Source organism: Ahaetulla prasina, chromosome 4 (genome assembly GCF_028640845.1).
Source record: "Ahaetulla prasina isolate Xishuangbanna chromosome 4, ASM2864084v1, whole genome shotgun sequence".
NCBI lineage: Eukaryota > Metazoa > Chordata > Lepidosauria > Squamata > Colubridae > Ahaetulla > Ahaetulla prasina.
Window position 1 is genome coordinate 121152031 of NC_080542.1, and position 144179 is coordinate 121296209.

Consider the following 144179-nt stretch of genomic DNA (forward strand, 5'->3'; position numbering starts at 1 on the left):
CAAACAACTTTTTTCTTGACAAATCATCTCTAAAATAGATTTTTGGGGGGAGGGGGATGACAGAAAAGGATGCTTAATTCAAACACCTAATTTGAAGTTTATAATCCTTTGATGTTACTTTATGGAAGTAATGATTCTTACAAGAGTCTTTCTGGGGAGTAATGAGATAGATCTCAAGTAAATATGTAACAAATAAACACAGATGGTTATATTTGATTTGTTTAGCTTAATTACTGCCAAAAACCCACACACCAGAACAGCTGTGGCAAAATACTAGCACAGCTACTGTAGGAAGCTAGAGAAGGCTTTTGAACCATATCAGGCTCGGCATGGTTTAGAAAGCCGCAGTTTGATTTGAGTAAACCTGCTGATTGTTTCACTAAGCATACTTGGTTCTTAGGGTGCAATATGAACCTAACAGGAAATGAGTTCACACATTCTAAACCAGAGTTGGTTTTAGCTGTGCCTTGTTGAATAAGTCACAAAACTATATTAGGACATACTGAATCACAATTAACTTAGCTTGCTGTGCACATAGCACTTACAATCTATAAAGGCTGGATTCACACATTGCATTAATTCTAGCGGTTGGAGACCTATTCCCTTATGGTACCTTAAAACAGCTGTTGAGTGAGTGGTGGGCTGATGTGCATGGGTGCCCACTGCTTGCTCAAATTGAGCTGCTCATGTGCACTCCAGCCAGCCAGTCATGTGCCCCAATTCTGAATAGGCCACAGCTTGGTAGTGGGCCACGGCCTGGGAGTTGGGGACCCCTGCTTTAAAAAAGTATCTTATTTCTAAATGAATATATAACTGGAGACCAACATTTATTTAATGGCAATTTCAAGTAAAGTGATGGCAAAAACCTGGTTTGAAATAATTACTTCATTCCATACCACATTACTTTATAAATTGAATAAATAAGATGTAAATAAGGATCTTAGGTTTGGGTGAGGCTAATTATTCAAGAAACAAAGAGGCTTGGGACCAACAGAGAATATAGATACAACACAATGGGATACACTGAGAGCATATGCACCAAGATAACTTCCTTGTGTGTCCAATCACACTTGGCCAATAAAATTCTATTCTATTCTATTCTATTCTATTCTATTCTATTCTATTCTATTCTATTCTAGAATGTAAAAAGATTACATGCTTAGCATTCACATCCAGGACATTATGGGCTTATCTATATTGTGTGGTTGGTTTTCTGCAGCCAGAAACAGAAGACCTGTCATTTTGTGAGAGACTGCCCTGTCTTCATTTTCACTTTCAAGATATTTCTCCAAGAAAATCTTTTTTATGACTCTGCTGAAAGAATGCTTGCTTTGCACTTGGTACATCAGTTCAAAACTAGCAGAAAACTTGTAGGATGCATTAATTTCAAATATAGGGTACAACTCTACTATTTAAAAAAACCCATAGCTTCAAGAGGAAGAAAATTGAAATTATTTACTTGAAAACTCATGCCAGTTTAGTCTAGTGCTTAAGGCAAAAGGCCAGAAAACGAAAGACCGGGAGGTCAAACCCCACCTTAGCCAAGAAAACCATCTAGGTGTCCTTGGGTCTGTGACTCTCCCTCAGTGCAACCCACCCCACAGGATTGTTGTTGAGGGGAAAATAGGAAGAGGAAAGTGTATTGGATATGTTCATCATCTTGAGTTATTGGTAAAAATAATAAAGGTGGGATATAAATGAACCCATCTGAGTTAAGAACTAATGTTCAGAAAAACCCTGTAGTATAACAAACATAACAGAGAAAAATAACTTCACATTTTTATAGCTCATCTGGTAAAGTATTGAATAGCCCAGTATTTCTCAACCTCAGCAGCTTTAAGAAGCATGGACTTCAGTTCCCAAAATTCCCTGGCCAGCATGCTTCCCTGGGGAATTCTGAGAATTGAAGTCTGCACATCCCAAAGTTGCTGAAATTGAGAAATTCTGCAATAGCCATTCCAAAAAATTGTGCAAAAAAATTGCACAAAATTTTAAAATAACAGCGTACTGCATACAGCATTTTACAATATTAGAATATTAATTGCAGTTATAAACTCAATGTTTTGAAAGAAAGGAAAACATAGGAAGAATATGGAAGAATTGTGTATACAATTCAACTCTTAAGCTTATCATAAAAATCAGTAATTAAATGCATATTTTCACGAAGCTATATTGCAGTAATAGTAATAGTATAGCCTTTATTGTTATTGTACATCATATATACAACGAAATTAGTTATAGATTGGTAATAAAATCAGGAGCCTTAACACATTCTTTTAATATGGCTTTATTACCTTTTGTAAATAAAAATAAAAACTAATAAAGAAATAGATAAGGGAGAGAAGAGGAAAAAAGATAGAAGTTCAGAAAAATAAAAACTATAGAAAGACAAAAATGGCTTTGATTTCTTTTACAGAAGATATAGTTAAAACTTAAATTCAATTATTTTACTTTACCATTAAAGTAAATCAATTTGCCTTACACATTCTAATTCATTGTTATCTTTAGTATTGTGTGTAACTTCCATTAAGCAACTCTTTTCAAACTTCGACAAGACAATTCCTTTTCTTGGCTATTAAGAACAGGCAAATTAAAATGTTATGTAAGCAAATTAAAATATTATATACTATTTTTTTCACTCCATTTAGATCAATTCTGTTCAGCTGAATGTTAATTATATTTATGATGAGTCTTCTCATGAAAGAGTGTTGCCTGAGGAAAACTCAATAACTGAGCTATAATTAGGGAGTAGTAGTTCTGTAAAAAAGAAAACTATCACCAATGATTATGTATTTAGTTTTGATTATTATTATGTTGTCAGTGGTTTGACCACATACTAGAAAATAATCTCTTTGGATTTCAAAGTCAGATTGTCCTGAAAGATATAAGAGATGATTTTATGAAATACAGTAAAAGCAAGTTATGTTTTCTCTTTTTTAATTAAAAGGGAAAAATAGCTTTTCTATCCTTAAAAATTTCCAGACTGAACAGTCATCTCATCTCTCTATAAGCAGGATAAACATACTTATGTTGATTTAGCCCGGCTTTTCTCAAAAGAGGCTCCCCATTCATTGCTCCAATACAGAAGAATAGAAGCTCTGGGCCTCCTGGTTCCCTACCCCAAAAGCAGGAATGAAATCCAGCAGGTTCTGACAGGATCTGGAGAACCGGTAGTCTAAATTTTGAGCAGTTCGGAGAACCGACAAATACCACCTCTGGCTGGCCCCAGAGTGGGGAGGGAATGGGGATTTTGCAGTATCCTTCCCCTGTCACACCCACCAAGCTACACCATGCCCACCAAGCCATGCCCACAGAACCGGTAGTAAAGAAATTTGAATTTCACCACTTCCCCAAAGAAATTCAGAACCATCCTGAGACATATACTTGTTTTGACCTGTCAAGCTAAGGATGACATCCATTCAGCTTTAACATTGACTGTTGATTATTTCTAATTGTTCTCTGTGACTCACTACGGATTTCCTACTCACGAGACCATCTGCTAAAAATTAAGGAACATTTCTTTAAGGAGCAGCTTTCTTTAATCTCACCCCCGCCTGTCTTTACAAACACGGAGGAGATTCTAACACAGGAGGAGGCAATTCCCACGGAGCCATGGATTACTAAAAAAACCAAACGACGGAAACGAAGGAAAAGAGGTAAGCGATCTGGGATCTTAATCAAGCTAAGAACTCGCACTAAAACTCCTCTGCCTTCAATTTTCCTAACAAATATACGCTCACTTGCAAATAAGATGGATGAAATACTCCTCTTAAACAAATACTATTCTGATTTTCGCAATTCAGCAGTCCTATGCTTCTCTGAAACCTGGTTAAATGAATCAATTGAAAATAGCAGCCTGAACATTCCAGGATTTCAAATTGAACGATCAGACAGGATTCCAGAAACATCTGGTAAAAGAAAGGAGGAGGCTTATGCCTATATATTAATTCAACCTGGTGTCAAGATTTTAACATAATTTACAAATTCTGTGACAACAATTTAGAGACTCTAATTATCAACTGCAAACCTTACTATTCGCCTCGTGAATTTTCCTCATTTCTTCTAATTGCTGTTTATGTCCCACCACAAGCCTGTGTAAACGAGGCATTACGAACTCTAGCTGACCAAATCATGGAGGCTGAAGCCAAACACCCTGATTCACTGGCCATTGTTTTGGGAGATCTAAACAAGGCAAACTTAAGGAAAGAACTACCAAAATACTTTCAGCATGTCAATTGTCCCACCAGAGGCAAGAATACTCTAGACCACTGCTACACAACACTAAAAGATGCCTATCGATCTTTACCACGTGCAGCTGTAGGACACTCTGATCATTGCATGATTCACCTTGTACCTGCTTACAGGCAAAGACTTAAAGCCATAAAACCAATAATTAAATCAGTGAAAACCTGGACGGAGGAATCAGAATTAAAGCTACAGGCATGTTTTGACTGCACTGATTGGAATATATTTAAAGATACCTCTGCAGACCTGGATGAACTCACAGATACTGTAACATCATATGTCAGCTTCTGTGAAGACCTATGTGTACCTACAAGGAACTTGCGAATACACAGTAATAACAAACCTTGGTTTACACCTAAACTTAAGCAGCTACGACATTCCAAAGAGGAAGCCTACAGAAAAGGTGATAAAATGCTGTACAATCAGGCCAGAAATGCACTAACAAGGGAGATAAGAGCAGCAAAAAGAAGCTACTCTGAAAAGCTAAAGAATCAATTTTCAGCAAATGAACCAGCAAACATGTGGAAAACTCTTAAAAATATCACCGCTATGGCAAACCTCCTTCCCAGGCTGAAGGTAATCAACAACTGGCAGATGACCTGAATGAGTTTTACTGCAGGTTTGAAAGGAAACTACAGCCACCTATCTCCACAACCCCATCTCAGACACACCAACAACAGCCAAGCCTCCTACAACTGACCCCATTTCATTGGGTTCACAACCCCTAGTGATCACAGAAAAGGAAGTGCAGGACCTATTTCACAGACAAAAGCCAGCAAAAGCTCCCGGCCCAGACAAGATAACTCCTTCTTGCTTAAAAGTCTGTGCTGACCAATTGGCCCCATCTTCACCCATATTTTCAATAAATCACTAGAGATGTGCTATGTTCCTTCTTGCTTCAAACGCTCTACCATCATCCCAGTGCAAGAAGCCCACCATCAAGGAACTGAATGACTACAGACCAGTTGCTCTAACATCTGTAGTCATGAAAACCTTTGAAAGGCTAGTGCTTTCCTACCTGAAAACCATCACGAATCCGCTCTTAGACCCCTTGCAATTTGCATACCGAGCAAATAGATCAACAGATGATGCTGTTAATATGGCTCTGCACTACATCCTACAACATCTTGAGTCTCCAAAGACCTATGCAAAGGTCCTTTTTGTAGGCTTTAGTTCAGCATTCAATACCATCATTCCAGACATTCTTCTAACTACGCTAAACCAGCTACAGGTACGGAACAGACTTGTAAGTGGATCACAAGCTTCCTAACAAACAGGAAGCAGCAGGTGAAGCTAAGCAAGATCACATCAAATACCTGTACAATTAGCACAGGGGCCCCCAAGGCTGTGTGCTCTCCCACTTCTCTTCTCTCTGTATACCAATGACTGCATCTCCAATGATCCATTTGTTAAGCTACTGAAGTTCAGATGACACAACAGTGATTGGTCTCATTCGAGACAATGACGAATCCGCATATAGGCGAGAGGTCGAGCGACTAGCCTTGTGGTGCAACCAACACAATCTGGAACTGAACACACTCAAAACCGTAGAAATGGTGGTAGACTTTAGGAAAAACCCTTCCATACTTCCACCTCTCACAATACTTGACAACACAGTATCAACAGTAGAAACCTTCAAATTTCTGAGTTCTATCATATCGCAAGATCTCAAATGGACAGCTAACATCAAAAACATCAATAAAAAGGACAACAAAGAATGTTCTTTCTCGCCAACTCAGTAAGCTCAAACTGCCCAAGGAGCTGCTGATCCAGTTGTACAGAGGAATTATTGAGTCTGTCATTTGCACCTCCATTACTGTCTGGTTCGTGTCTGCAACCCAACAAGAAAAACACAGACTTCAGAGGATAATTAGAACTGCAGAACAAATAATTGCTACCAACTTGCCTTCCATTGAGGACCTGTATACTGCACGAATCAAGAAGAGGGCCGTGAAAATATTTGCAGATCCCTCGCATCCTGGACATAAACTGTTTCAACTCCTACCCTCAAAAGCAGCTATAGAGCACTGCACACCAGAACAACTAGACACAAGAACAGTTTTTTCCCGAAGGCCATCACTCTGCTAAACAAATAATTCCCTCAACACTGTCAGACTATTTACTGAATCTGCACTACTATTAATCGTTTCATAGTTCCCATCACCAATCTCTTTCCACTTATGACTGTATGACTATAACTTGTTGCTGGCAATCCTTATGATTTATATTGATATATTGATCATCAATTGTGTTGTAAATGTTGTACCTTGATGAACGTATCTTTTCTTTTATGTACACTGAGAGCATATGCACCAAGACAAATTCCTTGTGTGTCCAATCACACTTGGCCAATAAACATTCTATTCTATTCTATTAAGTTTTCCCTACAATGCCCAAATAATCTTGCTTTCACTAGTGAGGCAGTGAAGCAGGTGATCCTGAAGCTGAGCTACAGATTTTAGAGCAGGTTGGCCCTCAGTCCATCTTCCAATGTCAACAGTAATTTTATGGCTGCTGCCATTTAAGTAAGAAGGTAAGCTTTATATCTTAGGCTCTTGCCTCAGGTCAGTGCTTTTCTTTTCTCTTCTCTTCACCCCCCCCCCCCCACCTTCACTAGAGGACATTAATTTGATTCTTAACTAGGTTTATTTTATTTTATTTTATTTATTTATTTATTTATTTAGTTGAATACATATTAAATAAAGTATAAGCATGAATTGAATACATAAAATGAATACAATTAAAGGGAACATTAGGACAGGGATAGTAGGCATGCTGGTGCTCTTATGCATGCCCCTTACAGACCTCTTAGGAATGAGGTGAGGTCAACAGTAGGCAGTCTTAGGTTAAAGTTTTGGGGATTTTGGGATGAGACCACAAAGCCTGGTAGTGCATTCCAAGCATTAACAACTCTGTTACTGAAGTCATATTTTCTGCAATCGAGATTGGAACAGTTCACTCTAAGTCTGAATCTATTGGGTGCTTGTGAATTATTGTGGCTGTAGCTGGAGGTTCTAGGGAAGAACGGTAAGAACTCAAAATGACTTCGTCATAGACCTTTCTCAGAGCTGCTTGTTTACAAGCTTTTGCAGTAAGCCACAGATCAGGGGCGGGGTATAAATTTTCTCAAGGCGCTTCATAAGAAACTGGGACTATTGTGAAGGACCAAACCAATAGAATACATTCCACCTACTTGTCTGCACTTTGACTGAGGCAGCGATGGGTGGCCCAGTCCCCTTGCACAATAACCTCCTAACCCTGAGGCTGCTCCAGGTCAAGAACAAGCATTGCACAGGCACAGAAAAGCACTTTTTCTCATTGCACTCCCACAACCACAAACCAACTGTACCAGTGCATGGTGACTTTACAGAGCTGGACCTGACTCAATTTCTTCTTCTGACCCCATGATGCCCTATTTACTTTTGATTTCTAATTTCCAATTGATCTCACATGGGCTGGATAGGGACCATAAACTGCCCAGGTCTGTCATAAACCATGGTTTGCAAATTACAATGGCTTCCTTCTTCATCCTGAAAACAAAGGTGACAATTGTGCAAGTTTAATATTGCAAATTGAGAAGAACATAGTAGGACACCAAAACAAGCCAAAACAAGTATCTAGCATGAGATATGAAACAGGTGATAAGGATTTATCTTTATCTTTATTTATTATTTATCTGCAACTGGCATTAGATTGTGATCAGCTTTCAAAAATGTAAACAGCAATGGGAAATCAAATTCATTATGTCCATCTGTCTGACAATTTCTTTCAGCACAATAAAAAAAGATATTTCAACCAAAACTGTATACATCCTTTGAGTAGATGGTCCAAACCTTGCGACTGTCCAGTTTTTAGCAGTATTTCTTATAATAGTGTCTGAGGTTTGGGCTGGCTTCTTGATATGACATCAATAAATATATGATGATCAGGGGTGGGTTCTACTTAACTTTAAGTACTGGTTCACATTGTGCCCGTGCGTGTTCTTCTGCGCATGTGGGAGGCATGCGCAGAAGAGTTTTGATGGCGTTTGAGTCAGTAGGTAGAGCCTCCCGCTGGTTTTACTACCGGTTATATAGAACCTGTTTGAACCGGGGGCAACCCACCATTGATGAGGAAAGCTGTTCGGAAACAGCTGCCTACTTACTCACTAAAGCATTGCCTCTGTTTTCCTTACGAGATTTCTTTCAAGTGTCAATCTTAAATGAGATGTAAAATACAGAAATTCAGTGAAATGAGCAACTCTTCATGTAATTTATAGCTAAGGTTAGATTACTGTAACCAAAACATTCTTCCTTTTTTATTTTTTTCTATGAATGCATAGGACTTAGCCTGATGAAAAGTAAATGCTATATGCTCTGAAAATACTCACAGCTCATGAATTACACAAATAACATACTGTTGAAAGTAGCCTATTGGTTGAAAATGTCTACATCTTCGTAAAAACATGACTGCCTTCTTTATACAGAAAACAAAGGTGACAATTGTGCAAGTTTAATATTGCAAATTGAGAAGTACATAGTAGGACACCTGCAAATTTCTGCCAGGACTACAGTTAGGTGAGGTCTATAATTGCAGCAGTAGAGCTAAAAATATGCCTTATATGCATACTTTTTAAAAATTACCATGGATTTAATTTTTGCCAGAGCCAGTTTGATGAAGTGATTAAGACAACAGGCTAAAAACCAAGAGACTGTGAGTTCTAGTTCTGTCTTAGACACAAAGTCAGCTGGTTGGATTTGGGCCAGGCCCTCTTTCTCAGCCTTAGGAAGGAGGCAATGGCAACCCACTTGTGAAATCTTCTCAAGAAAACTGCAAGGGCTTGTTTGGTAATTTGGTAATTTTGTTGTACTGTACTATTTTTTTTATATGTTAGGTTTTTTCTTAAAAATATAAGAATTTTGCTTTATCTATAATTTTACATACCTCTGTAATGATCAGCTAAGGAGGTATTTCAAGGAAATAGATATCCTTCTCTAGGAAAGCATCACAGTGGATATGGGCAATGGACAGAATAGCAATAAACATCACTGATCTTGCTGAGGAAAATAAATCATGTACATCCAGATAATACAGAATGGTAGGAATATACTGGTTTTCTACAAAATATAGATCAAAAGGAACTTTAAAAAATATTATTTTATCCTAGATTGGACTACAAATCATGCTAAACTCTGTTGTGTATGAACTCAATATCTCTATTATATAACTTATGACTTATGACTTACTTTATACAAAGTCACTTGATAGCACATTTTTCAACAAATTAACATTGGAATGGTTTAATGAAGAGACACAGTTCTGTATTTCAAAACAGATGTTTTGAAATACAGAATACAGACTTGAAATCCTGGGTTTAGAAAATTTAGAACTACGCCGCCTTTGATATGACCTGAGTTTAACTCATAGAATCATCTATTACAATGTCCTTCCTGTCAAAGACTACTTCAGCTTCAATTGCAACAATACACGAGCACACAATAGATTTAAGCTAATGTTAAGCGCTTCAATCTTGATTGAAGAAAATATGACTTCAGTAACAGAGTTGTTAATGCTTGGAATACACTACCTGACTCTGTGGTCTCTTCCCAAAATCCCAAAAGCTTCAACCAAAAACTATCTACCATTGACCTCACCCCATTCCTAAAAGGTCTGTAAGGGGCATGCATAAGAGCACAAACGTGCCTACCGATCCTGTCCTATTGTTTCTTTTCGTTATATCCAATTAATATAGTTATTATATACTCATACTCATATATATGCTTATATATTGTATAATTATTTCATGCTTATGCTTATATATACTGTGCGACTAAATAAATAAATAAATAAAATAAGATGTAAAGACAACTAAAATGGTAATGGCAAGCCACTTCATTCTACTTAATTGCATAGTTTGTGCTGAAAATCTAAAGCTCTTTTTTTGTCATTATGGAAATTTTGCACAAGCTGTTCTAAAGAAGAAAAACTTTTTTGTCTTTTGAAATATCAACAGGTATTATGAATATACTGTTAAGCCTAATTTTAGAAATATAATTGTGTGTTTTTAAATAAAATATTGTAATTTTGTTGCCACTGAAGACATGGCCTCATCTCTGCAATATTAGTATGCACCCAGATAAATGAAAATAATAATTTAAATACAAGGTGCACCAATGGAAAGATCACTATCAACATATTAGTAATCCTATCAGACTTCCAGATGCTTTTTCTGTCCAATCTACCAAATTAATACAGACTGTACACTATCAAGAGTCGGTGCTCATGAGTGTGACAGGTGAATAAGAGCAGGAGAAAACAGAATTGCCAGCTGGAATAACAAAAATATTACAGATTAATAGACACCATATGCTGAAGAAGACTTCAAAGGCAGCTGTCACTGGAGAGTAAATATTAGGAAACCTATTTAAAAGGTCAATCAACCATGCAGAGCTAAAATTTCATACACCAGAAAAACATTTAAAACTTCTTCTCCAAGTAAGTGTTCAACAATATATGGAGAAGGCTAATAAAGTGGTGATGAAAGGTAACACATTACACTTTATTTAGAAAATATCATGCAGCATTGTACATAACTGATAATAAGCAAAGTGGCAATAATGAACAAACAGAGCATAAAAACCACTTGACTGAACAATTTCAACAAGGCTTTCAATAATAATGGTTTATACGATGTGATGCATCTTTCCAGCTATTTCCCCTTCTTTTTCCCAGTATCATATATATTTGTACATAGAAAGATAACAAGCAATGAAACAGTTTCACCACTAACTTCCTGTTCTTCTATGCCTTGCTAGGCCTATAGATTCTGCAAAAAAACCTTAAAAAAATAACAACCAGTTTTGCTTAGCAAAGTCACTGCTATAAAAAGATTTAGTAAAAAACTATTTTTTTCAATAACTGAGTAAAGCAAGCGATTTGGAAAACATATAATATTGCAGGATAAGTTTTAATTGAAGTTCCAGGCAGTTTTAACTCATGTAACCTAGCTGCAGAATTTTCAAGTCTGAAGCCTTTACATCGAACCACTGATCTAGCAATTCCGGTTTTATCCACTGCCAACATGGCTCTGATCTTGATTGATGCTGCCTTATTACACGGTGGTTTTTTTGCTTTAATCTTGGCAGCCACAGAATCAAAGAAACACCTCCCCCCTCCCCCAAGAGAGGACAATTCATCATTATGCCTATGGCAGTTTTTTATCCCTGCACAGCAAGGTCAGATTCTGTTAAGGCAAGGTAGGAGGGGATTTGGGGGGCCCAGTTGTAGTGACTGGGGGAAGTGATTCAATATGATTTGTTGAATTCCTTCAACTATGTTAATTATGTTGAGGCTCTTCCATGACATGACTTATATTGATTTCTTATGTCTCTAAAAATGGTGGGAGGTTAGCAGAGATTGAAGTAGGGGATTAGTTTCAGTAAATGAACAAAGGATTTAACATTGTATACTTATTTATGTTAGGAACAAAAGGAATAGGTGACATGAGGTTGGAGGTTGGATAAAGGTCAAGATATCAGAAGAAAGATACAGGGTTTATGTGACAAAAGAAGCTGTTTGGACTATAAGAAAATAGCAGACGGAACCATGACTGTGTTGTGTGAGCAGCATTGAAATTAATTAAATGCCATCAAGCTGGATTCAGCTCTTGAAACCCAGCATGGATATATGCTTACCAACTTGATTAGTGTCTGCTAATATTTTGTAGCTGCCAAGTAAAGGTAAAGGTAAAGGTAAAGGTTCCCCTTGCATATATGTGCTAGTCGTTCCTGATTCTAGGGGGCAGTGCTCATCTCTGTTTCAAAGGCAAAGAGCCAGTGCTGTCCGAAGACGTCTCCGTGGTCATGTGGATGGCATGACTAAATTCCAAAGGTACACGGAGCGCTGTTACTTTCCCACCAAAGGTAGTCCCTATTTTTCTACTTGCATTTTTTACGTGCTTTCGAACGGCTAGGTTGGCAGAAGCTGGGACAAGTCATGGGAGCTCACCCCTTTATGCGGCACTAGGGAGTCGAACCGCTGAACTTTCAATCAACAAGCTCAGTGTTTTAGCCACTGAGCCACTGTGCCCCTTCAGCTGCCAAGTACAATCTTGCTATTCATCTTATCCTTGTCTTTCCTTTCTTTTTCTAGCTTCAGTCAGGCTAACCATAATCAATTTTCCAGTCCATCAGATGCTTATATCACATGTCCAAAATATGTGAGTTTCTGCTTGCTAATTATTGCCTGAAGAAAGCAACTGTCTTTATTTGGTTCCAGACTGATTTGAAAAGTATTTGAAAATCCTTTGACTTACTGTTTTAATCTTTGTTATTATTGAAATGTCTTATCCTTCATGATTTTGTTGAGGTTTGCTATTGTCTTCATCGATACATTTAATCTAATATTTACATCTCCATCCTATTATCCTTTTTAACAGTGTTTGAATCCTTCTAAGGCTTCTTTAATTTTACCTAATGAAGAGGCGTCATTCACACATTTCGATTTGTTAATATGTCAACCTTACCTACACTCCATCCTGTTGTTCTGATATTTACCGTATAAATTGAACAGAGATAATATCTATTCATTATTTTTCTCTTCTTTAGTTTTCTTAATTTAACTCATATCTGATACCAATAAGTTATGATCTGTCAACACAGATATTCTTGAGTTATAGCCACAATTGGGACCTGAATTTCCACTGCGAAATGATGCAGTCAAAGTGTAACATAATTTAATTATATTGCTTAGCAATAGCAATCCTGCTATATTTGCTTTTTTTGGGGGGGTGACTTTCACTTTTTATGAATGACACTGAAAATGGGCCACATTTTTTTTTCTGCTTTCTTTCAGAAAGAGACTGTAGGCAATCTACATGCACTCCATTTAATGCTTGGAGCAGACAGCTTTTTATCCTCTTTTCAATTGTTCTTGTCCATTGCTCAACATTTTTTTTCTTGGCACACCAAATACTGGTTCATGCAATACTGGTTCATCCAATCATAAAAGATCTGCTTCTTTTTAGTTTTACCTAATCTTACCCAGGGATTTCTCTGCATCTAACTAGAGGCAAATGCAATTTTCCATAATGAGATATTCTTTCAAAAAAATAATAATAATTATTGGAAATCTTGGAAATCTTAACTAAACAGACTCCTTTTCAGTTTTTCAGAAGTTAGGACCTAAGTGATCCGAAAAGAGAGCTTTCCCGACTGGTTGTGTTTTATTATATAAATGCAGGAAGGGATTTGGGAAGGGAGCGAATCTAAAGGATACAAACAGAAGCTTCGACCGACTTTTCAACCGCCTGCGGAGATTCTCAAGTCGACAACGCTCTTGCCCGGTGAGATCAAGCTCTCTCGGAGAAACCGAATAGGAACGAAAAAGCAGCGGAACAAAAGGTAGTTCAGCACGCTCGGCCGACCGGATGCAGTTCGCGGTTGCTTCTTCTGAAAGTGGGGATCATGGAGCCGCGGCTGCGAGTGTTGGAGTTATACAGCGGGGTCGGAGGGATGCACTATGCATTGAAGGGTAGGTTTATCCTCCGATCCGCACAGGTATTCGGGTCCCGCCTCTTAGGCATGCTTTTCATGGCTTGGCTTCCTGATGGGGAAGAGGACACCTGCAGTTGCAATCTAAACTATAGGAACCAGTGCATTGCAGAAAGCGAATCTTATGCTTAATGCAGAGGGTCATGGACGTTTACATGATTAGCCCTTCACGACTAATCGATTTTATTCTCCGGAAAGGTAATGCCAGCCGTTGCTTTGTCTGCAAATTTCTGCCTTTTTGAGTTCCTGTCTCTTCAAATCAAGTGTTGAGTTTTCTTGATAGAATTTAGAAGTGGGTTGCCCATTGCCCTCTGATTCACATGGAGGAACAGCTTCAGGCAGCTCAAGGACTCCTGAAATGGCCACTCCTCTCATCTGGCTACAGCATGCTCTCTGGGAAATTCTGGAGGTTGAAATGCATTCCTCTTAAAATTGCTGAGACTAAGAAAAAAATATTTTGGGTCTCCCTGGCCATCCTTGTTTTGACTGCTAGAGAGTGTCACTTGACAGCTAAATTTTTCTTTTAGGCTTCAAAAAGGAATGAGAAGAATGATCTTATGAAATGCAAATAGTATGCCAAATAATCAGCTTTGAAGAAAAAAAATTCCCTTCCTTATCCCATGGAAGTTACAAGAGCAGCAATTAGAAATTCCAGTCCTGTACAAGGACAGTTACTTTCATAGCTTTGTTTCAATGTGTGACTTCTGTTAGGGTGGCAGCTTTAGAGTGGGAAGAAAACCTATAGCCAAGTGGGTTGGCAGGCTCTCTTTCCTGAGAGTTTAGTCTGCAAAACTCTCAGGAACCTTGATTTTTTAAAAACATTTTTATGCCTTCCTTTCTGGGCTCATTTTAGGAATGCAGGAAAGTGCCTTTCAAGTAGTCACTTAGTTGGTCTAGTCTAGTGTATTATCTACTTTGGCAGCTGGAAGCAGCCATTGAGTTTCTGAGAGAGGTGACTATCTGCTTCTTGTCCTGTTACAAAACATCACTTGGGGAAACTTAAGTGGTTCTTCATGCAAAGCATGATAAATCACATCTATCTATCTGGATCTCAGTTCTTATTCTCGAGGACAGACTTCCCCAACCTGGTAGCTCTGTCATGCCTGCAATTCTTTTAAATTTTTCATCTATTTTAGAAAGATGCATGATGGTATCTGAATGCCCTTTTGCTGTTAACTGTTGATAATGTAGCCCTATTTGTTACAAATTAAATGACTGGTGCAATATTTAATACACCAAACATATATGGAATTCTCTTTATACTTTATACTTATTTTGATAAAGTATATAGATTAAATGAATTAATTTGTTTGCATGTTGAGAAATTATGTATTCACTGTAATATAGACAAGAGGTCGAACGACTAGCCTTGTGGTGCAACCAAAACAATCTGGAACTGAACACACTCAAAACCGTAGAAATGGTGGTAGACTTTAGGAGAAACCCTTCCATACTTCCACCTCTCACAATACTAGACAACACAGTATCAACAGTAGAAACCTTTAAATTTCTAGGTTCTATCATATCGCAAGATCTAAAATGGACAGCTAACATCAAAAACATCATCAAAAAAGGACAACAAAGAATGTTCTTTCTGCGCCAACTCAGTAAGCTCAAACTGCCCAAGGAGCTGCTGATTTAGTTCTACAGAGGAATTATTGAGTCTGTCATTTGCACCTCTATAACTGTCTGGTTCGATTCTGCAACCCAACAAGAAAGACACAGACTTCAGAGGATAATTAGAACTGCAGAAAAAATAATAGCTACCAACCTGCCTTCCGTTGAGGACCTGTATACTGCACGAATCAAGAAGAGGGCCATGAAAATATTTACAGATCCCTCACATCCAGGACATAAACTGTTTCAACTCCTACCCTCAAAACGACGCTATAGAGCACTGCACACCAGAACAACTAGACACAAGAACATTTTTTCCCCCGAAGGCCATCACTCTGCTAAACAAATAATTCCCTCAACACTGTCAAACTATTTATTAAATCTGCACTACTATTAATCTCATCGTTTCCATCACCAATCTCTTTCCATTTATGACTGTATGACTGTAACTTTGTTGCTGGCAATCCTTATGATTTATATTGATATATTGACCATATAAGTGTTGTAAATGTTGTACCTTGATGGAGGTATGTTTTCTTTTATGTACACTGAGAGCATAAGCACCAAGACAAATTCCTTGTGTGTCCAATCACGCTTGGCCAATAAAAAATTCTATTCTATTCTATTCTAATCACCAAATGTTCTAATCTCCAAATGCTATTCTATTCTATTCTATTCTATTCTATTCTATTCTATTCTATTCTATTCTATTCTATTCTATTCTATTCTAATCACCAAATGTTCGATTGGATCTTTCATGCTTGGTGTGGTTGTATAAGTCTACAAAAAACAAAAAAGAACTCAAATACTTATACTTTTACTGTGCGGAAAAAGTCTGTTAAAAGAAAGACTGTTAAAAAGTATGGTTTGATAAGAAAGATGTTAAACTAATTATTTTAAACCACTTTCCATATATTTAATAGAATACAAGCTGTACTAAAGAAATATGCAAATATATTATTACAACAACTGATTAATTGAATCTGAGCAGCTCTATACCTTTAATATACATTAGCTCCTTCTCTCGTATATATATGGTACACACACACACACACACATACACACACACACACACACACATGTCATTAGTTGTGAAGTCGTGTCCAACCCATCGTGATGACCCCATGGACAACTTTCCTCCAGGCCATATACGCACACACACATATATACACACACATACACATACACACACACACATAATGTATATGCACACACATTGGACTTTGGCTCAATTCATCAAAAAGTTATAAGTTGCAAAAATCAGAGTATTATATCATAAAATAATTAACTGGATTATAAAATCTGTAGATCAACTTTTTTTATATCACACTCTCATCTTTTCTGTCCATCCTCCCCTCTGCTCTGGCTTCATAGTGCTGTTAACTAATCTGTTAACTGTTGTTTTTTCTCTTAATCTTCAAAATATATATACTAAAAATGACCATAACATATCCACTTATACATATTGAGGGATTATTGCCAAATTCATGGTACATTGCATTTAACTATCTGGATGGACCAATAAACTAAAGGAAGACTGTGCATTGTCATTTAGTCAAGATAGTCAACTTGATGTACTCTAGATATTTTTGGGACCATAGTAGTCTATAGGAATTGTAGGATACTATACTAAGCAGAGGATACTAGTTCATGCATTTTAGTGTACTGTATGAATTCAAAGTAAGTCATAATGTGTTTTGTTGAGTGATTTTAATTGTTGTAGTGTGTAAACTATAATTTATATGGTATATTATTTATTTGGGCACCTGGATCTTATCCTGCTTTGGAGGAAGCATTAAACAAATATGTATACATACACTGGATCCACTAAAGGAACATTGATGTTTACTTTGGGGGTACTGCTTGCTATGCTTTCTCCCTCTCTTTATGGTAACTGCTGACGATGATGCAGGTAACACACCAGGCAGAAGATAATACGGTATCATCCATCATGCTGAAGGGCTGGTAGGCTTCATCTATACCAGGGGTGTCAAACTCGATTTCATTTGGGGGCCACATCAGGGTTGTGTTTGACTGGGGCGGGAGGTGGGAGAATGGGCGTGGCCAGCTTGATATTACTCATGTCAGAGATGCCTGTGGTGGCTTGAACTCTCTGCCAGTGAAAACGGGCTCCCAAGCTTCGTTTTCAGCTGCAACGGCCTCCTGCAACCCTCTGTCAGTGAAAATGGAGCTCAGGAGGGCCACAGGCATTTCTCCAAGTTCAATTTTTGCTGGCAGAGGTACTGTGGTCCGGACCTTGGCTGTTTCCAGGGTGGCCAGTTCAAAGCACCCCACAGGCCGGTTCTGGTTCCCAGGCCTTGAATTTGACATCCCTGATCTCTACCATACCTTGCATCAATTCTGATTCTTTGAGACACCCTGCAACTTGCATCTGTTACTAGGTCACACTCTGCTTGAGAATAGGTGTCTTGTTGATATTAGAGCCACAGATGATTAACATTGAAAAGCAGAATTTTGGTAAAGCAGATGTTTAATCCCGCAAACAACCCAAAGTTTCTCCCTGCAAGAGACTGCAGGACTGAAGAATAGTTCACATTTAACTTCCTTTGGGTCTGAGGCTGGAGATAAATCTGAAGTTTGGACCAATACACCTCCTGTCGGCTCAGATTCAAATTTAGGGTGACATTCTTGTCTGACATTCAGTTCCTGGGCTGATGACAGGGAGACTATAATCCTCTGAACCTTGACAAGAACTCTTCAGCGTTATCCATTCCCAGTCAGATGACCCAAGATATTAAAAAATCATCCTTTTGTCACTTGATCAGTAGCCCTTGGCTTCACCTTCCTTCTGACTATTTCTTACAATTGGTGTACAAGGGGAATATATTACATCTGGTTAGCTAAGCTGTTGGGGCTGGCAGCTGAAAAGCTGATAACAAAACAAAAGGGCACCATGTAACAAATAAGCATATATATATATACATACATACATACATACATACATACATACATACATATATTCTCTTCTGCGCATGCGCAAGATGGCGGCCCGGTAAAATGACTGGAGCCGACAACGGACGATCTGCAGCAGGATGCGGCGCCCAGACGGCGTGCCGAGCCGCTTGCGCCCCCCGGTCAGTTGTGTGATCCCCCCAGCAGCCGTGGGAGAGGTCCGTGGACTCTCTCGGACTCACGGCTGCTGAGGATGAGACCGGAGGATGAGAGCGAGCGGTGGAGCGGCCGCCATCTTATGGGGCGTGAGGTGAGGCCGCGGCTCGTCTGTTGTGGAGAGATGAGGCCGCGGCTTATCTTCTTTTATTTTCTTTTCCTGCCGGACTATTCTGCGGTGTCCCTGACTATTTTCGCCTGTTCCGCCCTTCCCCTGGCCTCTTTGGAGTGATGTGGGAACGAAGGGCTGGGAATGGTCCCTCTAGGGGCCTCTCTGCCTGAGATCTTCGGCCTGGATGAGAGGCTCAGCTCCTTGCCGCGGTGAGATCGGCGGCATTTCTTACATTTTTATATTTTTACATCATGCAGGCCTGGAGGCCTGCTTTAGAGATGCTGGGCCTGGCTCTTTGGAAAGGTCTGGAAAGGTCTGGCCCTGGGGAGTGGGCAGACCTGGATAGGACCTGGAGCCTTAGGAGTTTTAGGAGTGGATGGCCGGCCTGGAGAGGTTCCTAGTTTTTTGAACTCTTTTCTGGACTATTCTGGTTGAAAGTAGTGGCGTGGTGGGCGTGGTGGGCGTGGAGGCTCCCCGGCCTATTTTGGACTGCTCTTCCGTTGATTGTAATGTTTGCATCGTCATCTGCATTCTATTTGGTCATTATGAGACTCTTTGGCTATGAGGGTTCTTCGAACTGTTATGGAAGATACTGGAAACCAGCTTGTGAGCTGCTGGGGGACCTACTTGAACCTACTCGGAAAGATCTACTTGGAAAGGCCTACCTGGAAAGACCTATTGGAAATTTCTGTGGGCGTCGCTGGCGGTGATAGAAGTGCCACCTTTTTCATCCTATGGATTTTAGGACTGAGCTTTGGGCGGAATATTAATACCTTTGCCATCATGGATGTTATTCCACCTAGTTTACACCATCTTCCATCTCTAAGCCAGCCACCATTTGAAGTATCACCAGATAATGGTTATTCATCGGATGAATTTTGCGTAATACTCTGCCATCCTGGGACAGTTTCACCTCTCGGCGATTTTTATTTTATTGTACTTAATGCGATATTCAGTGCCGGAACTCTTGCACCTGCGAGGTGCCCCCGCCTCGCAGGAATGGCCCACTTCATTACCAAGGGCCGGCCTCTATGACGGGTCTTGGGACCCACAAAGGTGGCATGCGAAGAGGAAGAGTCTTTGGGTTTTTTTAGATGGGGCATTTTTAAGGGGTGGGAGGGTTAGGGCGGGCGTTGGGGGTAGCCCGTCGGGAGGGAAACCAGTTCCTGCGCGTGCTCGCGGCGGTTATTTAACGGGTTCGGAGGTTATGGGGGGGGAATGTGTTCTTTTTTGTGAGGGTGGTTCTATTTGCACGGTAAGTGGGAGGGGCAGATATGGCGGAAGGGGGGGATCGTATCGGTTTAGGGGGGCACGCGCCCAAAGTTTGCAGGCGATCGCGCGCCCCGATCCCTCTGACTTCTCCCGTTCCCCGGATGGTCAAGACCCTCAGACCCTGGGCCTTCGTCTTATGTTATGCAACGCACGGTCCGTGGCCAATAAGGCCCCCCTAATACATGATCTTATTCAGGGGGGCGCCGCGGATCTTATAGGCGTTACGGAGACCTGGTTGGGCACCGAAGGGTCGAAATGTGCCCACCCGGCTTCCGTGCATTTCATCAGCCGAGGGCCCAGGGTAGGGGTGGGGGGGTGGCGGTTGTTATTAAAGAGAGTCTAGAGCCGAGGGAGACCACTGTACCTCAGATTGCCGGATGTGAATCCCTCTTTGTGAGATGGGGTCATAGGTGTCAGATGGGCTTGCTGGTCGCGTACCTGGCTCCTTGCTGCGTGACAGCTGCCCTGCCCGAGCTCCTGGAGGTGCTTGCTGGGGTGGCAGTGGAGACCCCCAGACTTTTAGTCATGGGGGACTTTAACTTGCCATCTGCCGGCTCGTCATCAACAGTGGCTCGGGAGTTCATGGCTTCCATGACGGCCTTGGACCTGACTCAAGTAGTGGATGGCCCCACTCACATCGGGGGAGGCACACTGGACCTGATTTTTATTTCTGGTCAGTGGTTGAAGGATCTGGACTTGAGAGATGTAGTCACAGAACCTTTGTCATGGTCAGATCACTCTCTCCTTCTGACCGCTACTCAACACCGCAGGGAGACGGAACCGCTACGTTGGTTCCGTCCCAGGCGCCTGATGGACCCGGAGAGGTTCCGGACGGAGCTTGGGCCATTTCCTGAGGGTCTGGCTCACGGCACGGCAGAGGAACTAGCCGCAGCCTGGCAACGGGCTGCGGCTGGGGCTTTAGACCGTGTCGTGCCTCTGCGGCCTCTGACCCGGCGTAGATCCCAACCGGCTCCTTGGTTCTCCGAGGAGCTGAGGGAGATGAAACGCCGGAGAAGACGCCTAGAGAGTTCCTGGAGGTCTAGCCGTTCAGAGGCTGATCGGACACTAGTTAGGTCCTATACTAGGACCTACCTGGTGGCACTGAGGGAAGCGAGGCGTTGCTACGTCTCCTCCCTCATTGCGTCGGCAGATAACCGCCCAGCCGCCCTGTTTCGGGTGACCCGTTCCCTCCACCAGGGGGAGCGGGATGACCCATTGCAGGGACGTGCTGAGGAGTTTAACGGTTATCTATACGATAAAATCGTTCAGCTTCGGGACGCTCTGGACCAAAATTGCGGCGATTCAGATGGGGCGTCTGAGGGTGGTCTTGGTGATATTGTCTGGGATGAGTTTGACCCTGTGACTCCCGAGGACATGGACAGGTTGTTGGGATGCCACCACGTGTTTACTGGACCCGTGCCCCTCCTGGTTGGTGCTGGCCACTCAGGAGGTGACACGAGGCTGGCTCCAGGCGATTACAAGCGCTTCCTTGTTGGAGGGAGTCTTTCCGGCCGCCTTGAAAGAGGCGGTGGTGAGGCCCCTCCTCAAGAAGCCTTCCCTGGACCCGGCTGTTTTAGGTAATTATCGTCCGGTCTCCAACCTTCGCTTCGCGGCGAAGGTTGTAGAGAGTATAGTGGCATATCAGTTTCCCCTGCACCTGGATGAAACTGTCTATCTAGACCCGTTACAGCACTGAGACGGCTTTGGTCGCGTTGGTGGATGATCTCTGGAGGGCCAGGGATAGGGGTTGTTCCTCTGCCCTGGTCCTATTAGACCTCTCAGCGGCTTTTGATACCATCGACCATGGTATCCTGCTGCGCCGGTTTGAGGGATTGGGAGTGGGAGGCACCGTTTATCGGTGGTTCTCCTCCTATCTCTCCGACCGGTCGCAGACAGTGTTAACAGGGGGGCAGAGGTCGAGCCCGAGGCGCCTCACTTGTGGGGTGCCGCAGGAGTCGATTCTCTCGCCCCTTCTGTTCAACATCTATATGAAGCCGCTGGGTGAGATCATCAGTGGCTTCGGTGTGAGGTACCAGCTGTACGCTGATGACACCCAGCTGTACTTTTCCACACCGGGCCACCCCAACGAAGCTATCGAAGTGCTGTCCCGGTGTTTGGAAGCCGTACGGGCCTGGATGGGGAGAAACAGGCTCAAGCCCAATCCCTCCAAGACAGAGTGGCTGTGGATGCCGGCATCCCGGTACAGTCAGCTGAGTCCACGGCTGACTGTTGGGGGCGAGTCATTGGCCCCAATGGAGAGGGTGCGCAACTTAGGCGTCCTCCTGGATGAACGGCTGTATTTTGAAGATCATTTGGCGGCCGTCTCCAGGAGAGCTTTCCACCAGGTTCGCCTGGTGCGCCAGTTGCGCCCCTTTCTAGACCGGGATGCCTTATGCACGGTCACTCACGCCCTCGTGACGTCTCGTCTGGATTACTGCAATGCTCTCTACATGGGGCTCCCCTTAAGGGGCATCCGGAGGCTTCAGTTAGTCCAGAATGCAGCTGCGCGGGTGATAGAGGGAGCCCTTCGTGGCTCCCGTGTGACACCCATCCTGCGCAGACTGCACTGGCTACCTGTGGCCTTCCGGGTGCGCTTCAAGGTTCTGGTGACCATCTTTAAAGCGCTCCATGGCATAGGGACGGGCTACTTACGGGACCACCTACTGCTACCGAATACCTCTCACCGACCCGTGCGTTCTCACAGAGAGGGACTCCTCAGGGTGCCGTCAGCTAGGCAGTGCCGTCTGGCGACACCCAGGGGAAGGGCCTTCTCTGTGGGGGCTCCCACCCTCTGGAACGAACTCCCCCCAGGACTCCGTCAACTTCCGGACCTCCGAACCTTCCGTCGCGAGCTTAAAACACACTTATTCATCTGCGCAGGACTGGATTGGTTTTTAAATTTATATTGGTTTTAAATGGTTTTTATTATTTATATTGCTTTTTAATTCGGCTTTGTAGAATAAGTTTTTTAACTGTGGTTTTAGTCTGTATTTATATGTCTTTTACTTGCCTGTGAACTGCCCTGAGTCCTTCGGGAGATAGGGCGGTATATAAATGTGATTAATAAATAAATAAATAAATAAATATATAAAACGAGAATTAGTTTGGTCTAGTGGTTAAGATTTCAGGCTAGAAACCTGGGTGACTTTAAGTGAGAGGAAGTCAGTCACTCCCTCTCAGTCTGAAGAAGGAGGAATGGCAAACCATTTCTGAAAATGCTTGCCAAGAATTATCAAAGGACATATCCAAATAGTCTCTCCAAGAATCAGACATAATGGAACAGGGAAAAAGGGGTAATAGTTTGGGCCTGACTTTAAGTGAAGGACATCATCATTTTATGTTTTAAAGGGGTTGTACTGAAAAAGAAAGAAATATGAATGTGTTTTTCTCTTTCCCTTTTGAACACGGTGTGGCCGCGGTGTGGCTCAGGCTGTAAGAAGCCTGTTATTAAACACAGCTGCTTGCAATTACTGCAGGTTCTAGTCCCACCAGGCCCAAGGTTGACTCAGCCTTCCATCCTTTATAAGGTAGGTAAAATGAGGACCCAGATTGTTGGTGGGGCAATAAGTTGACTTTTTATATAAATATACAAATAGAATGAGACTATTGCCTTACACACTGTAAGCCACCCTGAGTCTTCGGAGAAGGGCAGGATATAAATGTAAAAAAATAAATAAAAAATCATCAACCCCATTGTACTGAATTAAGGCTAAAACACAAATGCCCAAGGAAGCATTCTTGAATTAAAACAGGATGAGGAGTTTGGAGGGAAGCAGAAGCAGTCAGACAGAACAATGATCTCCCATTCCAACCCACTGACTCTTTGGAACCAGTTGATAAACAGAAACAAATTCCATAGAGAACCACTGGCTTCAAAAGAATAAGGTCTTCAATCTGCTATTGCTTCCATGACCTTAAAAACCTTGAAGCTCAAGTGCTTGGGCAGTTGATTGAAGAGAATGAAAAGACATTGGTTAAAGTTTTCAGTAGTTGCAAAATAAATAAGATGTAACTGCTTTCTTTTCTAGAATAGCTTTACTGAGATATAAATTAGCCAGTTGCACTTAGAGAAACAAACATATATGTTTGTCTAAATCACTGCTCCGCAATTGATGTCTCTTATTCTGTTTGTCCTCCCCTGGAATTTTAGGAAGTGGAATACCTGCAGAAGTTGTGGCAGCTGTTGATGTGAATACAGTGGCCAATAAGGTTTACGCACACAATTTTCCTTCCACACCATTGTGGCCAAAAACAATTGAGGTAAGTGAAATAATCGTTTGAAATCCTTATATATTTATTTGTTTACATGTTGGTGAAGCCATACTGTCTGGTACTATGTTAAATAAGAAACCAATTTGGTCCCCTCCCCCCCCTCCAAAATTTTGTACTTTATTTCTCTTGCTTTGTAAATGAGGGTGAAGAAGATTCACACTGCTGTCCCAATTAAAGCAAATGGCTGGTTTCACATAGCAGGCTGTGCTAAAATGTGATTTGCTTGTTGATGGCTTAACACAGGTTCTTGCACTCTGGGTTGCAACCCCCTGGGCATCAGGAGCAATTTAGTAGGGGTGGGAGGGTCATAGTTTTTCTTTAAACCTGATCAGATTTCCAAAGGCAACAAGTTTGCTCAGGATTTTGCAATTTTGGAACTACAACGCTTGAGAATGCCTGCAGTTTAAAGATTTATAACTAAAAATAAGTAATCTATCCTGTGTTTTATTCATGAGGACAACTTCAGAGCAAACTCCAAGTTTGCCTCAATGTACTGAATAAAACTAATCATGAATTAGTGGTGGGTGCTATAGCCTAGCACTGGTGGTGGGTTTCAAAATTTTTTACTATCGGTTCTGTGGGTATGGCTTGGTGGGCGTTACTTAGGCATGGCGGGAAGGATACTGTAAAATCCCCATTTCCTCCTGATCAGCTGGGACTTGGGAGGCAGAGAATAGATAGGGGTGGGGCCAGTCAGAATTTTTATTACCGGTTCTCTGAACTACTCAAAATTTCCGCTACCGGTTCTTCAGAACTGGTTAGAATCTGCTGAAACCCACCTCTGCCTAGCACATGACCCTAGCCAGTTTGGGTTCACTCCAGAAAGCCTGATTAAACAACCCAAAGCATATTGTAGGAATTGACAATGCAACACCCCTAAAAGGTTCACTCCACAGGCAGGAATGATTCATTTAGGCAAGCTGTTAAGACATTCAAAAATTACAGATAAAGGTTTATTAAAAAGGGCCATGTCAATGCATTTTGGCAATTACAGTGATTCAGGAACAAGCCTATCTATTGAAAAAAGGTTCAAGCTCAAATATATTTCTTTCTCATTCTTTGCCTTGGCTTTTCTTTTGTTTTTATACCAAAATACTGAAAACATTACACCTTAAAATATAATAAAAGAATAGGCAGCATGGTAAGTAAAATAAGCACAATGAGCAAGAACAGTCCCTAAAGCACTTTGTGTAAGTACAAAAGGCCAAGGAACAAGGGGAAAGATGGTGACTCAAGTATAAGTTCTTAAAATTTACCTTGCAGCTTGTTATGAGAAGCAAGAAAAGAAGACATTGAAATAGTTCCGTTTCCTTCTCTCTCTGCAAGCCTAAGAGTATCCTGCATATAATGGGAAATGTTTCATTAATTTATTATTTCTTTAGGGAATAACACTGAAAGAACTCAACAGCTTATCTTTTGATATGATTTTAATGAGTCCTCCTTGTCAGCCCTTTACGAGGTATTTGCCATTATTTTCTTTTGGGGTGTTTTTCTCAAGTTTTCAATGTAGACTGAGGCAGAGTCCTAGGCCAAATACTGGTCCAAAGCTGGTTTCGGTGCCTGTCCTTTGGTCTCTCCTCTCCTAGTGTAGCATCTTAACCACTACTCTAAATTTGGCTCTCTTATTCTCATTATGTTAAACTCAGATATTGATGTTCTGATTAATGAAAAAAATCTGCCAGCTAGAAGGCCAAAGCGAAATTATTTTACAGTAAAATTCTTTTTATGTAACATATTTGCATTTAATGGAACATCATGATATCCTTCATTCCAGGGGTCTTCAACCTTGGCAACTTTAAGACTTGTGGCCTTCAACTCCCAAAGTTCCTCAGCCAGCTTTGCTTTGCTGGCTGAGGAACTCTGGGAGTTGAAGTCCACAAGTCTTAAAGTTGCCAAGGTTGGAGACCCCTGCTTCATTTCATATGAGCTGTGATGGCTCAGTGGTTAGAGTGCAGTACTGCAGGCTACTTCTGCTGACTGCCGGTTGCCTGCAATTTGGTAGTTCAAATTTCACCAGTTCAAGATTGATTCAGCCTTTTATCCTTCCAAGGTGGGTAAAATGAGGACCTAGATTGTTGGGGGCAATATGCTGACTCTGTGAACCACTTAGAGAGGGCTGTAAAGCACTGTAAAGCGGTATATAAGCCTAAGTGCTATTGCTATTTCCATGCTGCATGGGTCTTCATTTCCACTCACTAGAGCCTTTTGTATTGATCTACGAAAAAACATTAGTATTTCAGCTCTCAGGCTACTGAACTAATTGTCATCTAACAATCATCACAGTTCGAGCTAAAGATTCTCAGCATATATGTAATTGGACATCCAAATTCTGATTCAGCTCAAATAATTGACGTTAAGAAAATACTATTTTTTAGAGGCAAAAGTATTAGTTCTTCCAATTTTGTCCACAGAAGTTAACATATTGGCTTTTTAAATTTTACATCTTTACTTCTTCCCTACAGAATTGGTCGACAAGGTGATATTTCTGACCCTAGGAGCAAAAGTTTTCTCTATATTTTAGATATTCTTCCAAAGTAAGTATTCAGAGTAACTGTTCTCCTCTAATATTATTGGCTAAGATTCCTGATGCCATTATATCTAGATTTTAAAGCCTATATCACTTTCCATGAGTTGTAGTTTTGTACAATTTTATGGATCATAGATTTATATTGTTACAGAGTTTCCTAAGAAAATATGTTAAAAAGAATATAAAATTTGTATTTTCTGATGAAATACTGAACATGAGAAATGAACAAATAAAATCATCATGGTTTATGAACTACAGTTTTGTGCTGAGCCTGTATAGGTGCAGCCTTTGTCTCCTCTTCTCTTCTTCTTTGAAAATGGCATATGAATTTGAGTTGATTTGTGAATACAGCATTTGATTCTATTTATCTCGTCTTTTTAGTACCTATGTATAAGATTGGTTCAGATTGGAAAGAGTTGTTTTCTATCATAGTCTACTGTATTTCTATTATACATATTCAATATATTGTTACAGTAAATTATCACATATAGCATATTGGTAGCTAGATCTTGATAACATCTCTTATGTAATATTCTTGATACCCAGCATGATATATGCATAATGTTGGATTGTTCTAGGTTCTATCCAGTAATGGAAAAATCTATGACATATACGTGTGTCATTCCATGTAATTTGTGATATGCTTAGAAGCCAGACTAGAATGTGGTGTAATTGCTGAGCAACCTTTGGACCCTCTGGAAGTTGTGTGAGACGACCTTGTACTTGTATGGCCTAAGGAGCCTCTAAAAATAATGAAAGAACATTCTTGCATGTTTTTCAGAGCCTCCAAAGGCTGTGTGAAATCATGACCCTCTAGCGCAATTTCCAGAAGATCCAGAGACCACACCACATTCTCATGTGGCTTCGGCAGCCTCCAAAAAATGGGAGAAGATCTTGTGTGATTGCAGGACTCCAGAGATTCTTTTGTGATTATTGGAGATTCCAGACTTAAGAATGTGGTGTGTTCTCACATGATCTCTGAATTCTTTGGAAGTCATGTGAGACGATTCTTTCTGCACATGTCCTCTAGACCAGCGGTCACCAACTATTGGTCTGTGAGAAAATTTTGGTGGACCACAGAAAAATTATTTGCATTTTTTATATTGCACTAAATTAGAGATCTTCAAACTACGTCCCCTGGGCCGGATATGTGCAATGAACAGTTGTGTTGTTGCAGACTGTCTCCCACTTTGGGGTCTTTTTGTGTGGGTTGAAATTCCAACTTGAGGTCTGCTTCAGCCTCCTGGTGTGGGGCTTTGGGCAAAGGCTGGAGGGAAGTGCTGCTGGTGGCAAAGTTCCAGTGGGACAGCATCATGGCCTGGAACTGGCTGACCATCTCAGCCCACTGAGCCTTCAGGCACCTGTTACCTGGCCTTGCCCTCCTGCAGGTCTTCCCTCTGCTTGGAAAGTCTATGCTCCTAGTCCTCAGTGAGGTGCTTATGCTGAGCCTCCTTGGTCAGATCCAATTTGAACTGAGGCAGCTGTTTTGCCAACTCTTTCTCATGGTGGCTGCTTAGCTCCAACAACTGCTTCCTGTTGGGGCCCTAAGTAGCCTGGACGGGGAGGCGAAGAGTGGCTGGGAGGGAGGGGTGAGTAGAGGCAGGCGAGGCACCCCTCGACGTGAGTGATACCGAGTTCAAGTTGGCCACGCCCCGTCATGTGAGTCATGTGACCATCTCACCACGCCCACCCAGCCGGTCATTAGGCAGATCCTATTAGTGGTCCACGGGATTTAAAATTATGAATTTAGTGGTCCCTGAGATCTGAAAGTTTGGTGACCTCTGTTCTAGACTAGAGCCTCTTAAATGCACATGATCACAGGGTATGCTTCTCCATTCTTGGAGGTTGCAAGATTATGGAACAGCATTTTCCAAAGTTTCTAGGCCTTGTACAACTCAAAACTGCTAGGATAAGGATTTTTTTTTCTGAGAGACAAAGATAAATTGAAAAATATTTACATTTATTCATTTGTTTGTTTGTTTGTTTAATGTGTCACCCGTTTCACTAGTCAAAGTGATTTTGTTACGAATTGTTTCTCTCTTCCCCCCTCTTTGTGTGCATGGCATACTAGCAGAGTCAAGTTAATCTTTTTCTGACTTTTTGACACACTGACCCCAAAAACTTTGCCATCACTGAGAATCTAGTTTGGTCCAAAGTCACAGAGACTCATGTGTGATTTATAGCTAGTCGCTTTTGCCCACTCTAACCAATCTCTCAGAGTGTTTTATTAATCACAACTATATTTCCATGCTTTCAAAAAAATCACTTCATTGAAAGTGTTTTTTTTTACTTAAAAATATCTAACATGGTTATATCTCTATTTTATAAATGAAATGTCTATATTGAAACACTTCACGTGCTGACTGTTTAATTATATGTTCCTTTTTCACAAACTCAGATGTATGATTAAGGAAGTAACAAAAAACCCTTTTTGTTTTTGTTTTTCTATGCTTTGGAACAGTCTAGCTTGAATGAATTGTGTTATCTGTAATTTTAAAAAATGCATTTAATCTTTCTTGACCATATGTCTCAGTGAAACAGCAGTTTCAGTCTTCAGCTGCTAAATTCTGAAACTTGGTCTTACCCAATTCTTGTTTCCTACTGAGATAAAAGTTAATACATTTCTGATTGATTTATTTAACCTGTTGCCAGTAATTTCTGTTTTTTAATTGAAATAATGAGATGCAATCTAGGGTGAAAAGCTTAATGTTTATTTTGATCCAATTGTTCATACTTATAACTAAAGTTTAAACAAATTGTTTTTCAGGCTTACAAGGCTGCCAAAATATTTACTTTTAGAAAATGTCAAAGGTTTTGAAACATCTTCTGCCAGGTATATTGGAATTAAACATTAATGCCAATTTTTACTTCGTTGGCAAAAGAGTAAGGAACTAATAAAATTATACAATGGGTATTTTCAGATTGGAAAAAATTGTAACATTGCCAATACTTGGAACATGGAGATTTACACGTAATACTTTATTGCATTTAAAAATAATCTTTCAACTTCATATAACTGAAGTTGCTATATGAAACTGTTTTTAGTTGAGATATAGTGATAGTAAGGCTGTATTTATATATTATATATTTAGAATTAATATTTTTTTGGAAAATTTGAGGGCATCCTAGCTTTTTATTTTAAGACTAGTCACTTAAGAAGGCAAGAGATCCTGTGTTTAAACTAAAACGTTAACTTCTGTTTAGCAGTGTAAGGAAAAACTGCAGGGATTCCATATGTTCCTTGCTCTCCTTTTCTACAAATATTGTAGAAGGTATTTCTTTAGTATCAAAGTATTGAGGAACTTCTTTATTTCAGGATAAATAGGATTGGCAACTAATTTTCATGACACATTTCCCAACCCAAATAACTAAGCTGAATTCTTATTTCATGTTTTTCTTTAGCTTAGTGCTTTTAGTATCTCAGTCATTTTAGTTCATAACTGTTTTATAAACTAAGATAACTGTATCTTATTGTAAAGGTATTAATTATAGTATCTGAATCCAGTCATTATGACAGTAGTGAAAAAATGTATTTAGACAATCTGGATATTCAGTCATAACAGTGGAATTCATGGTTTTGTTTTATTTTCATACTGCCAGGGATGAACTTATACGAACATTAAAAAAATGTGGATTTACATATCAAGAATTTCTGTTGTCTCCAACTTGTGTGAGTAATGGTATTTTTAAAATTAGTTCAGTTCAAAAATTTCCTGTAGATTCATTTACTTTTGAAAGGTGCTGATCGTTACATACTGTTTCTCAGACCAAAATTATTCCTACCAGTTTGTTCCTGGATTCACTTTATTATTATTCCATCAAAATTGAATTCTGCCTCTTTTCTCATAGATATGTTGATGCAGAAACGTTTCTTGGAGTAGAAGATCAACAAAGACAAATGTCTGATTCTTTCTCATTGACCATACTGGTCAAGTGTTGAAATCTAAAACATAACATCACCAAATTATACATACTTGGTTGTCATATTTGAGATGAGGAAGTTGGGAATCAGGAAATATAATGACTGAAGGATTTGATGTTGTCCCTATTTCAGTTAGAGAGGCAATTTGTTATCAACAGATTAAAATAACACAATCCACTTGTGTTTCTATAATGAAATGGCACTTGTATCTCAGACTAAAATACTTTGCTATTTTGAGAGGAAGATTTTTGTATGAGAGAAAGAGAAATAGGAAGGAGGAGGGGAGGCAGGATGGACCAGGAGAAAAGGATTCATCCAATTTGTGGTGAGAAAAGAAAGGGATGATTGAGTTAAGGAAAATTTTAAAAAACCCTTGAAAATAGCAGTCTTGTAAAGAGATTTGGACTTCATGCATATACATGAACCTGTCCTTTCAGATGCAGGCACGTATTCACCACATATTCCCAAGGAAAGTGGGAGAGTTTTACTTTCTCCTTCCTTATTGTGATGCAAAGTACTGCTTCTCTGTTGTGATTAGTGAAAATGCAGTCTTCTTCAGAGTCCCTGAAAAGAGAGGCAAGCCTTTACTTCTTCCCTTCCAGCCACCTTCTTCCTGAATGGTGTTTTTCTTCACTGCTAATAGTCCAACAGGGAAATGAACCAGGGATTTTCAAGCAGAAAACAGGGCATTAAGGCCACAGGATTGCCTGTGTTGTTTTTCTTTTGAACTTAAGATGAAATATATTTCACAATTGTGGACATAGTGATTGGTGTGATGAACTTCCACAGTGGAATATTATGCCAGTTCTACCTTTTTGTTATTGTAAGGCCTGAAATTTTGATAACTCAGCCATTGCTCTGATCATCTAAACCAGGGGTGTCAAACTCACGGCGTCACGTTTTCATCATGTGACATATCATGATATTCCCCTGTCACTAAAACTGGGGGGGGGGCGTGGCCAGCGCATTATACATCTGGCCCGGAAGCCGCAAATTTGACACCCCGATCTAAATCATTGAGATTGTTATTTACTTACAGATTGGGATTCCAAACTCAAGACTGAGGTACTTCCTGATTGCAAGACTCCATTCAGAGCCCTTTTCTTTTCTAACACCTGGGAAGGTGAGACTACCTTTTCATCATTAATCACAAAAGCTACTGGTTGCAGTAATCTCAAAATTACAATCAACTGTGAATGGAAATTTTAAAACGTTCCAAATTTTATTGAAATGTGCTAAGCTGTTTAAAGAAATGATAGACCGTTGCATCTTGAAGGCGAATAATATCATGTATCTTTGCTTTAGTATGGTACCTATCAAAAAAGGATTATAGTCAAGCATGGTGCTTTTCAGTTTTGTTGGAATTGCGATTTCCAGAAGTCTCTGCTAGAAGAAATGATTAAAGAGAACAGCATGCAAGTTTGAAGTTCACAATGGTTTTTTTCTGTTCATTTGTGTTGTATTAAATTGGTATTTAATTTGATATGAATGCATGGATTGTTCTTTCTGTAGGAATCTCCTGTTAGGAGGCATTTGGAAGATTTTTTTTTTCATAAAAGAACTTGAAACTGCTCTAATGGAGCAACCAAACTTAGTTGTTAAAGGCATATTGAAACATTGTGCAAAGTGAACTACAAACCCAATTTTGGAATTTTTACCACATGAATGACTAGCTAGAAGAATACCCATTCAGTACAGTGAGAAATGGATACTTGAGGACAAGGAGTTTCTCTACAATTACTGGATTTTATTATTAGACTGTAAATATTAGATGTCTGCACTACGAGTTGTAAATATTTGGAATGAAATTTGCTCATTGTGAACATATGAACACCATTTGAATTAAATACCTGAAACACAAATGAGAAGCTAAGGCAATTTCATGGTTGATTCAAGGAACCAGGGCAATTTAAGATTTGTAAACAATTTATCAATTCAGGTAATCAACCAATATCAGATTAGGCATCCTTTACCTCAGGGATGTCAAACTCTGGCCCACATGGTACTTAGATGTGGCCCACAGGGCCATGGTGGAAACAGCGAAGGACCAGCCCCCGCTGCTTCTGCCAGCGGCCCTTCCGAACTGTGTTTTCACTGGCAAAGGGCTGCAGGAGGCTGTGGCAACTGAAAATGGAGCTCGGGAACCTGTTTTTGCTGGCAGAGCACTTGGGCCACCACAGGTGCCCCTGACATGAATGATGTTGAGCTGGCCACACCCACCACTGCCCCCGAAGGTCAAACACAACCCTGATGCGGCCCTCAATGAAATAGAGTTTGACACCCTGCTTTACCTGATGATCAGCTTCACTGTTAGATTCCATATACTGTTTGCCCAAAAGAGGTGTTTGTTAATACACCTGGGAGGCACCAGATGAGAAAAGTTGATTTTTAAAATAAAATTTAATTATGTTGAAAATATTTGACAGTTGACAATCTTAGAAAAGAATCTTATTCAATAACCTTATACATGGTTAACCTTATACATTTAATATATAGCACTGAAATGCATTTCATTTTTCTTTTTGAATAAAGTACAGCTTGCTAAGTTCACACATTATTCTAAGCTGTCTGTTATGACTTGCATCCATAGTGCTTGATGCATAAAATGCAATATACCCAAACCAAATAAATCACATGATAGTTGCATATGATCTGCATATGTTGTCATCCTTGCTAAAATAAAATTGGAAATTTCCTTTGAATGTTTGTGAATATAATACTTTATAATTTGCTGCACATTTTTCTCCAAACAGATTTTGACTGATTTCCCAAGCCAGGAAACAGAGAATTCAAAGACATGTAAGGTTGCTGCAACTGTGGCAGGTGGTGGTTCTCAAGGACTTATGAAAGACCCCAGTTCTTGTCATGATGCTAAAGGCAAGCAGTGCCTAGAGAAGGAGGAGTTTCTGTATAAACTTGAAACAGAGTCAGAATTGGAAAGAAAACAGCAGTGGGACAACAATCTGTCTTTACAGATGCTCAAAAATTTTCTCCAAGATGACAGAGAAGAGCTGAGTCGGTACTTCTTACCACTGAAGTCCTTGCTACGTTATGCTCTCCTTTTAGATATTGTCAGACCCACTTGCAGAAGATCTACATGTTTCACAAAAGGGTAAGATCCTCCGAATGAACCTGTTAATTCATTTGGGGTAGTTTTCATAATAAAAAATATTTTCTTTGCATAGTCTGTTTTAAAAACTTAGTCAATAAGCCAAAGCATACTTCTCTTAAATTCATTTATCCCAATCATTTAAAAGACATGCAGAGAAGAAGATGATTCGCAGAGGAGATTGACATATTCAATGATCTTTCCAAAGAATCATCTATGTCTCATAAAAGCAAAGCCGTATTAGTAGCTATTGGCAAAGGTATCTGTTGTTTCATTTTATTATAGTGTTTCGGGACAATGAAGTAAGGATGGAGAACCAAATCAGGAAAGGGTGGGAAACAAGAATTGGATTCTGTCCACTCACATTCTCCACATACCCAGAAGAAAACTAGATAGCATCATGGTAGAGGAATCCCTCTTTGAAAGACAACTCCTTGCTGCTTGCTCTCTTTGCCCTGCATTTCTTATTTATTTATTTATTTATTTATTTTATTAGATTTTTATACCGCCCTTCTCCCGAAGGACTCAGGGCGGTGTACAGCCAAAATAAAATACAGAGTATATACAATTAAAAGAAATTAAAAGAAACTATTAATAAATGGCCGATAATTTAAAAAATTTACAAATATTTAAAATCTCTAAAACCCCAATTTAAAATCAACTATTTATGCCAGTCCTGCTTGAGTAAATAAGTATGTTTTTAGCTCACGACGGAAGGTCCGAAGATCAGGCACTTGACGTAAGCCAGGGGGGAGTTCGTTCCAGAGCGTCGGTGCTCCCACAGAGAAGGCCCTACCCCTGGGAGCCGCCAGCCGACATTGTTTGGCGGATGGCACCCTGAGAAGGCCCTCTCTGTGAGAGCGTACGGGTCGATGGGAGGCATACGGTAACAGCAGGCGGTCTCGTAAGTATCCGGGTCCTAAGCCATGGAGCGCTTTAAAGGTGGTAACCAGGATCTTGAAGCGCACCCGAAAGACCACAGGAAGCCAGTCAAACTACGGAGCAGTGGTGTTATGTGGGAGCCTCAAGCGGCTCCCATTACCACTCGCGCAGCTGCATTCTGGACTAACTGCAGCCTCCGGGTGCACCTGAAGGGCAGCCCCATGTAGAGAGCATTGCAATAATCCAGCCGAGATGTAACCAGAGCGTGAGTGACCGTGCATAAGGCATCCCGGTCAAGGAAGGGACGCAACTGGCGAACCAAGCGGACTTGGTAAAAAGCCCTCCTGGTGACGGCCGCCAGGTGTTCCTCAAAGGACAGCCGGCCATCCAGGAGGACGCCCAAGTTGCGAACCACCTCCTTTGGGGCCACTAACTGCTTCAACAGTCAGCTGCGGTGCAGCTGACTGTACCGGGGTGCCGGAATCCACAGCCACTCCGTCTTGGAGGGATTGAGCTTGAGTCTGTTTCTCCCCATCCAGACCCGTACGGCTTCCAGGCACCGGGACAGCACTTCGACCGCTTCGTTGGGGTGGTCCGGGGTGGAAAAGTACAGCTGAGTGTCATCAGTGTACAGATGATAACTCACCCCGAAACCACTGATGACCTCGCCCAGCGGCTTCATGTAGATGTTGAACAGGGTAGGCGAGAGAATCGACCCCTGGGGTACCCCACAAGTGAGGCCCCTCGAGGACGACCTCTGCCCCCCTGTCAACACCGACTGCGACCGGTCAGAGAGATAGGAGGAGAACCACCGATAAACGGTGCCTCCCACTCCCAATCCCTCCAACCGGCGCAGCAGGATACCATGGTCGATGGTATCAAAAGCCGCTGAGAGATCTAATAGGACCAAGGCAGAGGAACAACCCCTATCCCTGGCCCTCCAGAGGTCATCCACCAACGCGACCAAAGCCGTCTCCGTGCTATAACCGGGTCGGAAGCCGGACTGGAATGGGTCTAGATAGACTGCTTTCTCCAGGTGCCGGGGGAGCTGCCATGCAACCACACTCTCTACAACCTTTGCCACAAAGCGAAGGTTGGAGACTGGACGATAATTTCCCAAAATAGCTGGGTCCAGGGAAGGCTTCTTCAGGAGGGGTCTCACCACCGCCTCCTTCAAGGCGGTGGGGAAAACCCCTTCAGCCAAAGAAGCATTTATAATCCCCTGGAACCAGCCTCGTGTCACTTCCTGAGCAGCCAGTACTAACCAGGAAGGACACGGGTCCAGTAAACACGTAGTCGCATGCAACCTCCCCAGCAACCTGTCCACGTCCTCGGGAGCCACAGAATCAAACTCATCCCACATAACCTCAACAAGACGAGTCTCTGTCACCTCGGCTGAATCATCGCAATCATGGTCCAAGCCATCACGAAGCTGAACGATTTTATCGTATAGATAACCGTTAAACTCCTCGGCTCGACCCTGCAGGGGGTCATCCCGCCCCTCTTGTTGAAGGAGGGAACGGGTCACCCGAAACAGGGCGGCCGGGCGGTTATCTGCCGACGCAATGAGGGTGGAAACGTAGGAGCGTTTCGCCTCCCTCATTGCCACTAGGTAGGTCCTGGTAAAGGACCTCACTAGTGTCCGATCAGCCTCGGACCTGCTGGACCTCAAACACTCTCTAGGCGTCTTCTCCGGCGTTTCATCTCTCTCAGCTCCCCGGAGAACCAGGGAGCCAATTGAGATCTACGCCGGGTCAGAGGCCGCAAAGGCACGACACGGTCCAAAGCCCCAGCCGCGGCCCGATCCCAAGCCGCAACCAGTTCTTCAGTCGTGCCGTGGGTAAGATCCTCAGGAAACGGCCCAAGCTCCGTCAGAAACCTCTCCGGGTCCATCAGGCGCCTGGGACGGAACCAACGCATCGGCTCCGTCTCCCTGCGGTGGTGAGCAGCGGTTCGAAAGTCTAGGCGAAGGAGAAAATGATCTGACCATGACAATGGTTCTTTCACTATATCTCCTAATTCCAGATCATTAACCCACTGACCAGAGATAAAAATCAAGTCTAGCGTGCCTCCCCCGATGTGTGTAGGGCCATCAGTTACTTGAATCAGGTCCAAGGCCGTCATGGAGGCCTGGAACTCCTGAACCACTGTTGATGACAAGCCGGCCGATGGCAAGTTGAAATCTCCCAAGACCAAAAGTCTGGGGATCTCAACCGCCACGCCAGCAAGCACCTCCAGTAGCTCAGGTAGGGCTGTAGTCACGCAGCAAGGAGCCAGGTACGTGATCAACAACCCCATCTGATTACGATGGCCCCACTTCACAAGGAGGGATTCACAGCCAGCTATCTGAGGAACAGTGGACTCCCTTGGCTCCAGGCTCTCTCTAATCACAACCGCCACCCACAGGTAGCAGGAGGGAGCTACCTTCAAGTGGTCTAAACTATTGTATGTAGTTTAAAGGCTGTTCAGCCTTGGAGATTTACCAATGAATTTTGTGTAATGGTTTGCAGGGGATTGCAACTAATAAACAATTGAGCAAAAAAGATATGCTCCATTACGGTGTTGACCATCAAGCAACTTTTCATTGCTATGCCAAATACACAGGATGACTTTTTTTTTTTTGGAAGTAGTATTACTTCTGTATACAAGTCAATCTTGTAATATATAGTGCATTTTACCTGCAGTTTCTGTCCTCAGAAAGTGTGCAATGCAGAGGAGAGATGCAGCCTCTATTATTTAGAGGTCCAACTACTTTTCTTTCTCTCTTCTGTTCATCCTGTAACTGTATAGAACAGTAATTTAAACTTACCCAGTTTTCTTTGTTTCCTTTACTGGAATCAGTGTTTGTCTCTAGCTACAGTTCATCTCTCTCTCTCCCATGTCATCTTTTATTTTTTGTGGGGGTATGTTTGGTTCTGTTTGCTTGATAACTGTTTCTCAGGTTCTGCTTGTCTTGTAATTAACAATAAATAACAGTCTGCAAGAAACTGCTGTATAAACGTGTTTAGGCAAAAAACCCACAGTGGCTCCAGAAAAAGGATACCATTATTTTTAGTGCTTCTGTCTCAAATATCAAGGAGCCCAGCATTGTATACATTAGTGCTGTGTATATCTGGAAAATGAATTGCAAGAGCACATCATGATTTTGCTGTTCATTAAAGCAGTCTTTATTGTTTTCATGCTTCGACAGCTTACAAAAATGTACCACTTCTTGAAGAGTCACAATAACCTTTGAGTCACTCCTTCAAAGAAAGCATGACTGTTTTAATGTTCAGTACGTTTGTGGTCCTGAAAGGTTCAAATCACTTCTTCCACATTATTTTCAAAGCAGGGATAACCATGGGGAGTATAATTGGAACAGCTGTGGGCAGATTTATATGCTGACTAATTTATATAGATGCAGTTGAAAACAATGAATCCACTGTGCATATGATGCACACATATCTCATTTGCAATTCATCAATATTAAATCATGTTGATGCAGAAAAAAATATTGACAAGGGATTTGAGCCCTCTATATTAGCCATGTGTATAGAGCATTTGATTTTATTTATGACCAAACTGGCTGAACTTCCATTCCCTGGACTACTTTTATTAAATTGGTGTTCATTTAGATGCTTTTATAAGCCATTTGCAAACACAACCTCTATACCCATCAATGGTACAAATCTCGCAAGGATTGTAATGCATGACTCTTAATTGATTTGAAGGTATGGACACTACGTAGAAGGAACGGGTTCCGTGTTACAGATGGCAGAAAATATTCAGGTACAGTGGAACCCTTTATATATATTCATGGTTTAATTTTATGGTGTAGAGTCTTGGGTTTAGTTAATAAAAAAAAAAAAGATAGAGTAAAGCTACCAGCAAGAAAATCATACAGGTTGCCTGATGACCTAGAAAGCTTAGGTATGTTATTTGTTCTTTTAATTAATATAATTAATTATATATTAGTATTCTATGGAATAATTATAGATGGTTCAAATATTTCAAAACCATTCAGATTTCTGAAAAATGTATGTAGATAGTCCTCAGAACATAAACACTCATTAGCAACTGCTCAAACTTGTGGTGGCATTGAAGAAGGGTTTTTTTATGACTCTACTTCAGGATTCTGGCTGTCACATTCTCATCTTGATCAAATGATCTGTGCACTCCTGATTGCAACATTGAAGCAACGTTGGAGCAGAATATTAATTCCTGTTAAAAAAGCTGTGCCAGCAACATGGCTTGAAAAAACTTAATTGCAGCAGAAACATAGTATCCTCCCTTTGAGTTAAAAAATGAGATCCTCATTTAACAATCCACACAGTCCTCTCTTAATGTTGGCAGCTGGGCCGGCTGGAATTGCTGTCAGTTAACAATGTAGTCATGTGATATTGTGCTTTATAGCTGTTGTTTAGAAATGGCAGTTCCAGTCCCAACTGATATTATAACCTGAGGAATATCTGTAATACTAGAACTGAATTTGAGTGAGAAGGAAAACTGGTTAATAAAAATAGACTGTACAAAGAAATATGTATTTGCAAAGTTTTTTTTAAATTTTTCAGATTTGCATGGACAGTGATTTTGAAATATATTTTTATCCATTTTTTTCTATACCTCTCACTGGACTTTTCTGAAAGTTTTATTCCTATAATATCAACAATGTAAATTGTATCTTTTAAAGTTAATAGTACAGATTCAATATGAAACTACAAAGCTAGTTTTCTTTTTTTAAGAAAAATATATTTCAAAATCAAGACTATGAAAACAGAACTGATAAAGAAAACTACACTTGCATATTAATGTGCATGAATCACTAAGATGGTAAATAAAATCCAACTATGCATTTAAGGAATAAAATTGCATTTATTAATAGAATCAAATAGAGGCATAAGTTAAACAAAAATTGCAGTGAAAACCAAATCTGCAATGGATGAACTGCAAATCAGAAGTGGACAACCTTCGCCTCTCCAAATGTTACGTGATTACATTTTCCAGTCTCATTTATCAGTAACTTAGCATTAGAAGAAAGGTGTTCTTTTTAACTTTATTCTTTCCATATTAAAAAAATTCAGATGTTGGTTTTTTTTATTAGGCAGCTGTCTCTCAGGTCATTTGTCTTTGCTTTTGTCATATCCCAAAGTCATAGGGAACCAGATCAGAGGAGACCACAGAGATGTGAAATGGGCAAAGAACTACCAGGCCACAGTTCCTTGTGCTGTGTCTCTTGTGTGGATGCACCTTGATATTATGGGTAGTGTTTGTGGCTTGAAGTTGCTTCCATCTGTCAAAAGCATCAGGTCCTGCAGATATCCCTGACCTAGACAGAGTGTTTCAGCTCAGCTCTGCTCTGCTAGGATTATGGAGCCTTGCAAATCATGATGATGGATGACGAAATAGTGGATGAAAATAGGAATGTTATTTTTTAGTCATACATCATGAACAATTTGTCAACCCTTTTCTACAGCTTGAATCCGTATTTAAATCCTTTGATGATTTGTCTGAAGATGAAAAGCTTAAGAATCTATCAATGCTTCAACTGCGGTATTTTACTCCGAGAGATAGCAAATCTGCATGGATTTCCCCTGAATTAGGTATGTTATTTGTTCTTTTAATTAATATAATTAATTATATATTAGTATTCTATGGAATAATTATAGATGGTTCAAATATTTCAAAACCATTCAGATTTCTGAAAAATGTATGTAGATAGTCCTCAGAACATAAACACTCATTAGCAACTGCTCAAACTTGTGGTGGCATTGAAGAAGGGTTTTTTTATGACTCTACTTCAGGATTCTGGCTGTCACATTCTCATCTTGATCAAATGATCTGTGCACTCCTGATTGCAACATTGAAGCAACGTTGGAGCAGAATATTAATTCCTGTTAAAAAAGCTGTGCCAGCAACATGGCTTGAAAAAACTTAATTGCAGCAGAAACATAGTATCCTCCCTTTGAGTTAAAAAATGAGATCCTCATTTAACAATCCACACAGTCCTCTCTTAATGTTGGCAGCTGGGCCGGCTGGAATTGCTGTCAGTTAACAATGTAGTCATGTGATATTGTGCTTTATAGCTGTTGTTTAGAAATGGCAGTTCCAGTCCCAACTGATATTATAACCTGAGGAATATCTGTAATACTAGAACTGAATTTGAGTGAGAAGGAAAACTGGTTAATAAAAATAGACTGTACAAAGAAATATGTATTTGCAAAGTTTTTTTTAAATTTTTCAGATTTGCATGGACAGTGATTTTGAAATATATTTTTATCCATTTTTTTCTATACCTCTCACTGGACTTTTCTGAAAGTTTTATTCCTATAATATCAACAATGTAAATTGTATCTTTTAAAGTTAATAGTACAGATTCAATATGAAACTACAAAGCTAGTTTTCTTTTTTTAAGAAAAATATATTTCAAAATCAAGACTATGAAAACAGAACTGATAAAGAAAACTACACTTGCATATTAATGTGCATGAATCACTAAGATGGTAAATAAAATCCAACTATGCATTTAAGGAATAAAATTGCATTTATTAATAGAATCAAATAGAGGCATAAGTTAAACAAAAATTGCAGTGAAAACCAAATCTGCAATGGATGAACTGCAAATCAGAAGTGGACAACCTTCGCCTCTCCAAATGTTACGTGATTACATTTTCCAGTCTCATTTATCAGTAACTTAGCATTAGAAGAAAGGTGTTCTTTTTAACTTTATTCTTTCCATATTAAAAAAATTCAGATGTTGGTTTTTTTTATTAGGCAGCTGTCTCTCAGGTCATTTGTCTTTGCTTTTGTCATATCCCAAAGTCATAGGGAACCAGATCAGAGGAGACCACAGAGATGTGAAATGGGCAAAGAACTACCAGGCCACAGTTCCTTGTGCTGTGTCTCTTGTGTGGATGCACCTTGATATTATGGGTAGTGTTTGTGGCTTGAAGTTGCTTCCATCTGTCAAAAGCATCAGGTCCTGCAGATATCCCTGACCTAGACAGAGTGTTTCAGCTCAGCTCTGCTCTGCTAGGATTATGGAGCCTTGCAAATCATGATGATGGATGACGAAATAGTGGATGAAAATAGGAATGTTATTTTTTAGTCATACATCATGAACAATTTGTCAACCCTTTTCTACAGCTTGAATCCGTATTTAAATCCTTTGATGATTTGTCTGAAGATGAAAAGCTTAAGAATCTATCAATGCTTCAACTGCGGTATTTTACTCCGAGAGAGATAGCAAATCTGCATGGATTTCCCCCTGAATTTGGTATGCGTTTGGTATTTATTAAATACAACTATAAGTAATATTTAAAAATGTTACACCCCAGAAACTCAGTGAAGTTGCTTACCGTATATACTCATGTATAAGTTAATCTGCATATATGATGTTGTACAACGTGAAATTGCAACCAGAATTCCAAGAAAAATGGGCTACTATACATAAGCAGACCTGCTTATTCTGTTCTGTTCTATGTAAAGCTGAACCCAAGTATGGGGATATTTTGGAATCAAAAATTGCAACCAAGCAGAGAATAATTTTCCTTTGCTTCCATTCACAAACTTGTTTTTCACATATCTCACATTATCTTGTAGTAGCAGAATTATTAGTTTTTTCCATGCTACTAACAATTTTTAGCTTGAAAGTTGCAATATATGACAATCATTGGCAATTTCTAGGCATTGCAGTTTCCTACCTACTAGAAATGTGTACAGAAAAAGTGAGAAACTGCAAACTTTTATGTCATTTAAAACTAGTGATTTTTTTTTAATAAATCCAAGTTCTGTTCTATGGAAAGCTGAACATAAGTATGAGGATATTTTGGAATCAAAAAATCTTGGCTTATAGGCAAGTATATTGTATATGGTATGCTATAAATTCTTCATCAGGCAAAACACTTCTTGAGCTTATTCTAAGTTGTTTATCCTTGTGAACTTTGAATATAATATATTTCTTCTAATGTGACACAGATTTTAGATTCTGCATTTGTAATATATTATAAAATATGTGTTTTGGTTGTTTTTATATGTGAAAGAAGCATCTAGAAGAGGCAGTCATATACTCTTCTAATTGTTTTATTTTCATTAATAAAATCAGTCTCCTAAGGCTGCTGAAATAACATCGTTATGCTCAATTACGTTATCCATGCATCTGTGGCTAGCTTTCAGGAAGATGACATCAGATTATTCAGAAAATACTTCTACTGCTAATGTTTTTTCCCCAAGGCTAGCTTAGTCTTCTTCAACCTGGTGCACTTAAAATATGCATGGTTGCATGCAAGCAGAGCATTATACAGATAATGGTCAGATACATCAGGAAGGCATTAAATTGGATAATGGCTGGTTCAGAATAGAAATGAAGAGAGATGTTGACATACAGGCTTGAGACAGATTTTTCTCTTTTCCAAGTGACAGATTTTGTAGAGCATACCATTTAGTACTGAGGTCATGCTGGAATTCAATTTCTCCACAGTTCAGTGGACATGAATGTAACCAGGAGGAAAAACACTTTAAATGAAGGGAAAAAATAATTGCTAAATGGTAGTGAAAAGGCAAGAAAGACAAGATGTTCCCTAAAATAGCGAAGTTCTTAAAAGAACCACACTTTACCATGCCAAAGAATAATGCTGAATGTTTAGTGGATTAAATATCATGAAATAATCATGCTTGGTCAGAGTAATCCATATTTCATGGTTCAGATGCTATTTGTGTTGGCAGTTAAATACCAGGAATTATTAAAAAAAACAAAAAAACAAACCAAACCCCAGGCAGTTCTTTCAGTTAAAGGGTTCTTCCACATTTCTGATAATGTTGTAAGTTATTGAGAATACCAAGAAAATAGAATGTTTGCAGTCAGTTCTGAATCTATCTGAAAAGCTCAAGATATTTCCAACGGAAGCTCAATGCCTACATAAAAACAACAATGCAGTTTTCTTGGCACAAGTACAGGAGTTTGTCTTTGCTTTCTTCTATAATATGTATTTGGATTGGTTGGTTGGTTGGTTTCCCAGTCTAGTATATAATCCTGGTGGTCTCCCATCAAAACACTAAGCAAGCTAGCTCTTCTTAGTTTCCAAGCCAAGGTTTTGCTGCTTTCTGGTGAGATGACATATGTCCACTCAGAGGCAATTTATGTTGAGTTCAGTGATCTTGCTCTCAAGTCAAAGAGAACTGCAGTTCTGTACTCACTGGCCTTAGAATATAAGTTGTTGAAGTTAACTGTATTTATGACTAAAGCTTTGTAGGATTTCAGTGTCAAAATAATAGCAATAATCATTAATTGCTTTTGGAATTAAAATATTTCATATTGCTGAAAAAACAATGTTTTCTCTTTTTAAAAAATAATAATTTTTTTTTTAGATTTTCCTGAAAACATTGCCATAAAACAGTGTTACCGTCTACTTGGAAACAGCCTCAGCGTGTTTGTGGTTGCTAAATTAATTTCATTTCTCGTTGTTGACCCTATCAATAAGTGATGAATTGTTCAAGTGAACTTTCTGGGACCATTATACTACATCAGAATATGGATTTCTTTCTTGGAAGAAGATTGAATCTGATTACTATGGTATATTTGTGTGGATGCTCATCTTTGTTTATAAAATAAATAATTGTCTAATGTGTATCTGTTTTACCATTTGTGAAAATTGAGGGTCTTACTGAAAGTCCTGTGTTAGTTTTTTAATTTATGAATACTGGATCCTGAATTTATGAAAAAATAGGAATTTATATAAGTTATTTTAAATCTTAAACCCAACTCAGTGGTGGAATATAAATGTTTTTAAATAAATTTTGTAAAGCCAAATATTAAATTTCTTTTAATATCTTGAAAACAGCTTTTTTAGTTTTAATATCATTTTATCATTGTTTCTCCCAAATAAATTCTAGAATTGTAGTTTCATGATAATTTCTTCTTAGAAACCACAACCTTATGTTGAATCCCAACTGCAATTTTCAAGTTTCCTCAGGGAAAAGAGTGATTGCTAAAGATGCAACTCAACTTACTTTTTGTGGAGTAAATCTATGCATCATAAAATCTCTGCATGTCAAATTTGCTAAGTTTAATTAATAGCATCTGTAATTATAAAAATAACAAGCAGGCTTTTCAATCTCAATATTTATATTTAAAGTAAAGGACAAGCACCTTCTGGACTCAACACAGATTTACTAATAGATCCAGTATTTCATTATTATCAATGTATGTGCCTCTTAGAATATGGAACTCAGAATAATGACAACTATGAAAACAACCTTTGAGTAAAAAAAGCCTTGAATTGCCCCAGTTGTTAGAGAAAAAATGGAGTATCTTATGATGGAAATTTAAAAATAATTGATAATTATAAATCATGAGTACATTTTAGAAAACAACCATTTGCTTAGGTTCAAAGTTATCAAATAAATCAAATCTGGCTTTTTACATTCTTATAACTTTTATTTGGTAGTATGTGAGTATTCAAGAGGTCTGATTTCTGAATAGTTTTAATGTAATCGCTTTTCAGACAAGAGATAAATTTTAAGGTTCATAGAGGGCTATCCTATAATAGCATCTGGAATTCTGTTGCTAGGACTGTCAGCATACAGTATGCAAGCTTGAAGCCATACTCTTCAAAACATCTGCTATAGAGTTATAGAAGTATATATAAAAAAAATTAAACTCCTGTCAATGTAATAGCTTCTATCCTTGGGAAGTAATAATTCATCATCCCTCTGAAGATCTGCCTATACACATATACCCTCAATATCTGCCTGGTGAAGAAACAGAAGGAAGATGTTCTCCTACCTGAAGAAAAGACAGAAGATTTGAAAATGGATTTTATCTATAATATTTCAAAGACACAAAAGGCTCCCAGGTTAACATTTTTAGCCTATCTTCTTGAATAAGCCCAACTATAACTATCTATATTGAACAAATTACTGCTGAAGATAAGTACAATACACAGAGGTATTCAATAAATATGCTTGAAAATGGTCATAAACTTCTATTTGCATACTAAACAAGAGTCCTATAATTATGTGTTTTAAAGTAGATTTTATTCAGACTAAATTAATTTATTTTAAAAATACTAAGAATTTATGGAGTAATGTGGAAATTAATTTGTTTTAGGCATATTCATATATGAATCAAAGAGCCTTAATAAATTACAGTATTGTGGCTCAGCTTCCTCTAGAAGCTGTGAGGAATTCAGAGAATTTATGTGGTGAAGTCTCAGAGAAAGATCCAGATTCATGAATCCAGACTGTCTTTGTGTTAACTCATTTTCTCTCTGGATTTCATTTTAAACTCTTATTTAGATGTAATACTCAATGGAACATCAAAATAGCTGATAAGGCATTATAATGTTTATTCCTTGTTTATTCCTTATAAATATTCGTACAATTTTTATTGTAAAGTATATCTTAAGTATGATAGAATTTAACATATCTCCAATATAATGAACATTTTAAAATATTTTCAAATCTATTTTTTGAAAACATCTGCCTTCTTTTAATTTTTTATAGGCCTAGCATTTTTGTCTATGCATCTCATAGAACATTGAAATTCAAGATATTACCAAGGAAATCAAATAATATGTTCCTTTTTATTTTGACTCAGTTGCTCAAATTCCTAAAATATTGTTATGAATAAAAGTTGCAGATCTTGTAGGAGTATGTACAAGAAATAAATAAATAAATAAATAAATAAATAAATAAATAAATAAATAAATAAATAATTAATAAATATACAAAAAGTGATTTCTTTTGTTAGTGGGGAAAAGAGTTGCGGGGAGAAGAAAGATGATGTTTGCTTTTTTAGAAGTTTAGCTGAACTTTTAAAGCTACAGACAAACCTGATTAAAACCAACTAGCTATTCACTTTGGATTCAAAGCATCCTCACCCTATTATATACTCTGACTCAGTTCTTACTTACATGTTCTATCTATTTCTTCTTCTTATTTCCTGACACATGTACATGACACTGAAATATGCTAACCTAGAACCTGCATTCCAAAGAGCAGATTTGAAACCAAGCTAAATCTTGTCTAATAGTCTACTTCAGCTTTCTCCAATCTCTCTGTTGTGTTACATTTCCCATCTTTCCCAGAAAACGTTCACAATATGAACATTTCACTGTTCTGTTTCATCAGATTATTTGCCTAACTTATAAATATATTAGATGAAAAAAATAATGTCAGTATTTCCTGACTAGTAATAACCCTCCATAACCTGCTACATGTACCTTTTAGTTGGAAGTGCCATTAATTTTTTAGAGGAAAGTTGTTATTTCACCACTGAGCCATTAATGTAAAAAGTAAAAGTACTATTAAAAGATCTTGTTAATATAAACTACAGACTATTGTGAAATTAGTAGAAGGGCAGTAGCTAGATAATATAACATCTGATTTCCACAGAGAATATATCATGCTTTATCTTGGGTATGTCTAGATAAGATTGAAGAAATCTCTGGTAGAAATGAAGCCTGGAAAATTGCTGACAGTTTCACTATACAAAACCAGATGATCAATGACCTGACCTGTAATATGTTCTTATGTTCCTGTTTTATTAAACCACAAAACCATTATTTAAATGGCAATATGTGCAATGTGGATATGTTAATTTTTTATTCGATTCCATATTTTTAGTTGCAATGTTATTAAGGGTGTTTCTCAACCATGGCAGAAGATGTGTGGAGTTCCCCTCCAGAATTCCCCAGTTAGCAGTTCATCCATTTTCAAGTTGTCAGGGTTGATAAACATTGGTTAGATTAACCCTCACTCTTCTTCTAATATTCTGCCAATGATAACACAGCCATCAAGCCTCTCTCACTTGTGCCTAGGCAATCTTCTACAGATGTCAGAAATCGTTTCTGAAAGTGTGAAAAAAGGCTAAAATTTAGGGCACAATCTATTGTTGAATCATCTTTATTAATTGGCATAGTATAATAATTTGCTTCTGCAAAGATTGAAAGAAATTAGAATGATTAAAAACCAAAAAGTTGAAGAGTAGAGGTTTTTTTAAAAAATAAAACAAAACTTGGAAAACATTCTTAGATGTGTTTGATCTACATGCATATCGACACACAGTTTTCCACTCCAAAGATCCCTTTCTTTTTCAGTTTTCTTCCCACTAACATCTCATTGACCGTCATATACTGTAATTAGGCTTCCCTAAATGTGGTAGCCTCCCTCCTTTGTCCTGGGCTCTTTCTTCCTGCAAATTTAGAGCTGTACCAGTATTTGCAAACCAAATATTTGCAAGTAAGAAGGGAAGCCTCCATCTGTTTCAATTCATATTTGTGCTTTTCCAAAGCCACTTGCAGTTTCTCTACCCTGTTTCTATGATATAATTTATTTTTCCATTTAAGCCCTTAGGATTTTGTTTCATGCTATGTGATCTAGTTAGGAAATATATATTGGATATTATGACTTTATGATACCTTATAACCCACTGGGTCTGATTAGAGATGAATGTTACAAAGCTAAATCAGAATAAGGGTAAATTCTTCCTGTCATCAATTTAAGTGGTGACCAGGAAACACTTTTGCTATCTCTTACAATATTTTTGCAGTTGTTGAATTGTAATGGTGTGTGAAAATGTATTTGGGAAATATGAGGAGAGCTACATGAGGAAAACCATGCAAAAGATTTATCAGCCCATAGAAGGAGAGGGGATTGAGAAACATTTCCTTTCCTGGTTTTCCACAGAGTAAAAGAAAGAGAAATATTTTCAATCTTGTAAACTTCCATTAATGTAATCTGTCAATAAGAATAGTGTGAGTACCTGGATGTGCTTGTCTAAACTACCTCAAAGGATTAATATGAATTCTAATAATACCTTAGTTTTATTCAAATTCCTGCCTCCTTCTGAGCTGTGTTTGCCAAAGACGATCTTTCATAGACATCAATTGAAAATGATTGTAAATATTCCATAATTTTGTTTCTTCTTATATTATGATTATTGCCCCATTATATTCATATATAAAACCTCCTCTTTTTAATCAGGAATTTTTCCACATAGTGATGAACTGAAGTGAATTTCCAGTCAATACCATAAACATGAGGCAGGTGCAAATTAGATAAAACTAAGCTGTAATTCTCAAGAGACAATATAATAATGTGCACTTACATCACACCCTTAGAAAATAAGAACCAATATTCCAGTATCTGCTCAAGAGAAGTCTTGGAAAACATGATTTACTTTTAAAGGTTAATTGAAAATGTGATCTATAGAATAGACAACTATTCCTTTATGGCAAATAAATCACCTCTAACATTCCTAACGAAGAAAGAAAGAGTGCTGAATAAGCATCTCTATGAATATGCAAAGACATTTTCAAGAGCAAAGTTCACCTGACATAGAATTAATCCTTGCAGATAATACAGATATCATTTTAACTGACTGGACAAGTCCAGGAAGGCTTGAAGTAAGGGATGAAGTGTCTAAGCTTTCTTCCTTGGAGCCTGGTGACATTCTTGATAATTTTTGAGGAAAACTATGGATCTGATGCTGATGAAAAAAATAGACCCAGAAAGAACATTAATCAGGCACAGTGAGTACCATTCTTGACATTTTAATTACAGCTTGCTTGCATTCATATAGATACAGAAAAAAGTTGTCACAGGAATAGAACAAATTACGTAGCTTCATTAAAGTTCTTTACAATGTGTTCTTCCCTTTAACATATCAGGCCTCGTATGTCATCTGAAGGGGGCAATTTAGTCTTTCACACTGGCTCTGCCAAGAATATTGAGTTCAGAACTGGATCACAGGGCAGAATTAAACTTAATGAAGAAGACCTTGCTGATGTTTTTAGTCAGGTAATGATTTGGATCTGTTGTTCACAATGTTATTTATTATTATCTAAATGCAATTCTTTAATAATGCTCAAAGGGGATTCAGAAAATCAGATTTAAATATGTTGACACGTGATGATTCATATACATTCCCATCAATTATATACTGTTTTCTGAAATAAATATATTATCTAAAGTAGGGTAGTTGTTGAAATCTAGGGGGAAGTTCATTCCACAGGGTAGGAGCCCCCACAGAGAAGGCCCTTCCCCTGGGGGCTGCCAGTCGACATTGCTTGGCTGACGGCACCCTAAGGAATCCCTCTCTGTGAGAACGCACAGGTCGATGGGAGGTACAAGATGGCAGTAGATGGTCCCATAAGTATCCCGGTCCTAAGCCATGGAGCGCTTTAAAGGTGGTAACCAATACCTTGAAGCGCACCCGGAAGACAACAGGCAGCCAGTGCAGTCTGCGCAGGATGGGTGTTACATGGGAGCTCCGAACCGCTCCCTCTATCACCTGTGCAGCTGCATTCTGGACTAACTGGAGCCTCCTGGTGCACTTCAAGGGGAGTCCCATATAGAGAGCATTGCAGTAATCCAAGCGAGAGGTAACAAGAGCATGAGTGACCGTGCATAGGACATCCCGGTCAAGGAAGGGGCGCAACTGGCGAATCAGGTGAACCTGATAAAAAGCTCTCCTGGAGACGGTCACCAAGTGATCTTCAAAAGACAACCGCCCATCCAGGAGAACGCCCAAGTTGCGCACCCTTTCCATCGGGGTCAATGACTCGCCCCCAACAGTCAGCTGTGGCTACAGCTGACTGTACCGGGATGCCGGCATCCACAGTCACTCCATCTTGGAGAGATTAAGCTTGAGCCTGTTTCTTCCCATCCAGACCCGTACGGCTTCCAAACACCGGGACAGTACTTCGATAGCTTCGTTGGGGTGGCCTGGGGTGGAAAAGTACAGCTGCGTTGCGTGTCATCAGCGTAAAGTTGGTACCTCACCCCAAAACCACTGATGATCTCACCCAGCGGCTTCATATAGATGTTGAACAGGAGAGGCACGAGAATCGACCCCTGCAGCACCCCACACGTGAGGCACCTCGGGGTCGATCTCTGCCCCCCTGCCAACACCGTCTGCATCCGGTCAGAGAGATAGGAGGAGAACCACCGATAAATGGTGCCTCCCACTCCCAAACCCTCCAGCCGGTGCAGCAGGATACCATGGTCGATGATATCGAAAGCCGCTGAGAGATCTAATAAGACCAGGGCAGAGGAATAACTCCTGTCCCTGGCCCTCCAGAGATCATCAACCAACGCGACCAAAGCCGTCTCCGTACTGTATCCGGGTCGAAAGCCAGACTGGAACGGGTCTAGATAGACAGTTTCATCAAGGTATTGGGGTAATTGACATGCCACCACACTCTCTACAACCTTTGCCACAAAGTGAAGGTTGGAGACCAGACAATAATTTCCTAAAACAGCTGGGTCCAGGGAAGACTTCTTGGGGAGGGGTCTGGGTCTCACCATCGCCTCTTTCAAGGCAGCAGGAAAGACCTCCTCCAACAAAGAAGCATTTATAATCCCCCGGAGCCAGCCTCGTGTCACCTCCTGCGTGGCCAGTACCAACCAGGAGGGGCATGGGTCCAGTAAACATGTGGTGGCATTCAACCTCCCCAACAACCTGTCCATGTCCTCAGGAGTCACAGGGTCAAAACTATCCCAAACAGTTTCAACAAGACGAGTCTCCGACCTCTCACCTGGATCTACCCAATTTTGATCCAACCCATCCCGAAGCTGAACAATTTTATCGTATAGATAACCGTTAAACTCCTCGGCACGCCCTTGTAATGGGTCCTCCAGCACCTCCTGTTGAAGGAGAGAGCGGGTCACCCAAAACAGGGTGGCCGGGCGGTTATCTGCCGACGCAATGTGGGAGGAAACGTAGAGACGCTTCGCTTCCCTCAATGCCACTAGGTAGGTCCTACTATATGATCTAACTAGTGTCCGGTCAGCTTCCGAACGGCTGGATCTCCAAGCACTCTCTAGGCGTCTTCTCTGGCATTTCATCTCCCTCAGCTCCTCGAAGAACCAAGGAGCTGGTTGAGACCTACGCCAGGTCAGAGGCTGCAAAGGCACGACACAGTCCAAAGCCCCAGCCATGGCCAGTTCCCAGGCCGCGACTTGTTTTTCAGCCGTGCCGCGGGCCAGATTCTCAGGAAACGGCCCAAGCTCCGTCAGGAACCTCTCCGGATCCATCAGGCGCCTGGGACGGAACCAACGCATTGGTTCCGTCTCCCTGTGGTGTTAATTAGCGGTCCGAAAGTCCAGATGAAAAAGAGAATGATCTGACCATGACAGAGCTTCAACAACTAAATCATTTAAAATCAGATCATTCAACCACTGGCCAGAGACAAAAATCAGGTCTAGAGTGCCTCCCCCGATGTGGGTAGGGCCGTCCACTAATTGAGTCAGGTCCATGGCCATCATGGAAGCCATGAACTCCCGGGCCGTCGAGGATGCCACGCCAGCTGATGGCAAATTGAAATCCCCCATGACCAACAGTCCAGGGGTTTCAACTGCCAACCCAGCCAGCAACTCCAACAGCTCGGGCAGGGCTGTTGTCACGCAGCAAGGAGCCAGGTACGTGATCAACAAGCCCACCTGAGTCCTACGACCCCACTTCACATAGAGGGATTCACAACCAGCTATCTGAGGCACAGTAGTCTCCCTCAGTTCCAGGCTTTCCTTATTGACTGCCATATGTGGCAGTCAATAAGTATCCAGACCACAGATTTGGTCTCTCATGTGATGCAGTCTTTATGCATTTACTAGCCTTGATTGTTGTTATTTTTGCAAGCAGCTACAATAATTTTGCATAGATTGCAAGACCAGTCTGAGGCTCATGAAAATTCTACAGTTTGAGAAAAGGAGCTCCTCTCTCCTAATTTTTTCAGCATAGGCCAGTGATTGAAAATTTTCATAGAAAAATGAAATAAGGTTCTGTAGTTTATTTATTCTTCCTGTCACTGTTAGTTTAATTATAGGCCTCTCCTATGTCATCCAATATTTTCCATGCTCAAAAATGCAATGCCTAAGTGTATGATGACCTAATGCTAGTTGTGGCTGGCCAAGAGTTCATGTTTTTGCTATGCTAGTTTAACTCCCATTGGAAAACATTACCACCTTCCCAACAAAACACTTGTCAGACTTCAAAAGCATGGCCAGCTGGGATGCCTGATAGCGGTCACTAGAAGGATAAGAAAGAGTAGACACAATGGCATGGTAGAGTTGAAAACAAACTCTTCATAATAGCCTAATTATGTTGGGGTTTGAATCAACTATCTGGAGTTTTATGTTTTTTAACTAATAGTGTATAATACTAAAAAGCATGTTGTGAAATTTCCCGACTCGTATGGCAACTCAAAAATGCTTTTATATAGAAATATAGTAAATACATATCCTAGTTTAGAGGAGATGCCAGCTATGTTAGAAAACTCCCTATGGTTCGTAAAACTGCACAGGAAAATCCAAACTTTCCTCATCCTCTTCCTCGTCATCTTCCTCCTCTACGTCCTCGTCCTTGTCCTCTTCCTCCTCCTCCATGTCCTCCTCCTCCTCCTCCTCATCATCTTCCTCCTTCTCTGCATCCCCCACAACTGTTTGGATTAGCCTCTGCAGTTTTCTTTGCAAGATTTTTCAGAAGTGTTTTGCCATTGCCTCCTTCTGAGGATCAAGAGAGAGTCAACCAGTTGGCTTTGGGTCTAAGGTATAATTAAAAATCTTTAATTTTTTAATTTTTAATCCAGTCTCCTGGATTCTAGCTAAGTGACCTAAGAATTACACCAATTGGGAATCCAGGAACCTGTAGAATCTTCAGGGACTCTGCCCCAAGGGTCAAGTTACTCAAGAGTTTCTCAGGGTGAATAACCTCTATCTTAGCCAACATTAATGTTACAATCCTTTCTCTCTCTCTCTGAGTCATACCCAAATGTTGTAACATGGGTAGATTTTTCAGTATTCTCCTCATTTGAACAAATACTGTGGAGTATGGGGTAGAGTGCTAGCCCTCTTACTACTGACCTACTTCAGTGGAACTATTCCACCTTTCATGCATTTAGCCAGTGAGCCTTCATATGTGTAGTGATATGAATATGACTTAGAGTTCCTCACTCAGGACTGGCAGCATGATGCCTCATCCATTTTTAACACATGAACTGATCATGTGGGTCTTTCTGCCTGGACTGGAAGCTAATGGTATTGGAGCATTGTTCGCAAATACATATTCGAAAGAGGACAGCTAGCAAAAGCAATCCCTAAAAACAGCAGGGCCTATAAAGAGTAAGAAACAGAATCTCTTCCTCCTCTTGGACAGTGTTCTCTTCATTCACTGAGAATTATGTTGGCTGCAATTTTTAAGCATTTGAGAATTGTTTATTCCTTTTCTTTCTAAATATAGATCCAAAGGAATAAAGATGAAATTCTAGAACTAAAAAGACTCACCAGCACAACTCTCATGGAGATCATTCAGCTTCAGTCCCAGGTATTTTTTAATATCTCTTATGTATCATATATATTGTACATCTAGTACAAACATCACATTTTACTACCAAATTAATTGATTAATTTGCTGTCCTGCAAAATAGTTTTTACTTCCTAGTTGAGAATTCTATATTTTATGCCACACAAAGAATTTTAAAAAAATTAAATTTAAATTTAAATTAAATTTAAATTTTAAAAAAATTGCCATATGAAAAAAATATTCTATAAAGAATAAAATCCATTTCTAACTACTGCCACAGATGAATTGTTTGAATTAACTGTAAATTTTGAAAAGAGAATAATTCATTGCTTGTTAATAGGTTGATGTCTTAACCGTTGGATAATTGGATGGTGATTGGGACCAATACTACTTTAAGAATAAGGACACCTCATGTAGATGAGGAAGTAGAATCTGAAGGGCAATAAGGTGTTAAAAAGACCACATAGACCAGTGATGGTGAACCTTTTAGACACCGAATGCCCAAACTGCGTGCGCATGCCCAAACTGAAAGGTACATGCGCACACATGAATGCACACATGCATGGACGCAAGCATAGCAGTGGTGTTATTCAGCCGGTTATATCTGGTTCTGGTGAACTGATAGCGGCAGCTGCGGGACACTCCGCCCACCTGGCCAGACATCATCAGGTCCCATTTTTGACACTTTGCGCATGCGTGGAAGGCTTTCACATTTTCAAACCAGTAACGGAAGTAAGTGAATACCACCCCTGATGCACGGGCATGTGCACATGTGCAATAGAGACCTGAAGATTAGCTGGCCAGCGGGAGGCAGGGCATCCAACACCAGCAGCGCGGCAAAAGGTAAGATCCTTTTTTTTTTGTGAACTTCTGTTTCATCGTTTGCAAGGAAACAGAAGCTCACAAAAGAAATGCCATGGAGATCTGACATGGGGCAACGGTGCACCTGCCAGCAGGGAGGGGTCTGTATGCCACCTCTGGCACGCGTGCCACCTTTGGCATGTGTGCCATAGGTTCACCATCATGAGCATAGACTATCCTGGATTTCTAGAAAGGCTTCATAAAGGAGAATGGTCCATTTAATTATTTCAAAACATCAACACCTACAATTAATGCAGTAAAAGAAATCTTTCTTGTATAATGTATTTTTTAAAACTCTGGAAATACTAAAATTCTCAAAGTAGATTCTGCTGAAATGGTATCTTAAGTCAGTTAGAATTCAAATTACCTGAAATCTGCAAATATTTGTAAAAGTTGCATAAATGTAACATAGAAAATTTGCATTTTTTTAAAAAAAGTTTTTGCTATGGGACTTTGCAGATGTTTTATTAAAATTATGAAATTGGACAGAACAGTAATATATGACGGTGCCAACAAATAGATTTATCTAATCTACATGCCATTCCTTTTCTGCTGCAGATTGTGAATATTGAAGACCGATTTCATAATCTTGAGATGGTGAGTAACATGATGTACACCTTTTATGTACTTTAGGGTTAATTAATTGCCAGAAGTAATAACGCTTAAAAAATGACTTCATTTTTGCTTTATGTATTGTTCCAGATCTTCCTTAAAAAAGCCTGTAATAGCAACCCTTGCCAGAATTCTGGAATCTGCATAAACCTACTAGATGCTTTCTTTTGTCTTTGTCCCAACAATTGGCAGGTAAGGTTCTTAGAATTGCAATGTATAAAATACACTTTGCAACTAGCATTTTGCACTACCCAAGAGTCAATCCAGTGAAATCAGTCTAACTTATGAAAGGAAATCAGAAACTAGTCAAAGCAGATCTTATATGCCCATGCAACAGAATAACATGGTGCAGGAGATATTTGCCAATAGGGCAGACTAGGCAGAAATTATAAGTTGCTATAGATATTAAGAGAACTACAGATTGGAGGTATTATATACCACATAATCTGTTCATCCACCTTAGGTAGTGGAGACAGAATATCTATCATCCAGGTTGTGAAATTCTGTTGCTCTTCTAGCCAGCTTGTGCATTCTGTCCTTGATCTCAGGCATAATTTGTCTTGGTCCAGACCAATCACCATATACTGTAAACTTAGACTGCATAATTCTTTCTCCAGATTTTTAGACTGAAGTCTTCCTGGTCACCTGCCATTTGAGATCTTTTTCTTGGAGATGTCAGGAGTTGAAGTGGGATTTTTGGCATGCAAATTTGTATTCTGCTATTGAGTTCCATAACCTTCTCTTGCATTTAATACCTGACAGCTGAAAGTCTGATTATTTTGAAAAGTGCTGTATACCAAGGACGCTTAGAAGGGAACTACTTAGTGATGGAATCTGTAGGTATTGAAAATGCATGATGTTCTGTCTCCTTCCCCACTTCTGATCAACGAACTGGCCTTCAGCCAGTAGATTCATGGCTCTTACTCACGGAGTAAGACTTTCAGCTCTCTTTGAAATGGTTCAGCTAATTTTTGCATCCCGTGGAATGAGAGCAGTCCCAAAGCTCCTTATATATCCTGTGGAGTGGGGCTCCTGCTCCACCCTTCCCTTTGATGACGCCACCTCTCTAATCTTCTGAAGCACGGTCAATCCAAGCTTGATTATTATCAGCTGTGTCTGAAGGCGTAGCTGGGGGAAGGGAGGAATCAGGGGATGACAGCCTCATTACGTCCTCTGACTGGTCTGGTTCTGGCTCCTGGAGCCAGGCCAAAGGCATCGGGTCTCCCGAGGTAAGCCTTACCGGCCCTTCCCCCTCACTCTTGGAATCACTTTCGGGCATGGGGCCAAGTATGCTAGCCAGCCCAAGAATTTTCAGTTGCTTACATTTGTTTTTGCTGTGATGATTCTTAGTTGAAAAATATACAAAAGAGAGTGGTTTAGGGGGGGAAATGGGAAGGAGAGCAGAAATTATTGCTCTCCCCAACTACAAAATTACAGTTTAATTTGTGCAGACAAACCCTTTTAAAAAAAACAAAATTAGGAATATATACTGGCCATCTAATATTAAAGCAGCAGCTTAATTACCATACAAATGGCCTATATATAGTATATTTTTCAATATAATGTACATCTCTTTGTATATCTAGTATCAATTTTTTAGGGCTAATTGTATCTGAGCTGATTTTCAAAAGAGTTTTATGCTTTTTTACAATATTTCCATGCTTCAAAGTAAATAAAAATGCACTGTACTTAAATGAACAAGGAAGATGCAGCCACAAAACCAAGTTTTGTTTTACTGTTTATAAAGGGAGCATTACAGTGGGGAAGTTGGATACTTTATACCAGTCTTTTTTTTTTCCTTGACAGCATTAAAATGTGTGGATTTTGACTGCCAGAATTCTGCTGGCTGGAGAATTCTTGGAGATCAAATTTGCCAAGATTAAGAAACATTACTCTGTACCTTTTGAAATTTTATATCATATATTGGCTTGACGCACACGATTTAATCACCGATTTACTTGGAAAATAAACTGTGCTTCTCTTTTCAGGGACCAGATTGTTCTGTTGATGTTAATGAATGCCAGCTTTATGAAGGAACATCCTTAGGATGCCAGAATGGAGCAACATGTATAAATAAGCCAGGGAAATACAGGTAATTCTAATAATCTTATAGGCAGTCTTTTGTATAGCATTTTTAAATGCCACTTTTGTATGAGAACATCTGTCCTAGTCAAGAGAACAGATGAATAGGAAGATATTAAACAGAAAGATACTTTTCTAGGCCCTTCATAGTAGGACAGATTCATGTTGCAAATCCTAAACTATATAAGTTTACCTTTTCACCATTACATAGTTCCTAATTATGACAGTAATTGAGATCACAATTTTGGAAGCAGGTTATGACAGTCATAACTCTCACGTGATTTTAAAACCTTTTTTGTTGCATGAGTCATTAAGTGAATGCAATGGTCGTTAAGCAAACACCATAGTCATTAAGGGGCATTTTTTGCTGGAAACCAGAAATTAACATTTTTTTTAAAAAAATGCTGTAAATCATGATCATAGAGTACTAGCTGTACATTTTTGGCTTGATTTATCAACTAACTAGACTTTCAAGATGTCTAAGTATGTATCACAACCCTGAAACATAACTAGACACAAGGACAGTTTTTTCCCGAATGCCATCACTTTGCTTAACAACTAATTCCCACAACACTGTCAAATAATTTACTAAGACTGTATTACTTTTATTCTTCTCTTCCTTATTAGTGCTATCTCTTCCCACTTATGACTATAACCATGTTGCTTGTATCTTTCAATTTATATTGTTTTTATTTGTTTCCTAGTATGATTTGATAGCTTATTACTAACCTTGACTATCACTAAATGTTGTATCTTTTTATTCTTGAATAAAATTCAAGAATAAATTGAATTGATACTTCTTGATGAATTATCTTTTATTCTCCTTATGTACACTGAGAGCATATATACTGTAATGTATTACTGTAAGTTTTGGCGGGAGTTTTAGGCGGGAAATATCTCGGTTCTGATTGGATGCAGCCTCAGGCTGAAGTGTATATAAGGAGAGGTTTTTCTCCAGAGTTTTGCTGGGTCACACTATATTAAAGAGCTGTTGTCACTAACCTGGTCTCCTGCCTCGTCAATACCCAAACTTAACATTGGCGACGAAGGTGGGATCTTGAGGCAGAGCACCAGAACAGAGCTGAACTCACTACGAGAATCAAACCCAGCAAGGTGACGGCCATTGCAGCGATGACCGGCTACACGCCACCCACTCCGTTTGACCCTGCCCAGGAGACATGGGGAATATATATGACCCGTTTGAAAGTTTCCTGGAGGCAACGAGCTACAGGAGTCTCCGACAACCGCAAACGGGCTTACTTCATAAGCCACTGTGGGTCAGCAGTCATCGCCGTCAGAAGCCCTAGCGGAGCCAACACCGCTACACTCCGTATCGTGGCAGACCCTTCAGACCCTCCTGAAGAATCACTACGCACCAGCCCGTCCAAACACGCTCGACGGCACGAGTTTGGGAGCGAGGCAACAAGAAGGCGAGTCTATCAGCGACTACATGGCAGCCCTGAGACAAGCCTCCAAGCATTGCAGTACCGCGATCTGGACGAAGAGCTGCTGGAACAACTTATACGGGGGGTCAGAGACATCCGTTTGAGGAGACGGTTGCTAGCCAAGAGCAACCTGACATTGGCAAACGCTCTGGGCGAAGCCAGGGCCCATGAGATGTCCAACCATGCAGCAGACACCTTACAAAAGCGACTCACGCCAATGGCGGGCGCAAAGCCGAGCGCAGTCCACCACGAAGAAACCTATCGTGAGTCAACCAGCGAAGAGGAGGAAGAAGTCCACTACACCGGAAAATCGACAAGGGAAGACCCGGAGGAATGCGGAAGTTGCGGGCGACATCAGCGCCAAAGATGTAAGTTCAGGGCGCCATTTGCGGCGGTGTGAAAGGAAGGGCACCTGGCTCAAGTCTGCCGAGCACCCCAACCTTCCGCCGAAAATTCAAATCGGCCAATCAGAGCGGCTCTGAGTCAGAGATGCAAACCCCACATTCCGCGAAATTTCAAACCAGCCAATCAGAGCGCGAGATCGGCGAGGCGACCAGCGATTGGCCAGGAAAGAAAGAGCGCGAAGTCAAACCGAATGACTGTTACCATAGACCACGCAGCTACCGCGCCGAAGAAAAGATCTTCACAAACCCGACAATTGAAGGCGTACCGTGCCGACTGGAAGTAGACACAGGATCAGCTATCACAATCATGTCCTGGGACACTTTTGTGAAAGCCTTGCCGCACATCGCAGCGCAAGCTACAGAAACAACGGCTCCGGGTGCAGGATTACCAGGGCAACCGCATCCCTGTTCGAGGGACAACGACCGTCGAGGTCAAGTACGGGACATACGAAAAGACCCTGCCCATCACGTTAGTCGAGGGAACCTTGCCAAGCTTGCTGGGGCTAGACTGGTTCAGGGCGTTGGGAATGGGGGTGACTGGCGTCCACCGGAGCGGATGCAACCTGCAAAACGCCCTACTGGAGGAATTCGCAGACGTATTCGAGGACCGTTTAGGCAAGTACAAGGGGACCCCTATCTCCTTCAATTTAGACCCCCAAATAGCTCCCATTAGGTTAAAGGCAAGGAGGGTTCCTTTTGCACTCAAACCTAAAATCGACAAAGAGTTAGATAAATTAGTCAGCCAGGGGATACTAGTGCCAGTTGACCATGCCAAATGGGAGGCAATCGTCACCCTATAAAACCAGACGGGTCCATAAGAATTTGCGCTGATTACAAGGCTACCTTGAACAAAGCATTGCAAAGAGCGCCTACCCAGTTCCAGTAGTGCAACACTTATTGCACTCACTAGGACACGGGCAAGTTTTCGCCAAATTAGACTTGGCACAAGCGTACCAACAGCTACCCGTAGATGCTAGCACAGCTGAGGCCCAGACCATTGTAACGCACCGGGGTGCCTTTAAGTGCACCCGGTTACAGTTCGGGGTGAGTGTGGCCCGGGCTATTCCAAAATTTGATGGGCGGCTCCTACAAGGGTTACCGAGTCGTACCCTATTTCGATGATGTGTTGGTATCAGGGGAAGATTTAAGAGAACTGGGGAAGCGATTAAGGAAAGTTTTGGCCATTTTTAGGTCGGCAGGATTAAAAGTCAAAGCAAGCAAGTGTCAGATAGGGGTCGAATCTGTTGAATTTTGGGCTATAGAATAGACAAAAAGGATTCACCCACTGAGAGCAAAGTCAAGGCGATAAAGAGCCCCAGCACCCAAAAACAAGACAGAACTCCAGGCTTTCCTGGGTCTGGTAAACTTTACGCCGTGTTTTTAAAAGACAAGGCAACCGTTGCTGAACCGCTGCATAAATTGCTTGGAAAAACACTGTTTGGTCGTGGGGAAGTCAGAGAATAGGGCATTTGAGGCAGTAAAAGTTTGCTATCAAGCGATAGCCTGTTAATACAATACAACAACAGACTGCCGTTAGTATTGGTTTGTGATCGTCCCCTATGGAGTAGGAGCGGTACTTAGCCACAGACTCCCAAACGGCACTGAAGCCCCTATAGCGTTCTATTCACGAACGATGTCCCCGGCTGAAAGGAATTACAGCCAGCTAGATAGGGAGGCTCTCGCAATAGTGTCAGGGGTGAAAAAATTTCACGAATACGCTTTTGGGCGTGATTTCGAAATTGTTACTGATCACAGACCGCTATTGGGGTTACTGGCTGGCGACCGCCCAACGCCAGTAGCACTCTCACCTAGACTGACCAGATGGACTATTTTTTTGACCGCATACTCCTACAAGCTGCAGCATCGGCCTGGAAAGGAGCTGGGGCATGCGGACGCATTGAGCAGATGCCCATTGCCAGGGGAAATCGAGGACCCCACCCCGGGCACACCCGTTCTACTAATTGACTCTTTGGACTCGGGGCCAGTCACATCGCAGGAAGTGGCTCGGGCCTCCTACCGGGACGTTGTTTTAAGGACTGTAATCAGTTGGGTTCAAAGGATGGCCGCTGCGGGCGACGTTTCAAGGAATTTGTAAAGAAAAAAGGGGAATTGTCTGTGCAAGGGGGGTGCCTGCTCTGGGGGGATAGGGTGGTAGTTCCAGAGAAGCTGAGAAAAAAAGTTCTGGAACTCCTGCATGAGGGTCACCCAGGAATTGTAAGGATGAAGGGTTTGGCTAGGAGCTATGTCTGGTGGCCCCTAATGGACAGGGAAATCAGTGACAGGGTTGGCCGATGCCAAGTATGTCAGGAATCCAGACCACTACCACCTACGGCCCCAGTTTTGGAGTGGGAGAAACCCCAAGGCCCTTGGTCCCGCATACACATTGATTTTGCCGCCCTTCCACGGCCAAACATTTCTAATTGTGGTGGATGCATTCTCCAAATGGCTGGAGATCATCCTAATGAAATCCACAACCGCGGGAGCTGTCATCTCAGCACTAAAACACCTTTTCGCCACGCACGGGCTACCGGACACCCTCGTGTCTGATAACGGCCCACAGTTCACCGCAGCATTATTTGAAGGGTACCTGGCTGAAGAGGGCATCCGACATGCCCTCTCAGCGCCGTTCCACCCTGCGTCGAACGGCCTTGCTGAACGCTTTGTCCGGAGTGCGAAGAAGCGCTATCACGAAGCGGCCCGGCGATTGGCAGGCACAAATCGACGCATTCTAACCGTCAACACAGGACCCCTGTGTGGCCACCGCCGCAGCCCAGCCGAGCTATTAATGGGCGGAAGCTACGGTGCCCGCTAGACCGGCTACACCAACTACGACAGGACGGGTTCAAAACAAAACCAGATAGAATCCGAGAGTTAAACATAGGAGACTCGGTGTGGGCACATAATTACAGCGACGGCCCTAACTGGAAGAGGGGATAGTCATAGACAAACGGGCCCCAAATCTTATCTAGTGGAACTAGACGATGGCAGAATCTGGAGGCGCCACATAGATCAATTAAGAAACAGATTGAGCGATAAGGCAGAATTAGGCGAGAACAGCCCTGACTATGATTTGATTAACCCCACAGCTGACCGGCGCCAAGAACAAACAGAAAGCGTAAGCAAAGAACCAAACAGAGACTTATCTGAGTCAGGCGAGGTCCAGCGACACCCTCCGGTCCCTCTAGAGGACAGCAGGTCCGAGCCGGCGAATAATCCAGGGCCGGATGGCCGGGAGGAGGAGCTCAGAGGAACGAAAAGTCCCTCCGGCAAGCTCGACTCAACTCCAGAAAGTGAACTGCGCAGGTCCGGGAGAGTCAGGAGACGCCCCACGTACCTGCAGGACTACGTAGAGAAGTAATATGCAAATATTGGCAAAGTGCCTTCTGGGAGGGAAGGAGTGTAATGTATTACTGTAAGTTTTGGCGGGAGTTTTAGGCGGGAAATATCTCGGTTCTGATTGGATGCAGCCTCAGGCTGAAGTGTATATAAGGAGAGGTTTTTCTCCAGAGTTTTGCTGGGTCACACTATATTAAAGAGCTGTTGTCACTAACCTGGTCTCCTGCCTCGTCAATACCCAAACTTAACATATACCAAAGACAAATTCCTTGTGTGTCCAATCACACTTGGCCAATAAAGAATTATATTCTATTAAAACAGAGGCCTAGACAAATACTGTACAGCATGCACAGAGTTGGTATCAGCATATGACATTTTCTCATTTCAAAGTGCTAAGACAATTCATCATTGACTACTATCTCTGTACTCCCTTTAAGGATGTTTAAGATCAGATTCCAGAGACTTAGACCTTATTTTCCACAGTGCCGATAACAGATCTCTAAGCAGCATCCAGAGGCAATGTTTACTATTCTTATATTTTATTACCTATAGCAGAACCAATACCATGAAACACACCAGAAATCTGGAACAACTACGGTATTTTCTTATGTTTCTCAGAATAACTTTGAAGTGGATCCCCTAAACACTATCTGGAAACTAGATTTTGGTGTGCTTTGATCTATTGTGAGAAACAAAAAAATACAGCAAGGTTCAGCAGCTTAGCCCTTCTGGGAATGCTTTCATTACCTTCAAGTTATCTGTGCCATGACTCGGTACAGATGGGTCTCTTCTATCTGGACACAACTTCCCTTTCATGGGGTGATAGAACTGAGTACATAGAGTAAAAAACTCAGTGTATTCTGCTCTGTATGTTTATAACAGATGTTGTATATATCGCATTACACATGCATTCTATGGGAAGCTCTCGACTTAGCTCATTTAGTGACCATTCGAAGTTACAACAGCACTGAAAAAAGTGGTTTATGACTGTTTTTACATTTATGATCATGGGAATGCTTTTATAATTTTTTACATTTTTCAATTGAGAAACTTGGCAATTGAGTCATATTACAATGTCCCGGGGTCATGTTACCTTTTGTAAACTTGCGGCAAGCAAAGTCAATGGAGAAGTTAGATTCACTTAACTACTGTGTTACTAACTTAACAACCACTTGCTTAACAACTGTAGCAAGAAAAGTTGTAAAATGGGGTAATGTCTCACTGAGCAACAGAAATGTTGGGCTCAGTTGTAGCTGTAAGTCAAGAACTACCTACATATGTAGAAAAACAAAGAAAAAAAATCAACCCTTCAACAATAAATAAATGTTCTCTCTTTATCTTCTCAGCCCTGCCCACTATTTCCAGAAAAACATTTTGAGTTATCCTTTTTTTCTGAGGCAGTTCACCAAAATATGGGCGAGCTCTTGTTCATTAGTCATGATTCATTTTATTTGATTTTTTTGATTAAAAAAGAGACTGGCTTATAAAAGTTTCTAACAAAAAACATTTTTCTGCTTGACATTGGAAAATTATACTTAAAAACAGCTTTTAAAATAATTTATCTTTACAAATCTTTACAAATATCAAACTGACATCCTTTTTGTTTTAGAAAATTTTGTCATAGCTTAAAAGTTTTTAAGTGAAGGCAAATTTAGATCAACATATACTTAGAGATTCTTTTTTGGGGGGAAGGGGATTATTCAGAGGTTTTCAATGCTTTCAGTTTTAAAATCAAGATCCCTTACAATAAGAAAACTTAGTACAATAGGTCATACTCAATAAACTGCTTGATCCATCAGTCTCCATTTGAAGTCTTCAACTGAGGGATAACTTACTGAATAAAATAATATATGAATAATAAAACCGTGTGAGTGTCAGTGTAAGTCTCTGTGTCTCTCTCTTTCTGTGTGTGTGTGTGTGTGTGTGTGTGTGTGTGAGAGAGAGAGAGAGAGAGAGAGAGAGAGAGAGGGACAGAAACAGAGACACTGATCAACATTACCATCTTTTATTGTTCTACTCTAGAGCAATAAAAGATAATGATACTGATGGACTGACAGAGTAATCTGCTTGCTCTGTATGGAGAAAGAGAGAGACAGACAGACAGACGGACAAACTTTCACACTAGGATAAGCTGGAGCAACCAGTAAATTGTTAAAAGCCAAAAGTGGGTGAAGCCCCACTTTTTTCCTCAAAATTATTTTTCTTCCTGGAATTCTTTTTCTTCTTTCCCTTATTTTTCCCCTTTACTCCCCTCCCCACAACACAGGAAGAGCTTGTTTGCTAAATCAATTATTATTAGACTCCTAAACTGACCTTTTTCAGAGGCTTTTGAAACTGGGTGAAGAATAGCATGAAAGTTGGCAAAGGTTCGCAACTTCCTCTTTCTGTTTAGATAATGGTGTTAAACCCCAAGCAGCTGTGCAAGATCAAGGAAGCAAGACTTCACTGAGTTATCTTTAATCCTACATTAGGGTAAATGTCACTGCCACATAGCTACATTAAGATAAATACTGAATCTTGGAAGCTGTTCTAGGATTTCTCCATCTTCATTCATAGTAAGGTGAAGATTCTTTGAATGATATAAAACATTTCTTTCCAGCCTCCTATAGAATGTGATGCTGTTTATGAGATACCAGCTGACTTACTCATTGTCTCTTGATTATTCAGGGATTCAAACTATTCTTATTGTCAAAGTGAGTTTAGTAATGTTCAGCTACGGCCAACATCTTATAATTTTAATCAAATTAGAACCAGCCTCTGTCTCCTCTTGTAGGAAAAAATCCTTTCTTACTCTTTTCTGTGAGACTATCCCTCATTTATTTTTATTTATTTATTTATTTATTTTGTCACAACAATATACATAAGCATCACACAAAAAGATTATATAGTATATAAACATATATATGAAGAAATATAAGGAGGTATAAGCAAATATATATATAAGAAAAAAAGAAAAACAATAGGACAGGAACGGTAGGCACATTTGTGCTCTTACGCACGCCCCTTATGGTCCTCTTAGGAATGGGGTGAGGTCAATAGTAGAAAGTTTTTGGTTAAAGCTTTTGGGATTATGGGAAGAGACCACAGAGTCAGGTAAAGTGTTCCAAGCACTGATGATTCTGTTGCTGAAGTCATATTTTCTGCAATCTAGATTAAAGCGGTTAACATTAAGTTTAAATCTATTGGTTGCTCTTGTATTATTGCAATTAAAGCTGAAGTAGTCTTTAACAGGAAGGACATTATAATGATTCTATGAGTTAAACTTAGGTCTTGTCGAAGGCGACGGAGTTGTAAGTTTTCTAAGCCTAGGATTTCAAGTCTGGTGGGATAAGGTATTTTGTTGTTTTCAGAGGAGTGAAGAACTCTTCTTATAAAATATTTCTGGACACGTTCAATTGTATTGATGTCAGAGATGTGGTGAGGGTTCCAGACAGGCAAGCTGTATTCTAGAATTGGTCTAGCAAATGTTTTATATGCTCTGGTTAGTAGTGTAGCATTTTTGGAAAAGAAGCTATGCAAGATTAGGTTTACAACTCTTAGAGCTTTTTTTGCTATGTAGTTGCAGTGGGCTTTGGCACTTAGATCATTTGATATGAAAACTCCAAGGTCTTTAACAGGATGGAGGTCATCTGTAAGGTAATGTCCATCAAGTATGTACTTAGTGTTTGGGTTCTTTTTTCCTATATGTAAGACTGAGCATTTACTGGTTGAGATTTGGAGTTGCCAAGTTTTAGACCAAGTGGTTAGATGATCAAAGTCTTTTTGAATGGTAGATGTATTGTCTGTGGTGTTAAATAGTTTGACATCGTCAGCAAAGAGAACACAATTACCTGAGATATGGTCACAAAGATCATTTATGTATAGTATGAACAGTGTTGGTCCAAGAACGCTGCCTTGGGGAACGCCACTTTTGACAGGAATAGGATTTGATAGAGCATTGCCAATTTTGACCACTTGTTTTCTGTTTGACAGGAAAGCTATTATCCAATTGTGGAGGGGTCCTGAGATGCTGTAGGATTTTATTTTTAGGAGAAGTTTATCATGTACTACTGAGTCAAAAGCTTTGCAGAAGTCTATGTAGATTGCATTTATTGTTTTGCCTTGATCAAGATTTATAGTCCATATGTTTTTACAGTGGAGAAGTTGTAAGTTACATGATAATTTTTTCCTGAAACCAAATTGTTTATTAGCAAGTAGGTTGTTTGTTTCTAAGTGGAACGTAATGGATTGGTTGATGATTGATTCCATAACTTTGCAGGTGACGCAGCACAGAGAGATTGGTCTGTAATTTTTCAACTAAGCTGGGATCTCCTTTTTTGAAGATTGGGATGACTGTGGCTAGTGACCAAAGTTTGGGAAGGGAACTGGTTGTGAAAGCTTTTTCAAAGATTATGCTTAGGGGTTCTGATATATTAGTGGAAAGTTTTTTTAAGAAGTATGCACATAGTCCATCGGGTCCAATAGATAGCGATGGTTTCAAGTTACGAAGAGCTTTTCCAACATTATCTTCTGTGAATGTGTTAAGTCGTCATACTCATTGTTGGTACGATTTGGGAATGTCAGATAAGTGTCATCACTGTTAACAAAAACTGAGGTAAAGAATATATTGAAGAGGTTTGCTTTAACTGTTTCGTCATTGCATTCTTTGCCGTTAGAATCTTTTAGTGGTGGGATGGATCTTGAGTCTTTAAGTTTATTGTTCACAAAATTATAAAAGACACGATTGAAATTTGTGCACAGAAGGTCCTCTTCTTGCTTGGTGTGGTAATTTGTGCAATCATTTTTTATTTGGTTGCATATATTTCTGTAGCGTTTTTTGAAATTTGCTACGTAGCCTTTTTTGTTTCTTGTCCTGAGGGATTTTTTTTTGATTGAAGCTTTTTTATTGATATGGGTTGTTTGCTTTTTCTGATCTTGGTGGTCGTTTGTGGTACGTAAAGCTTAATAATAATAATAATAATAATAATAATAATAATAATAATAATAATAATAATAATAATAATAATAATAATAATAATAATAATAATAATAATAATATTTTAATTTGTATACCGCCCTTCTCCTGAAGGACCCAGGGCGGTGCATAGCCAGAATAAAATACAAAAAACAACACATACAATACTAAGAACAACCCTTTAGAAACATATTCAATTGGCCACATTTAAAATACAATATCACCCTATAAAATTTACGAAAATTTAAAACCCATAAAATCAATTTAAAATTTTAAAAATTCAAGCCAGTCCAGCAAGGCGGAATAAATAATTTTTAAGTTCGCGGTGAAAGGTCCTGAGGTCAGGCAATTGTCGAAGTCCAGGGGGAAGTTCGTTCCACAGGGTAGGAGCCCCCACAGAGAAGGCCCTTCCCCTGGGGGCCGCCAGTCGACATTGCTTGGCTGATGGCACCCTAAGGAGTCCCTCTCTGTGAGAACGCACCAGTCACTGGGAGATAGAAGATGGCAGTAGACGGTCCCGTAGATATCCCGGTCCTAAGCCATGGAGCGCTTTAAAGGTAGTCACCAAAACCTTGAAGCGCACCCGGAAGACAACAGGCAGCCAGTGCAGTCTGCGCAGGATGGGTGTTATATGGGAGCTCCGAACTGCTCCCTCAATAATCCGCGCAATCCGCATTCTGGACTAACTGGAGTCTCCGGGTGCTCTTCAAGGGGAGCCCCATGTAGAGAGCATTGCAATAGTCCAAGCGAGAGGTAACGAGAGAATGAGTGACCGTGCATAGGGCATCCCGGTCCAGGAAGGGATGCAACTGGCGGATCAGGCGAACCTGATAAAAAGCTCTCCTGGAGACAGTCGTCAAATGGTCTTCAAAAGACAACCGCCCATTCAGGAGCACGCCCAAGTTGCGCACCCTTTCCATCGGGGCCAATGACTCGCCCCCAACAGACAGCCGCAACTGCAGCTGACTGTACCAGGGTGCCGGCATCCACAGCCACTCCGTTTTGAGGGATTAAGCTTGAGCTTGTTCCTCCTCATCCAGACCCATACGGCTTCCAAACACTGGGACAGTACTTCGATAGCTTCGTTGGGGTGGCCTGGGATAGAAAAGTACAGCTGCATGTCATCAGCGTACAGTTGGTACCTCACCCCAAAACCACTGATGATCTTACCCAGCGGCTTCATATAGATGTTGAACAGGAGAGGCACGAGAATCGATCCCTGCAGCACCCCACACATGAAGCGCCTCGGGGTTGACTCTGCCCCCCTGTCAACACCATCTGCGTCCGATCAGAGAGATAGGAGGAGAACCACCAATAAACGGTGCCTCCCACTCCCAAACTCTCCAACCGGTGCAGCAGGATACCATGGTCGATGGTATCGAAAGCCGCTGAGAGGTCTAATAGGACCAGGGCAGAGAAGTAACCCCTATCCCTGGCCTTCCAGAGATCATCAACCAACGTGACCAAAGCCGTCTCCATACTGTATCCGGGCCGAAAGCCGGACTGGAATGGGTCTAGACATACAGTTCCATCCAGGTACTGGGGTAGCTGACATGCCACCACACTCTCTACAACCTTCGCCGTAAAGCGAAAATTGGAGACTGGACGGTAATTTCCTAAAACAGCTGGGTCCAGGGAAGGCTTCTTGAGGAGAGGTCTCACCACCGCCTCTTTCAGGGCAGCGGGAAAGACCCCCTCCCACAAAGAAGCATTTGTAATCCCCTGGAGCCAGCCTCGTGTCACCTCCTGCGTGGCCAGCACCATACAGGAGGGGCACGGGTCCAGTAAACATGTGGTGGCATTCAACCTTCCCAGCAGCCTGTCCATGTCCTCGGGAGTCACAGGGTCAAAACTATCCCAAACAGTCTCAACAAGACGAGTCTCAAAAGTCTCGCCTGGATCTACCCAATTTTGATCCAATCCATCCCGAAGCTGAACGATTTTATCGTATAGATAACCGTTAAACTCCTCGGCACGCCCTTGTAATGGGTCCTCCCTTCCCTCCTGTTGAAGGAATGAGTGGGTCACCCGAAACAGGGCGTCCGGGCGGTTATCTGCCGACGCAATGAGGGAGGAAACGTAGGAACGTTTTGCATCCCTCAATGCCACTGGGTAGGTCCTACTATAGAACCTAACTAGTGTCCGGTCAGCCTCAGAATGGCTGGAACGGCCGCAAAGGCATGACATGGTCCAAAGCTCCAGCTACGGCCTGTTCCCAGGCCGCGACTAGCTCTTCAGTCGTGCCGTGAGCCAGATTATCGGGAAACGGCCCAAGCTCCGTCAGGAACCTCTCTGGGTCCATCAGGCGCCTGGGACAGAACCAACGCATTGGTTCTGTCTCCCTGCGGTGCTGGGTAGCGGTCTGAAAGTCCAGACGAAGAAGAAAATGATCTGACCATGACAAGGGTTCGACAACTAAATCATTTAAAATCAGATCATTCAACCACTGGCCAGAGATAAAAATCAAATCTAGGGTGCCTCCCCCGATGTGGGTAGGGCTGTCAACTAATTGAGTCAGGTCCATGGCCGTCATGGAAGCCATGAACTCCCGAGCCTTCGAGGATGCCGCGCCAGTTGATGGCAGATTGAAATCCCCCATGACCAACAGTCTAGGGGTTTCAACTGCCAACCCAGCCAGCAACTCCAACAGCTCAGGCAGGGCTGTTGTCACGCAGCAAGGAGCCAGGTACGTGATCAACAAGCCCACCTGAGTCCTACGACCCCACTTCACATAGAGGGATTCGCAACCAGCTATCTGAGGCACAGTGGTCTCCCTCGGTTCCAGACTCTCCTTAATAATAACCGCCACCCCGCCACCCCTACCTTGGGCCCTCGGCTCATGGAATGCTCAGAAACATCTCTACTAGGGGAACCCCCCCTTCGGTGCCCAACCAGGTTTCCGTAATACCCATAACGTCCGTGGTCCCTTCCTGAATTAGATCTGAAATCGGGGGCTTTGTTAACCATGGACCTTGCATTACATAACATCAGCCGAAGGCCCAAGTCCCGAGTACTCTGGCCACTCGGGGAACGGGAAAATTCTGGGGGGCCGGAGCACGCGATCGCTCTTAATTAGCGAGGGCGTACCCCCGAAACCTGATGTGGGCCCCCCCTTCCGCCATATCTGCCTCTCCCACTTACCGTATTGATAACACAACCCTGATAAACTGGAACGAAACCCTTCCCCACCACCTTCGGACCTGTTAAATTACCGCCGCGAACACATGTTGGACTTGGCTCCCTCCCCGACGGGTTTCCCCCCCACCCATCCTCCCCCCCAACCCAGACCCGTCAATTCCCATCCTCCCCTTAAAATTCCCATTAAGACTCCCCTTAAAAAAACGATTAAAGCAATTTGTTAAAAATCCCCTAAGTTTCCTAGATTTAGCATGCCATCTCTCGGGATTCCAAAACCCGTCCTCAAGATGGGCCCTCGATAATGTGGAGGGCCAAACCTGCAAGAGAGCGGAATCTTGCAGGGCAAGAAGATTAACAGTGACCTGTTTAATGACTCTATTGATTTCAAGCAGGAAAACTCTATAGTGGTATTCAGCAGTTATACAGGTTGCGAACAGATTTTGCCAGTCCAGAGATGAGAGGTTGTTTATGTCATAGTTGGCTTTTTTGAAGTTGTAGTTAGGAATGCTATTGTTATGATGATTTATGTAAGGGTGTATATTGAGTTTATATAGTATATTGAGTTTTATATATATTGTATATATATATATCTATATAAAATATTATATATTTTATAATATATATATTATATATATAATTATATTTTTTTATATATATTGAGTTTCTTTATTGATGAAGAAACTGCTGTATCTCAGCCTTCCTCACCTCTAATAGTAATATTTTTATTATTGTGTCTAATACTTATTTCTGTATGAAGAACCAGCTTTGTTATTCTTTTCTGAACCTGTTCTAGTTCATCATCTTTTTAAAAACTCTAAACATGATGCAGTTATCTGTCATGAAAAAAAATGGTCTAACAGTAGTAACTATTATGTATGAGAGTTCTATTCCAATAGTCCTTGAGATATGACCATAATGGAGCCTGCCGTGGTTGCATATCATGTCTGTTGTTAGGTGAAACATCCCACCTAACGCCCCCTCCGTCCCTGCTCTTTCCAACGAAATGTTGGGAAATGTAGGTCTTTTGGCAGAACATGGAGTTCCTCCTGAAGGGGGAGACCATTGGAGGACTAATATAGGCCCTGGCCCACCTATGGCCTCCCCACTTCCAAGATGCCCTTTGTTCCACTTCCCGCACCTTGGATTCCAGCAGGTCTTTTCCCACTCCCACTGGGTCCTCCCAGGCCTTAGGCCTGATTTACACCCACCAGACCAAACACCTTTCTCCTAGATTACCTTCTGAAGAACTCAAAGGCTTTCCAGGGCACTGGAATAACTTCCTTCTTTGTGTGGCCACATTGTTCCACAAAAATGGCAGCTACATTTGGGTCACTGCCATGCAGCCCATTCTGTTGGCTTATCAAGGTCTGCACAATGGTGCAGAAAGTTTCTACATTCAGAAGCTTCCTGCAGCACTGTGCAAACCTCTCTAAAGCAGCAAAGTGAAGCACACTTAGATCACCCTTGTGCATCCTGGGGCCATGTGGCCTGCCCTCCTTCTACAACATGAGGTCGAAAGAGCTTCAAAAAGTAAGTATGGGGCATGATGGGTGTGTGGGGCAGAGGTCCAAGTGTTGCAGTGGAATGGAATGGAACGGGTAGAAAGAGTCAATGGGATTACTGCAGCAATCTTGTGCTAGATTGTAAGGACAAACATCTGGAGTTGGGTGTACTTTCTCTGAAGGTTTGCTGTTTGAGGAATAATTTGGGCCTAGAAACTGGATGGACATTCATTATCTTCATTATTTTAGTTGCCAAAAGAATTGTAAAGTTTGAACTGGGAATTCTTCAAAGCAACAGAATGAAGACAGCTCTAAAAGTAAAACACATGCTACCACATATGTAGTAGTAGTAGAATAGAAGTAATGCAGAAAAAAGCTAAAAGACTTATTAAAGAATAAATCTATTGCAATACAACTTGCACTAAGTCATACCTTCCCTAAAGTTCATGCAATCAGTGCTGGTTTCATGAATCCCTGAACTTTATACACACAGGACCATAAAATTATAGGTTTACAAAATTGGAAAGTACTTGGAAGCTATCTTGGTCAGCTTTATGATCAGTGCAAAATATCAAATGCAGAATGTTGTTATAGCATCTCGGAGAAAAAATATTTAGCCTCTGCTTAAAAATTTATCACAGATGAAGGCTCCTGAAAAAGATACTTTAGAACATGCAGAATAGATGATGTGATGATGTGAGTTTTAGTTTTACTTGAACATATTTGCATATCTAATTTCTAGATTGATGGCAGACTCCACCTTTCCCCAGCCATCTTTTTGGAGATCATATTGATGTATTATTCTTGTTGAGTTATTTTGTCATTGTTTATTTTACTGTTCTATTATTATACTTCTGTTCTGTTTATGCTTCTTTCATTTTTATTTCTTTTAATTACTGTAAGCTTCTTAGAATAGCCCAATGGTGAGATAGTTGGCAAATATATTTACCAAATATTAATAAATTTAACAAATCATATCTTTTTCTCATATAAAAATTCATATGAATATTCATATTACAAATTCATTTGAATTTGTCATTATCAGCCAATTTAATAAATAAATTCATCATTGGAAAATCAATGAGCTAAATTGCAAGCTGTTTTGTACGAGGGAACTGATCAAATTATTTCCATTCAGTTTCACAAACATTACCACATAAGTCCATTCCATTCTGTTACTATATCAACCTGCATTTTATATTCATGCTTCTGCATTTATTATTCTGATTATTTTTAGATAAAATATATAAAATTTTGTTTTTAAGATCATAACTATATTACAATATTTGGAAACATGAAAACTGGGTTTTTGATTATTTAAAAGTGATAAAAGCCAAGATACTCCACTATATCTGGGTTTTTTTCAGTCATATGAAAGAGACCACATTCTAGCTGGGGAAACATTATTGTTTCTATCAAATAGGAATTTTATCTAAGAATATAATGTTTCATTTCAAACTGTAAAAATGAGGAACAGAAAAAATATCAAGTCATTATGCTTAATGATGTGATGATTTGCTTAATGGCCACAATCAAAAACTGATCAGCTGGTGTAGGTAAGGCAGGAGTGGCCATGTAATGTTTCACTATGCAATTGCATTGTTTAGTGATAGAGTTACTGACCCCAACTGTGGGTGGTAAGTGAGGACTACTTGTAATATAAACACAATATAAAAATGAAGCACGGGCCAGAATCAAAATCGTACATTGAACATATCAAAGGAATTATTTATATTAATTCATTATTTTTCTTTCAAAAGTTGCATTTGTACACCAGAAACATATGGACAGTACTGCACATCAAAATTTGATGATTGTCAAGGAGGATCCTCTCTTCTTTGTGGGCATGGGGTTTGTGTGGATGGAAACAGAGAACAGATCCATCAGGTAAGCAAGAGAAGCCTTGTTTCAAGAGTAGATACCTGCCAGGAATACTTTATTTGGCATTTATGCAGGACGTGAGGAGTTGTATTCAATTGCCCAAATAGCTTTTTCCAAAACTTTGAGATATACAGCAGCGTAGTATATGTACAATTTCCTGGATGTAAGTCTCATTTTTGTCAATTGTCCTTTCAGTTCTACTGAAGATTCCATTATCTGTGGAACTTAATCAGAATTAACCTTAGCTAGGCTGGGACTAATAATTTGATTTATATTTATTTGGTTAAACGTTTAGCAGCAACACTTTCTTAGAATACTATGGTCAGCATCCTTGATCATCCAAAGAAAAAGTTGAAGCGGAAGAAGGAATCTTCAGTGAAGAAGGTCTCCATTGGCAGAAGTTATCTCTGCCTGGTTGCGGAGGACTTCAGCCTTCCCTCAGCATGAGAATGGATACATGTTATCACATTCCACCTTATTCCAAAATTCCCCTGATTTTCTTACTAGCATTTGGGGAAAGTTATGCAGACTGCTGGAGGAAAGAGGGGACAGGAAAGTTTGCTTTCAGAAATTGTCTTCTATAGGCTACTATCCTGCTGTGTAAAGGATTCCCCTGCTCTCACTATATTTTAGCAATGTTTTATATGCATATTTTCTTATTAATTCAACATTTCCCATGTTTTTAATTGCCACACAATGAACAACATTCATACTTTGTTTAAAAGGTATGTCTCCAAAATGTTTCTCCAAAATATCTTACTTGTCCTTGTAATAACTATAGCTGCCATTTTGCAACAAAGGTGATTTCAAAGAGTATCACTATACTATTTGCTGTGTAGTAGAATCTAGACTTTGTCTTCCTGATTGTACTTATGCTTAAATCAGGAACCCATTTGATAGTCTGGAAGTCTGTGAATGAGCAACTTTTATTTACCTGCTTCTTCAGATTATAATTACATAGTTTGCCAAAAATAAATCAGCTAATGTTCAGATTGGTGTGTTTCTTTCTGCAGGTTTGAGATGTATTTGTTGTTCCACCTCTATTTAGGTTCATTTCGTGATTATCCATCATTTTCTACCTTTTTCAGAGAAAATTATGGGTTTTCTTTTTCTGACATGGTAACAATATCTTTCACTGCGAGTATGCATTAAGCTTTAATTGTTAGAGGAAGGAACAGAAAACTTGGGGAAATAAGATAAACTGAAATTGCATCAAGAATTTTGAAAGGTCAGATTCCAGAAAAATGGCTTGGTGATAATAACAGTGCAAGTAGAAGTTACTCTTTTAGGAACATTCACAGTTATTTTGATGTTTATCTTATTTTAACCTGGCAGCCAAATTATACTTGCATCTGTGATGATGGCTGGATGTCGCCTCCGGGGAGCCTTGCTTGCAATGCTGACATTGATGAATGCAGCCTCCCAAACCCACCTTGTTCAGTGAATCCTCCTGTACGGTGTATCAACATGCCAGGCTTTTATTTCTGCGATCCTTGTCCAGCAGGTGAGCAGTATTCATAAATGCCTTCTCAGTTGTTTCTCATGGGATTAGCATTGGCTAAGAAAGAGTTTCATAATGCCATCATCTTCCCACCCTTCTTTCTGAGATGCTGCTTTCAAACTTTGTATTGCTTTGTTTGGGGTATTTTACTATTAAAAATAGTAGTTCTCTGTATGAGAATCAGAGTGCTCTTGTCTCTGGGGAGGAATAACTCCTGTTCGGCCATATTCAAACATAAGACTAACCTAGCATTTTTTAAAATGAGATTTGATAGCTGGGAGAAACATGGAGTATTGCATCATCCAAGGCAGAAAATAATGGATTTTACAGGTTAAAAGAAAGTAGATCTTGACTGACTTTTTAAATGAATGAATAAGTTAACATCATTTTGTATGGAGGTGCAAATTACATTCCTTTTTAAAGAATTTCCTTCCATAACAGCTGAAGGGATAATATTATTATATTTTAATCCATAGTTGAAGGTTACCAAGTTATTTGCATGTTCTGTTTATGGAACACTTCATCAATCCATGTTCATCATGGATATCACCACACTGTTCCTTTTTAATGCATTTTGTGTTAGTATAGTAACTGGTATTTTGGCAGAGAAACAAGGATGTCTTGAACCAATGAAGTGAAGTGCAGTATTTAATATAGTCAAAGTCATAAGATTTGATTCTCCTTCTGATTTATAAACTGCTGCAAATTAATTTAAATGCCTTGTACTGACATCAGGAGAATCTGAGCCTCTTCCTAGAATGTAGAAATCTGTGAAACAGTTTGCCAGTGTTCACTCAACACTGTTATCTAAGAGCAGTATTTATTTTTACTTCACCATCACATGCCATCACTGCTCGATAAGTTTACTGTTTTCTTTAAATCAGGTTATGAAGGTGATGGAAAAGTATGCACACTGGTTAACATATGCTCAGTCGACAATGGGGGCTGCCATCCACTTGCTGTATGTAACAGTGTATCAGGTAATATTGAAAACAACACTAAGTTTGTATGAAGGCTATATCTAGCCAGAAAAATTTTTCCTTTCCTTATCTAAAATAGTATTTCTCAACTTGAGGAATTTGAAGATTTCCTCAAGACTTCCAATTCCCCAAATTTCCCCCAATATTTTGTCTGGGAAATTTGGGAGTGGAACCCACATATCCTAAAGATGATTGAGGTTGAGAAAAACTGATATTCCAGACAAGATGGTACCCAATTTCCATTTTGTATACTGAAGCTGGCAGTTAAATTTTAACTTCCAGAGTACTGAACTTGTTCATTTGACAAAGCTTATTTAGAGTGCGCAGGACAGGCCACATAACTGGCACAACTGTATCCTCCAAGTGGGTCCTCAGACAAATGAAATGAGAGCCAATCCTGAGAGCTGATCTTGGAGGAGTGCTCAATGAAAAGAGAAGATTATGAAATTGAACTAGAATCCTGAGAATCCTGCTTCAAAACTCCATTCAGCCAAAAAGACATATTAGCTGATTTGTTACCTTCCCTCTAAGTTGCTATGAAGGCTTGGGAAGGTAAAACAGGAAGAAAGAAAACCATACTTATCCTTTAAGCTCCTTGGGCAGTAAACGGCTTAAATGTGGCAAATAAAATGCAAATCAAAAAAGACATTGCTCAAAACTTACAAGTGAAAAATGCTGGGCTGCATCATGGTTGTGCTTGATCTCAGGGGGCCGGGATGAGTGTGGACAGCATGATGTCACTTGTATCAGGGGGGCTGTGGTGGCCTGAGTGCTCTGTCAGCAACAACAGCCTCCAGAGCTCCATTTTTTGGCTGCAATGGCCTCCTACAACCCTCTGACAGTGAAAATGGAGCCCGCAAGGGCTGTGTGCAGCCCTCAACAACTCTGTTTTCAATGGCAGAGCCTGTGGACTAGTCCTTTGCTATTTTCAGGGTGGCCTTGTGGGCCAGATCTTAGCACCCCTTGGGCCAAAGTTGAAGTTTACACATAAAGTTGACAAAGTTGAGAAACTCTGCCTAAATGGAACCTATGCTTTCCAATTGTGCTGGAGCAATAACTCCAAGAAATATACGCCCTAAACATCTGGAGTTGGGTGCATCCATTTTGTAATCTTTTTAGCTTCAGTACAGAAGGAAGAGGATTGTCTTCTAAAACATACAGAGATTCAAATGGAACGCTATGCTCTTCATCTGATTTATACTACAAAGAAGCTTTGTACTCAGGGCTAGCTGCAAACATTGTGCTATATGAAGAGATACAATGTGTTGGTGTCTCCTAACCCACTCAAAGTTTATGGAACACAACTCAGATTTCTTTGGGAGAGACTCCCAAATTTCAATAACACCTCCATTTGTCTTCTTTATAAAAAATACACTAACAACATTGTTCAGTATCTGACATGTAGTGTGATGGCACAATGGTTAGAATGCAGTATTGCAGGCTAGTTCTGCCCACAGTTAGGAGTTCGATCCTTAGTTCGATCCTGACTGACCAAAGATTGACTCAGATTTCCATCCTTCCAAGGTTGGTAAAATTAGGACCCAGATTGTTGGGGGCATTATGCTGAATCTGTAAATTGCTTAGAGGATGCTGTAAAGCACTATGAAGTGACAAATCAGTCTAAATGCTATTGCTATTATTTTCCTAATGCTTCACATTAGCTAATGTAGCTACTGACTCTAGCTGGTCAGACATCTTCCCCTTTGGCATTTCCTATTACTTTCTTCTCTGTTCACAGCTCTGGTCTCTTCATTTTCTGGCATAGATGCTAGTATAACCTTTGGGTACTCTCAGATAATGAAAAATTATGTTATTAAACTAGCAGAAAATAAGGGTGCCCAAAGCAAATTTAGATGATAGTTTTGCTTTCCTCCTTTTTTTTATTTATAGGTCCTGTACCTAATTGTGTTTGCCCAGATGGATACACTGGAAATGGTTATGGTTCAAATGGATGTTTTGCCCTGAACATCATATGCCAAACACACAACCCTTGTGAAAATGGACAATGTGTTGTATGTGTTTTTAAAAGTGAATTTATGAACATGAAGTATTAAATCTTCAGTGCTGTTGTTAAACTTTGATTATATAGACTTGTACTTGTCAGATCACATCTATCTTATCAATAGATATCGAAAATGTTATTGATCAATGTATTATTGTTATATGAATTATACTACATTATTAGGCTAATGATATATTACAATGCATTATTATATTAACTATGCTATTCTATCGTATTTTTATTAGTATCTTTTCAATTATATGTTGCCTGGATTTAAATATTGCATTAAGCCGTTTGTTTAGACAAGCAAAATTATTAAGGCTTGGTGTCTGCCAACAAACCTAAAGAAGTGATAGAGCACACCCACCCAGCTGCAAGTCAGGAAAAAGCCAAGATTCTAGATTTAAACACAAACCATGGTTAAATAACTCAAGATACATAAACACACACATATACACAGAGTAAGAAACAAATTAAAGGTCCAAACTTTAATGTTTTGCTAGCCTTCATCACACTGCCACCAAATATACAAAAATAATCCCTTAAAATTTGCAAAATACCTATAAGCAAGATTGGCTAGTTCCTAAGCTGTCTGAAGATTCATGACTGAGCATGTGAAAAAAAAACCAAGTATAGTTTGAATTTAGATCACAATACCTCAACACGTAGAGAATTACTGTATGAAATTGGGTTCTGCTGGGAAATGATGCATGCTTACAGCACTAAATTTCTTTTTTGTTTGGGTTAATATTTACAGGATACAGTCTCTGGCTATAACTGTGAGTGTGATCCTGGTTGGATTGGTATCAACTGTTCAGAAAACATAGGTAAGTGTTCCAGAAATCCATGTTACTATGGAAGAAGCTGCATTACTGGAGTGAATGGCTACTCTTGTGAATGTAAGATAGTTGAACTGGACTGCAGTGTCAATATCCAGCAAAATAAATGAATAACTCATTGTAATGCAATATAATGCCAATAGCAAGATGTAGAAGTCTTGTTTGTTGACGAGAGAGTTGTTGATTCAATGAACCATTCCAAGGCTGGTATTCCCTACAGAAGTGTTTCTTCATCTTTAAGATGTGTGGACTTCAATTGAACTGTGTGGGAAATTCTGGGAGTTCAAATCCATACATCTTTTTGCCAAGATTGAGAAACACCGCTTTAGATAATTGATCTTTTGTTAATGTGACTCATCACAGAAAGATTTAGGAAGAAAGATAATCTGAACAGTAAGCTTCAGTATATAGGTTGAATAGCTATAATAATTGAGAATGGACGATGGTTTTCATGAAAGGAACTGCTGCAACTAACCCTGCTTAACCCATTCTCTGAGAGCTATAACTCATATATCCCAAGCCATAATGGACAAGGAATCTTGAGATTTGTATTTCCAGAAAAGTTATGAATAGGTTTGCATAGGCTAACTCTTCATTTTTTTCCTCAGTTGCAGATTGTGGAGGATCCCTTACTGGCTCCTCAGGATCATTCAGTTACCCTAACAATTTAGGATATGTGGAATATAATCAACAGGTCAATTGTAATTGGGTTGTCAGGACCAATTATAATAAGGTAAAGAGTGTTAAACCTGGAAACAATAGGACAATAACAAAATTGGGGGAAAGGTTTTATATATAATTATTTTGTACAGCAATATACTTTTGTTATAGATTCACAAATTTTCTATTAAAATTTTTTGGGTGAATGTAAGTTCACATCTAAAAGTGTTTTTTCTCCAGTGGGACCAGCATATCAGAGCAACGTGGTCTACCCAATTATGGGACGGAGCATACTGCTTCCATTTTCGCCTTTCAGCTCCAGGGGCCTTCACAGGCAGTCGCTTTTGTGACAAACTATTTTTGTGTTAAATTTATGTTTTACCAACAAAGAAATAAAGGGAGTGTAAATAAAGGAGTGAAGGCAGAATATCAACTATATCTTCAAACTGTAGTTCTACAGCTATCCCATAAGGCACAATTATGGTTCATATACAATTAGCAAAAAATGGATAATTTCCAGGATAGTTGGGGGAAGAGATAAATCCAAATAAATTGTCTTGGGTGATGTAAACATTTCCTTCACATGTTGAATTTATATTTTATTGACAAAGAAATAAAGGGAGACTAGTATAGATCTACTATATTTTTCAAAGTATAAGATGCACTTTTTTCTCCCTAAAAGAGGGTGAAAATTTAGGTGCATCTTATACACTGAATGTAACCCGGCCCACCCGCTGGCCCCCACCCTTTGGTCTCTGCCCCCCAACAATTTACTTCCTTACAGCAAACAGTAAACAGCCCATTTCAGCTTCAGCACAACCTGATTAGCACAAGCAGTTGATTGTCGGCTGGATCGGCCTCCCGACCCTCAGCTGTTTCAGGCTGCAGGCATTGCTGTTGCCTATTGCTGTGCAGGTCTCCGCTGTTTGCTGCATGGAGGCAAATTGCTGGGAGGCAGATTTTTTTCTTGTGCTAATCAGGTTGTGCTGAAAATGATAATGAAACTAAAGCAGGCTGTTTTGCTGTTTGCTGCAAGGAGGCAAATTGCTGGGAGGCAGAGACAGATTTTTTTTTCTTGTTTTCCTCCCCAAAAAAGATGCGTCTTATAATCCAGAGCGTCTTATACTCTGAAAAATATGGTATTTCAAGCTATTTAGGTCTCATCAGCTAGCCCTACCCTTTCTGGGATTCAAACCCCGGCTGCTTGTATATTACGTAGATATACCTCTAAGCCAGTGGTTCTCAACCTGTGGGTTGGGACCCCGTTGGGGGTTGAATGATGATTTGCCAGGAGTCGCCTAAGGCCATCGGAAATATGGGAAGTATATTTGCGAGTCGAAGAATCGTGCTCCAATGGTTGACTCCACAAGCTAGCTGCAGGTTCTTCAAATCACTAGCCAAATTCGGCTTCAGGCGCGATGAATTAAAAAAGAGAGAAATCTTTGCTCTGATGTCTCCCTCTCAAGCCAGCTGCAATCACTCCCAATCGCTATCCTAATCTGGCTTCAGGCGCAATAAACTTAATAGGGGAGGAGTCTCTGCTTTAATGCCTCCGTTCTCAAGGCATCGCAAGCAGTTCAGATCGCTAGCCAATAGGGCTCCAGGCACGATAAATTCAAAACGAAAATAATTTTATGGTTGAGGTCGCCACATCATGGGGAATTGTATTAAGGGGTCGCCACATCGTGGGGAATTGTATTAAAGGGGTCACAGCACTATAAAGGTTGAGAACACTGCTCTAAGCCATGGGCTCTTCTTGCTTTGTTGGTTATACCAGGGGAGAGATTGTTTTTTCTTCGGTGGGACCAGTTCACCAGGGCAATCTGGTCTACCCAATTATGGGACGGAACATACTTCTTCCATTTTCCATTTACATCTATACCAGCCAAAAAAATTCATTTGGTGATTTGGGCAAGTTGTATAATAAAGCCTATCTACCAAACAGACATCATATACTAAGTGGAGTGTCAAGATTGCAAGCTTGTCTTAATGGAAAAATCTGACTCTTGCCATGAAAAATCATACTAATATTCCTGCTCATAGAATAACTGCTCAATAATAATCATACACTGAAATCTCAGTTTAACCTCCAACCCCAAAGAGTTTGTAATGCAATAAACCAAATTTCTGTCCAGATATCTCTCAAGACTTTTGTTTCATCAGTGGTACTAGAGAAAGCAATGATAATAATATTCAATTTCTTGTTTGCAATGATTTATACTACTTTCATGACTTTTTGAAATCATTATGCAAATTAATTAACTGCAATGGTATAGAAGCGAGTTAAAACTACAGTAAATTGAATTTGTTTAATCTTGATGATTTACAAATCATAACATGGCTTCCTAATGTATATAAATTAAGTTCAAGGACTATGTTATACCAAAATCAACATATTCATGAAACTACTTTCTAAATTGTTTTAAGACTGCCTTTTTCCACTTTGTGTTCTTCCAACATGGATTTTAGATTTTGTGATGGCTGAGAAGTCTGGCAGTTGAAGTCAAATACATCTAAAAGACATCGAATTAGAAATAACTTCTATATGTAATGAAACAAGATAATATCCATGAGGACATTAATTTGTTATACTAATGTTGCTTGCATATATAATTTCTGAATTGGCTATAAAGGATTATTATGAACAGACAGGGGATAAGGAATATGAATGCAGATCTCCTAAGGCTAATAGTGCAACAATTAAACCACACAATAATAAAATGTTATCAGGTGACTGAATAATTAATAGTGTCTGGGATTAAATTGTTCTGTTTTGGGATCTGTGGTAATGGTCTGTAATATCTTCCCTTGACCAGTAAAGTTCCCTTGACTTCAATCCTTCTGGGCTATATCAAGAAATTGTAGAACACGAGAGACAGTTATAGATAGTAGGTAGGTGTACAGTTTAATTGTACAAATGAAATCTAATCATCTTGCAGAATTGACTTTCTCCTGGGAAATGAAAAAAAATACCCAATGAAATCATTCTCTACTCTTTCCTCCTAGATTCTACACATCACTTTCTCATTCTTTCTGCTGGACGGGAGTAAAGGCTGTAGATTTGATTATCTCCAGATTCATGATGGGGAGTCAACATCTGCAAATATGCTGGGGAAATACTGTGGACCACATCAACCAGAGCAGCTTTTTAGCAGTCACAATTCTTTGTATTTTTCATTTCATTCTGAGCACATGATTAGTGGGAACGGGTTTACAGTTCACTGGGAGTCTCAACAGCCTAGTAAGATCATATTTTTGTAAGGAGCAATATTTTGTTTCTTAAAAGTCAAGGATTTAAGCTCTGGCTGGATACATATCCAGGTTGTGCCCTAAGCCAGGAAACTGCAATTTCTATTGATTGAATGTATAAAATTTTGATGTATGCTAGAAGCTAACCTCCAAGTAATGGTAGTTGGAGAAAACTCTACTTGTTAGTTTTAATAGGATTAAAACCTATTATGGCCTGAGTATGCACTTCTGGTGAGGGGAGGAAGAATGCCATCCTAGATAACAAGTTATATACTTCAATCTTAAGACGTGGTTTTAGAGCTTCAGTAGTTTTATATAGCATGCTAAGCCACAACGAAATGAATCATTACAGTCTGGCAAAAATAATAAATCCATTCAGTGCACTTCTAATAGAATAGAATTAAAATCTGAGGTACACAACTAATTGAGTAATTATAGAATCCTAATATAATTTTATAGAAAAACATTTTTAAATGTAAGCTAAACTCTTAATGTAATGATTTCCTGTTGTTGTAACTCGGAGTTTGTCTTTCTTCTTGCAGACATTGCAATATCAGACTAGATAACATCCTCAGTAACTTGGATGAAATGGGAGCTATTAGTATATGGTAGCTTGAGTGAGATATGGTTTACTCAGAATTCCAAGCACAAATACAGCTTGAATCACACATTCCTAGTTCCTATTCAGGAAAGATTTTAAGAAAAATATTTATACTATTTGGGTCCAGGTTATTTGAGGGACAGCCTCATCCAACTGAGATTGCTTTGCCCCTTGCTTACTGCGGGCCCTGTCAGTTCAATTGTTATGGCTGGCGGTTCAGGAGAAGCATCTTCTCTGCTGTTGCATCTGTCCCCTGAAACATCTTGCCACCTCCTCCAGTGAGGTCAGCTCCTCCCTCCTGACCTTCCAGAACAGCCTAAAAACTTAGCTCTGCTGGATAGCTTGGTATTCCAATAGAGCAGCATCACAGTAGAAGTGATTGTTCTCTGACATGATGGCCTCTCCAGATATGTTGGATTATAACTTCCTGGTTTTGGTCATGTTGCCTTCCCTTCATCCAAGTCTGATGAAGACAAAGTAGAAATGCTCTTCAAGGCATTTTTCCCCTTGCATTTGAATTAAAATTCAGAAAGAATAGTTTGTACTTCAAGCAGCTAACAAAATAAGATGACCAATGCCCCATATTAAATATGATATGACTACCAGCGATGATAATCACAGTCATAGTCTTAATGAATGGAAAATTTGAAACAGCTTCCAGAACTTATGACCTGCAATGAAAATATTAAAAAGGGAAGTAATTAACTTAGTTAAATTTTCTCCTTTACCTCCTTCTTTTTCTTTAGAATGCGGTGGAGAACTGAACAGTACATATGGGATAATTAATTCACCCGGCTATCCTGGCAACTATCCTCCCAATAGAGATTGTTATTGGATCATTTCAACTAATCCTGGTCTTCTTATTACATTTGCTTTTGGTGTATTGAGTCTTGAACATCATGATAACTGTACCCAAGATTATCTTGAGGTAAAAATAATTTGAAAAATAAATGGATAGCAACAGCACATTTTTTTAATTTCCATGACTTAAATAATCTAAATAGAAAATTTTGTATATATAAGAAGGGTTCACACATCGCATTTAATCTTGGTTGCCATGTTCTAGCCAATAAATTATCTAGTAACGTGCTCAAAAAATATTAAACGACAGTTACAAATCATATTATCAGCTTCAATATTGAAACCCTTGTGTCATATATGAACTTAGCCATATACACTTCTTGAACACTATACCATTGATTTTCCAGATTATAGTATTGCACAGTCTACACAAATAGATTTTATAATTTTAGAAAATAATATATCAATAGACTTAAATGTAAATATGTATTTTTTCATGATATTTATATTAAAATACTCCAGATGATAGGCTTAAAATATAGAAGGATCTTCACAGACTTGAACATTGGGCGCTGTCTAACAAAATGAAATTCAATGGTGATAAAAGTAAGGTTCTACATTTAGGCAAGAAAAACAAAATGCACAGGTACAGTATATGTGGTACTTTGCTCAATAGTAGTAACTGTGAGAGGGATCTTGGAGTTCTAGTGGACAACCATTTAAATATGAGCCAGCAGTGTGAAGCAACTGCCAAAAAAGCCAACAGTCCTAGGCTGCATAAACAGAGGGATAGAATCAAGATCACGTGAAGTGTTAATATCACTTTATAATGCCTTGGTAAGGCTTGGGATACTGCATTCAGTTTTGGTCGCCACAATGTAAAAAAGATGTGGAGACTCTAGAAAGAGTGCAGAGAAGTGAAACAAAGATGATTAGGGGACTGGAGGCTAAAACATATGAAGAACAGTTGCAGGAACTGGGTATGTCTAGTTTAATGAAAAGAAGGACTAGGGGAGACATGATAGCAGTGTTCCAATATCTCAGGGGTTGCCACAAAGAAGAGGAAGTCAAACTATTCTCCAGAGCACCTGAGGATAGAACAAGAAGCAATGGGTGGAAATAAGTATTTCTCAAACACTTCTTGAATCATATGCATACAGAAAACAAACCTCTTATATTTAACCAGGTGCATCTCCGGAAGGGTTAATAATGTAAACTACCATTTAAACAGCCAAACATCCACTGTTATTTTTAATGTTGGTATCATGAAACTCTTAAGGATTGGTCAATTTAATAAATATCACTAGCTTTTTAGCTAGAGTTATTAGCAGTGGAAGCCAGAGAAATGTGAAGTCCAAATCCGCAGCTCTAGAGTTTGAGCATGATGGACGTGGTCTTCTGTCTGAATATGATGGGAAAGAGTAGGAAGAAATATCTTTAGCTCATGAACACCCCCAGGAAAAAGGGTTGGAATCATAGTTCATGGGGAGTTTAGGATGAATTTATTTGCACAATCCTTATTCAATTATTTTTTTGGGAAACAGAAGTATGTGGGGCTGAACCCAAAGTCTAAGTCCAGTCACCTTGAATTCCTTTCTATTCTTAACTCCCGTGCATTTTCCTTAATAGTCACTTGGCAAAATTCTTGTAGAGAATTAACGCTTGCAATAAATCTTTATACTTATTTGAACTGCCTGAATCTCCTGATTTCTTGGGCCCTTGAAACTCTAGTTTCTAGTCTGGTGTGTTAACCACTAGATCAAATGGCTCGCAGTCCATGACACAGACGTTAGATCAGTTGAATAGCATCAGACAGAACAATAGGTATCGGGGTTGTTGAAATTAATTTATTATAGGCAATATGAAATATTGTAAAAAAATAATTAATAGAGAAAATAGAAATAATAGAGAAAATAGATATGATTTTGATGTTAGATACTGATGGTACATCTACATTTGACAAAATATAACAATTACCTGATGGCATGTTTTTGTTTAGATTCGAGATGGCCTTATCTCACAAGATCCCCTCCTTGGGAAATATTGCACTACTTGGTTACCACCTCCTCTTCAAACCACTGGTCCATATGCTTGGGTACATTTTCATTCCAATGGTTTTGATAACGATAGAGGATTCCATATCGCATACATAACATCACCTGGTAAGTGTATTTGCCCCTATTGGTCATCATCTGGTACCTTTCAGTTATGTTAGACTACATCCTGTACTGGAGCAAAGCATATTCAGATACTTCTTATTCACTGACTGTAATTGGGATCAGCAACTTCATTCCTAGCATTGTGGTTGTTAAGTGAGAAACATTACAGTTCTGGCTGCTGTTATTAAGGATAATATTATTTGATTGCAACTTGTGACTTCTTGCTGATTTGCCCGTTGACTTTGCTTATCAGAAGCTGGCTATGAAAGTCATAAATGGCAAGCAAGTGACTGCACAATACTGTGACCTTTGTAAATGCATGCCAGTTGCCAAATGTGATTACATGATTGCAGAGTTGCTAGGATGGTCGTAAGCTTGAAGACTGATTATAAATCTTCTTTTTCAGTGCCATTGTGAGTTATCTTTTTAAATTGTTCTTCATGTAGTGGATCCCAACTGTGGAGGAAACTATACAGATAGCAATGGGATCATCATGTCTCCCTACTGGCCCAATTCTTATCTGAAAAACAGACAATGTGTTTATATCATCCGACAGCCACCCAATAAAAAAATCTACTTGAATTTCACACACCTAGAGCTGGAAAGACATCATAACTGCTCTCGGAACTATATTGAGGTAATTATAAGATCCTATTTTTTTTAAAAATGGTGAAGGACAAATTAGATGAATCTAAAATCGAATAAATAATAATAATAAATCTGGGATTAGTTCTCTTTTCTTTTTTTCAGAAATGAAGAAAAGGTTTTCTGGGGAAATTAGCCTGCCCCAAGTGTCTAGAAGAGATTATTTCCATTTCATTGTGTTCTTAATATCAACCAGCTTCCAGAGAAAAGGACATCAGGGGAAAAGTTTAAAGCAGAAAAACAATCCATTTTAGCCTAAGAGGGGTGGCAAGATGGTGTGGCTGATGATGTCATGGTATCACCAGAAAGTTTTGGGTTAATATTTTTGGCCAATATATTGCAAGATTTGGAAACTGTTCAATTTTGGTTGCATGAAGGATTTTAAGGAGTGAAATGGATATCATAAAATTCTGTCTGTCATCTATTAAGTTGAAAGAGAGCAGCCCAAACACTTCGAAAAAACAGAAATGTTGTTCATTTTGAGGAGCTAGTATAAACCTGTAAACCATGGTTGTAATTCAGTGGAAAATTTTCTAGATATTACTGAAGAGGTTTACAGCTGCGAGAAAGAAGGAAAAGTAAGACAATCTATTCTTTAAAAATATATTATAGGAAAGGTATACAAGAGATTATCAATTTCATCAGGGTCCAACATCTACAGAGGACAAGAGATTGGTGAAATTAACAGAATATAACAAAAGTTCATGAGCAGCAGATATTATCTATTCCACTTAGTCTTTATTATCCAGCTATGATGGTACTCATGTTTATGAAGTGTCAATTTTTTTTTTATTTGCATTTATATCCCGCCCTTCTCCGAAAACTCAGGGCGGCTTATACTATGTTAGCAATAGTCTTCATCCTATTTGTATATTTATATACAAAGTCAATTTATTGCCCCCAACAATCTGGGTCCTCATTTTATAAACCTACCTTATAAAGGATGGAAGGCTGAGTCTACCTTGGGCCTGGTGGGACTAGAACCTGCAGTAATTGCAAGCAGCTGCTGTTAATAACAGACTGCATTAGCATTAAATTGAATATCAAGATAAGCTATGTTGGCTGCCTTCCTTTGCCAGGACTATGTCTTACAAAATGTTTTATTGTGTTCTGAGTTGCATACATGAATTCCATAAGGAATCAATCCCAGTTTGTAATGACAGACATTATTTGGAACCCACTCCGCTCTTCATTATAGATTTAATAGTAGAGGAGCACTCATAAGATCTACATTAACAACAAAGGCAAATATTAAATATAAGATTTCACATATATAAAAACTTACAAGTTATTCCAATATGAATTTCAATTTTTAAAGAAAAATCGTATATGATTCTAAATACAGTCAACTTGGCTGACATTAATTTTATTAATTATTAGATGTGTATTTATTTCTAAAGTCCTTTTATGCAGATTTCCAATTCAAACTTGATGATACTTTTTATTGTTCCTGATAACTGTTGATTTGCATATTACACTTATTAATTAAATCTACACCTTATTTTTCTTCCCAGGAGTGCTTTGAATGAAAAACAATAAAATAATAAACTTAGAATTGTTTGAAAACCAAGATAAACTCCAAATTAACCCAGTTTCTAAAATAAGCAGTTTGAACCAATAACAGTGCATTTATACCTTAAGTCATGATACAAAACAAAGGTTTTTCTTCCCAAAGAACTATGAAACATGAAAAGAACCATAAAAAAGCAGTTTCTTAATTTCTTTCAAATATTGGTAAACAGACAAAATAATCTCACCTGAGTTACAGTCTAAGTGGAAAAGTTTCATAAATCAAAACATTAAATTGCATCATGATGAGATCTAGTTTTGTTTGGAGTGGAGTGGAGTGGAGTGGAGTGGAATGGAATGGAATGGAATGGAATGGAATGGAATAGAATAGAATACAATAGAATACAATAGAATTCTTTATTGCCCAAGTGTGACTGGACACATAAGGAATTTGTTTCCAGTGCATAAGCTCACAGGGCACATATCAACAGGAAGTGATATATTATGGATCATAAATCATAGTTACAATCATTAATCATAAGTTACAAACAACTGATAAATCCTAAAAAATCAGTAGAAGAAGATAATAGGAAAAACGGGAAGATGAGAAAGATGAGAATAAGACAGTGCTGTGGAATTAAATGTTCAGCAGAGTGATCGCACGAAGGAAAAACTATCTTTGTTTCTAGTTCTTTTGGCATGCAATGCTCTGTAGTGGTGTCCTGAGGGGAAAAGTTGAAATTTACAATAAATTTACAATGTGGTCCAGCTATTTTAAGATATTCTTTAAAAAGAAACACATGGAGAACATATGACAGTTTTCCTTCAGCTAATTGGAGAAAATTATCATATGATATTGGTTGAGGTAATTAAGCCCAGGGCTTAAAGGGACCTAACTATTACTTGACAGATGGATGAATATTTTTATTTAAAACAGTAAAATTTAACAAAATGCAGTATCAATTCCTGTACAATTCTGTATATTGGGAATTCAACAGTGGTGGGATTCAACATTTTTTACAATCAGTTCTGTGGGCGTGGCTTGGTGGGCATGGCAGGGGAAGGTAACTGCAAAATCCCCATTTCCTCCCAATCAGCTGGGACTCGGGAGGCAGAGAATACATGGGGGCGGGGTCAATCAGAGGTGGTATTTATCATTTCTCTGAACTACTCAAAATTTCAACTACCGGTTCTCCAGAAGTGGTCAGAACCCACTGAATACCACCTCTGGAGTTCATTGAAAAATATAAAGAAATATCTTATTATAGGATGTTATGTAAAGGAAACACAGATAGTCTTTGACTTAAAACCATTCCTTGTAAGTAGTGATCATTTGAAGTTAAAAGGCACTGAAAAAAGTGACTTATGACCATTTTTCACACTTATGAAGCATCCCCATGATCATGTGATCAAAAGTTGGCAACTGGTAACATAAATGTGATCATATGAATGTGATCACATTTTGCAACTTCTGTCAAGCAAAGTCAATGGGGAATCCAGATTCACTTAACAATTGTGCTATTAAACTTAAGTGCAGTGATTCACTTAACATCTGTGGCAAAGAAGGTCATAAAATGGTGCAAAACTCACTTGACACTGTCTTGCTTAGTGACATAAATTTTGGCTCCATTGTAGTCATAAGTCAAGGACTACCTGCATGACTATTTTCCCTTTGGGCTCCTCAAATGATCCTGGGGTCAGACATTTAGAGAGAAGTGCATGAATTTTATTGAAACTACTACAAGTCTAGATTTGGTTCCGGTTATTTGCACTCCAATGCTTCAACCCATTTGGGGATTGGTTGGCCCTTGATTGATGTCATGACAACTGTTTCTGTGATCAGATTTGATTTAGTTCAAGTTTTACTTCAGCTTATTTGAAAAGTGGTAAATAGAATAGAATAGAATAGAATTTTATTGGCCAAGTGTGATTGGACACACAAGGAATTTGTCTTGGTGCATATGCTCTCAGTGTACATAAAAGAAAAGATACGTTCATCAAGGTACAACATTTACAACACAATTGATGATCAATATATCAATATAAATCATAAGGATTGCCAGCAACAAGTTATAGTCATACAGTCATAAGTGGAAAGAGATTGGTGATGGGAACTATGAAACGATTAATAGTAGTGCAGATTCAGTAAATAGTCTGACAGTGTTGAGGGAATTATTTGTTTAGCAGAGTGATGCTGCTCTTTCTTTTGAATTGTTCTGATTCTGCAGAACTTGAGAACATCTGTTTCTCCAAAGAGCTTTTGTCTACTTCCTGGTTCAGCTCATATATTTTTCCTTGTTTTCTCCCTGAATATTTCAGTGCTGTTACTTGCACTTGGCAAAGCACAATACAAATGTACACGAATACATGACACAAAGTTCTAATAATATATTTTATTTCTTTTATATATGGAGTTGGGGTAAGGGGATTTTGTCATTCCACAACTCTCCGTGGCTCTGAAGGTGGGTCACAGATTGGGTGATCTTTTTTATATTTTCTTCTTTGTAGTCTGTGCATTTTGAGTCAGCAAATTGGTTCCATATGGCTTTTTGACTTGAACACTAATGAGAAGGAAATGTCATTGGTTGTCTTTATTTAAACATGCCTTGTGAGAAATGTTGAAAAAGATTTATGTGAGCTAATATAAACAGAGGAAATATCTAGAATGTATAGATTTATTTCTTCTTTCCTTCTGTCATAAGCAGAATTAATTTCCAAAATCAGACAGAAATCTGACATAAAATGAAAACAGGAACATTTATTTATTTAGATTCATAATTTCCTTCTCTAGTTGTTGGAAAAAATCATAGTAACATGCCCTAAGCCAGATGGAACAAAGCAAAAAACCATTTTAATTAGGAACAATGGTTTAATTTAGCAAGGCATTTCCTTTGTCTTCTGGGAATTAATTCCAGAGATTATAAATTTGCCTGGTTAAATCTGTCTCTCTTCTGTGGGTCCCTTTCATCCAGTGGTGGGATTCAAATAATTTAACAACTGGTTCCCTGCCCTAATGATTTCTTCCAACAAGCAGTTCACCAAACTGCTCAGAAAGTTAACAATCGGTTCTCCTGAAGTGGTGCGAACTGGCTGTATCCCACCACTGCTTTCATCCCTTCTGAACCTTCACACATCCACCTGGCTGAGGACTATGAGTAGGGAAAGCTTAGCAAATCAATATTTTTGCTATTTGGAAGCGTAGTCTTGGATGGGAATTGGGAATGGGAAATTGCCTCCTTTCTTGCAAGCATCCTGAAATACTATCTGCCAGATCATTGGGTTTTCAAATGTGGTGACTGTAGGATACCTCTGAGAAGAATCACCAAGGCCACAGATCTTGAAAAGCCACAAATTTCTCATGAGCCCTCAGAAAAATAGTGCAATTTTGCTCTCAGAAATGCTAAGAGTATCTAGGATCAAATATGCAGCTGGCTATTTTAGCATGAGTGGGAAATGTTTTGACCTTTGAAACAATAACAGTGCCTGGGATTTCTGGCCATTACACTCTAAAACTCCAGATAATCTATTTATCTGTACTCTAATATAAACCCATATCAGAGAATAACCATTGGAAAGCACTGATAATTTGTTAGCAATAACAGTGGGTGCATTACAGGTAGTTCTGGACTTACAACAGTTCGTTTAGTGACCATTCAATAGAATAGAATAGAATAGAATTTTATTGGCCAAGTGTGATTGGACACACAAGGAATTTGTCTTGGTGCATATGCTCTCAGTGTACATAAAAGAAAAGATACGTTCATCAAGGTACAACATTTACAACACAATTGATGGTCAATATATCAATATAAATCATAAGGATTGCTAGCAACAAGTTATAGTCATACAGTCATAAGTGGAAAGAGATTGGTGATGGGAACTATGAGACGATTAATAGTAGTGCAGATTCAGTAAATAGTCTGACAGTGTTGATGGAATTCTTTGTTTAGCAGAGTGATGGCCTTCGGGAAAAAACTGTTCTTGTGTCTAGTTGTTCTGGTGTGCAGTGCTCTATAGCATTGTTTTGAGGGTAGGAGTTGAAACAGTTTATGTCCAGGATGCGAGGGATCTGCAAATATTTTCATGGCCCTCTTCTTGATTCGTGCAGTATACAGGTCCTCAATGGAAGGCAGGTTGGTAGCAATTATTTTTTCTGCAGTTCTAATTATCCTCTGAAGTCTGTGTTTTTTTTGTTGGGTTGCAGAACCGAACCAGACAGTTATAGAGGTGCAGATGACAGACTCAATACTTCCTCTGTAGAACTGAATCAGCAGCTCCTTGGGCAGTTTGAGCTTACTGAGTTGGTGCAGAAAGAACATTCTTTGTTGTCCTTTTTTAATGATGTTTTTGATGTTAGCTGTCCATTTTAGATCTTGCAATATGATAGAACCTAGAAATTTGAAGGTTTCTACTGTTGATGCTGTGTTGTCAAGTATTGTGAGAGGTGGAAGTATGGAAGGGTTTCTCCTAAAGTCTACCACCATTTCTACGGTTTTGAGTGTGTTCAGTTCCAGATTGTTTTGGTTGCACCACAAGGCTAGTCGTTCGACCTCTCGTCTATATGCAGATTCGTCATTGTCTCGAATGAGACCAATCACTGTTGTGTCATCTGTGAACTTCAGTAGCTTAACAGATGGATCATTGGAGATGCAGTCATTGGTATACAGAGAGAAGAGAAGTGAGGAGAGCACACAGCCTTGGGGGGCCCCTGTGCTAATTGTACAGGTATTTGATGTGATCTTGCTTAGCTTCACCTGCTGCTTCCTGTTTGTTAGGAAGCTTGTGATCCACTTACAAGTCTGTTCCGGTACAAAGTTACAATGGCACTAAAAAAATGACTTATGACCATTTTTCATACTTAACATTGCAGCATCCCCATGATCACGTGATTTACATTTGGTTGTTTGACAACTGACTCACATTTATGACGGTTGCAGTGTCCTAGGATAATGTGACACACACACACACACCTTTTGCAACCTTCTGACAAAAAAGGCAGTGGAGATACCAGATTCATTTAACAACCGTGTTACTAATTTAACAACTACAGGGATTCACTTTACAAACATGGCAAGAAAAGTGGTAAAATGGGGCAAAATTCACTTTAAAAATGTCTCACTTAACAACATAAATTCTGGGTTCAATTATGGTCAAGTTAAGGACTACCCATACTTTTTAATTAAATACACATCCAACCTCATCAGAGTTCCCCAAAAAACACAAATATCATTAGATGATATATTATTTGTACATGCTTCTGGATGTGATACTTATCAGCTGTTCTAAATTGTTCTATTTGTCAATGCTTTTGTCATGAATGCAAATGATGTATTTGTTCATAAGTGGGGATAAATCACATAAATTGCAATTCAGTGAAATAAAGGAACCAGACAGAAGTGTCTGCTGCAGATTAAAAAAAGTCAGGATGATGGTCACAATTGTGCAGTTAATTTTATGTACATCCTAGGGTTTTGATCATATGGCTGTGGCCACAATTTTGTATTTTTTTAACTTCCTATCTCCCTGCAGATATTCCAGATATAGGATATTCCAGATGTTCAATCCATTCTTTTAATTGATAACACATGGTACTATTCTAAAAGTTTTTAATTTAAAGAAAGTAGCATCATCTCATATAATAGTGTATTTCCTGTAGAAACAAGACTTTAAAGTGAGCTTAAAATGACATCTGTATATTTACTATTCTCAAGCTGCATATATTGCCTTTTCCCCAGAAAGCAGATATTCAAGAAATTGTATACAGTAAAACTTTGTACATTTTGTTGTTATCTCCACTAAGTTTTCCCCAAACAAGTAAAGTGCAAAAGGAATGTAAAAAATTTTGAAAGAAGAAAAAGTTTTGAAAAGTCAGCATGGAAAATATGGAGCAATGGCAAACTAAGCATTCCAATAATTTCCATGTTCTGGCATTTCCTTATTACATTTTACATTTTTACATTTCCTTATTACATTTTCTGGCATGTTCTAGCATTTTCTTATTACCCTTATTACTTCTCCTAATATTTCATTGAGACAACTGTCTGGCATGTATATCAAATTGATGAGATCATTGAGATGATTATGCTTTTTTTTTTTTTTTTTGTGGATTAGATCCGAGATGGTGACACTGAGAGGGCTCCCTTAATCAAAAAGTTCTGTGGAAATATGCTCCCTTCTGCAATCACTTCCAATCAAAGTAGCCTCTGGGTCAAGTTCAAATCTGATATTTCAGTTAATACTTCTAACTTCCGGGCCACTTATGAAGTTGGCAAGTGAAACAACCAACTTAAGGTAAGGTAACAACTTTCATAAAGTTCTAGGGCAGTGATAGCGAACCTTTTAGACACCAAGTGCCCAAACTGCGCATGTGCATGTCCAAACTGAAAAGTGCATGAACGTGCGCATGTGTGGACATGCATGCATGCATGCGCAGCAGAGACTCGAAGACTAGTGTGGCATGTGGGAGGCAGGGCATCCCATCACTGGCAGCATGGCATAAGGTAAGATCTTGTTCTTTCGTGAGCTTCTGTTTCGTCGTTTGCAGGAAAACAGAAGCTCACGAAAGAAACACCACAGATATTTTACCTGGTGTGATGACGCACGTGCCAGCAGAGAGGGCTCTGCGTGCCAACTCTGGCGTGCTATAGGTTTGCCATCATGGTTCTAGGGTATTCGCTAACTTGATGGTCAAACTATGTTGTAAATTCTGTAGACTATTTTAAATGGACCAAAAATGGGAACCTAATGATCTTAGAGAAGGTGACATAATTTTGTATCAATCTTACTCATTGCTGTCCTGAAGCAGTTTAGCCTTATAAAAGGTTATTTTACTGTTCAGGATAGCAGATACTTTACAAGGCAGGAATCTTTCAGTCAGATTTCTCTAAGGATCTGAGTGCAATCCTTTTTTTCATGAATTCCACTCTCATCACTTTAGGAGATAGCAGGGATAAGGAAAGGCTGCAATAGTGGCCTTCAAACAATTCAGCAGAAAACCTACAGCTAGATTGTTCTGATTAAGTTCCAAATTCCCCCTTATAAATACAGTTGTTCCAACTCGGATATTATTTAAAAAGTAAGCACTTTTAAAAAATCAGCCAGCTAGTCATTTCATAGACTTATCTAGCTCTATTTAATAGAGCAATAGTTCTCTTATAGTTAAACGTGGGATAGAGGGTAAGGGTTTATGCACCATAGCTGGTCTTTGGTACTTGGAAGTAGTGGAAAGAGTGTGATTTAGAGCAGATTAAATTTATTTCATGAGGTTAATGAATTCATGCATAGATGAAATATTGTAGTTCCATCATAAGCAAGAGAGGCAGAGGATAAGAATCTGGAGCTTGCAGTTAGTCATTGCTTAATTTAAATAATAGTTCTAAATTTCAGAGATCCCCATCTTATTTTCTAGCCTTCCTCAGTGTAAATATCAAAATGATATATTGTCTGTAACAACCTCTCCAATAGCAAGATAACTCTTAATTAATTCACTGCTTGGAATCGCCCCTGCAAGCTGTGATTTTTTCTTTAAATTTCCATCTAATAGAAATAACTTTTCAAAGTCCAAGTTGTAATGTTAAATGAAACTAAAGAGAATCTATAAATGTACTACTGTATGTGGAATAAACAATCATATCCATGTCAGTTAACATTCTTCAAATAGTTTGTCAATATTCATTACTAAACTAATTCTCAATTTCTCAATATTATATTATATTATATTATTAAATAGATCGACAGATGATGCTGTTAATATGACTCTGCACTACATTCTACAACATCTTGAATCTCCAAAGACCTATGCAATGGTCCTTTTTATAGAGTTCAGCTCAACATTCAATACCATCATTCCAGATATTCTTCTAACTAAACTAAACCAGCTAATTATACCTTACCACACTTGTAAATGGATCATAAGCTTCCTAACAGACAGGAAGCAACAGGTGAAGCTAGGCATAATCACATCAGATACCTGTACAATTAGTACAGGAGCCCCCCAGGGCTGTGTGCTCCCTCCACTTCTTTTCTCTCTATACACCAATGACTGCATCTCAAAAGATCCCTCTGTTAAAGTACTGAAGTTTACAGATGGTACAACAGTGATTGGTGTCATTTGAAACAACGATAAATCTGCATACAGACAAGAAGTTAAACAACTAGCCTTGAGGTGCAACTGGAACAATCTTGAACTAAACACATTCAAAATACTATATTACCACCTCTTACAATAGTAGACAACACCGTATCAACAGTGGAGAACTTCACGTTTCTAGGCTCTATCATATCTCAAGACTTAAAATGGACACCTAACATCCAAAACATCATCAAAAAAGCAACTCAGAAAGTTGCGCCAACTCAGAAAGCTCAAACTGCCCAAAGAGCTGCTGATTCAGTTCTACAGAGAAATTATTGCGTCTGTCATCTGCACCTCTATAACTGTCTGATTTGGTTCTGCAACCAAACAAGACAGACACAGACTTCAATGGATAATTAGAACTGCAGAAAAAACAATTGCTACCAACCTGCCTTCCGTTGAGGACCGGTATACTGCATGAGTCAAAAAGGGCTGTGAAAATATCTACAGACCCCTCCATAAATTGTTTCAACTTTTATTCTCAAAATGACGCTATAGGACATTGCACACCAGAACAACTATGCACAAGGACAGTTTTTTCCTGAATGCCATCACTCCGCTAAACAACTAATTTCTGTCAAACTATTTACTAAGACTGTATTACTATTATTATTCTCATCTTTCCTATTACCTATCTCCTACCACTTATGACTATAACCATGTTGCTTGTATTTAGTGTTTGTTTGTAGTCATGGTTATCACTATAACCATGCTGCTTATATTTAGAAGAACAGAATATAATTTTATTATGGTTGTAGACCAGAAATAGACATCACTGTTCCATGTTGCTTGTATTTTACGATTTATATTGTTCTGTTTCTTTCCTAGTATGAGTTGATTGCTTATTAGTAACCTATGTCTATCAACACTTAGATAAGTGTTGTATCTAATGATTCTTGGTGAATGTATTTTTTCTTTCTTCTTTTTTTCCTTTTTTTTTTATTTGCATTTATATCTCGCCCTTCTCCGAAGACTCAGGGCGGCCTACACTATGTACTTTTATGTACTCTGAGAGCATATGCACTAAAGATAAATTCCTTGTGTGTCCAATCACACTTGGCCAATAAAGAATTCTATTCTATTCTTGACAGCTTGTAGGGGATCCTTGTTTGGTGAAGGGGTCATCAGATCTCCCTACTTTACCAGACCATTGCTAAAGGACTGTATCTGTGAATAGATCATATCTGAACCTGAAGACAATATTGTGATTCTTAATTTCACTGATTTTTGTATCTATAATGTCACTACTTGCAATTCAGATTATATGGAAGTAATTTTTTTAAAATGAAATTAGTCTGAAAACCAAACATTCAAAAGCCATAGATATCACCAGCTATGTCCCTTAGAAAAATTACTCACATTTAATTTATATACCATAAGAATCCAAAATCTCTAAAAGTTACCAATGAAATATAATATTTATCATGACAGAAAGGGAAAACATAAACACTGTTTTAATAAAATTTAAAGTAATCAGTTTTGGGTTTTGTCACTTTGATCCTTGACTCAAAGACCAAACATAATGCTTAGCTTGGCTAATTGAAATATGTGGGTGTTTTTTTAATCAAGGTTAGATTGATCCCATAATTCTAACATATCTGCTTGCGCTAAAATTGGTGGGATTCATACTTTGAGAATACCTACTTAGAACTGAAAGGCAATGCAGGTTTATACATTATTGTAAACTTTATTCAGTAGACAGCCTAGTAACCAAGAATTGTTTTTAGTAACAATTAACTTTAGACAATAGTGTCCTAGTTGATGAGATAGAATTACTTAAATATTTAAATAATAAAGCAAGAGGTTTGGGAATTTGCACTTCTCAAAATAATAATATGTAGAATAAAACATCTATGTTCTTTTTACAAAGTAGAATACAACTATAAATAGAGACAAAGGAACAGACAAGTTTCATATAAGGCAGAGGAACATGGGATCAGACAGATAACCTTAGATGGATAATACAGAGAGCAAGCAGAGATAAGGAGCAATAAAACAATAAACCTTTGCTTTATTGATTCAGCAAGGCCTTTTCCTGCGTGATGCCAGAATGTGGAATATGTTAAGACTAATAACGTTCTAAGTGTGCCAGAATATAAGATTATGCTTCTGATGAATCTTAAAAGTGAAGCAGAATTGAAAGAAACAGAATGCTTCAGAATAGAAATCAGGATTAAGGGGAAGAGAAGATGTGGGTGTTGTGTCCTCCCTTGCCTCTGCCCGAGTGACGGCTTAATTAGCCAGCACTATCACTCTGGCAGCAGAATAGCCAACGTCTTCCAAGAGCCTCTGTTATCTTCCACGAGGCTGGTGAATCACTCAGAAACAAACTTCAGCTCTTAATCAGTGGATTTGCCTGTTACAAAGAGACACAGTAGTTCTTGCTGTCTTTTATATGCTGTGGGGTGTGGCTCCATGACTCAGCACTTCCCGGGCCTGCCCCACCCTTGCTTCTGTTGTTCTCTCCTCCACCTGGCCTGCTTCTGGCTCCTGGAGCTGAGCCAGGGAAGCCAGTGCTCCTGAGGTAAGTCCTAACGGCCCTTCCCCCTCACTGTCCAAATCACTTTCTGGCAGCAGGCCCAGCTCGTGGGGGGCGCAGGCACAACAGTGGGAGATGTGAGGCTGAGCCTTAGGGAGGGGTCAAGTGTGTCTTAAGTCATTAGTCCCTGTGCCCTGCGAGACATCTTAACTCTTGCTAATTTCCCTTAACCATTAGTTATCAGATTCTTTTAGACAGCTTAAGTTTGTTAAAAAAAAAAAAAAGGACAACAAAGAATGTTCTTTCTGCTCCAACTCAAACTGCCCAAGGAGCTGCTGATTCAGTTCTACAGAGGAATTATTGAGTCTGTCATTTGCACCTCTATAACTGTCTGGTTCGGTTCTGCAACCCAACAAGAAAAACACAGACTTCAGAGGATAATTAGAACTGCAGAAAAAACAATTGCTACCAACCTGCCTTCCATTGAGGACCTGTATACTGCACGAATCAAGAAGAGGGCCGTGAAAATATTTACAGATCCCTCACATCCAGGACATAAACTGTTTCAACTCCTACCCTCAAAACAATGCTATAGAGCACTGCACACCAGAACAACTAGACACAAGAACAGTTTTTCCCCGAAGGCCATCACTCTGCTAAACAAAGAATTCCATCAACACTGACAGACTGTTTACTGAATCTGCACTACTATTAATCGTCTCATAGTTCCCATCACCAATCTCTTTCCACTTATGACTGTATGACTGTAACTTGTTGCTGGCAATCCTTATGATTTATATTGATATATTGACCATCATTTGTGTTGTAAATGTTGTACCTTGATGAAGGTATCTTTTCTTTTATGTACACCAAGAACATATGCACCAAGACAAATTCCTTGTGTGTCCAATCACACTTGGCCAATAAAAAAAAATTCTATTCTATTCTATTCTAATAAATCTTTATATTCAGTTGAAGATAGCATGCTAAAGAAAGTAAGGTAAGATTCATTCACAACTTATGGAGGCAAGTTGTTCCACTGATTAATTGTTCTAACTGTCAGGAGATTTCTCCTTAGTTCTAAGTTGCTTCTCTCCTTGATTAGTTTCCACTAATCAATGGAGAATAGTTTGACTTCCTCTTCTTTGTGGCAACCTCTGAGATTTTGGAACACTGCTATTATGTCTTCCCAGTCTTTCTTTTCATGTCTAGTTTCTATTCTATTCTATTCTATTCTATTCTATTCTATTCTATTCTATTCTATTCTATTCTATTCATTTTAGAGTGGAACATAAAGACAAGCATAGACAGAATCATGAAAAATAAGGATATATGATTGGCAAGCAGAATCTCATTTATTTTTGGCCTGTGATGTCTAATGCCAGGCAAGACAGAAGTTGATAAAAGAAGGGAAAGACAAAATGGAGGGATGAGATTAAAGAGAAAATTATTAGTGGGAGAACTACAGGTTACTACTTAGCTGGATTGAGATAATTAGCATTGTCTATGCTGAAATCACCAAAGTTGAGCCTTGCTCAATGGCACTAATTGACATTAGGATATTTGTATTAGAAGAAAATGATTTGTGATAGTTGCAAATATCTGTAGCTTGGATGTAGGATAAGGGTGGAGGTTCATCTTTCAAGCTTGTGGGTTGATTTCTGAACGTTTCATTAGAATAGAATAGAATTTTATTGGCCAAGTGTGATTGGACACACAAGGAATTTGTCTTGGTGCATATGCTCTCAGTGTACATAAAAGAAAAGATACGTTCATCAAGGTACAACATTTACAACACAATTGATGGTCAATATATCAATATAAATCATAAGGATTGCCAGCAACAAATTATAGTCATACAGTCATAAGTGGAAAGAGATTGGTGATGGGAACTATGAAACGATTAATAGTAGTGCAAGATTCAGTAAATAGTCTGACAGTGTTGATGGAATTCTTTGTTTAGCAGAGTGATGGCCTTCGGGAAAAAACTGTTCTTGTGTCTAGTTGTTCTGGTGTGCAGTGCTCTATAGCGTTGTTTTGAGGGTAGGAGCTGAAACAGTTTATGTCCAGGATGCAAGGGGTCTGTAAATATTTTCACGGCCCTCTTCTTTATTCGTGCAGTATACAGGTCCTCAATGGAAGGCAGGTTGGTAGCAATTATTTTTTCTGCAGTTCTAATTATCCTCTGAAGTCTGTGTTTTTCTTGTTGGGTTGCAGAACCGAACCAGACAGTTATAGAGGTGCAAATGACAGACTCAATAATTCCTCCGTAGAATTGGATCAGCAGCTCCTTGGGCAGTTTGAGCTTACTGAGTTGGCGCAGAAAGAACATTCTTTGTTGTCCTTTTTTAATGATGTTTTTGATGTTAGCTGTCCATTTGAGATCTTGCGATATGATAGAACCCAGAAATTACCAGGCTAGATAATATCTTCAGGCAGAATTTAAGAAATAGAATGACCTAGCCTAGCGAAGGCGAACCTTATAGGGACAGAATGCCCAAACTGCAACCCAAAACCCACTTATTTATCACAAAGTGCCAACATGGCAATTTAACCTGAATAATGAGGTTTTGTGAGGAATTTCAATCACTCTTTCACAACTTAACTTCTCCCTGGTGGCACTGGATTTCTTTAACAGCACAACTCAGGAATGATGGGAGTGTAGTGCAGTAGCCTCTGGAGGGCCATCATATCCTTATTCCTTCCTTCCTTCCTCCTCGTCTGATTTCACTTTTCTTTTCTTTCCTTCCTTCCCCCTTCCTCTGATTTCACATTTCTTCCTTTAATCCTTTATATTATGGTTCATTATTGTTAGTATTTATTAAACAATGCTGTGTAGCTTAGAAGCTCTCAGCAAAAATAACAGCAGCTGTAGTTTGTGGCTAAAGCTATCCCAAGCTGTTTTTTACTTACACACACACACACACACACACACACACACACACACACACACACACACACCTATTTTTATTCCATTTTCCCCTGGGCCCTTTGGAAAAGAATGGCATTTTTCCCGATCCCATCTTTAATAAGCCCTAACCCCGCTCACAGCCTTTTAACTACTATTGTCCAGCCTTCCTCCTTCCCTTAAAACAAGGCTAGGGAAGAAAGCCAAGATGGGGGAATCTAAACAGGAGAGAAGGAGAGACCAGGCAGATCTCTCTCTGAGTAACCTCCCACCCAGATTTCAACTGATTTCCTCCCCAATTCTCCAACGAACAGACCCCCCCCCATGGCTTTTGTGCTCAGTGCTTGGCCGGGGGAAGGGAGTGCTTCCCCATCCCTCCCCCTTCTTTCTCTTGGCCCCACCAATGAGGGAAGAGAAAGCCAAGCTTGGGGATTGTCCCCCATCCCACAAGATCCGCCCCGCTGTTATCTCCCAGCCCTCTTTGTTGGCGGCAACAGCAAAAGTACCACGATAAAGGCTGAATCCTGTTGCGCAAAGTCAAGTGCAGGGGTGCTTCGCTCCTGCACTGAGGCTCCACCCATCACCACTGCCGCAACAGGGTGACAGCTCTTTCATCCGTCTCTGCGACAGGGCAAGAGGGAGCCAGAGCAGAGGTTTTGTGAGGAATTGAAGAGGTCGCATTGTGTCTCTGTGTCGTAATGGGCTTCAGGAGGAGAACGGGATCCTGCCTCCCCAATTGTGAACCGTGTGAGTGAAAAAGTTCACTCAGTCAATTCCAACTTCACAAGAAGTTGGAACTGATTGAGTGAAACATGATGGAGAAACACAATTGGAGCTGGGCTGGGGCATCAGCATGCGTGCCCACAGAGAAGGCTCTGGGTGCCATGTCTGGCACGCATGCCATAGGTTCGCCACCACGGACCTAGCCTGATAACGAAACATTCAGAAATCAACCCATAAACTCGGAGAATGAATCCCCACCCTTCAGAAAATGATTGCACAAATAGCTCTACTAAGCCAATTTTATCAAAATGAATATACAGTCACTCACTTATTGTATATGAGAAAACGAGTGCACTTTAAGGTTTTGGTTACGACCTTTAAAGCGCTCCATGGCTTAGGGCCCGGGTACTTACGGGACCGCCTGCTGTTACCGTATGCCTCCCACCGACCAGTACGTTCTCACAGAGAGGGACTTCTCAGGGTGCCGTCCGCCAAGCAATGTCGGCTGGCGGCCCCCAGGGGAAGGTCCTTCTCTGTGGGGGCTCCCACACTCTGGAACGAGCTTCCCCCGGGTTTACGCCAAATACCTGACCTTCGGACCTTCCGCCGCGAACTGAAGACACACCTTTTCATTCGCGCGGGGCTGGCTTAAATTTTTTAATTTTTATAAATTTTAAATTTAATTGATTTTAAATTTGTTATTTATTTTAAATGGGGTTTAGTTTTATAAATTTTTAAAATGCTAGGCTAATTATAATAAGTTTCTTAATTTCTATTTTAAATTGTACATTGTATTGTTATTTTTTACTGCTGCCTGTACACCGCCCTGAGTCCTTCGGGAGAAGGGCGGTATAAAAATCAAATAAATAAATAAAATAAAAAATAAATATAGAAAGGTGAACAAAAATGATATTAATTTTCAGTCTTAAAAATGTCTTTAAAAAGTGATAGGGAAATTGGACAAAAGTAATCTAAAATTATAGGAGACAATTTTCCTTCCCTATCCAAAGCCTTGACAAAAATGACTCCCTGTAATATATGTGTCTAGTTAGTATTTTCATGCGACTGAACTTTTTTCTTTTGCAGATTAGAAATGATGACAATGCAACCTCTCCTTTGGGAAAATACTGTGAAAACACTATCCCATCTGTAGCTGTAGTTCATTCAGGACATAACTCTCTTTATATAAAATCCAGAACTTCACCTACTACAAATTTTGTCTTCATGGTTGAATACAAACCTTTTGATACAGGTAGATTCTGGTTGCTCACCAACTCTCCCTTTCCACTAAATTTGTTCCTTTGTTGCATTTTGCCTATTAGGCAAAATGTAATAAAGCATATAAATTAAATGTTCCTATATTTAATGCTGGGTGAGAGAATGTGAGGCACTGCAGATTTCACATTCTTCACCTTTGATCATACCATCAGGGTCTTTTAATTTGTCAGCCATATGAGGCAACTTTATAAGAGTATAAATTAATATGCATTAATTACATTTCTTATGTAATGCTATGCATATCTAGTTACCAGTAACTCCCACTGAGTTAAGAGAGAGATAAGGCTGTATAATTGAAAATTAGAAAAGATAAAATTACTGTAGTTAACCTAGATCTCTGAAATCTAGGGAGAATGGAGGTGAACAGAGAGAAAACTGCCTCCATTTCATTTTCATTTTCACTCCAGAGAAGCAAGTGGGTGGAGCTGCTTTCTGTGAGGGAGAGTGGGGGTGAGTAGAGAGAAAACTGCTTCCATTTCATGTTCATTTTCACTCCAGAGAAGCAACTGGGTGGAGCTGCTTGCTGTGAGAGAGAGTGGGGGTGAGTAGAGAGAAAACTGCCTCCATTTCATTTTCATTTTCACGACCCGCGTGCCTAACGGTGCGTGAATCTAATCTAATCACTATAAATCAAAAATAGCAATAATATATTCGGGGTTAGTCCACTTGAGATTGTGATTTTATTCTATTTCAAAATGACTGGCTTAGTTCAGTGCAATACTTGTTTTGCAGCTGTCTTTCGCAGTAATCTTTTCAAATTCGGGTACTGTCCTCTTTGTAAACAAATTAGCAGTCTACGTGGACAGATTACCTATCTAGAATCTCAAATCTATGCTCTCCAAGCAGAAATTAGGTGCCCAATTCAGCTATTCCAGCAGCCGTGCCATCAGTCCCCTCTACCACAAAGATCCTGCAGGAGAAGGGCAGTATGGACAACAATGGGATGTGGCAGGGTGAGAGTTGTGAACCATAAACACAAAGCTTTTGCAGTGTCCCAGTAAAACAGATATAGTGCCCTTGCTGACCTTAATAGGGATACTAAAGTGACAGGTCAAGGTGGTTGTGATAATGATAACTCAAACAATCGGGATCATGGTCCGAGATGAAGAACTTACTTTGGAAAGGGAAAAGTACGAATCAGGTATTACACATCGGTAACACAAGAAGAGCACAGTATCCAAAAAGAGAAGCCACATTCTGATTGGTGATTCAATTGTAAGGGATGTAAATTTAGGAAAGGATATGGAGGTTTTGAAAGAGATCAGGTGTCTGCCAGGTGCTACTGCCAGCAGAGACAAGAGGCATATTCTTAAGATAGTCAAGAATGCCAGTAAGGATTGTGATGTTGATGCTATTATATATCTTGGCACAAATGATCTGTCCCAAAAGGATGTACTTTCTGTGCAGAATGATTTCCAGCGCTTGGGTTATGAACTTAGTAGTATAGGTTGTAGACTTATCTTTTCAGAGGTTTTACCAGTATATAAGGAACAAAAAGGTAAAGGCCAGCGTGTAGTGGAGTTTAATGTATGGCTAAAGGAGTGGTGTAAAAGGGAAGGCTTTGGTTTTATTAGTCATGATGTCTGCAATGGATTACATCCATCAAAGAAAGGGACTGAGTTACTTAGCAATACATTCACAGATTTTCTGGATAAACATTTAAACTGAACAGTGGGGACAGAGAATTAATTGATACAGAACATTTCTGTCCCCAGCAATCCAAAATTAATAGGGTTATCAGTGCATGTAACATAGATGTCTGTGTGGGTAAGATGATCAGCCCTGCTATCAGGCAAAACCAAGCATTTAATAGTGAGTGCCATACCATATGCACTAGTGCCATACCATATGCACTAGTCAAACAGGTGGCAAGAAAGTAGGGGTAGTCAGGCACAACACAGGTTATGTAGACTTACAAGGTCAATCAAAATGGACTCAAATGTTTATACACCAATGTACAGAGTATGAGGAATAAACAGGGTGAATTAGAAATTCAAGTAAATGAGGGCAGATATGATATTGTTGCCATTACGGAAACTTGGTGGGATGAAACCGACAAATGAACATACAGCTAGAAGGATATAAATTATTTAAAAGAAATAGACCAAATAAAAGAGGAGGTGGAGTTGCACTATATATAAGAAATAACTACATTTCTACAGAAATAGAGCACAACAATGATGAAAATTATCTTGAATGCATTTGGATCAATATTAAAGGTGGGGGAAAATGATATTGCCATAGGTCTATACCAGGGGTGAAATCTAAAAATTTTCCCTACGGGTTCTGTGGGCGTGGCTTAATTGGTGGGTGTGGCTTGGTGGTCAGATGACTGAGTGGACATGGCCAATAACAATAAATAATAAAAATAATAAACAAAGTATAAAAAACAATAAGAGGTATCAAAAACCAACTTTCACACTTTACACACACACAACACAACACAACACAACACAACACAACTGACTCACACACAGTGTAAAAGCAGATGCACTTCACACTTCACACAGCCACAAAAAGCTCAAAAACCAACTTTCACACTTTACACACACACAACTCACACACACACACACACACACACACTCACAAAATGCCATATACAGCTTTCTGAGATTTTGTGTGTTTGTGTAGTTAGAGTGAAACACTACAGAAACACACCAAATCTCAGAAAGCTGCACAAATATTTTATTTTATTATTTTATTTTATTTTATTGTGGACTTCAAATCCCAGAGTTCCTCAGCCAGCAAAGCAGGAAGTCAAAGCAAGCTTTTTTTTTTCTTCAGTAGCTGAAGAAAACATGCCGTTGCCAGCCCAAAAGAGCAGTAATTATAGGTAAGTGAGGAGGGGAAATTGGCCGGGCTTGGGTGGGGGCTCTTGTAAGTGGGGGCTATTAAAAAGTGAGTTTAAAAGCCTGTGAGGATCAGGAAACTCCTCTAGGATCACCAGAGGAGGCTTTTAAAACCTCAGGTTTTTTTCTTTCTTTTTTTTCCCCTTCGGCTGAAGAGGGTTTTTTTTTTAAAAAACTTTTAAAGTGTTCTGATGATCTCTGCTCAGCCCCGTGATCATCAGAGGGGTGTTTTTTTTACTTTTCAAGGCATGTTTCAGCTGAAGAAAAACTTTTAAAAGTAAAAAAAAAAGCCTCTGCTGATGGTGTGGCTCAGCAGAGGCGTGGGGGCGGGGCCAGGGATTTTTGCTACCGGTCCTCCAAACCAGCAGCTGCCATCGCTACCTAATCGGGAGAGCTGGTGTGAACCGGGAGCATTTCACCCCTGGTCTATACTATAGGCCACCCAACCAAACAGAGAAAGTAGATGAACTTTTTGCTAGTCAGCTAACTAAGGTATGTAGGAAGCAATCACAGTAGTAATGGGGGATTTTAACTACCCTGACATCAACTGGGAGACAAACTCTGCACCAAGTGGAAGATCCAACAGGTTTCTAACAAACCTGCAGCCGCGCGGGGGATTGAGGGAGCTCCTCGTAGCTATCATGTAACACCTCTCCTGCACAGGCTGCATTGGTTGCCGGTGGTCTTCCGGGTGCGCTTCAAGGTGTTGGTTATCACCTTTAAAGCGCTCCATGGCATTGGACCGGGATATTTACGGGACCGCCTGCTGCCGACAGTTACCTCCCATTGTCCGATACGTCCAGTGCGCGCCCACAGGGAGGGTCTTCTTAGGGTGCCGTCGGCTAGTCAATGTCAGCTGGCGGCCCCCAGGGGAAGGGCGTTCTCTGTGGGGGGCCCGGCTTTATGGAATGATCTGCCAGTGGGACTCCGTCTCCTCCCTGATCTCCGGATCTTTAAGCACGAGCTCAAGACTTTCTTTTTTCACCAAGCGGGGCTAGCCTGATTGATTTTAGTATGGGGGTTTTAGTGGGTTTTAATAGGGTTTTACCAAGGTTTTAGTTTTGATAAATTGATAATATTTTAAGTTACAGCGATTGAATCAGTTTTTTAAATTTGATATTTTATTTTAAATTTGTTGGGATTCTTGTCGTTTTATTGGCTGTACACCGCCCTGAGTCTGAATAAATAAATAAATAAATAAACCTAGCAGACAACTTCATTTCCTAAAAAGTAGAGAAGGGAACAAGGGGATCAGCCATATTGGACTTAATTCTCACTAACAGAAATAAAATGATATAAGGTGTTGAAGCTATAGGAACCTTTGGGGCAAGTGATCACGCAATACTGGAATTCAACATTATGCAAAACACAAGTAGTAGAACAAAGTCAAACTAGAGTTTTGGACTTTAAGAGAGCTAATTTCAATAAACTTTTTTTTTATTTGCATTTATATCCCTCCCTTCTCCGAAGACTCAGGGTGGCTTACACTATGTTAAGCAATAGTCTTCATCCATTTGTATATTATATACAAAGTCAACTTATTGCCCCCAACAATCTGGGTCCTCATTTTACCTACCTTATAAAGGATGGAAGGCTGAGTCAACCTTGGGCCTGGTGGGACTAGAACCTGCAATAATTGCAGGCAGCTGCTGTTAATAACAGACTGTCTTAGCAGTCTGAGCCACCAGAGGCTTAGAGAGAGCTTGAGAAGGATTCCATGGATGAGAATCTTCAAGGGGAAAACAACAAGAAGCTTGGGAAATTTTGAAAAGTGAGATTATAAAAGCGCAGTCTAGCACAATACCAATGAAGAAGAAAAATAACAAATCTCAAAAGAAATCAGCATGGATGCATAAAGAACTATCTGACAAATTGAAAGACAAAAAAGACAAGTATAAAAAGTGGAAAGGGGGCAAATAACTAAGGCAGAATATCAGCAAATAGCCCGAGCCTGTGAGAAAAGTGAGAAAAGCTAACGCTCACAACGAACAAAGGCTAGTGACAAAAATAAAAAATAACAAAAAAAGCTTCTTCCAACATGTTAAAAACAAGAAAAAAGTCAAGGAAAAAATTGGCCCATTGCTGGGAGAAAGTGGCAAGAAGGTGACAAGCAACAGGGAGAAAGCAGATCTACTTAACTCATTTTTTGCATCTGTCTTTACACAAAAGGAAAAAACAATCCAACCTATCAAAAACAGCACCACAAAAAAACAGATTAGAAACACAAGTTAAAATAGGAAAAAAATGGTAAGTGAACACCTATCTACTAGATGAGTTCAAATCACCAGGACCGGATGGATTACACCCCAAGGTTCTGAAGGAACTGGCAGACGAGATCTCAGAACCACTGAACTATATCTTTCAAAGATCCTGGAGCACAGGGGAACTGCCAGAGGACTGGAAAAAAACTAATGTAGTTTCCATCTTCAAAAAAGGAAAGAAAAAAACAGATCCAGGAAACTACAGACCTATCAGCCTGACCTCAATACCAGGGAAGATTCTGGAAAAGATAATCAAGCAGCGAATCATTGAACACCTAGAAGCAAACAAAGTAATAACCAAAAACCAATATGGGTTTGTCAAAAACAGATCATGCCAGATTAATCTCATTACATTCTTTGACAAAATGACAGAATTAGTGGACCAGAGGAATGCTGTTGATATAATTTGCTTAGACTTCAGTAAGGCATTTGATAAAGTAGACCATAACCTACTACTAGATAAAGTAGAAAAATGTGGGTTAGACAGCACCACCACCAGATGGATTCATAACTGGCTAACCAACCGCACTCAACGTGTAGTCCTCAATGGAACTACATCCACATGGAGGGAAGTATGCAGTGGAATACCACAAGGCTCTGTTTTAGGCCCAGTACTCTTCAACATCTTCATCAATGACTTGGACAAGGGGATAGATGGGGAACTCATCAAATTTGCAGATGACACCAAGCTGGCAGGAATAGCCAACACTCCAGAAGATAGGCTCAGGATACAGAAGGATCCTGACAGACTTGAACATCGGGTGGTAACTAACAAAATGAAATTCAACAGTGAAAAAAGTAAGGTTCTACATTTAGGCAAAAAAAAAAACCAAAATGCACAAGGTACATATATGGTACCTTGATCAATAGTAGTAACTGTGAGAGGGATCTTGGAATTCTAGTGGACAACAATTTACATATGAGCCAGCAGTGTGCAGCAGCTGCCAAAAAAGCCAACACAGTTCTGTGCTGCATAAACAGAGGGATAAAATGAAGATCACATGAAATGTTAATACCACTTTATAATGCCTTGGTAAGGCCACACTTGGAATATTTCATTCAGTTTTGGTCGCCACGATGTAAAAAAGATGTTGAGACTCTAGAAAGAATGCAGAGAAGAGCAACAAAGATGATTAGGAGACTGGAGGCTAAAACATATGAAAAACGGTTGCAGTAACTCGGTATATTTAGTTTAATGTTTAGAGGAGACATGATAGCAGTGTTCCAGTATCTCAGGGATTTGCTACAAAGAAGAGGGAGTCAACCTATTCTCCAAAGCACCTGAGGGTAGAACAAGAAGCAATGGGTGGAAACTAATCGAGAAAAGCAACTTAGAACTAAGGAGAAATTTCCTGACAGTTAGAACAATCAATAAGTGGAACAACTTGCCTGCAGAAGTTGTGAATGCACCAACACTGGAAATTTTTAAGAAAATGTTGGATAGCTATTTGTCTGAAATGGTGTAGGGTTTCCTGCCTGGGCAGGGGGTTAGACTAGAAGACCTCCAAGGTCCCTTCCAACTCTGTTATTATGTTATGTTAAATGCTTTTATAGTTCCATTGTTACATTCTTTCTGATTAGTATGATGGGAAATGTATTTTCATATGCTATAGCATGTGGAAGTTGCAAAGTTTTCTTTACAACTGTGTAAAACAATTTTTGAATAATTTTGAGCATAAAACTGGCGTTTTGTGAAAAACAAACCTATTTTCAAACATAATTTGTTTGAAACAAAATGTTTCATGCAAGCCTAATTACCTTGAATAATGTCATGAAAATATCTTATTTAAATTTCTCCTTTCCTAGTTTAGCTAAAAGGTGGATAAGACTAGAGTGGAAATTAGACATTTGTAATCTGGTTGATACATTATCCAGTCATCTGGTTGATTAACCAATGTTTATCAAATAAGTCAATATAGCACTAAGCCATCAACTATACTTCACAAATAAGTGGCTGGGTTCATATAATGTATTAAGCCAAACCAATTAAATTATATTACAACTTAGTGAAATACTGGAATCTATTCAATATTTCACAAAAATGAATTGCATCAGACAATGCAGAAGGAGAACCTGAGATCTGTACAGTCTTAGGAATTACAGATGATTACTCTTTTTTTCTTCAGTTCCTTCTTTTCTCTCTCTCTCTCTAATGCCATATCTTTTTAGATTGTCAGCCTGATTGCAGGGCTTCTCTGTTTTTATTGAAGTATATTCTCTATTGAGAATCTTTCCAACTGAAATGCAGGGCACAGGTAGTCCTCAACCTACAATCACAATTGGGATCTGTCTCACTAAGTGATATGCTCATGAAGTGAGCGCTACCCAATTTTGCAACTGTTGTAACTTCATAAAATCATGGTTTTTAAGTGAATCTGGATTTTCCACCACCCGCCCACATTTTTATTATTAGTTTTAAATACAGCATGTTGTTCATAGTTAACTTGTTTGAGTTGGGAGGTCTTACATATCTTGAAAATAAATACATAAATAAAAATAAAATATATGATCTTTGTTTAATCGCTTTCTTAGAGGATACAATTTTGCTAGTTTATTATTAGTCTGTTCTTTTTTCCTTCTATTGAATAGAATTTTGGAAAGGAATTATGTAAATGGGATCAATACTCTGTCCATCAGCATGATAATTTTTTTTAAAAAAGTGGACAGATTGGGACTAAAATTTCTTTGGGGAGAAACTAGGAAAAAAAGTTGGAATTTGGCAATGGGCTGTATTCATCTGGGAGATATAAAGAAAAAACAATTGAGAGGAAAATAATCCCCCATCAATTCATCCTTGTGGGAAAGAATTGGGGAATGATTGGAAAGCTGTCAGTACCTCCATACTTACCCTCTTCCCTTTTCCATTCTGGTCACATGACCCAGAAGACAAGGATTTTAAAGAGATAGGAGAAAAAATTCAGGAAGCTATGTATGCAACCATTCCCTGACTTTATAGAATGTGTCTGTATGAATACGAGATTTTGAAAGACAAAACAGATAGTTTTATTCCCTCCAGTTTTTAAATATTTCTTTTCTTTTTGAGAAGGGAACCAGTGCTGGAGAGCAATTCAACCATTTAGATTTTTTTTTTTGAAAATTGCATTGATCTGTAGCTAATGTAGAATATTTGTGCAGTTACCAGGAGCTAAGCCAAACTTGATGGCACTCAATTAACTAAATGATTTGCAACTATAGCAGACAAAAGTAATTGGTAGTGCATAGCACTTTGGGCAAAGCATGTCTGAATAGCATGAATTCATAGCATGAATAGTTGCTTATATAATTTTCAGAGGTATATTCTACATTTCCTTTCTCTGAGTATACTCAAGATTCAATGGGTCTTTCAGGAAATAACAGGTTCCTCTGAACTGATAGCTCTGGAATAATATTTATTGAAAATCTGGCAGTTATGAATGAGTTAGGAAATGAAAGCATACCAAAGCAGATGAGTAACTAAAACAAAACAGGAACAGAACAAAAACTCATCTAGAAATCCATTTTTACCAAAGTTGCTATACCAAACAAAATCAGATGTCAACTTCTTTTAAAATAAATATTTCTTTAGCACTTCAACTTGGAAAAAGCTGCCATCCTTACTTTATAATAATATGTAGTCTGAACCTGTGTGCTTTAAGGCTTATATAACTTGGCTTCATTGGTGTGGTCCATGCTATGGCCCTTGCAACAGAGGAATGCTGTTTGCAATATAGTTAATCACAAGTAGAGAACTGTTGGCTTTCTAAATATTGCTGAAGTACAGCATCCTGCTCTTTTCACTGGCTGGGGCTGATGAATATATTCTCTAGTATTTCTATAAGGCCAGTAGTTCCTTACTCACATGATTAAGAAACAGTTCTTTTTGTTGGAATGGTTTAGCAGTCATTCTCATCTATTCATCCGTTTTTTTGTTTGTTTGTATACCTACTCATTTGTATGCTATAATATCCTTTTTTAAAATAATATCTGCTTTTTTTGTCAGTACCCTAGCTGGGAAAATGCCATCTTCTTTTTCCATTTTTGCCCTATCTCTGCGGCTGCTTCTGACTAGAGATGAATTTTATTGCAAATAAAGTTGAATTCATAGATAACAGTGGCTTACTGCTACCACCAACTGCCAGTCAGGCTGTACAAATGACTCTTATACCTAAAATGGTTTAATCTTGTTGCTTCTTTCTCTTATTCTTTCTATGTATTAACAGGCTATTGGCATGGTACTTAGTGACTCAGAAGTCTATTTATGCATTTGCCATCCTGAAAAGGTTTGCCTCCTTCTTCAGTCATCACAACCTCTAGTTAGGTGTCATTAAATTAGTTATAACAGAGCAGAATCTGATCTGATCCTCTAGCCTTAATTGCTACATTTGGAGATTTTGTTCAAAGTGTTGTTAATTCTGTAGATCTCTATTTATATCATTACTAAATAGTTACGATGGACTAAAAAGAATCAAGGGTTGGTAATCTCTGTATAAATATAAATACAATATACTTGATCCAACCAATTTATTTTTTGTCCCTGGCAAACTATTCTGAAATATTAGAAACATAGGATTATAAGAAATCCTACAAGTCTTTTAGTCCAATCCCCTACCTAGATCAGGAATCTTGAGAGCATCCAAGACAAATGGTTATCCAACTTTGTTTATAAAAACTACCAGTAATACAAGCACCTACGGCTCCAGAAAACAGGCTGTCCTACTGCTTCATAACTGTCATGAAATTTCTCCTAATTTTATTTATTATTTATTTTATTATTTAAATTTTTATACCGCCCTTCTCCCGAAGGACTCAGGGCGGTTCACAGCCAATTAAAATACACAATGATACAATAAATACAATTAAAATACAGTTAAAAAACTTATTGAATTGGCCAAGATTAAAATTTAGAATAAAAACCCATTAAAAAACCCATAAATTTAAAACTAACCCAGTCCAGCGCAGATGAATAAGTGAGTTTTAAGCTCGCGACGAAAGGTTCGGAGGTCCGGAAGTTGACGGAGTCCTGGGGGGAGTTCGTTCCAGAGGGCGGGAGCCCCCACAGAGAAGGCCCTTCCCCTGGGCGTCGCCAGACGACACTGTCGCGCCGACGGCACCCTGAGGAGTCCCTCTCTGTGAGAGCGCACGGGTCGGTGAGAGGTATTCGATAGCAGCAGGCGGTCCCGTAAATTTTCTCTGTTGATCTGTCTTTGTAAAGCTTCTACCCACTGGTTTTTGTCCTACCCTGAGGCACTACAGAGAATACAAGTTGTCCTCACTTAATGATCACTTCAGGGGTGGGTTTTACTTACCTCTGCTAATGGTTTGCAATGGGAACGCATCCATGCACTTCTGTGCATGCGCGCACTTCTGCACATGTGTGCACTTTTGCGCATGCACAGAAGCTTCTGCACATGTGCAGGTCATTCATGATGATGCCCAGGCAGGTGAGCGGAGCCTCCCACCGCCATTACTACTGGTTCGCAAGAACCGGGAGCAACCCACCACTGGACAGCGATCATTTGAACAATGGCACTGAATGATTGGTACTTTAGTCTTGGAATTCTGGCCTTTGCAGAATCCCCTTAGTCATGTGATTGTGAGCTGGGAGCTCAGCACTTCACTCACAGTTATGGCATTGTAGCATCCTGCAATCACCATCTGCGACTTTACTGCTGACAAGCAAAGTCAACGGGGAAGCCAGTCTCAAATGCCATTGTCAACAGAGGACTACCTGTAAATCCAAAATGTCTATACATTTCAGTATTGGGACAGTGCTGTTAAATCTCCCCTTAGCTTTTCCCACACACTAAACATAGTTTGGAAAATGGTTCTTTTAACCATTTTTCATAGCAGTCTGGACCCTAACCCTAACCCTTTCATCATTTTGGCTGTTTTTCTTATCCTTTCTAAATCCTCAGCATCCTTCTTGTACTCGACTCAGTATTCCAGGTGCAGTCTGACTGCTACAGGATAGTACAGAATTATCAATCCATTTTGTGATCTCAACATCATATCTTGGTTAATGCTGGACTGACACTTTTTGTAGTTATAGCACAATTGCTATCTCATGCTCAATCTATGGTTTACCAGGACACCCCAATCTTGCACACTCATACTACAGCAACTGTAACTAAGTTTGATAAACTAAGTGCTTAGCTTTAATAGTTATGAAATTATACATTCTTATTTTTGTTCATTTTTTTAGTGAGCCTTATGGTAACTTTGCTGGCAATAGTTCAGGCAAATCAAACAATGAGTTTAGTATTAGCTAAATTATAAATTCTTGTATTTTTTGGGTTCTTTTTAAATATAAAGCACAATTCTATTTGCCAAGATGGAAAAACTGTTATTTGGAGTAAATCTTTTCAAGACAGTATATCTAACATATCTTTTGCAACTAATTAGGAATCTACTTATCATACAGCAATCCTTTTTTCATTCCTTCTTATTTCGTCTTTTGGACAATTTGGGATATATGTTTATATTTCAGAGATTCTAATGAATAATCTTAAAATAGAGGGCGAAGAGGACATTTTGTACTTTAGAGCAGCGATCCCCAATCTGAGAATAATGTCCGCTTAGATGGTATCTAGATCAGGGGTCTCCAACCTTGGCAACTTTAAGACTTTAAGACTTGTGGACTTCAACTCCCAGAATTCCTCAGCCACTCTGGGAGTTGAAGTCCACAAGTCTTAAGGTTGCCAAGGTTGGAGACTGTTCTAGATCATAAACAGTTGAAAGCAGATCTGTCTCTTTCAATGAAGGAACATAAACTCAGGGTAGGAGATTTTATTTAAGGTTTCTTGAATGAATGTACAAAATCTTCCATGTTGTTTGTACTCCTATTCCCTGAATTGGTCAGATTAAATTAATTAATTATATTGTCTTGTGTCAACAATGCATAAGCGTGGATAAGTGTGCATATGACCACCAGCATGCCTACCATTCCTGTCCTAATGTTCCCTTTAATTGTATTCATTTTATGTATTTAATTCATGCTTATACTTATAAATATTATATAATACGTACTTGACAAATAAATAAATAAATAAATAAAATTCAAAGTGTCAATACTTTAATTGCCTTCAGCAAAAGAATATGTTCTGCTGAGGCTGCAAGAAAATTTGTAGGAAGTTACAAATAGTACAAATCGCTAATTCTCCAGGGAGCTATCCATATCCCTTGACTATGGGACATCAGATTTTAAAAAATCATCAATGATGCAAGAATCTTTATTTGGCATTTAGAATAATGAATGTTTCACTTTTGGAAAACAGATGGAAAGAAATATGTCTGCCACATTTTTCCTAGCTTTGTTGTGCAAGCATAGATCAGCAAGAGGCAACCAAATAATGTTTTAATCTTCTGTTGTCTGTTTTTATAGTTTATCATCCAATAGTTCATTGTCCTTTCTACTGTAGAGCTAATCTGATTATTTGGACTGAAAGCCAGCTACATCTTTCCATTTTTTTCTATTGTGCATATATTATTCCGTATAATCATTCTTTTATTTCAATATGTAATTCATATGTTAAAAATTAACACTATAGAAGTTTTTCTATGTTTTTGTTAACCAGCAAAAAGTGCAAAATAAAATTTTGTTTTTAATTCACATTAGGAGTGTTCAATTCAATAGATGAATGCTGCATTACCAAAAGATTTTCCTTGCTTCAGTGAGAAGCATGGGAAACAGACGAGTTACTGTAATGGTTCTGGATGGAACTCCAAGCAAGAAAGCTAGCCAAGCAGGATGTTCATATTTAATCTTTTTAGTCATTTGTATTTAATCTCTTGTAGACGTTGTGCAATACTGAGCAAAATGCATGTCCCAGCCCACTTTCCATTGCTCCTTAGATTTCTAAATCTCTTCTTGAGTTCTGTGCAAGTCTCTAATATTTTGATCAGAAGTCAGCTGATTCCTTTTGGGAAAGTAGAATGGGCAGCTAAATTCTATGCTTCCAAAACTATATTCATATGTTATTATGAAAGGTTTATATTACAAGAGAAAAGGTTGTTTCCAAATAAAATATTTATAGCATTTTCAAGGTATCTTCATACAAAGCCCTTCATATTGATTAGTGAATATAGCATTTTTTTACTGAAAAATATTTAAAATGAGTGGTCTTTTTCCATAACATTGTGGTTGTTCTTCACAGCTGAACACAATTCTGACAACAGCTGTAGCTGCTTTAAAGAATTAGAGTAAAGTGCTAATTCTGTTTTGGGTGTATAAAGAATCATCTTTTCAAAGTAATATCTAAAGCATTGTATTACCCCAAAATGAATCTTCCTTTTATAAGTTGGAACACTTGGTAAAGTAATTCCAATTAAACACTTGGAATACTGCATTTAGTTTTGGTCGCCACAATGTAAAAAAGATGTGGAGACTCTAGAAAGAGTACAAAGATGATTAGGGGACTGGAGGCTAAAACATACGAAGAACAGTTGCAGGAACTGGATATGTCTAGTTTAATGAAAAGGACTAGGGGAGACATGATAGCAGTGTTCCAATATCTTATGACTGCCACAAAGAAGAGGGAGCAAAGCTATTCTCCAAAGCATCTGAGGGCAGGACAAGAAGCAATGGGTGGAAACTAATCAAGGAGAGACCCAACTTAGAACTAAGGAGAAATTTCCTGACAGTTAGAACAATTAATCAGTGGGACAACTTGCTTCCAGAAGTTGTGAATGCTGCAACACTGGAAATTTTTAAGAAGATGTTGGATAACCATTTGTCTGAAGTGGTGTAGGGTTTCCTGCCTAAGCAGGAGTTGGACTAGAAGACCTCCAAGGTCCCTTCCAACTCTGTTAGTATATTATATTATGTCTCCCTCTTTTTATCATCTCTTCCTATGTCTTCTTTTTATTCAGGTAGGAAAAAGCAAAGTCTTTTGATCAATAGTCCTCAGAGCAATCTATCTGGAAGCAATAGAACTATTTGGCTTGGGTAGCCCAACTGAAATTATTCTATATAGAAGATACAATATCTTTTTAAAATAGCAGAATCAGAAATTAAACACTGACAAGAGGATTTTAATTTGGTCCTGGAATTTGATGGGATAAGCAACTCTCACATGATCACTTATTTTTTTTAAAAAATATGCTAAATGAATGCCTTGAATTGTGTTGTGGTTTGTCAGCAGCCTACAGTGCTGGCAACAGAGTCGGACAGCGATGAGGCTGAGGTGAGGCCAGGACCATCGGGAAGTGAAGTGTGGACTCCAGAGCCTCCAGAGACTGATAATAGTAAGGAAGAGGAACTGAAGGACCCTGTTCCTAATGCACACATGAGAAGAGCTGCCAAAAGACAAGAGCAGCTCAAGCAGAGAGGACAACTCGGGAGTAGGGCCAGGAGATGATTGCCCCCCCCCCCACAATAAGGCTTAATAAGAGACCAGCACTGGTGTTTCAGCTTGCCGGAAAACAACGTTGTAGCTGTGTCCTGTGCTTCGTGTTTTGGTGACTTCTGGACATTTATCAGGAAGGGCCTTTGGCAGTTTGCTAATTGGACTCAGGTTTGTGATAACTGAAGAATTTGTGTTTGGGAGGCCTTTGTTTTATTTGAGTTGAATGACGCTGGGAATGAGGTAATTCCCAGCTATTCAAATAAAGTTTATTTTATCATGGACTGAGTTTGTTGCTACCTACTTGCGTCTGGGTCACAACAGTTTGTTTTCTGGCCCACGAGAAGAAATACCAACAAATCTCTAACAATGGAAGAGCTTCATGCTGTGAATGAGCAGCTTCAGCAACAAGTAACTTTGTTATCTGCACAGATGGCTCAGTTCCAAGCTTCAGCTTCTCCCTCTCTCCATAGAAGAGGTCATATTGCCATGCCAGACAAGTTTGATGGTACTCAAGCCATGTTTCCTGCTTTTATGGGACAATGCCAGCTTTTTATCAGCCTGAAAAGGGAGGACTTTCCCATTGACCGGGATAAAGTGGGGTTTGTACTCACCTTGATTTCAGGCTCTGTAGCTTGCTGGGCCATGCCCCTGCTGGTGCAGGATAGTCCTCTATTGGATGATTTCAGGGGGTTTTGTGATCATCTCCGACTGATGTATGAAGACCCCATCAAAATGCAGACTGCCACCAGATGACTGAAGACCCTAAAGCAGGGCCGGAAACCACTGCAGGAATGTATCAGTGAGTTTCGGCTGCTTAGCCAGGATTCAGCCTGGAATGAGGCAGCCTGTTGTGGCTTGTCAGAGGAGTTGCAGGATGATCTCGTTCAGGTTGTTATCCCTCTGACCCTCAACGTGCTGGTACATCTGTGCCTTAGGATTGATGCCCGGTTGCAGATACGGACCAATCGCCATGCCCGCCAGGAGACCCATGTGGTGCCAGTCAGATACGATACTTACATAGAGCAACGCAAGGAAGAGGTAGGGCCCGACTCTCCATGGATGTTTCATGATGAACTTTTGCGATACCAAGACAGGCTCTACATGCTTGTAGGGCCGCTTTGGGGACTTATCTTGTCACAGTGCCATGATAATCCTACAGTGGGGCACTTTGCCTCTTTAAGACACTGAAACTAGTTTCTCATACTTTTTGGTGGCCTCGCTTGCAACACGATGTCCAGGCTTATGTCACGTCCTGTGTTCACTGCCGGCAGACCAAGTCAGCAATGGGAGCCCCTCCAGGGCTACTCCAGCCATTGCCCACACCAGAGAGACCCTGGGGTGCCATTTCCATGGACTTCTTGACAGATTTGCCTCCATCTTCTGGATTCACGACCATGTTCGTGGTGGCGGACATGCTGACGAAGATGATACATTTCATTCCATGTCGTGGGTTACTGACGGCTCATGCCACTGCCCTCATGTTTATACAACACGTCTTTCGGATCCACGGCCTACCAGATAGGGTTGTATCGGACCGAGGGGATCAATTTACTGCCCAGTTTTGGAAAGGGCTGATGACGGCCTTGGGTGTAAAGATCTGCCTGTCATCGGCACATCATCTGGAAACTGACGGCGGGACTGAAAAAGTGATCAGCATTCTGGAGCAATACCTGCGCTGCTTCGTGAACAAGACAATTGGTTGGAGTATTTGGCAATAGCAGAGTTTGCGTTCAACAACTTGCAACACACCTCCACACAAACAACCCCTTTCTTTGCTAATGTCGGATATCACCCTCAGTTCTTTCCCCTCACACAACTTGACTTCCCGGTACCGGTGGCTAATGATTTTCTGTCCGAGTTGCAGGCCCTCTATCAGTTGGTGTGACGGTATCTAGAGAAAGCCAAGGAAGACTACAAAAGAGTCACAGACCAATCTCGATGGGCAACACCACCATTGGCTGTGGGAGATTGGGACTGGTTGTCCACAAAGCATCTTCCATCTGACCAGCCGGTCAGGAAGCTAGACCACCGGTACCTTGGTCCGTTTCCTGTTGAGGCAGTTATTAACCCGGTCACCAACCGCCTGACCTTGCCATGATCGATGTGTATCCACCCAATGTTCCATCGATCCCTCCTTGTCCCAGAACGGCCTGCCTATCCACTCCGTCAACCTGACCGTCCCCAACCAGCACAACTAGACGGAGATGAACCACCTGAATATGAGGTTGCCAGCATTCAGGACTCCCGGTGGCTCAAAGGACGATTCCAGTATCTTGTTCAGTGGAAGGGATATGGGCCTAAGGACTTCACCTGGGAGGATGCATCCTCCAGGCATGCACCTGCTTTGGTGAAAGCCTTCCATGACCATCCAGATCGTCAGCCCCGGGGAAAGAGCGCTGCGGTGAGGGATAGTGTTGTGGTTCGTCAGCAACCTACAGTGCTGGCAATGGAGTCAGACAGCGGTGAGGCTGAGGTGAGGCCAGGGCCATTGGGAAGTGAGGTGCGGACTCCAGAGCCTCCAGAGACTGATAATAGTGAGGAAGAGGAATTGGAGGAGCCTGTTCCTAATGCACGCATGAGAAGAGCTGCCAAAAGACAAGAGCAGCTCAAGCAGAGAGGACAACTCGGGAGTAGGGCCAGGAGATGATTGGCCCCTCCCATAAGGCTTAATAAGAGACCAGCACCGGTGTTTCAGCTTGCCGGAAAACAACGTTGTAGCTGCGTCCTGTGCTTCGTGTTTTGGTGACTTCTGGACATTTATCAGGAAGGGCCTTTGGCAGTTTGCCTAATTGGACTCAGGTTTGTGATAACTGAAGATTTGTGTTTGGGAGGCCTTTGTTTTACTTTGAGTTGAATGACACTGGGAATGAGATAATTCCCAGCTATTCAAATAAAGTTTATTTTATCATGGACTGAGTTTGTTGCTACCTACTTGGGTCTGGGTCACAACAAATTGTCAGGAAAGCCATATGAGTAAGAAGTCTTCCACTTGGACTATGATACAGCTTTTTTCCAGATTTGTCATCTTCCAGGTTTTCGTATGTCCTTTCAATCAAAGCAGAAAATAAATTATAGAAATTTTTTTTGATTAAAATTAGAAACCAGGTTTCTTTTTGTGTCCTTAATTCAGATTTGTTTTATTAAAAACAAAAACAGTGTTTCAATTAATAGCACTATTAAACTAAAATGATTTTTAATGAAACCTGAGTGACCATCTTTTTTGACCATTGCTAATGTTTCAATTAAATGTATATCTTATTTGAGATATTAGAAGAGTTTGACTTTTACTGTTTTTATTGAGAATGAGAGATAGAACCTTCAAAAGGTGGTTTTCAGTCCTATCCTTTTGACATTCAATATTTATTATAGCTGGTCACATAGTCAGCCAAATGTTTAGACTGGTTTTGCCATTTTTGTGCATCTATCAAATACTTTCCAAGAATCTGAGATAGGCAGATAATGGAACAGAATAACAGAACTATACAGCCTTCAGTATGACCTGAGCATTGACAGTCATTTGCTGTCAATGACTACTTCAGCTTCAACCACAACAATACATGACCACACAATAGATACAAACTTAAATCAAACTGCTCCAAACTCGATTGCAGGAAATATGACTTCAGTAACAGAGTTTTTAATGCCTGGAATGCAGTACCAGACTCTGTGGTCTCATCCCGAAATCCCCAAAACTTTAACCTAAAACTGTTAACTCATCCCATTCCTAAGAGGTCTGTAGGGGGCGTGCATAAGAGCATCAGTGTGCCTACCGTCCCTGATCTAATGTTCCCTTTAATTGTATTCATTTTATGTATTCAATTCATGCTTATACTTATATACATTGTTTAATATGTACTCGACAAAATAAATAAATAAAATAAAAAGAAATAAATAGAATAACAGAGTTGGAAGGGACCTTGGAGGTCTTCTACCAACCCTCTGCTTAGGCAGGAAACCTACACCACTTCAGACAGATGGTTGTCCAATCTCTTCTTAAAAACTTCCAGTGTTTCAGCATTCACAATTTATGGAGGCAAGCTGTTTCAGTGATTAATTGTTCTGTCAGGAAATTTCGACTTAGTTCTAAGTTGCGTCTCTCCTTGATTAGTTTCCACCCATTGCTCTTTGTCCTGCCCTCAGGTGCTTTTGGGAATAGCTTGACTCCCCTTTCTTTGTGGCAGCCCCTGAGATATTGGAACACTGCTATCATGTCACCCCTAGTCCTTATTTTCATTAAAATAGTTCCTGCAACCGTTCTTCATGTGTTTTAGCCTCCAGTCCCCTAATCATCTTTGTTGCTCTTCTCTGCACTCTTTCTAGAGTCTCCGTGTCTTTTTTACATTGTGGTGACCAAACCTGGATGGAGTATTCCAAGTGTGGCCTTACCAAGGCATTATAAAGTGGTATTAACACTTCACGTGATCTTGATTCTATCCCTCTGTTTATGTAGCCTAGAACTGTGTTGGCTTTTTTGGCAGCTGTTTCACACTGCTGGCTCATATTTAAATGGTTGTCCACTAGGACTCCCAGATCTCTCTCACAGTTACTACTATTGAGCAAGATACCACATATACTCTGCCTATGCATTTTGTTTTTCTTGCCTAAATGCAGGGGTGAAATGCTCCCAGTTCAGACCGGATCGCATGATCCGGTAGTGATGGGAGCGGGTAGTTTGGAGAACCGGTAGCAAAAATCCCTGCCCCCCCCCCAATGCCCACAGCTCCTTGTTCCTTTTCTCTGTCCCTGAAGCTCTTGGTGGTGATATAGCTGCAAATGGCCTTAAATGACTGCCGTGGCACTTCAAAGGGCCGCACTACAGCTGATCAGGCTGTAGGCAGCTAGTACACCTGTGCCTCTATTTTCAAAGAAGGTATACCAGTGCCTCCCAATAAAAGGCAATTGGTAGACCGGTGCCTCTATTTTTAAAGAAGGTAGACTGGTGCGTTCCCAAGTTTTGTATACTTTATTATTTTTATTATTTATTATTATTGGCCATGCCCATTCAGTCACCTGACCACCAAGCCATGCCCACCAATTAAACCACGCCCACAGAACCAGTAGGGAAAATTTTTAGATTTCACCCCTGGCCTAAATGTAGAACCTTACTTTTTTCATCATTGAATTTCATTTTGTTAGATAGTGCCTAATGTTCAAGTCTGTCAAGATCCTTCTGTATCTTAAGCCTACCTTCCGGAGTGTTGGCTATTCCTGCTAGCTTGGTGTCATCTGCAAATTTAATGCGTTCTCCATTTATCCCCTTATCCAAATCATTGATGAAGATGTTGAAGAGTATTGGGCCTCAAACAGAACCTTGGGGTACCCCACTACATACTTTCCTCCATGTAGATGCAGTTCCATTAAGGACTACACATTGAATGCGCTTGGTCAGTCAGTTACAAATCCATCTGGTAGTGATAATGTCTAACCCACATTTTTCTATTTTATCTAGTAGTTGGTTATGATCTACTTTATCAAATGCTTTACTGACGTCCAAGGAAATTATATCAACAGCATTCTTCTGGTCCACTAATTTTGTCACTTTGTCAAAGAATACAATAAACTTAATCTGGCATGATCTGTTTTTGACAAACCCATGTTGGCTTTTGATTATTCCTTTGTTTGCTTCTAGGTGTTTTCTGATTTGTTGCTTGATTTCCAGAATCTTCCCTGGTATTGAGATCAGCCTAATAGGTCTGTAGTTTCTTGGATCTATTTTTTTTCCTTTTTTGAATATGGGAACTACATCAGCTCTTTTCCAGTCCTCTGGCAGTTCCCCTGTGCTCCAGGATCTTTGAAAGATATAGTTCAGTGTTTCTATGTGAAATCATTGTTCCCAAAAAAAGTTATGCTAGCAATTACTCAACTGCAAGGGAAAGAAAAAGTCAAGATGCCCCAAAAGAACATATTTTATTGTTACTTTAGATATTCCAGGATTGAATTTGGCATTAAAAGTATAATCCAAGGCAAAAAATATCCTTTTTTGAAAGTCATTCTTACATTAAATACCTGGAGGTCCAGCCGCTCCGAAGCTGATCGGACACTAGTTAGGTCTTTTTCAAAGACCTACCTAGTGGCACTGAGGGTGGCGAGGCGTTCCTACGCCTCCTCCCTCATTGCGTCGGCAGATAACCGCCCGGCCGCCCTGTTTCGGGTGACCCATTCCCTTCTTCACCAGGGGGGACGGGATGACCCCTTACAGGGACGTGCCGAGGAGTTTAGTGGTTATCTATACGATAAAATCGCTCAGCTTCGGGATAGCTTGGACCAAGATTGCGATGATCCAGATGAGATGACTGAGGCTCGTCTTGTTGATGTGGTTTGGGATGAGTTTGATTCTGTGGCTCCCGAGGACATGGACAGGTTGCTGGGGAGGCTGCATGCCACTACATGTTTACTGGACCCGTGCCCCTCCTGGCTGGTGCTGGCCACTCAGGATGTGACACGAGGCTGGCTCCGGGGTATTATAAATGCTTCTTTGATGGAGGGGGTCTTTCCCGCTGCCTTGAAAGAGGCGGTGGTGAGACCCCTCCTCAAGAAGCCTTCCCTGGACCCAGCTATTTTGGGTAATTATCGTCCAGTCTCCAACCTTCGCTTTGTTGCGAAGGTTGTAGAGAGTGTGGTGGCACGGCAGTTCCCTCAGTACCTGGAGGAAGCTGTCTATCTAGACCCGTTCCAGTCCGGCTTCCGGCCCGGATACAGCATGGAGACAGCTTTGGTCGCATTGGTGGATGACCTCTGGAGGGCCAGGGATAGGGGTTGTTCCTCTGCCCTGGTCCTGTTGGATCTCTCATCGGCTTTTGATACCATCGACCAGTCGGTGTTGACAGGGGGGCAGAGATCGGCCGCGAGGCGCCTCACTTGTGGGGTGCCGCAGGGGTCGATTCTCTCGCCTCTCCTGTTCAACATCTACATGAAGCCGTTGGGCGAGGTCATCAGTGGCTTTGGGGTGAGTTATCATCTGTACGCTGATGATACTCAGCTGTACTTTTCCACCCCAGGCCACCCCAGCGAAGCTGTCGAAGTGCTGTCCCGTTGTTTGGAGGCCGTACGGGTCTGGATGGGGAGAAACAGACTCAGACTCAATCCATCCAAGACGGAGTGGCTGTGGATGCCGGCATCCCGGTACAGTCAGCTGCAACCGCGGCTGACTGGTGAAGCGAGTCACTGGCCCCAACGGAAAGAGTGCGCAACTTGGGCGTTCTCCTGGATGAACGGCTGTCGTTTGAAGATCACTTGACGGCCGTCTCCAGGAGAGCTTTTTACCAGGTTCGCCTGGTCCGCCAGTTGCGCCCCTTTCTTGACCGGGATGCCTTATGCACGGTCACTCATGCTCTCGTCACTTCTCGACTGGATTATTGCAATGCTCTCTACATGGGGCTACCTTTGAAGTGTACCGGAGACTGCAGTTAGTCCAGAATGCAGCTGCGCTGGTGATTGAGGGAGCACCGCGTTGCTCCCGGTAACACCTCTCCTGCGCAGTCTGCACTGGCTACCTGTGGTTTTCCGGTGCGCTTCAAGGTTTTGGTTACCACCTTCAAAGCGCCCATGGCTTAGGGCCCGGTACTTACGGGACCGCCTGCTGTTTCCACATGCCTCCCACCGACCCGCACGCCTCACAGAGAGGGTCTTCTCAGGGTGCCGTCCGCCAAGCAGTGTCGGCTGGCGGCCCCAGGGAAGGTCCTTCTGTGGGAGCACCTACTCTGGAACGAACTTCCCCGGTTTACGCCAGTTGCCTGACCTTCGGACCTTCCGCCGGGAACTGAAAACTTATTTATTTATACAAGCAGGACTGGCCTGACTTTTTAAATTCTAAATTTAAATTTTAAACTTTTAATGGTAATTTTATTGGGTATTTTTATGGTCAATCGACGGTTTTAATCTGGCCTTTCATTGAATAAGCTTTTTAATGGTTATTTTAATATGTATATTTATTGTTTTAAATGAAGGCTGTACACCGCCCTGAGTCCTTCGGGAGAAGGGCGGTATAGAAGTTTGATAAATAAATAAATAAATAAATAAATAAATAAATAAATAAATAAATAAATAAATTAAATGTTATTTTCCTTCTCAAGGTTTATTTCAGGCTTTAGAATTCTGTACTTTATTTTAAAATTAAAATATGTATCCCTTTTTGTAAGGTCATCATATAAACACCTAACTACTGATTGAACTTACTGATCCCAATAGATTCTTTACATTCTTAAAGTAGAAATATAGAATGTAGAAAACATATACTGTATTTTTTAAAAAAATTCTTCCAAGTTTGTCAGGGAATAGTAATTGCCAACTATTCCCAAGGCATTTGGATTACCCTAACAACTACTCTCCAGGTGTATATTGCAACTGGACCATCAAGACTACAACTGGTAACACCCTGAACTACAGTTTCCAAGCACTTAATACGGGGTGCTTAGCACTTAGCACTGACAGATGTGAATGTGACCATTTAAAGGTATGAAATGCAAATGTTATCCTATATTTTGAAATATAGTGTTAAATATATAGTATTAAATATATCACTCCTAATAGAGGGAATGTCTGTAGCACTGCTTTCTGTTCCTTCCAAAGCAGAAGACATTGCTCTTTCATTATCTGTTTTAATCAGATGATAATTATTCCACAACTTATAGTTTCCCAGTTTATAGGAGTTTGAAGCATCAGGAAGAGAGTCTGACATTCAATCATGTCCAGTGGCAAGCACAGAGGTATTTCTTTGCTCTTCTGCTTAAAATCTAAGTTTATTGTGGATAATTGTTGAAACAACAGCATTTTTATTAAATGTTAACCCAGACCAGAAATATTCCGCAATAAATCTTCCTTGGTCCTTAAATTTCCAAAGCCCACATCTGCTTGTATATCTTTCATTCTCCATTAATAATTTATTTCTAGTTAAGTCCCTTAAAGATTAGGAACAATCAAACTAGTATACCATTTAATATTAAAATTTACTGTTTTTCATAATACTTGAAAATACTTGAATCACTGAGCTATTAAAGTTCTCTAAGTTTATTGTATATCAGGGAAATCAAATTTGGTTTCATTGAGGGATGCATCAGGGTTGTGTTTGACCTTGGGGGACTGAGTATGTGTGGTCAGGGGGCGGGTGGCCAGGGGCGTGCCCAGCTCAACGTCACATATCGGGGCTCCGATGGCCTCCTGCAGCCCTCTCCCAGCAAAAACAGAGCCCGGAGGGCCTGTGCAGCCCACCTTGCCTCCTTTTTGACCATGATGGCCACTTGCAGCCCATGTATGGCTCTCCCCCGGCTCCATTTTTGCTGGCAGAAGGCTTCAGGAGGCCGTTACAGCCAAAAACAGAGCCTGGGCTAGCACTGCATCACCCTCCCGAGCTCCCTGTTTGCTGGCAGAGGCACCACGGGCTGGTCCTTTGCTGTTTCCCAGGCAGCCCCATGGGCCATATCTAAGCACCCTGTGGGCTGGATCTGGTCCACGGACCCCTGTTGTACATATTTTTGCAGCTTTTTCATAAGCCAAAAATGAACACTTTCCAGTTTTATGGATATAATATGGAGCAAACTCTCCTTTTATTTTATTTGATTTAGGTTTTTTTAAAAAAGGTATCTACTTCTTTTTACTTAAGTATCCTGATATGCAGCCAGTGTTTAACATTTTTTGTCAAAATTTGATGACAGAATGTCTTCAAATGGCACTGGGAGTAGCCTTTAGTTTGTAAAGTACTTACGGCTCACCATTTTCTCTTGTTAATAAAAAAAAGCTGTTAAACTCTGTCTCAATTGTGACTTGTTATAATATGGAACAGAAAAGCCCAAGTTGCATTGAAATTAATTTTATCATTATACAAATATTATTTTAAAAGATATTTTTTAAAAAACAAGAAGTTTGACAATAAAATTTGACTAGTAAAAGGATAATTACAGATGAAATCGGCATTGGATCCCTACAAATTGAAGCATACTTCAGAAGGTCTGCTTTTTCAAGGCTTCCCAATAAGGGGCTTTTATTGAACATATAATACCCCACCTCTTCTTATGCAGCATTAGCTTATGCATCTGATCCTTAAATAGTTAAGAAATTTAGCATCAGGCCATCTGAAGCAGAAGTAAAACCACAGTAGTAATCTACAGGATGCAAGAAGAAATGCCCTCTAATTATAATAAGCCTCAAATGACTAACAGACTGTTTTTCCATGGTGCCACCAAAGAGATGTGGGAGGGGTCTCAGACAACTGAATCCCAAAATGAATGACTAATGGCTTATTTTTAGTTGTACGTGTTTCTCAGCTCACACACCCTACCATGTGCCTTTTTCCTCTATTGAAAGAAAACAATTACATTCCTGCCACTGTAAATTGTATTGCTCTATCTTAGAAAGGGGAAATTTGGTCCCACTCTCAAATGTATAAATCCCAACTGGTGGTCAGAAATCATGGGAACTATTGCTACAATATCTAGAAAGCCCCAAGTTGTTTATTCCCAGCTTGCCACAACTCTGTTTTTTTGATATACACATTTGACTCATGAAGTGAGTTCTCATCAAAGGAGAAACAACTAGGTTAACCATGTTTAGTGATTAGGAATTGGGGAGAAAGTTTTCATACGCTTTCCCAAGTAACCCCAATACAAGGAGAAGTAAGGAGACGTAAAGGAACATCTAATAGATAACTGGCATGCTTTTGAATGATTATGTATCTATATGAATAGATGAATGGATGGCTATGAATGGATAATCAAAAGATGAATATATATATACATGTATGTATGTATGTATGTATGTATGTATGTATGTATGTATATGTATATATATGGTTGTTCGGGTTTTCTCCCGTGTAAAATTGGAAGTATCCTGGCGACGTTTCGACGAAGTCTCATTCATCATCTTCAGGCTTCAGCTCCAGCAAAACCCCCACTAGCAGTTAAAAGGAAGAAACAGCTATGATCACACATTGCTCCCAGAAGCACGAAGCTGAAGCCTGAAGATGACGAATGAGACTTTGTCGAAATGTCGCCAAGACACTTCCAATTTTACGCAGGAGAAAACCCGAATAACCAAAGACCTACATATATATATATATATATATGTATGTATATATTCAAAGACAAAATTGAGTTAGAAAATCAAGGAGTATATGAAATCCCATGCACCACCTGCCCCACCACATACATTGGACAAACCAACAGAAGAATAAGTGCACGCATTGAAGAACACAAGAACTCAGTCAAAAAAGAGGAACCAACTTCTTCCCTGGTCCAACACCTTAAAGCCACAGAACACGATATTGACTTTAAAAAGACCAGAACTATTGCCAAAACTGAACACTTTAATAACAGAATAATCAGAGAAGCCATCGAGATAGAAAAACGCCCACACAGCATGAACAAACGAGATTATACCTCTCACCTCAACTAAAGTGTTCAGTTTTGGCGATAGTTCCAGCCATTTGGAAACCCGCCCTTGTTGACAAACGAGTCCCTAACACGAGGAATGACACCAGACCCACACTCACGAGGTCCACACAGGATGTCACCACCGCACATCCACCCAGAAAGCAGACCCAAACCCACAATGATCATGAAGCATGCCCAAGGACTAGAAGCCAGACCGCAGCTGCAACATTAGCCATTTCAAATCCCTCCAATCCATACATGCAGCAGACTGACACCCACTATGAAGATGTAGCATGACCACGAACACGAAGCCAAACAACAGCAATGCAGCTCACCAGCTCAAATCCCTCTGCAACTCAGACTAATCTGAGCACAACCAAACTCCCATCCAAAAGGACAGACCCCCAGCCAATCAGAGCACAAAACCCCCCCATCCAATCAGAGTACAGCCAAGCTCCCACCCAATCAGTTCAAACCCCCACTAGCAGTTAAAAAACAGCTAGTGCAGAAACAGCTGCAATCACACATTGCTCCCAGAAGCACGAAGCTGAAGCCTGAAGATGACGAATGAGACTTCGTCGAAACGTCGCCAAGACAGTTCCAATTTTAGGCGGGAGAAAACCCGAATAACCAAAGACCTATATGTATGTATGTATGTATGTATGTATGTATATATATATGTATATACACACACACACACACACACACACACACACACACACACACACATACATACACTGAGGTTTTCGTGGGTTCGGGTTTTCTCCCGCATAAAATTGGAAGTGTCTTGGCTACGTTTTGATGAAGTCTCATTTGTCATCTTCAGGCTGGCGTTTACAGCTTCGTGCTTCTAGGAGCAATGTGTGATCGCAACTGTTTCTTCCTTTTAACCGCTAATGGGGGTTTGAACTGATTGGTTGGAAGCTTGGCTGTGTTCTGATTGGGTGGAGGTGTTTTCTGATTGGGTGGGGGTTTGGCTGTGCTCTGACTGGATGGTGGGATTGGCTGTGCTCTGATTGGATGGGGGTGTGTTCTGTTTGGGGGGGGCTTGGTTGTGCTCAGGTTAGTCTGAGTTGCACAGGGATTTGAGTTGGTGAGCTGCATTGATGTTGTTCGGCTTCGCGTTTGTGGTTGTGCTACATCTTCATGATGGGTATCAGTCTGTTGCATGTATGGATTGGAGGGATTTGAAATGGCTAATGATGCAGCTGCGGTCTGGCTTCTGGTCCGTGGTCGTACTTCATCATCGGTGTGGGTTTGAGTCTGCTTTCCGCGTGGCTGTGTAGTGGTGACATGCTGTGTGGCACTCATGAGTGTGGGTTTTGCGTCATTCTTCATGTTAGGGACTCCTTTGTCGATAAGGGTGGGTTTCCAAATGGCTGGTAGGTGGGAGGTATCATCTCGTTTATTCATGCTGTGTGGGCGTTTTTCTATCTCGATGGATTCTCTGATTATTCTGTTGTTAAACATCAAGACAGCATTCTGCACAAACTGAAAAATATCCACCATTCTAAGAAACCCCAAAGACAAAATTGAGTTAGAGAATCAAGGAGTATATGAAATCCCATGCACCTTCTGCAGCACCACATACATTGGACAAACCAACAGAAGAATAACTGCAGGCATTGAAGAACATAAGAACTCAGTCAGAAAAGAGGAGCCAACTTCTTCCCTGGTCCAACATCTTAAAGCCACAGGACATAAAATTGACTTTAAAAATACCAGAACTATCACCAAAACTGAACACTTTAACAACAGAATAATCAGAGAAGCCATATATATACAGTATATACATACACATACATATATATACTTACACATACATATATACTCATCCTTTGACTATCCATCCAAAAGGCTTTTTGACTGGAAGAGTTGCCACCATTTTTTGGGATAGGGCTCTTAGACTTTTAATAACAAGCATAATATTATGGAATTTTGGTGCTCTTTGAATTTGGTTGATTTATTAAAAACATTACCCAACAGATAACATCATTAATGAAAGCGAGTGTGGGGTTGCATATGTCTGTAGTCAATGCATATAATGAGGGAGCAAATCCCACAAGTAGCAACTGGAAACTGCCTCTATGTTTATATGTTGTACATTAGAATTGCTCTGTACAACATACATAATGCATAAAAGTAAAGATTTCCTTTGCCCGGTAGTTTCTGATTCTAGGGGGCAGTGCTCATCTCCATTTCTTAGCCAAGGGAGCCAGTGTTGTCGAAAGACATTTACATGATCACGTGGATAACATCACTTCGGTAGGACGGTAACAGAATGCTGTTACCTTCCTACCAAAGTGGGAATAATGCATACTTAGTGCTTTCAATTCCACAGACTCTTGCTGCAAAATAAACAAGCTTTTTTCTTTTCACCTTTTGCTTAGAGCTATCAAACAGAACCCTTCTTTGCTTCAGCAGCTGTTTCCAACTGGGTTGTATTTATTTATTTTATTTTATTTATTTTATTTGTCACACATTACGTATAAGCATAAACATGAAATAACTATACGATATATAAGCATATATATAATCATAAGTATGTAATAATTACCGTATATACTCGAATATAAGCCGACCCGAATATAAGCCGAGGCACCTAATTTTACCACAAAAAACTGGGAAAAACTATTGACTCGAGTATAAGCCGAGGGTGGGAAATGAGGCAGCTACTGGTCAATGTAAAAAATAAAGATAGAGCCAAGTAAAATAACATGAATATTTATTTGAACGAAAAACAATAAAAGTGCAAAAGGGGGAAGGAGGATTCCCAGCTCTAAACAAAGGGAAATCCCGGAATGCCAGCGCGAAAGGTGGTGCTCGCGTTCCTCCTCCCTTGCTCAAAAGCCCCAACATGATATTGGAATTGGATGCCATTATATACCTGCTGAGGGGATAATTTGAATAACTTGAAAGATATAAAAGCTCTAAACATATTTGTTTAAAAATCTAAAATCTATACTTAAAATAAATGAATATAAAGTAATAAAGTTCTTTAAAGTTGTAATTCACTTTGCTGCTGAAAAAGAAAGGAAGCTTAACACCTTAAATGGTATTTATTAACTGAAATATCATCAAATCAAATATATAATGAGGTATATTATAATGACCTTTGTTTTCAGAAAGAAGCATGATGGAAGTTTTTCAATAAAGGGGGAAATATAGAAAAACTTAGTGTCATGCTCATATATCATCTTTACAGATGTTGTTAACACTATACTATGGCAGCATATGATGGTACAATGTTTCAATCAATTTCAGGATGAAAACTCATCAATGAGGAGGAGGTATAATTTATTAACCTTGTATGATATCAGTTTCTCAAGGACTCTAGAAGGACCCGAGGAAGAAATCTCTGCCCCTCCCACTTTCCCTTTCCAACCCAGCCTTCCAAGGGGACCCGAGAGGAAGAAATCTCTGCCCCTCCCACTTTCCCTTTCCAACCCAGCCTTCCAAGGGGACCTTTGAGGAGAAATCTCTGCCCCTCCCACTTTCCCTTTCCAAGGCAGCCTTCCAAGAGGACCTCTCGAAAAGAGCGAGCTTTCTCCTGGTCGTTTACCACCACCATACCCTCCACGCCCGGCCATCCTAGGCTGGGTTAGAAACAAGGAGGAAGTTCAAGGACCACATCGATGGCACGAGCTCAGATTGCCGGCTGGGGATGATGGGCGCTGCAGTGCGATCTCGGGAGAGACTAGGGGAAGAAAGAATGACTGTTTCCCACACCCTAGGATTGGGGAAAACATTGACCCCCTTAGTTGCGGGAGAAGGGTTGCGCTTCAAAGCGGTCGCCTCCATCCATCAATCCATCCTTCCTTCCTTCCTTCCTTCCATCCTTTTTTTTTTTCCCAGCGAGCGGTGCGTGTGTGTGACATGCAAGCAAGACGTCTCACGGGGCATGTGAACTGGGTATGTCTAGTTTAGGGGTGACATGATAGGAACATTCCAATATCTCAAGGGCTGCCACAAAGAAGGGGGAATCAAACTATTCTCCAAAGCACCTGAGGGCAGGACAAGAAGCATGGGTGGAAACTAATCAAGGAGAGAAGCAACCTAGAACTAAGGAGAAATTTCCTGACAGTTAGAACAATTAACCAGTGGAACAACTTGCCTCCAGAAGTTGTGAATGCTCTAACACTGGAAGTTTTTAAGAAGATATTGGATAAGCATTTGAAGTGGTATAAGGTTTCCTGCGTAAGCAGGGGTTAGACTAGAAGACCTCCAAGGTCCTTCCAACTCTATTATTCTGTTTTTTTGTTCTGTTTTCTTTCTAATCTATCTATCTATCTATCTATCTATCTATCTATCTATCTATCTATCTATCTATCTATCTATCTAATTAGCTAGCTAGCTAGCTATCATTATCTCGCTTCAAAAGACAAAACCTAAACACGAAGTTGTAGCTGAATAGCCCTACATAATTTAGCTTTTTCCAAGCTGGTGATTTCCAAAGGCTTTGAAATGCGACTTTCCTCATCCTCTGCCAGGATAAGCTGATGTGCTCAGAAGGCTGGGAATGGTGGCATTTCCCTACATTTCTTGTGGGCAGAAGGTGGACCCCTATGTTTCCTTGAAAACACCTCCCAATATTTATTAGAGTGACTTCTCTCCCCAGAAGAAAGGTGCGAGCGCTGTTTAACAATCCCGTCAGCTAAATCCTATCGAGTCAAAGGGGCCAGTCAATGGGGCTAGGATGAATTCTGGGTCACCAGGGACCCTTTTTTTGTGCCCGTTCCCCAACCAGGGCGGGCCAAGCAGCCGCTCTTTTAGCGGCTCTGGAATGGATGTTGAGGTAACCCGAAGAGGCAGCCTCTTTTCAACTCCCCCGCCCCTTTTTTTTAAACGCGTCCTGCCGGGCGGCGACAGGGGCGCGGACACCAAAAGCGGCGCCCCGGTCTTCTCCGCTTTTATTTTATTTTAGTATTCAAACGGCAGCAGAGGGTCGCGCCTTCGGGGGGGCGGGAAAAGGGAGCCGAGGAGCTGCAGCAACGTTGCAAGAGAGCCGAAAAGAGGGGTGGGGGGGGGAGAGAAGCAAAAAAGAAGAAGAAGCAGCAAGCTTTCCAGCCGACTTCGGTGTGGCGCGAGAATCCGATCCACCGCCTCCTTCCCCCGGCCGACAGGGCTGAACTGCCGCTGCACCACCACTTCCCAAAACAGATTTCCAGACTTGGAAGCAGCCCGCCACGAAAGGAGGAGGAGGAGGAGGAAGCGGCGGCGCCGGCTGCTCCTGCTGCTGTTTCGCGCTCTCCGCCCCCTTCCAGCGCCTTGACGCAGAGCGAGAGAGAGCAGAGAAAGGAACCGCGCCGTCCGACCGGCTGTGTGTGTTTGTGGTGGGGGTCTCGTCCCAGCCACCCACCCACTCGCTCCCTTTCCTCTTCGGAGCGTGGGCTGATCTTAGAAGCCGCGCTGTCGGCGGGCCGTCGCCTCCTCCTCTTCCTCCACGCCACTCCTCTTGCACGCCTCAACCCCCATCCCCCACCCTCTCCGCGTGAAGGTCACCTCCTCCTCTTCCAGGCGGCGGCGGCGGCGGCGGCTCGAGCGAGCGCCACAGCCGGCAGCTCCGCTTCCTCCCACCTTCCTCCTTGCTAAAGGGCCAAAGTCGGCTCCCCGCCCGCGCTGGGACCCGAGCCAAGCCGGTCGCAGTCCAGCGAACGGTGAAAGCGACATGCCGGCGCCACTCCGCCACCGCTCGGCTGGACTGCGACCGCTTGGCTCGGTCGCAATAACTCCGCCAGGCTGTGCCGAAGAAACCATTTAAAAGCCCCGCCAGGGCTTTCTCTTCTCCTCCGTGCTTCAGAAGTTGGGCTTTTAAATGGTTTCTTCGCGGCACAGCCTGGCGGGAGTTACTGCGACCAGCAAGCGGTCGCAGTCCAGCGAGCGGTGAAAGCGGGCGGCGCTCGGCATGTCGCTTTCACCGTTCGGCTGGACTGCGACGGCTTGGCTCGGTCGCAGTAACTCCCGCCAGGCTGTGCGCGAAGAAACCATTTAAAAGCCCAACTTCTGAAGCACGGAGGAGAAGAAAGAAAGCCCTGGCGGGCTTTTAAATGGTTTCTTCGGCACAGCCTGGCGGAGTTACTGCGACCCGAGCAAGCGGTCCCAGTCCAGCCGAGCGGTGAAAGCGGGCGGCGCTCGGCATGTCGCTTTCACCGTTCGGCTGGACTGCGACGGCTTGGCTCGGGTCGCAGTAACTCCGCCAGGCTGTGCAGCGAAGAAACCATTTAAAAGCCCAACTTCTGAAGCACGGAGGAGAAGAAAGCCCTGGCGGGCTTTTAAATGGTTTCTTCGCGGCACAGCCTGGCGGAGTTACTGCGACCAGCAAGCGGTCGCAGTCCAGCCGAGCGGTGAAAGCGACATGCCGGCGCCGCCCGCTTTCACCGCTCGGCTGGACTGCGATCGCTTGGCTCGGGTCGCAGTAACTCCCGCCAGGCTGTGCCGCGAAGAAACCATTTAAAAGCCCAACTTCTGAAGCACGGAGGGAGGAGAAAGAAAGCCCTGGCGGGCTTTTAAATGGTTTCTTCGCGGCACAGCCTGGCGGAGTTACTGCGACCCGAGCCAAGCCGGTCGCAGTCCAGCGAGCGGTGAAAGCGGAGCGGCGCTCGGCATGTCGCTTTCACCGCTCGCTGGACTGCGACGGCTTGGCTCGGGTCGCAGTAACTCCCGCCAGGCTGTGCGCGAAGAAACCATTTAAAAGCCCAACTTCTGAAGCACGGAGGAGAAGAAAGAAAGCCTGGCGGGCTTTTAAATGGTTTCTTCGGCACAGCCTGGCGGAGTTACTGCGACCAGCAAGCGGTCGCAGTCCAGCCGAACGGTGAAAGCGGAGCGCGCCGGCATGTCGCTTTCACCGCTCGCTGGACTGCGACGCTTGGCTCGGGTCCGCAGTAACTCCCGCCAGGCTGTGCCGCCAAGAAACCATTTAAAAGCCCAACTTCTGAAGCACGGAGGAGAAGAGAAAGCCCTGGCGGGCTTTTAAATGGTTTCTTCGCTGCACAGCCTGGCGGAGTTACTGCGACCAGCAAGCGGTCGCAGTCCAGCCGAGCGGTGAAAGCGACATGCCGGCGCCGCCCGCTTTCACCGCTCGGCTGGACTGCGATCGCTTGGCTCGGGTCGCAGTAACTCCCGCCAGGCTGTGCCGCGAAGAAACCATTTAAAAGCCCAACTTCTGAAGCACGGAGGAGAAGAAAGAAAGCCCTGGCGGGCTTTTAAATGGTTTCTTCGCGGCACAGCCTGGCGGAGTTACTGCGACCCGAGCCAAGCGTCGCAGTCCAGCGAGCGGTGAAAGCGGAGCGGCGCTCGGCATGTCGCTTTCACCGCTCGCTGGACTGCGACCGGCTTGGCTCGGGTCGCAGTAACTCCCGCCAGGCTGTGCGCGAAGAAACCATTTAAAAGCCCAACTTCTGAAGCACGGAGGAGAAGAAAGAAAGCCCTGGCGGGCTTTTAAATGGTTTCTTCGCGCACAGCCTGGCGGAGTTACTGCGACCCGAGCAAGCGGTCCCAGTCCAGCCGAGCGGTGAAAGCGGAGCGGCGCCGGCATGTCGCCACCGCTCGCTGGACTGCGACCGCTTGGCTCGGTCGCAGTAACTCCGCCAGGCTGTGCCGCGAAGAAACCATTTAAAAGCCCAACTTCTGAAGCACGGAGGAGAAGAGAAAGCCCTGGCGGGCTTTTAAATGGTTTCTTCGCGCACAGCCTGGCGGAGTTACTGCGACCAGCAAGCGGTCCCAGTCCAGCCGAACGGTGAAAGCGGAGCGGCGCTCGGCATGTCGCTTTCACCGTTCGGCTGGACTGCGACCGGCTTGGCTCAGGTCCGCGCGGCGAACTGCTCAGCCTTGGGCAAATCCCGCCGGACGATCTCGCCGCCTCTTTGGCGTCTCCTGTGCGGGGTTCCCGAAGTACATCAAGATGTAGACTCGAGTATAAGCCGAGGGGGCGCTTTTCAGCACAAAAAACGTGCTGAAAAACTCGGCTTATACTCGAGTATATACGGTATATGAAATTGGATACAATCAAAGGGAACATTTGGACAGGAATGGCAGGCACGTTGGTGCTCTTATGCACGCCCCTTACAGACCTCTTAGGATTGGGGTGAGGTCAATAGTAGATAGTTTTTGGTTAAAGCTTTGGGGATTTTAGGAATATTTATTTTGGGAATATTTATTGATTAATTATTATTATTTTTTCCATTTCAAAAGTGTCATTCATGAAAGTTGGCATAAAGAATGTTTATTAGTTTCTAGACTTTTTTTCTGGGACTGGGAGTTAAATTTGACCTAGTATAAATCCAGCCTGTGTGTTTAATTTTTCCTTTTGATTTAGGGAACTTCACTGGCAGAACTCTATACTCTGTCAAAGCCTTACTGCAGGAAATACCACAGATAACTCCCAAGGTTTCTGAAGTAAAGTTGCATTTTTTGGGCAGTGATTTTTTTCCCTTTAAACCGGATTTTTTTTAATATAAATAATTCATGTAGTCCAGTCATGTGGGAGACTGGTTTTGCTTCTTACCACATTTGTCTTAGATTAACAGATTGCCCAAATGCAGCATGCCTTGTTATGTGTTAGACTACAACTCCCATCAGTTCTAGCCAGAACTCTATTTGTGAGATTAAGGAAGAATGTTTTAGGTTGTATAATAATGAAAGAAAGAATAAAATCTAACATTTATTAAACTGTGTACAGTATACAGTAGTTGGTCATGTAAAAAAACTTCCAGATTCAGCCCTATAGGTGTATGTTAACTATGGGAAGTTATCATGAGGCTGCAGCGGCAGTTCTAAGGGTGAAAAACAGCCACAAGTAACTTTTTCAGTGCTGTTGTAACTTAGAAAGGTCACTAAATGAATGGTTATAAGTCGAAGACTATCTGTTTTCAGCTTTGTTTTCTATTCCATTACACTACTTTTGGGCTCCATTTGAGATCAACATTAAGGAAGGATGATTTCATTTGAAAGGTAGAGTTAGATAGCCAATGTGCTGCATTTATCGAGTGCTAATTATTTTTCCTCTTAGTTTCAATTAAGATAGACAGAATAATATTATTCAGCACACATAACTGGGCATCTGATGGCTGCAAAATAAGTAATTTCTAACTCTATATTAGTGGTATCCATAAAATAAAAGGGCTGAATTTGCACAGGTACTTTTTCAATAAGGAGAAACAATCATGATACTTTTTCTTTTTAATGACCAAGTTTAATGTCTAAATTATAAATATTAAGAGAATTATCTGTCTTTCCCTTCTGCAATCATTACTTTCTGTCAATGCTCTCAAGCAAAATATAAAATGATTCTGGAATGATCTGTTGAAAATACTTTTCTGAGAATTGAATCCGGATATCCAAGATAACACAGCTGTCCTTTCTTTTTCTAAGCACTGCAAAATTCCAGCATATGCATTCCACTTTAGTTATCATTGAGCTTTTTAATATTTACAGCTGTCTTATTTTCAGTTGAATTTAATAATGTCTTCCCTTGGGGACCAAACTGCAGCAGTGCAACACGAAATTATTGTCCATTTGCGAAAAAAAACTGTGGCATTGGAAGGAGGCCTTTCTCTCAACTGATTAAATGGAGGGAAGGAACACTTGAAGGGAAAGAGTATTTTCTGAGGCAAATTATTGTCAATTCCAGATTCTTTCGACCCATCTCTTTCTATTTCCTTTCATCACTCCCATTGTGATCCTGTTCAAAAACTAAATAAATCTCGAGTGAAAAGTTAGAGCAGAACAGCAATATTGGTTCAAGGATACAACCAGTGGTGGGATTCAAGTAATTTAACAACAGGTTCTCTGCCCTAATGATTTCTTCCAACAAGCAGTTCACAAAACTGCTCAGAAAGTTAACAACTGGTTCTCCTAAAGTGGTGTGAACTGGCTGAATCCCACCACTGGATACAACCCACATTTACAAGTACTCTACGATCTGCTTTTTATTCCGATTGTGTGAGCCAAGGATTTATCTTGGAATCCACAGCTGCAGTAAGTGCAAATATTACTGGTCCTCTTTAAATATTATGCCATTTATTCAAATGGAGGGGAAAATACATGCACTCTTCCCCTCATATCAACAGATCAGGGATAAAATCCAGCAGGTTTTGACAGGTTCTGGAGAACCGGAAGTGGAAATTTTGAGTAGAGAGGAGAATCGGCAAATACCTTATCTGGCTGGCCCCAGAGTGGGGTGGGAATGGAGATTTTGCAATATCCTTCTCCCAGGAGTGGGAAGGGAATGGGTATTTGCAGTATCCTTCCCCTGGAATGGGGTGGGAATGGAGATTTTGCACTATCCTTCCCCTGCCACACTCACCAAGCCACACCATGCCCACCAAGCCATGCCATGCCCACCAAGCCATGCCCGTAGAACTGGTAGTAAAAAAGATTGGATTTCACCACTGCAAAAGATCCAATGCTGGCATATGAGCCTTGCTGTCACAGTGGTTAGAATGCAGTACTGCAGGCTACTTCCGCTGATTGCTGGCTGCCAGCAGTTTGGCAGTTCGAATCTTACTGGCTCAAGGTTGACTCAGTCTTCTATCCTTCCAAGGTCGGCAAAATGCGAGCCCAGATTGTAGGGGGCAATATGCTGACTATGTAAACTGCTTAGAGAGGACTGTAAAGCACTGTGAAATTGTATATAAATCTTAGAATTGAATTCTTTATTGGCCAAATGTGATTGGACACACTCCTTGTGTGCATATGTCTTTGGTGCATATGCTCTCAGTATACATAAAGAAAAATAAAATACATTCATCAAGAATCATAAGATACAACACTTAGTGATAATCATAGGTTACTAATAAGCAATCAAATCGTACTAGGAAACAAATAAAACAATATAAATTGTAAAGATACAAGCAACATGGTTATAGTCATAAATGGGAAGAGATAGGTACTAGGAAGGATGAGAAGAATAATAGTAATACAGTCTTCGTAAATAATTTGACAGTGTTGTGGGAATTAGTTGTTTAGCAGAATGCTGGCATTCACTCTGATGACATTAGTGCCAGTGCTATCTTCCCTGAAGTGAAAATATGAATTCCCCTAGCAGGGACCCTCTATTACTCTAAATGTTTTCTTGCTGCAAAAATTTGCTTTATGATAGTTGAAAGGCTAGAAAGCCAGTAGTGGAGGTATGATGAAAAAAATGGAGCCATCAAGTAGATTCCACTTAGAGAGAGCATATACTTAATCGTGATCATTTTTACTATAACCACATATTTTAAAAAATATAACCAGCATCGCACATATAAATCTTTTCTGCTTCCTTTCAGCGTTATGATTGCTCTAATGCTCAATCCACTTTGATCGGCACATTTTGCGGAGAGAGTTCTCCTATCTGGAGGTACCATGAATTCCATTCTTCATGAGGTACTTTTTCTGACCAAACAGATGAGTCTACTAGATTTCAGATGCTATGGAAAATAAATGGTACATCATATTGATATTTGGGGAATTTGACAGAAATGATTTCAACCCAAATCAGCAGGAAACCATCCTCTGAGTTAAGTCTGTAATGTGATTTTTTTTAATATGAGTTGCTTTCTTTTTTATTTCAGTTTTAAATTTTTGTTTTGTATTTATAACTGTAATCATTTTGTCTAACAATTTGAAGTCAGGGCTTGGCCATAACAATTTTTGGTTAGGAAAAAAAGTGTGATATTCCCCCAAAGACAACTGTGCACTCTCATAATTAGGAATACAATGATAATAGCAATGTTACATTTTAAAAATATTTAAAAAGTAGCGTTAGTAGTGACAAGTATTATAGTGTAGTGCAGCATAAGGTTATCATATTATTATAAATTTCCTTGCAGATTTATATTAGGGCTGCCAATAATTATTTTTTAAAAGTCATGGTAAAATAGTTTTGACCTGAAATGCCCTTCTCTCATATGATTATTTCAGCTGGTTGTAAAGTGGAAAGTATTTCAATTGATGTAGGCATTGTGGAACAAACTGTAAACAGTAATAATGCAATGTTCTCCTGCCCAGAAATGTTTGAAGAGTTACTATATTGGCACAATGCTATGTTGTTGATGAAGGGAAAGGGTTGTGGTGGAGGAGATCAGTTACAAGGAAGTATATCATACTCTTCTGCCAACATTGTAACACACAAAGGATGACCCTGAAGTATCTTTCTACTTGAATTTTTGGTAGAGAAGGTTCATATCCATAGATGAACAGGAGAAGCTTAGCTGTTAAGATCTGAGCACATCTGAGTTTTGTCACTGGCAGTGACAGCTGTTGGAAACTTGATAAATTTGCACCCGGCTGTAATTAATACTTCCTTGCAATGTAAAAGCTTTGCTGTGATAGGGTAACAGTAACAGAGTTGGAAGGGACCTTGGAGGTCATCTAATCCAACCCCCTCCTCACGCAGGAGATTCGAACCGTCGAACTGCTGATCTTTCTGATTGACAAGCTTAGTGTCTTACCCACGGAGCCACCTAGTCAGATAGGTGGGTTCTGGGTGATAGGCAGATTCATGCTTCTCACTGTCAGTTGAGGGTTATGTCTCTTTTCCATTTTAGTTTCCAGAAAAAGTAGTTGTATGATGGGTAAGTTAGTTTGTTTATTGTTAATTTATTCCAGTTTTAGCAATTATATTTTTCTTTGAACTTGAATTTTGCTTTCATTTTTATTGCTGTGATCTATCTGATAAACAAAATTCTCTGTGGGAAATCATCTAGCTATCTAAAAATATTAAAATAAATAGAGAATCCAAGGATTTAGATGCTATAATCAATGGCAAGATGAGATGAGATGAGATAACCTTTATTCTCATTTTTTTACTGTAAGAACTGTGATCCACATTAAACATGAAATTCTGTTGCTTACTTTCAAAAGAAGGTATATATTTACCCATAGACACATATAACACATCTATATATATGCTACACACACACACACACACATACACGTGTTCTCTCAGAAGGTAACAAGGAAAGCAGATCATGAAGATGTGTAGCATCTCAGACAATCCTGCAGAACCTGCTCAAGCATCGCTTATATGTGATATCCTGTACAGAAGGAAGTAAACTACCAATAATCGTCTCTGCCATCCTCACCACTCTCTGCACTGCCTTCTTGTCTTAAGCAATAATGCTTCCAAACCAGATGTAATGCAGTATGACAGGATGCTTTCAACCATCCCTCTATAGAAAGTGGTAAGGACAGGGAAAGGAACATGTACTTTTCTCATGCGATGCAGAAAATGCAGGCACTGTGCCCGCTTCACTGGTGTCTTACTGTTTAGCAACTAAGCCAGCTCACTTGTTAGCTGCACATGAAGAACCACCAGGTGACCCACAGGTGAATTGCACCTGTGGATCACCTGGTGGTTGTGTAGCTGTACTTACTTTTTCTGAAATCAACAATGATCTCTTTAGTTTTTCCTACATCCACTACTGTTATATCAAATGAAAAGTATTACAGATTGTAAAATATATTATAGTATTATCCCACAATAAGCTGGCAACTAAGCTCAGACCAATTTGAGTTTACAGATGACTTTAGCCCTTCAAATGCCTGGGAGATAAGGAATGTTTCATCCTGGTATTGAAAAGCTAGTAGCATGTCACAAGGGGAGGCCAAAATTGAAAAGATTCTGTCTCTTTTAAATACTCACCTACTTTTAATTGTAAATGATTTCTGGTAATAAACAGATGTTAGGGAAGTATATAGAGCTGGAAAAGTAAATGCTCTCTTGAACTGGACTCCCTTGAACTTGACTTCTAAATTCCTATGTGTTTTTTCGGACTATAAGACACACTGGAGTATAAGACACGCCTTAGTTTTTGGGGTGGAAAATAAG

The 144179-nt window shown here is 40.2% G+C and overlaps 2 protein-coding genes across 3 annotated transcripts; both read left to right on the forward strand.

Annotated features, from left to right (window-relative positions):
* Positions 1-13625: 13625 nt before the first annotated feature.
* TRDMT1 (tRNA aspartic acid methyltransferase 1) lies at positions 13626-44219 on the forward strand. Its single transcript, XM_058181701.1, has 11 exons — positions 13626-13755; positions 24056-24165; positions 25560-25636; positions 26640-26711; positions 29472-29537; positions 30305-30374; positions 31666-31749; positions 33380-33738; positions 38328-38385; positions 41740-41869; positions 43960-44219. The coding sequence occupies exons 1-11, from the start codon at positions 13689-13691 to the stop codon at positions 44073-44075; spliced, it is 1209 nt and encodes a 402-aa protein (XP_058037684.1). The 5' UTR covers positions 13626-13688; the 3' UTR covers positions 44076-44219.
* Positions 44220-49001: 4782 nt separating this feature from the next.
* Positions 49002-98268, forward strand: CUBN (cubilin). 2 transcript variants are annotated; one of them, XM_058181695.1, is made up of 17 exons: positions 49002-49124; positions 53831-53914; positions 55313-55351; positions 55457-55558; positions 57355-57458; positions 73988-74114; positions 75444-75612; positions 76494-76589; positions 78480-78601; positions 79349-79418; positions 80039-80163; positions 83097-83331; positions 84687-84868; positions 86741-86903; positions 87347-87537; positions 95166-95345; positions 96784-98268. In XM_058181695.1, exons 2-16 carry the CDS (start codon positions 53888-53890, stop codon positions 95328-95330), a joined length of 1917 nt encoding a protein of 638 aa, XP_058037678.1. In that variant the 5' UTR covers positions 49002-49124; positions 53831-53887; the 3' UTR covers positions 95331-95345; positions 96784-98268. The 2 variants fall into 2 exon arrangements, with proteins under 2 accessions (XP_058037678.1, XP_058037679.1); XM_058181696.1 differs by lacking the exons at positions 49002-49124; positions 53831-53914; positions 55313-55351; positions 55457-55558 and adding an exon at positions 56021-56202.
* Positions 98269-144179: the final 45911 nt, after the last annotated feature.

Coding starts and splice junctions, on each gene's coding strand:
- TRDMT1 (XM_058181701.1), top strand. CDS start 13,689: ATGGAGCCGCGGCTGCGAGTGTTGGAGTTATACAGCGGGGTCGGAGGG. Junction 29,538..30,304: donor TTTGAAACATCTTCTGCCAG/GTATATTGGAAT, acceptor TCATACTGCCAG/GGATGAACTTATACGAACAT. Junction 41,870..43,959: donor TGGATTTCCCCCTGAATTTG/GTATGCGTTTGG, acceptor TTTTTTTTTTAG/ATTTTCCTGAAAACATTGCC.
- CUBN (XM_058181695.1), top strand. CDS start 53,888: ATGGAGATCATTCAGCTTCAGTCCCAG. Junction 57,459..73,987: donor AATAAGCCAGGGAAATACAG/GTAATTCTAATA, acceptor TTCTTTCAAAAG/TTGCATTTGTACACCAGAAA. Junction 74,115..75,443: donor ACAGAGAACAGATCCATCAG/GTAAGCAAGAGA, acceptor TTAACCTGGCAG/CCAAATTATACTTGCATCTG.